Genomic DNA, 144,179 nt, shown 5'->3' with positions numbered 1-144,179 from the left:
GATGATGACTAGACGCTGCCAAAATGGTGTTTCTGTCAGTAGGTTTATAATAGATTTCTGTAGACAGAACACCGTCCTTAACTCGAACCATCACGTCTAGGAACTGGGCAAATTCCTTGCTGTATGTATATGTAAATTTGATGGAGTTGTTGAGTACATTGATAGAAGTCATCAAATCCTCAAATCGACATGCGCCTCCGGACCATAGTACAAACACATCATCTATGTATCGTGTATATAATAATATATGTTGCGAAATGTTCTCATCTGTAGAGAACATCTTCTCTTCCTGTGCAAACATATATATTCGCGTATGATGGAGCGACTGAAGACCCCATGGCGCAGCCCTGTTCTTGGCGATAGAATTTCCCGTCATAAAGAAAGAAGTTCCGATGTAGAGTCAGGGATAATAATTGAAGAAAGAGAGCTTGATCAAACACTGTAGAGGATAAATGTTCACTCAAAAATTGCTCATCGCAATGAGCCCTGCGTCGTGAGGTATGGACGTATAAAGACTGCATACATCCAAGCAGCATAGCAGTGTATTCGGCGGCAACTCCTTAAAGCTAGATAATAGATTCAGAAAACTAGTAGTGTCCTTTAAAAATTATTTTTTCCGTGGGAATATGATCCAGAAGACGTGCTACCGGCTGATACATTGAATCCCTCGCCGAGATGATGGGTCTACCCGGCGGCTGCACAGGATTCTTGTGGAGTTTTGGTAGTGTATAAAGGATGGGTACAACCGGGAATTGCTTGTACAGAATGGAGAATAATTTAGATGTTATCTTTCCTTCTTGTTTGGCCAAAAACAGAATATCATGCAATTCTTTTTGGTACTGGATGGTTGGGTCGCCGCAAAGTTTTACATACACACCGGGTTCTGACAATTGTCGTTCAATCTCAGTATGATAATCAGAGATATTCATCACGCAAATTGCCCCACCCTTATCTGCGGGCCGGATGATGATGTCTTGGTACGATTCCAGATCTTTAAGTGCTTTATATTCCACTTTAGATATATTGTGGCATATATTGGAACAGGATTGCTCGTGTATTTGATGACTGCCTCATCCATGAGCCTGACAAATGTCTTAATTGACGAATTTGTAGAGGGGGGATCGAAGGAGGAAGTAGAATTAGATTTTATAAATTTGTTAAGTGCTGGAGTGTTATCCGGTACTGGTTTGTTCTGAAAAAACTCTGAGACGCAGCTTCCTTGAGAAGCTATGGAGGCCCTTCCTCCATTGGAATTCATTATGTGAATTAGTAGGGACGTATGAAAGTCCTTTATTAAGCACTTGAATTTCTACATCCGTCAATATCCGATCTGACAAATTGAAGATTAAGCTACTTTGTAATTTTTCCTTGGGCAACCTCTTGTTTTGACCCCCTCGACAGGTGGCAGATTTTTTAAAGGGTGCCCTTGTCCTTCTGCTCCTAAAGGGGCTGCCGAACCACGAGCATTGTCGTCAGAATCGGTGAAGGCAAAATCACTGTCACTTTGGGCTGTAGTGGATAGTGGTGTCTCTGTGTTCCTCCTTCTTAGTTGCCACGGGCGGCGTTTTCTTGTTTGATCCGAGTATTGTTGTTGTTTCTGCTTGCCACCCCCCGTCTGCCACTGATAGACAGAATTTTCTTCATAATCCTGATCCACAGTTTGTTTTTTGTTGTTTTTAAATTTGATCAGGTCATTTTTATATTTATTGCACTGTTGTTCCAATTTTGCTAACCAATCGTATTTGGAATCTTCTTCCAGGACCTTTTTATGTGATTTTTCATATTCATCAATTCTCTTTCTTGTGGTCAACAACTCCTTCACTGATTCCTCTATCACAAGTATCATCAAGTCCAGAGCACACTTATTTAATATGGCTATCCATTTTCTTACAAATTCTGGATTTTGTCTGCCAATTGTCGGGACATTGAGGACCCGAAAGCCACGGGGGGGATCTTCCGATCTCTGTAATACTCTGATAATGATGAACCATGTAGCAAATAGTCTATTTCCCGACGTTTTAATTTGTATAGATGGTTATATACAAACTCAGCTCTCAGATCAGGGTCCGTGGTAGTAACATTTCCTTTAAACAGGATATTTTAAATTTCTACGTCAGTGAAACTGAACGTCTCCCCTCTAGGGGTAAACACTCCATGACAACCCTCCGGTTCCAGTGACCCAGATACTCCCGGGGGTACTTCCATGCTGCCTCAACAAAGCAGGAAGGCTGAATGCACAGTAATGCGTTGATGCTGGAAAAACTTAATTGGTGCCTTGCAACAGGTACTAGGTAACCGTGGTCACCTGTACAAATATACCATCCACAAACAGCCGGCACTCAGGTACTCAAAGGTAGCAGGCTCAGGTGCTCCATCCATAAACAGTAATACAGTGTCCCAAAAAGACAGATGGCACTCGGAGACTTAAAATTTTAAATGCAATAGGATGTATTGAGATCGACGTTTCGGGGTGCAACCCCCTTTCTCAGGATCACATCACAGCATAAGCATACATAACAAGAAGAACATGAAGAAAATTCTGTCTATCGGTGGCTGACGGGGGGTGGCAAGCAGAAACAACAACAATACTCGGGTCAAACAAGAAAACGCCGCCCGTGGCAACTAAGAAGGAGGAACACAGAGACACCACTATCCACTACAGCCCAAAGTGACAGTGATTTTGCCTTCACCGATTCTGACGACAATGCTCATGGTTCGGCAGCCCCTTTAGGAGCAGAAGGACAAGGGCACCCTTTAAAAAATCTGCCACCTGTCGAGGGGGCCAAAACAAGAGGTGGCCCAAGGAAAAATTACAAAGTAGCTTAATCTTCAATTTGTCAGATCGGATATTGACGGATGTAGAAATTCAAGTGCTTAATAAAGGACTTTCATACGTCCCTACTAATTCACATAATGAATTCCAATGGAGGAAGGGCCTAAATAGCTTCTCAAGGAAGCTGCGTCTCAGAGAGTTTTTTCAGAACAAACCAGTACCGGATAATACTCCAGCACTTAACAAATTTATAAAATCTAATTCTACTTCCTCCTTCGATCCCCCCTCTACAAATTCGTCAATTAAGACATTTGTCAGGCTCATGGATGAGGCAGTCATCAAATACACGAGCAATCCTGTTCCAATATACGCCACAATATATCTAAAGTGGAATATAAAGCACTTAAAGATCTGGAATCGTACCAAGACATCATCATCCGGCCCGCAGATAAGGGTGGGGCAATTTGCGTGATGAATATCTCTGATTATCGTACTGAGATTGAACGACAATTGTCGGAACCCGGTGTGTATGTAAAACTTTGCGGCGACCCAACCATCCAGTACCAAAAAGAATTGCATGATATTCTGTTTTTGGCCAAACAAGAAGGAAAGATAACATCTAAATTATTCTCCATTCTGTACAAGCAATTCTCGGTTGTACCCATCCTTTATACACTACCAAAACTCCACAAGAATCCTGTGCAGCCGCCGGGTAGACCCATCATCTCGGCGAGGGATTCAAAGTATCAGCCGGTAGCACGTCTTCTGGATCATATTCCCACGGAAAAAAATTTTTTTAAAGGACACTACTAGTTTTCTGAATCTATTATCTAGCTTTAAGGAGTTGCCGCCGAATACACTGCTATGCTGCTTGGATGTATGCAGTCTTTAATTAGAGATGAGCGGATTCGGTTTTACTCGGTTTTACTCGGTTCTCAAAACGGCATCTTATTGGCTATCCAAAACACGTGACATCCGTGAGCCAATAAGATGCCGTTTTGAGAACCGAGTAAAACCGAGTAAAACCGAATCCGCTCATCTCTAGTCTTTATACGTCCATACCTCACGACGCAGGGCTCATTGCGATGAGCAATTTTTGAGTGAACATTTATCCTCTACAGTGTTTGATCAAGACCTGTTTCTTCAATTATTATCCCTGACTCTACATCGGAACTTCTTTCTATATGACGGGAAATTCTATCGCCAAGAACAGGGCTGCGCCATGGGGTCTTCAGTCGCCCCGTCATACGCAAATATATATATGTTTGCACAGGAAGAGAAGATGTTCTTTGCAGATGAGAACATTTCGCAACATATATTATTATATACACGATACATAGATGACGTGTTTGTACTATGGTCTGGAGGCGCATGTCGATTTGAGGATTTGATGACTTCTATCAATGTACTCAACAACTCCATCAAATTTACATATACATACAGCAAGGAATTTGCCCAGTTCCTAGACGTGATGGTTCGAGTTAAGGACGGTGTTCTGTCTACAGAAATCTATTATAAACCTAATGACAGAAACACCATTTTGGCAGCGTCTAGTCATCATCCAGAAGCCCTGAAAAAGGGACTGCCATTCTCCCAGATGGTGAGGGTGGCAAGAATAACCAGCGAGACCACTACGCTACTTTGTCTCGGTTGTATGATAGACCAGTGTTCATGCTATGGATCTTATTAATTGTATACTTCAATATACTTTGATGTGAATCTTCGATATGCTTCAATTGAAATAAAAAAGAATTTGGAAAAAAAAAAGAATAACCAGCGACCCGAATATGGTGCCTCAGTGTCTGGATGCCCTGATTAATACATTTCAACAAACGGGTTATGATAGGAACGAGTTGCTTCGATCTAAACACAAAGTGCTACAATTACGATGTGAGCAATTACTGTGCCCTAAAGCCAAGGACATTAAAAAAATTCTACCATGGTCAAGTGACTTTACCACAGCTAGCCCTATCATTCGACGTGCTTCCCAGGCACTGTGGCCTATTGTCAAGTCGGATAAGGACTTGCCGTCCTTGACAGAAATTAGGCCGGTGGCGGCTTTCCGACGTGGACGTAATTTATGAGACTTTCTGTTCCACACTTATATCACAGGGATGAATACCCCTCAGACACCCAATGTGTATTCGAAGGCACCAGGTTGTTACAAATGCGCACAATGTGAAACTTGTAAATTTATGATCAGTACAAAGACTTTTAAACACCCCCACAATGAGCGATTATACAGTATCAGACATGTGTTGACCTGTACCACTACTCATGTCGTGTATATTATAGTGTGCCCATGTGGCTTATATTATGTGGGTCAAACTAGAGATGAGCGCCTGAAATTTTTCGGGTTTTGTGTTTTGGTTTTGGGTTCGGTTCCGCGGCCGTGTTTTGGGTTCGAACGCGTTTTGGCAAAACCTCACCGAATTTTTTTTGTCGGATTCGGGTGTGTTTTGGATTCGGGTGTTTTTTTCAAAAAACACTAAAAAACAGCTTAAATCATAGAATTTGGGGGTCATTTTGATCCCAAAGTATTATTAACCTCAAAAACCATAATTTACACTCATTTTCAGTCTATTCTGAATACCTCACACCTCACAATATTATTTTTAGTCCTAAAATTTGCACCGAGGTCGCTGTGTGAGTAAGATAAGCGACCCTAGTGGCCGACACAAACACCGGGCCCATCTAGGAGTGGCACTGCAGTGTCACGCAGGCTGTCCCTTCCAAAAAACCCTCCCCAAACAGCACATGACGCAAAGAAAAAAAGAGGCGCAATGAGGTAGCTGTGTGAGTAAGATTAGCGACCCTAGTGGCCGACACAAACACCGGGCCCATCTAGGAGTGGCACTGCAGTGTCACGCAGGATGGCCCTTCCAAAAAACCCTCCCCAAACAGCACAGGACGCAAAGAAAAAAAGAGGCGCAATGAGGTAGCTGTGTGAGTAAGATTAGCGACCCTAGTGGCCGACACAAACACCGGGCCCATCTAGGAGTGGCACTGCAGTGTCACGCAGGATGTCCCTTCCAAAAAACCCTCCCCAAACAGCACATGACGCAAAGAAAAAAAGAGGCGCAATGAGGTAGCTGTGTGAGTAAGATTAGCGACCCTAGTGGCCGACACAAACACCGGGCCCATCTAGGAGTGGCACTGCAGTGTCACGCAGGATGGCCCTTCCAAAAAACCCTCCCCAAACAGCACATGACGCAAAGAAAAAAAGAGGCGCAATGAGGTAGCTGTGTGAGTAAGATTAGCGACCCTAGTGGCCGACACAAACACCGGGCCCATCTAGGAGTGGCACTGCAGTGTCACGCAGGATGTCCCTTCCAAAAAACCCTCCCCAAACAGCACATGACGCAAAGAAAAAAAGAGGCTTTTTACTGATATTTGGTGTTTTGGATTTGACATGCTCTGTACTATGACATTGGGCATCGGCCTTGGCAGACGACGTTGCTGGCATTTCATCGTCTCGGCCATGACTAGTGGCAGCAGCTTCAGCACGAGGTGGAAGTGGATCTTGATCTTTCCCTAATTTTGGAACCTCAACATTTTTGTTCTCCATATTTTAATAGGCACAACTAAAAGGCACCTCAGGTAAACAATGGAGATGGATGGATTGGATACTAGTATACAATTATGGACGGGCTGCCGAGTGCCGACACAGAGGTAGCCACAGCCGTGAACTACCGCACTGTACTGTGTCTGCTGCTAATATATAGACTGGTTGATAAAGAGATAGTATACTCGTAACTAGTATGTATGTATAAAGAAAGAAAAAAAAACCACGGTTAGGTGGTATATACAATTATGGACGGGCTGCCGAGTGCCGACACAGAGGTAGCCACAGCCGTGAACTACCGCACTGTACTGTGTCTGCTGCTAATATATAGACTGGTTGATAAAGAGATAGTATACTCGTAATCGTAACTAGTATGTATGTATAAAGAAAGAAAAAAAAACCACGGTTAGGTGGTATATACAATTATGGACGGGCTGCCGAGTGCCGACACAGAGGTAGCCACAGCCGTGAACTACCGCACTGTACTGTGTCTGCTGCTAATATATAGACTGGTTGATAAAGAGATAGTATACTCGTAACTAGTATGTATGTATAAAGAAAGAAAAAAAAACCACGGTTAGGTGGTATATACAATTATGGACGGGCTGCCGAGTGCCGACACAGAGGTAGCCACAGCCGTGAACTACCGCACTGTACTGTGTCTGCTGCTAAAATAGACTGGTTGATAAAGAGATAGTATACTACTAATATTATATATACTGGTGGTCAGGTCACTGGTCACTAGTCACACTGGCAGTGGCACTCCTGCAGCAAAAGTGTGCACTGTTTAATTTTAATATAATATTATGTACTCCTGGCTCCTGCTATAACCTATAACTGGCACTGCAGTAGTGCTCCCCAGTCTCCCCCACAATTATAAGCTGTGTGAGCTGAGCAGTCAGACAGATATATAATATATATAGATGATGCAGCACACTGGCCTGAGCCTGAGCAGTGCACACAGATATGGTATGTGACTGACTGAGTCACTGTGTGTATCGCTTTTTTCAGGCAGAGAACGGATATATTAAATAAACTGCACTGTGTGTCTGGTGGTCACTCACTATATAATATATTATGTACTCCTGGCTCCTGCTATAACCTATAACTGGCACTGCAGTAGTGCTCCCCAGTCTCCCCCACAATTATAAGCTGTGTGAGCTGAGCAGTCAGACAGATATATATAATATTATATATAGATAATAGATGATGCAGCACACTGGCCTGAGCCTGAGCAGTGCACACAGATATGGTATGTGACTGAGTCACTGTGTGCTGTGTATCGCTTTTTTCAGGCAGAGAACGGATTATAAAGTAAACTGCACTGTCCTCACTAGTAAACTCTCTCCACTCAGTCTCTACACTTCTACAGTAACAGTACTCCTCCTAGTCAGCTCCAGTAAATCTCTCTCAGTCTCTTATAATCTAAATGGAGAGGACGCCAGCCACGTCCTCTCCCTATCAATCTCAATGCACGTGTGAAAATGGCGGCGACGCGCGGCTCCTTATATAGAATCCCAGTCTCGCGATAGAATCCGAGCCTCGCGAGAATCCGACAGCGTCATGATGACGTTCGGGCGCGCTCGGGTTAACCGAGCAAGGCGGGAAGATCCGAGTCGCTCGGACCCGTGAAAAAAAACATGAAGTTCTGGCGGGTTCGGATTCAGAGAAACCGAACCCGCTCATCTCTAGGTCAAACCATCAGGAAGTTTCGCAAGCGGATGGCGTTACATCGATCCGCCATTAAAGCGACCCTTTCGGGCAAGGAAATTGAACAACCGGTGGCGAGACATTTTAAACTACAAGGCCACAGCCTGTCATCCTTAAGATACTTTATCATCGATCATGTGAAAGAGTCGATCAGAGGTGGTGATAGATCCAGGAAATTGTTGAATTTGGAAACTAGCTGGATATTCAGGATGAACTCGGTGCAACCGTATGGTCTGAATGAAAAAATCAATTGGAACTCTCTAATCTAACTACTATTTTCCTATTACTAATTGTAGGCATTGTGTAGTATTATGCTATAAATATAGTAAGATCCTTTCATTGATAGAATAACTACAACATAGCCCTGGCATACTGTGGGCTATATATGCTCTCTGCTATCTAGAGGTCAGGTGGATGTGTATGCTGATAGATTAAGTATGCATCTAAACACTTCATTCTTTTTAAATCGTTTTTAATTTATCACGTAGATTTTGTTATGGAGCCTCCGCCGCCACAAACGCGATCCCTGAGCAGGCTGTCAGAAGCTTGGAACCACTCTGAGTCGCCACCATGTGGGCAATGGAAGCGCTGCGCTGCCCGGAGACAGTGGTGTTACCATGGAAACGGGTGAAACGCAGGGCTGACTTCCGCCATCGGGTGGAACGCACGGACCGGAGGTGTGTCTGAGAACTGCGGATGTGCCCGAGGACGCGGGTGCCGGCGGGAGCCCTTCAAGCGCACAGCGGTGGGGTATTTAGTGGGTAAGTTTTTTCACATTCTTGTTATGTATGCTTATGCTGTGATGTGATCCTGAGAAAGGGGGTTGCACCCCGAAACGTCGATCTCAATACATCCTATTGCATTTAAAATTTTAAGTCTCCGAGTGCCATCTGTCTTTTTGGGACACTGTATTACTGTTTACGGATGGAGCACCTGAGCCTGCTACCTTTGAGTACCTGAGTGCCGGCTGTTTGTGGATGGTATATATATATATATATATATATATATATATCCAGAACAATTCAATACTTGATTACACTCTATACCGTAAGCCCACAGACAGAAATACCCTATTATGGGCATCCAGTCACAACCCTGACAAGTTAAAATCTAACTTACCAGTTTCCCAATTTCTCCGGGTACTAAGAAATAATTCCAATGACATTAACGCTGAAACACAACTTCTTGAGTGCAGACAACGTTTTGTTGAGCGTGGATACGCAGTCTCCGTGGTGGAAAAGTGTTTGGTTAAAGCACGTAAATTACGCATGAAAAATACCAGCAGCAAAAATAAGAATCATGACCGTATAATATTTAAGACCAGCTGTAACACCAGTTTACATACTGTGGAAAGAACAATAAAGAAAAATTGGTCCATGATCAGCACCGACCCCAAATTCAAGAAAGTTGGCAGCAAACCACCTTTACTGAGTGTACAAAGAGGGTCTAATTTGAAGGACATACTGATGAGACCGACCATGCGACCAACGATGTCGACTGGAACTACTTGGTTGAATGTAAATCCAGGATGCTTCAAATGCTTGAGATGCATGACCTGTAGAGCTATGATTACTGGGCGATTCTTCAACCACCCATTATACGGGACAAAAGTTCAGTTACGACATCATCTGACATGCCTAATGGACCATGTGGTTTATTACCTCACCTGCCCATGTGGGAAAATGTACGTGGGAAAAACTGTGAGAACGTACCGTGAACGTATTAACCAGCATAGGTCCTCAATACAATTGGCACTCACCAGCGGCAAAACAGACAAACCAGTGGCTCTTCACTTTATGCAGATGAAACATCAAGTTGCCACACTACGTCATATGATTATTGACTGGATTCCACCACCCCTACGGGGGGGAGATAGGGGTTTATTACTCCTAAAAAAGGGAAGCCTATTGGATACACTATCTGGGAACAGTGTCACCAAGAGGGCTGAATGAACAGAATCATTTGAGTATTTTTCTCTAAATATACCGGACAGTGTGCTTAATAATTTTTGATTAGTCTAGAATTATGTCTATGATTTTGGGGGGTCCACCATGGTTATCCAGTGATTCAGTCCTAGCAATAGGGATTTTAACAATATGTTATTTGTATATGTATGTATATGTATTGGTTACCAAATTTCCATTATGCCGTCTTAAACCAGTGTGGAATTACTGATACCCGCTTGGGCGGCCTGACTTATTAAGATATAATCAAGTGATATATTAATTGTAAACACTGTTATAGCCACTTACATTTAGTTATATGTACACTATATTGATATTTGAACTCAATATAACGTAGCGTGTCACGCTGCGCTCCAGTGTTTGTTTATTTGCACATCCGGACGTGATTATACTTTGACGTGAGATGCGGAAGCGCTATGCGGGTCACCTGCGGCGTGCGTTCCACTGGTACTTAGTGTTAAACGAAGAAAACGGAAGTGGTAATACAGTGACTAGAGACGGCGGAAGTGCCATGCGGGTCACCTGCGGTGTGCGTTCCACCAGTCGGTCAATGCTGAACTGGAAATGAGGTGAGTGCAATTGCACTGGCTAAACAATCTAAATGTGATGCATATTAAAAGCTGAGTTGCTTTAATAGGAGGTGAAGTGTGCTCTATGTGTGTTTACTAATTACATAATCTTGCTGATATGAAATCTTGGATTGTAATTGGGTGATGAAATAACGGGCGGGCCCCGGGGGGGGTACTTGTAGTTCCACACTGAGGGTCATTTGGTTTGTGATTCTGACGATTGTACACTCTGGTCTGGAAAAAGGTCCGGTTTGGGACCGAAACGTCGACCAACTATGATTAAGCTGCTGATGTGAGGTTTGATAAACAAATTCTTTTGCAAATTCATTACAAGTCTGGTGAGTGCCTTCTTTATATCAAATTGAAAATATTATGGGACCTTGTTGATACAAGCTCTTTCCCTGGAATTTTGGCACCCCAGCAGATGATATTGGATATACAGTGAGTGCCACTTCAATTGTTCTGGAAAGATTTGATGGTATCAATATGATATATATCTAAGTGAGCACCCTTGATGGAATATCGGGACTGAGAAGTTCTTCTTCTTTTTGATGAATTTTTATGAGCTTTTTAAGAAAGAGATTCAGATGGTGAAAACAGTTTGTTTGATTCAATTGATCAGGAATCATAATCTTTTTTTACCTAATTTATGGTTATTTTAAATTGTCTATGTTTGTGTGCTGACTGAATCACTGGATAGAGTATTGTTCATATTCTCGCCTGGTTTAGAATGTCTCAGAATAGCGGCATTTTACATGAGAATTCATTAAGTGAGGCAGAAAATGCACTAGTTAGCTTTACTGATGATGACATTGAAAAGGTTCTGTTTAATCAAACAGACTTTGAACAACTGCCAGCTCGAACACCGTTAGATCTTTTCCACAAGCTTAACAAATTAAAAAAGAGGGAAATTGATTCGACCCTTCATGGGCAATTTCTCTCCGAATATTATCGGAAGAAAAGAATCCCTAGGGGATTTAGAATTGCCAATACTCCTACAATTGGCAGAAAAAATCCATCATTTTGTGTAAAGTGGTGTGGAATATTAAACAAATGTTCGTCTGATTTACTGGTGCTTGTGGTGGAGGAGGTAGGGTTAGAGCTTAAGAAGGTAAAAGGTGACATTGAGACATTTGAACGTGAATATACTTCAAATTTGAAGGCTGAAAAATCAGAAAACTGACTAGAGAAAATAAAATTGCAGATTGATAAATACAGAACTGATTTGTTAGCTTTCAAAAGGAAGAAATGGGAAACTGTTGAATCTGATTATCAACAACACTCAGTATATAAATGGCTATCTGGAGAGGATCAATCCACCAGATGGCGACGTAATCGACAGGGTAGATATAATCAAAGACAACAAAGGTTCAACTACCAGTACCCACAAGGTTATTCCTCGTCTGACTCTGAGTTCACTGATACTATACCCCCATCTGGGGCTGGGGCTTCTTCCTCTTTTTTAGGACCAGGCACCAGAGCTCGGAGGGGCAAAGCCATTACAGGCGACCCCACCCGCGGAGGGGGAGGTTCAAAAACACGGGGACGAGGAGGGAAAGGCTCCCAAGCTTAATATTTAATTTATCGAGTCACGTACTATCAGAGGCTGAAACATCGTTGTTGAATAAAGGCCTCTCATTCGTTCCAACCTGCCACTTTAAACCTTTCAAGTGGTCAATTGAGCGATATAAAATGGGACGTCAATTGCGTTTAAGGGAATTTTTTTATAACAAATTTGTTAACAATCAGCCACAGTTTGAAACACAAGTACGATCACTTGGGTCCTTTAAGAATTCAAGTAAATTTGATCCGGCATCCAATAATGCCAGTCTAAAAACCTTCTTGCAGGTAATTGACAATGAGATTCAGAAAAGTAATAAGGGTAATGAAGGTTACTCCAATTTATCTAACGCTGAATGGCAGGCACTTAGAGACTTAAAACAAAATGTTAACCTGGTTATTAGGAATGCTGATAAGGGAGGAGCTGTAGTCCTCCAGGACTTTGCTGACTATGATTTTGAAATTAAAACACAATTGTCTGATAATAACACCTATATCCAAGTTTCCTACAACCCCATTCCCAGATTTTAAAAGGAGGTTGATAGTTTACTGCTACAGGCACTACAATGTGCATGGATTAATGACGATGTTTTTGGCTACTTATCGGTGACTCACCCTATATGCCCAATTATCTACACCCTCCCTAAGGTGCACAAATCCTTGATAAAACCCCCAGGAAGACCGATAATATCTGCACAAGGATCACTGCTACAACCGCTGGCACGGTTTGTCGATCATTTTTTGCAACCACGTGTGAAGATGATGGATAGTTATATCCATGACACCGGTGAACTCCTTGGAGTCTTGACTCGGATCACTGAGGATGTATCCACCTGCTTTTTAGCAACCCTAGATGTAACATCACTATACACGGTCATCCCTCATGAAGGGATAACCGCTGTAAGAGAAGCACTGATCAAGGGACCATATGAGGGTCCCCCGATTGAGTTTATATTGAGTTTGATTAGATTGGTACTTACATGCAATCATTTTCAATACCAGGACGAGTACTATGTACAGTTGGCGGGCACCGCTATGGGTTCTAATTTGGCCCCGGTGTTCGCCAATCTGTACATGGCAAAATATGAACAAGAGAACATTTTGGTGAACTATGCTGAGCATATAGTATGCTATAAGAGATACATTGATGATCTCTTTATTATTTGGCGGGGATCCGCCGAATCATTTCATACCATGATGGACACCCTTAATGCTCTTAATAGTCCAATTAGATTGACTGCTACAATAAGCGAGTTGACTATTAACTTTTTGGACATTACTATATATAAAGTTCCGTCTTCACCATCAATACTTGATTACACTCTATACCGTAAGCCCACAGACAGAAATACCCTATTACGGGCATCCAGTCACCACCCTGACAAGCTAAAATCTAACTTACCAGTTTCCCAATTTCTCCGGGTACTAAGAAATAATTCCAATGACATTAACGCTGAAACACAACTTCTTGAGTGCAGACAACGTTTTGTTGAGCGTGGATACGCAGTCTCCGTGGTGGAAAAGTGTTTGGTTAAAGCACGTAAATTACACATAAAAAATACCAGCAGCAAAAATAAGAATCATGACCGTATAATATTTAAGACCAGCTGTAACACCAGTTTGCATACTGTGGAAAGAACAATAAAGAAAAATTGGTCCATGATCAGCATCGACCCCAAATTTAAGAAAGTTGGCAGCAAACCACCTTTACTGAGTGTACAAAGAGGGTCTAATTTGAAGGACATACTGATGAGACCAACGATGTCGACTGGAACTACTTGGTTGAATGTAAATCCAGGATGCTTCAAATGCTTGAGATGCATGACCTGTAGAGCTATGATTACTGGGCGATTCTTCAACCACCCGTTATACGGGACAAAAGTTCAGTTACGACATCATCTGACATGCCTAATGGACCATGTGGTTTATTACCTCACCTGCCCATGTGGGAAAATGTACGTGGGAAAAACTGTGAGAACGTACCGTGAACGTATTAACCAGCATAGGTCCTCAATACAATTGGCACTCACCAGCGGCAAAACAGACAAACCAGTGGCTCTTCACTTTATGCAGATGAAACATCAAGTTGCCACACTACGTCATATGATTATTGACTGGATTCCACCACCCCTACGGGGGGGAGATAGGGGTTTATTACTCCTAAAAAGGGAAGCCTATTGGATACACTATCTGGGAATAGTGTCACCAAGAGGGCTGAATGAACAGAATCATTTGAGTATTTTTCTCTAAATATACCGGACAGTGTGCTTAATAATTTTTGATTAGTCTAGAATTATGTCTATGATTTTGGGGGGTCCACCATGGTTATCCAGTGATTCAGTCCTAGCAATAGGGATTTTAAAAATATGTTATTTGTATATGTATGTATATGTATTGGTTACCAAATTTCCATTATGCCGTCTTAAACCAGTGTGGAATTACTGATACCCGCTTGGGCGGCCTGACTTATTAAGATATAATCAAGTGATATATTAATTGTAAACACTGTTATAGCCACTTACATATAGTTATATGTACACTATATTGATATTTGAACTCAATATAACGTAGCGTGTCACGCTGCGCTCCAGTGTTTGTTTATTTGCACATCCGGAAGTGATTATACTTTGACGTGAGATGCGGAAGCGCTATGCGGGTCACCTGCGGCGTGCGTTCCACTGGTACTTAGTGTTAAACAAAGAAAACGGAGGTGGTAATACAGTGACTAGAGACGGCGGAAGTGCCATGCGGGTCACCTGCGGCGTGCGTTCCACCAGTCGGTCAATGCTGAACTGGAAATGAGGTGAGTGCAATTGCACTGGCTAAACAATCTAAATGTGATGCATATTAAAAGCTGAGTTGCTTTAATAGGAGGTGAAGTGTGCTCTATGTGTGTTTACTAATTACATAATCTTGCTGATATGAAATCTTGGATTGTAATTGGGTGATGAAATAACGGGCGGGCCCCGGGGGGGTACTTGTAGTTCCACACTGAGGGTCATTTGGTTTGTGATTCTGACGATTGTACACTCTGGTCTGGAAAAAGGTCCGGTTTGGGACCGAAACGTCGACCAACTATGATTAAGCTGCTGATGTGAGGTTTGATAAACAAATTCTTTTGCAAATTCATTACAAGTCTGGTGAGTGCCTTCTTTATATCAAATTGAATATATATATATATATATATATATATATATAGAAAAATATAGCTGCGCATTAAAACAGTCCGTCTTGTAATCAATAGTAGTCCAATCAATGTAGTATGCAGCTATCCTCCTTTAAAGAGTCAACCCGTACTCCTCAAGTGAATGTGGAAAGAAAAAAATGGAGGGCGCATAGGTGAGTATCAAATATATCAGTATTTTACTAATGTGTAATAACTCACATACATTTAAATAAAAGGTAACCAGCTCGAGGTTGAAATCAGTGTGGCCTCCGGACAGCCAACCTCCGACAACCACCGTCGCTTTCTGGATACCAAACGCCGCCGGAATCTCTCAGTTGCACGGACTCAAAGCGGGATCACAGACGCCGGCCAAACTCCGGTCAATGTGTTACACGTCCTGTTTGGCCACGCCCAATGCATTTTGTTATGGGACTCACCTATGCGCCCTCCATTTTTTTCTTTCTATATATATATATATATATATATATATATATATATAAAAAAAACAACGTTTCAGGTGTCTTTAATCACACCTTTTCGTCAGGATACTCTACCAAAGGTGTGATTAAAGATACCTGAAACGTTGATCATCAAGCTTGTGTAGCTGTGTCTATTCTTACACAAGTCCGTGGAGTGCGTCTCTGTGTTTGGTCCGCTGCTGTTCCAGGGGAGGGCACCCAGACAATACATGTGAGTTAAGTGGAATGCCAGTCATACTGCATATATATATATATATATAAACACAACACACATGTGCGCACATTCTTGTGGCAACATATAAATAAAAGATAATAAGAAGTATGCAATATATAAACTCCCTAGATCCCATCGATATCACTCACTTTAGCCTTCAAAATATCTGCTACCATTGTATATACTGTAGGATACCAGAGAACCTGAGGTGCACCAAAAATGTGAATATTTGCATCTGGAAAATATACTCAGTGGAAAGTCTTATAAGTCTGTGAATATAAAAAAATAACACTGGTTACTCAAGATAATGTATTCTAGAATTTTACCACTAAAGGTAGGATGGAAAAGTATGCACTTATCTTTTGTAAGGGGGAGAAAAAACAAAAGTTAAGAAAAATAAATATATATAGGTAGATAATAGGATTTTAATACCTACCGGTAAATCCTTTTCTCCTAGTCCGTAGAGGATGCTGGGGACTCCAAAAGGACCATGGGGTTGTCAAAGTCAGAAAAATATCTCTATACACACTGCCATATTTGCACCTCATACACGTCCGCGCTGCGCATGCGTACGCTCTCCCGTGCGTGCGCATACTCACAGTCGCGGGCACCCGCAGGCGCACGGTATGCGTATTTACGGTAGAGTTTATGTGATCGTAGCGTGCGACTCAATCGTTACATATTTTAACTATATAAGGTATTTTGTAGATCATGGTCCCTTTGATAGATTCTGAAAGTTTAGTTAATATAGTATGTTCCTGGACGGAGGGATCCCTCTTTGTATTGTACGAAGGGTCTAACAGGAGTCATACAGTGGTGTTTAGTACCCATCGGAAGAGTATTTAATTAGCAATATTCAGGTGTTGGTCTGGAGCGGATTAATCGCTCATGCGAATAGTTATGGACATAAGAAGTTTATGTCCATTTACTATTATTTGCTCTTACTTAGCCATGTGGCGGGAAACCCAGTATCCCACCCACCTGAGCTGTTGGAAATCGTCACAGCCCACCTGTATGAATCAACCTATGACCTTTTGTTATAGTGCAGGGAGGAATTCCTGTGTCCAATGAACAATGAGATTGTAGGGACCATTGAATGGTATTGTGTGTGGGGCATAAATAGACAAGCCGATCACATCCAGCTCTCACTCTTCAACGGTTATCATTGCTGAAAATCGGGAGCTGGATGTCCAGAGGCGCATGCGATCGTTTCCTTTGTGCGTAAGTTTTCTCCGCAATCATATTGTCTTTCCTTGTTGTTATGGGCCATATCTCTCTCTCTCTCTCTCTCTCTCTTCTCCTTTTTCTCTCGTAATCCCTTGAACGTCATAGTATTGTATTGTATTTCATGTATAGTTATCTGGTTAGGTAGTCTATGTTATATTGTAGTGTATGACTTGTATTGTGTTAATTCTTTTGCAAGTATATCATTCATAATATATATATTAGGCGTTGGACCCTAAGCACGGTATCTGTGTATTTCTTATAGTGCTAAGTATTCTCAGAGCGTCGGTGACGCTCAAACAGCTTTTAAGTTAATAAGGTTACACTAGGTTGCATCTACACCCTATCTCTACACAAAGGTTTGACAGCATATTACATTGTTTATGGTTTAGATATAAAGGTTTAACATTGTGAGCGTCTGCGCCGCTCGTGATCTCCTCGTGGTCTCGAGCGTCCGCTACGCTGATAGCGTAGCATTACGGTAGTCGCTCACCTATAAGTGTGCCCGATACCAACAGCGTATTCTCGTGAGCGTCTGTATCGCTCGAGCAGCCCGCACCCGATACAGCGTCCGTTACGCTATAGTGAACCATTACGTTAGTCAGCAGCCAATAGCGTGCCTGCCTGTGATCTCTTGGCCGTGAGCGAACGTGACGCTTGAGCGTCTCGACCACGGCTAAGCGATTGTTACGCAACGAGCGTACCCTTACGGTACTTCATACGTAAATAGCGTACAGTGTTCTTAGACCTCATAAAGGGTTTTATATAAGATAAACATTTAGCTTTATCAATTGGCGGCTCGCCCGTCCTTCACATATCTGCACTAGGTAATTTCAGCAGACATTATCCAGCAGCAAAGGGCGGGAGGTCATATTCCTCGTAGTGCTGTTTGGATAAGCGTCTGCTTCGCTTAGTAAAGGGTGCTGAAGGAATCCGGGACCGGAGGTAAGAACAAAACGATAGTGTCTTTTTAAAACTGTTTATTTCTGTCTTGCGTACACACGCACGCATATCTGCATTTCTTTTCATTCGTGTATTTTCATATATCACTCTCCTGTTTGCCATTGTATAATTGATAAACGTACTAAGAGAGATTTGCCGCTATTTCATAGTTAAAAAGTAAAGGTAATACAGTTAAGGTATAGAAATACACACAGCTCTACCTAAAGGTAAAAGGAGAGATTGGTGTGGTGTGCGGTAGATGATCGAGGATCATCTACATTGATAAACGTGTTAGTTGTGTTACGGTGGACAAAGACTGGTGTACACGTGTCTCTAACAAAGGGAGAGACTCGCGTACGCAAAGGCCGACGCACGCAGCGTAAATTACGCAACGGAGCGTCTGGGTACGCCCACGTAACTCAAGTCACACGATAGTGTTGATTTTTAAATAGCGCAAATCTATTTTAAATTCGAAATTTAAATTAATAGATCCTTCTCCTAATTTGTAACACATCTGGTCTAAAGAGAAATTTCTGCGCAGAAATAGAAATAGAAACAAAAGTGTATATGTGGTGAGTGAGTGTGTTTTTACAATTTTGAGGATTGAACCAAAAGAAATCATCGAGTTCTCGTGAGGTACATACGTGTAAGTGACATGCACGGTGGCTAGGGAGGCATCCTTGGTTAAACAAAAAAAAATTTGAGCATTAGAGTATAGCAGACCAGGAGGTCATACTGTAGCAGACCAGGAGGTCATAACAGACCAGGAGGTCTAGGTACAGCAGACAAGGAAGTCCGCTATAGAGTCCACAGGCACAACACCAAAAATAAGGGTTGGTGCAACACCCATATAGGCCATACAAGCTCTTGCTGAAGGAATTCGCAGCCGCAATTTTCGATTCCGCTGGTCGCTCCGTACATAAGATTAGTTGCTTATGTGCTGAACGATTGTACCGCACGTAATTGTGTGCATTAGTAAACCTGACCGGTACTATTTGTGTACGAAGGTCATAAACGCTATTTGTACATTCTAACGTGATTTGTGTAATTTTTTATTTTTTCAAAAAGGGAAGTTCGCTGGTCACTCAGGAACTATCTGACAACCACACCTTTACTGGAAAGGGTTAATGCTCTGCGGATCACACTCACATGTTCCAGTAAACAAAGGTTAATAGGGGCCCTGGGTCGAGTACGCCAGCACTATATCAGTGTGATCAGGTCGTATTGGTCGGCGTGGGCGAGTGAGTGAGGTGCTCGGTAAACTTCACCGTCAACCTATCGTGAATATCTTGGTTTTTTGTAAGGTTCCGTAACACCTGCAAATTATGGGGGCCAGTTGTTCAGGAAGGGGGCGATCAACCTCGGTTCGGGTTGATTCTATAAACCGACCAGTCGGGTCGGCAAGGTACGTAATGTGTGAAAAGTACGGAAGTCACACAGAAGCTTTATGTGATGAATGGGAGAGAATGACAGTACATGACGGGGAGAAATTCCCAAGAGTAGGTAGCTTTAGCACAGAAGTGTTAACGAATTTAAGGAGAAGGATATGTCTCATTAAATCAGCAAAGAGACGAATCAAGCATTATGATTATTTGCAGTTGTGGCAACAGGAGGGTGACATACAGAGAGGATTGGCTCAGGCGGCGGGATCTGGCTCGATCAGGAAACTGATAGCCACGGCCCCACCGCCACCATACATATCGGGAGAGAAATTGGTTGCGGAGAATGACGCACTAAGGTGTAACAAACAAACACTTAGCAACTGTGTAAATGTTAAAGATAATGTTAACCAATTAACCAATGCAAGTATTAACCCGTGCAAGTTGTACCCTGTTTTGAACTTTCCCCAGGAGTGTGATCAAGAGGACGAATCGGCAACAATATCAGCGCTCTCTCTAACAGCCACCATATCAGAAACAACAGTAGGCACGGCCCAACCCATAAGATTAGTAACAAAGCCCCCTAGCGGAGGGACAGGTGAGGTCGTATCAACGGGTAAGTACGGCACCATACACTATGCTGAAACTATTTCACCACAAACTGCAGAATCTACACAGAATGATGTTGTTAGAATTAATCCTGTTAAGGTAATAGTAGTGCCAAATGGGAAAACGGACACTTCAGGAGTCACTCCTGTTAGGAATATCGCCATGTATAGCCCGTTTACCCGAATGGAATTAAGGACCATAGTGTCTGAATTCCCTGACCCTAGAAAAGATTTAGTTGCTAGCCAAAAATACATCAGAGACCTAGGAAACACTTTAGAGCCCAATAATAAAGATTGGCAAGTACTGCTAAGAGCTTGTTTACCCTCCAATGTCGACGCAACTCAATTTTTAGCTGACTGTGGATTAGATCAGGATGTACCTCTTACAGATGTGTACAACAAAGATAATGTAAAAAGAATAAGTTTACAGTTAAAGGAGTATTTCCCAGCGGTAGTTAAATGGAACAAGATATTCTCCATTAAACAAAAGGAGTCAGAAACAGCTGCAGAGTATTTTCACAGAGCATTATCAGAGATGGCAAAATACACAGGCATAGAGGACATTAAAACAAACATAAACCATCGAGAAGTAGCAGTATCGGTACTGATGGATGGTTTAAAAGAGTCATTAAAGACTAGGGTACAGACCACACAACCATGTTGGCGAGGTCTGTCTGTGGCTACTTTGAGAGAGGCTGCTATTGATCACGACCGGAATATCACCAGACACAGGGAGTCACAAGGTGATAAGTTAATGTCAGTAAGTATACAGGCCCTGACCACAAAACAGCCTGTGTTAATATCACCAAACCCTGTGGGTAAGTCAAACGTGGTAACATGTTATTTTTGTCACAAACAGGGACACTTTGCACGAGACTGTAGATCGAGAAATGTACAAAAATCTTATCAACCCCCTAGACAACGACACGACACACGACATTGGGATCAGGGTCCACAGAGACGGAGTTATGAGCCACATACAGGGGAAACAAAAAGATACCCCCCGAACAGAGACTGGCACGCCTCTGGTAGTTCCCAGCTAACTCCCTTACAAGTAGTTGCTGCCAGCGGGATTCAGGGAGGTCACCATACCCAATAGGGGTGTGGCCATACCTGTAATCTGCAGCCAGTAAAATTGATTGCAAGCCTTGGAAGTGAACCCGAAGTTGCAAATAATGTAGCTGGTAAATCATTAAACTTTCTTGTAGATACGGGGGCGGCCAAATCAGTGATAAATTCGACAGTGGGCATGAGAACCACTGGTAGGACAATTCCAGCCATGGGAGTAACAGGAGTAGTCCAGCATTACCCTGTTAGCAAACCAGCCGAGATTACAATAGGGCCTTTACATACCAAGCATTCCTTTTTGCTGGCTGCATCGGCACCGACTAATCTCCTGGGAAGAGATTTACTGTGTAAAATGGGGTGCGTCATTTATTGTACTCCTGAAGGTGTATTCTTGGACATACCTGAGAATCACGCTCAGGAAGTGCGAGACATGTTAGACTCCCCATCAAAATTAATGTCACATACCATTATGACAAATAGGACTCCCTCCCAAGTAGAAGAAATGACATCTCAGATACCAGAGTCACTTTGGACTAAAGATGGACAGGACACTGGATTAATGGCAAACGTAGCTCCGGTAGTTGTACAAGTAAAAGATGGTAGGATAGCTCCAAAAATCCCACAGTACCCTCTGAAGCCAGAGGTGGAGTTAGGAGTTTACCCAGTAATAGAGCGCTTGCTACAACAGGGCATTCTGGTAAGAACGTCCAGCACTGCCAATAATCCCATCTTCCCTGTGAAAAAGAGTGGGGGGAGGGGTTACCGGCTAGTGCAGGATCTAAGGGGGATTAACAAAATAGTTGAGAGTCAGTTCCCCGTAGTGCCAAATCCAGCTGTCATCCTAATGCAAATCCCTCCCACTGCGAAATTTTTCACTGTTATTGACCTCTGCTCCGCTTTCTTTTTGGTACCTCTGCACCCTGACAGCCAATATTTGTTCGCATTTACATACAGAGGAGTCCAATACACATGGACTCGATTACCACAAGGATTCATAGATAGTCCAAGTATATTTTCCCAGGCTTTGCATGATTGTTTACAGTCTTTCCAACCAGTGAGTGGATCAGTATTAATACAGTACGTGGATGATCTACTACTGTGTTCTGATTCATTGGAAGCATCCCTGAAGGATACGAAACAGCTCCTGTTTCATCTTTCAGACACAGGACACAAGGTTTCCAAAGACAAGTTGCAATTATGCCAAACTAAGGTAAAATATTTGGGACACTGTCTAACACAAGGACTGAGACACCTGACCGCTGATAGAATTCAAGCAATTAGAGACATGACTCTGCCACAAACTCAGCAACAGATCAGAACGTTTTTAGGAATGTGTGGGTATTGCCGTAATTGGATCCCAGGGTTTTCCATTCTAGCGTTACCCTTGCAGGAGATGGTCTCCTCAAACAAACCTGATCGGATTTCGCATACAGACGAGTCTGAGACGGCATTTGAGAGACTTAAACAGTGCCTAACGCAGGCACCAGCATTAGGTATGCCAGACTATGGGAAACCCTTTGAGCTATACGGAACAGAAAGTGCTGGTTGCGCGGCAGGCGTACTAACCCAAAAGCACGGTGATGCCAGCAGGCCAGTAGCATATTACAGCGCTCAGCTAGACACGGTAGCGCGATCCCTCCCCACATGCTTGCGAAGCGTTGCTGCGATAGCATTGCTAGTAACGAAAAGCGAAGATGTAGTGCTAGGTCACAACCTCACAATTCATACACCACATGCAGTGTCAGCCTTGCTGAATTCTGCCCAAACCAGGCACGTCTCATCAGCGCGGTTTACAAGATGGGAATTGGCACTAATGGCCCCCGTAAACATCACCATAAGGAGATGCAGTGCATTAAATCCTGCAACATATCTCCCAGGTGTGCCTGGACAGGCACAAAGGGTGGAGGATGAGAGTGGTGGGGAAGGAGGATTTAATACAAAGGAAGACACACATGATTGTATGGAATATTTGACCCAAAATTTTACCGCAAGACCTGACATCAGTGACAACCCACTGGAAGATGTAGAACTTACGTTCTACATGGACGGTAGTTGTCATAGACAGTCAGACTCGGGAGACTTGTGTACTGGATACGCAGTCGTAGATGACCAAGGCACCATAGAAGCGGAACCGCTAGGCCCACCTCACTCAGCCCAGGTTGCTGAACTGGTCGCCCTAACCAGAGCATGTGAATTGGCTAAGGGCAAATCAGCCAATATCTACACCGACTCTAGATACGCATTCGTGGTAGTCCATGATTTCGGAGCCCTATGGCGCCTCAGAAATTTCATGACGTCAGCTGGTACACCGATAGCGCATGCAGCTCACATAAAAAGGCTTCTAACAGCGATACAGGAACCCGACAGAGTGGCTGTTATCAAATGTAAAGCACACACATATAGCCAAGACCCAGTATCACTTGATAACAGCCGAGCAGACGAAGCTGCTAAGTTAGCAGCTGGTACCCCCAGACAGACAGACACCACACAACTGATGGTATTTAATACCATCAACACACAGAAGTTGTGTGAGATGCAAAATTTGTGTTCCACACAGGAAAAGGCAGTCTGGAAGGCAAAAGGATATGGCCAGGAGTCCTCAGGACTCTGGACGGATGGACACGGTAAACCAGTGGCCCCCAGAGCATACCTTCCATGTTTAGCTGAGGCAGCTCACGGGCTGACTCATCTGGGCAAGGAAGGGATGTGCAAGTTGGTAAGAGCATATTGGTGTGCCCCAGGATTTTCATCTCATGCGAGTAAAAGAGCAATGTCATGCCTTACCTGTTTGAGAAAGAACATCGGAAAGGAAATACCTACAGAACCATCTCATATCCCACCTGCCGGCGGCCCTTTCCAGGTAATACAGATTGACTTTATACAATTACCCCCTTGTCGAAATTTGAAATATGTACTTGTTTGTATAGATGTTTTCTCAAATTGGGTCGAAGCATTTCCGGCGGCCACAAATACCGCTATGTTTACTGCTAAGAAAATTGTGCAGGAATTTGTATGTAGATATGGTATCCCTAGAATTATCGAAAGTGATAGGGGTACCCATTTTACAGGTGATGTCTTTCAAGGAATGTGTAAATTGATGGGAATTGATAGCAAGCTGCACACTCCATACCGTCCACAGGCGAGTGCGAAAGTGGAAAGAGTGAACAGCACTATTAAAAATAAACTGAGTAAAGTGATGGCAGAGACAGGATTGACATGGCCAGAAGCTTTACCCATTGTACTGTACAGCATCAGAACCACTCCCAGGTCCCCTCTTAATCTGTCTCCCTTTGAAATCTTGTTTGGTCGACAACCGCATGTTATGATTAACCCTCAGGATGATTTGAAGTGTAACAATGAAGTGACTGTAAAATACTTGATTAACATGAGTAAACAGTTAAGGAATCAAAATGATAATCTGAAGTTGGTGATTCCTGATTTACCAGATAGTAATTGTCATGACATTGAACCTGGGGATTATGTAATGATACGGAATTTTCTACGCTCAGGTTGCCTTATTGACAGATGGGAAGGACCATACCAGGTCTTATTGACTAGCACTACAGCATTGAAGGTTGCTGAGAGAGAGACTTGGGTTCATTCGTCCCACTGTAAGAAGGTTGCTGAGCCAGAGAGGTCCCGTGATAAGGAACAGACGGTAGAGGTTGTATCACTGGAGTGTCTGTTCCAGGAGGATTGAGGCGGCACCTGAGCATTGAAAATCACAAGACCAAAAGCAGTTGTCGATCCCCTGTTCCCTTTTATTGTTTTTCTCCAACTTCCCATCCCCTCTCCCTCAAATTATTTTTTCCCCCTTCTCATTCTTCTCCGTTTCCTCCTACAAGATGGACTTGCCCCAAGAGACTGTGATCCGGATTTTCCTGTTGACCATGATGTTGACCAGAGCAGTCTGTTCCGGCGAGAGTACCATGGAGGTCGAGAGAGGTTCTGGAATGGGTTCTGATGATAAAGATGGAGGCGTAATTTTCCAAGAACAACTTAACCAACAAGTAAAGGCGAGTATCAGAAAACGATCCGATAGCATTGACAATAGAAGGAATTGTGAAGGATTGTTAGCTGAAGAAAACTGTATCTGTAGGCTCTGTGACAACGTAGTGGAGGATGGGTGCATTAAGAAATGCCAATCCAGTTTTAATATCCATATGGACCGGCATCCATTGAGTGACTATCACTCCTTAGTGGGTAGTGTGTTAAATAAAACAGATTGTTGGGTATGCTCTCAAGTACCTCAAGGTCATAGCAAATCAGGGCTAGTACCATTTCCTTTAACGTTAGGGGAGGTACTTGAGTTAAGTGGTGGGAGACCGGTGGACAGGAGGTTTAATATCTCCAGCCCTCCTAGTTTGAAGCTCCACCAATACCATGTGGATAGGTCCCTATTATGTTTTAACATCTCCAATCCCCGAAAGCCGGGAAATTGGGAAGTATCATGGAGTAACCAAACCATGACCTTTTCGCATAGAGCAGATAGAATGCCTACAGATACAGAGCTTATACGCCACATAGCCAGTAGAGGAAAATCTTTCCGATATAGGTATACCTTAGGAAATAGGATTACGAGAGTTGGAGAGGTATCACCAGGATACTGTGCACATATCGTACAACCTGATACGTGTACTAAGCAGATGGAAGAATTAGGGTTAGGAGATTTCACATGGAAGGTGTGTAATATGGTTATGTCCTACTCCGTCCCATATGTTCTCCCCGATGATGCATATTTCATATGCGGGAGAAAGGCGTATAAGTGGCTTGCCCCAAACTCTGAAGGATTGTGTTATATTGGAAAAGTACTGCCTGAAGTAATGACTGTATCACATGACAAAATGAAAGACATACACCGTGTTGCCCAAACTCCTTATACTCACACCCATTACGAGCACGTAGTTAAACGGCACCTGATAGAAAGAACAGAGCATCCGGCCTCTGACATGATCCATGAATCCACCGGGATTCAGTTTCTAATCGCGTTAGACATCACTCGCACCGCCAGAGGAGTGTTGAATTATAAATACATATCTGCGCTTGCAAATTTGTTAGATAATATCACTGAAATGTATGATGACACGTTTAGGTATATTGGAAGAGAACTTCAAGCTTATAAAACAGAACTGGTACAGCATAGAATGGTTCTTAATTACCTCACAGCAGTGACAGGCGGATATTGTGTCACACTGGCAACACAATACGGCGTGAAATGTTGCACATATATTACGAATAGCACCGAGGACCCGGTCGAGGTCATAGACCAAAAGATGGACGATATTCTCCAACTGAAGTGGGAATTTCGCAGGAGACACAATCTCACTCTTGCTGCTGTAGGTAATGAGCTGACTGGTTGGGTGTCATGGTTGAACCCGCGAAATTGGTTCTCTGGTTTAGGAGACTGGGCTCAAGGAGTCATAATGGATGTTGGGAAGTTTCTTCTATGTATCTTAGGTGTTGTCATATCAATTGGTTTGATATTTAGATGCGGTCAGGCTTTAATGAAGTGCAATCGTCGTACTAGGGTAATGAGTCTGAGGAGTGAGGAAACTGTAATTCCAATGGATTTGATTTATGACCCAAATGTAGAAACAATGATGTGATGAAAATGCGATTTCTACGGTCCGTTTCTTTCACCTGTTTTTCCGTTTCCTCCAAGGTAAAAAGACCCACTTGGACGAGGAATTTGATGAGCCGATATACAGACAACAGATGGATTAAAGAAGAAGTTTTGACAACCTGATACACAGATTTTTGATGAACTTTACCATAGATCCCCAGTTTCCCTAGAAATTTTAAAATTACGCTAGCCCAACACTTTTGTAAATCTATGGACATTGACAAAGCTTTTGCTCGCACCTTATGGGCAAAAGCACAAAGAAGACTGCATTCAACAGACACCGAACAAGACTTCAACCGACAAATGTTCATTTACCTGACATAGAATACCACTGCATTTACCGTAATTATGTATTTTCTTCATCTCTACAACCTTCAGGTAATTACACACATAGTATAGGGAATATAGGCACAGATATCAGCAATCACATATTCCCCCATTCATGTATCATCAACTAAAATGTGCTCCCCCATTTTGTTACAACCAAAAGCCGAAAAGAGCTCGGTAAAGTTTGACAGCCCATCCACAGACCCGTACCACGGGATAAGAAGGAATTCAAATGTATACTTCGCAATGCCTCGAAGCTTGATGTACAACACGTACGGCACGATGATACATGACCCCCCCAAACATGGATTCATACACACATGCTTCTACTATCTCACTAGGTCATACCCTCTTCACACCTTCTCCACTCTCCTCCCTTACCCAACCATGGAAATGTATTAACCCCTGACATATATTTTTCTCTTTTTGAAATGTTTTAGAAGGTGGCAGATATTGTTGACTGCCAAAGGGTGGACTGTCAAAGTCAGAAAAATATCTCTATACACACTGCCATATTTGCACCTCATACACGTCCGCGCTGCGCATGCGTACGCTCTCCCGTGCGTGCGCATACTCACAGTCGCGGGCACCCGCAGGCGCACGGTATGCGTATTTACGGTAGAGTTTATGTGATCGTAGCGTGCGACTCAATCGTTACATATTTTAACTATATAATGTATTTTGTAGATCATGGTCCCTTTGATAGATTCTGAAAGTTTAGTTAATATAGCATGTTCCTGGACGGAGGGATCCCTCTTTGTATTGTACGAAGGGTCTAACAGGAGTCATACAGTCGTGTTTAGTACCCATCGGAAGAGTATTTAATTAGCAATATTCCGGTGTTGGTCTGGAGCGGATTAATCGCTCGTGCGAATAGTTATGGACATAAGAAGTTTATGTCCATTTACTATTATTTGCTCTTACTTAGCCATGCGGCGGGAAACCCAGTATCCCACCCACCTGAGCTGTTGGAAATCGTCACAGCCCACCTATATGAATCAACCTATGACCTTTTGTTATAGTGCAGGGAGGAATTCCTGTGTCCAATGAACAATGAGATTGTAGGGACCATTGAATGGTATTGTGTGTGGGGCATAAATAGACAAGCCGATCACATCCAGCTCTCACTCTTCAACGGTTATCATTGCTGAAAATCGGGAGCTGGATGTCCAGAGGCGCATGCGATCGTTTCCTTTGTGCATAAGTTTTCTCCGCAATCATGTCTTTCCTTGTTGTTATGGGCCATATCTCTCTCTCTCTCTCTCTCTCTCTTCTCCTTTTTCTCTCGTAATCCCTTGAACGTCATAGTATTGTATTGTATTTCATGTATAGTTATCTGGTTAGGTAGTCTATGTTATATTGTAGTGTATGACTTGTATTGTGTTAATTCTTTTGCAAGTATATCATTCATAATATATATATTAGGCGTTGGACCCTAAGCACGGTATCTGTGTATTTCTTATAGTGCTAAGTATTCTCAGAGCGTCGGTGATGCTCAAACAGCTTTTAAGTTAATAAGGTTACACTAGGTTGCATCTACACCCTATCTCTACACAAAGGTTTTACAGCATATTACATTGTTTATGGTTTAGATATAAAGGTTTAACATTGTGAGCATCTGCGCCGCTCGTGATCTCCTCGTGGTCTCGAGCGTCCGCTACGCTGATAGCGTAGCATTACGGTAGTCGCTCACCTATAAGTGTGCCCGATACCAACAGCGTATTCTCGTGAGCGTCTGTATCGCTCGAGCAGCCCGCACCCGATACAGCGTCCGTTACGCTATAGTGAACCATTACGTTAGTCAGCAGCCAATAGCGTGCCTGCCTGTGATCTCTTGGCCGTGAGCGAACGTGACGCTTGAGCGTCTCGACCACGGCTAAGCGATTGTTACGCAACGAGCGTACCCTTACGGTACTTCATACGTAAATAGCGTACAGTGTTCTTAGACCTCATAAAGGGTTTTATATAAGATAAACATTTAGCTTTATCAGGGTATAGACGGGATCCGCAGAAGACATGGGCACACTATAAGACTTTGAATAGGTGTGAACTGGCTCCTCCCTCTATGCCCCTCCTCCAGACCTTAGTTATAGGAACTATGCCCAGGGAGACGGACATTTCGAGGAAAGGATTTTTGTTACACTACACTAAGTGTGAGATACATACCAGCTCACACCACAAACACACCGTACAACTGGATCAGCAGGAATACCAGATAACAGTATGAACGAAAACAGCAACAAGCTGAACATAAGCGATACACAACCTTCGTGTAACCGAAAACAACAACTACCAATACAACTGCAAGTAACAGTCCACACTGGGATGGGCGCCCAGCATACTCTACGGACTAGGAGAAAAGGATTTACCGGTAGGTATTAAAATCCTATTTTCTCTTACGTCCTAGAGGATGCTGGGGACTCCAAAAGGACCATGGGGTCTATACCAAAGCTCCAGACCAGGCGGGAGTGTGCGGACGACTCTGCAACACCGATTGAGCAAACACGAGGTCCTCATCAGCCAGGGTATCAAACTTGTAGAACTTAGCAAAAGTGTTTGAACCCGACCACGTAGCTGCTCGGCAAAGTTGAAGTGCCATGACCCCTCGGGCAGCCGCCCAAGATGAGCCCACCTTCCTGGTAGAATGGGCCTTCACTGACTTCGGCAACGGCAATCCAGCCATAGAATGAGCGTGCTGAATCGTATTACAAATCCAGCGTGCAATAGTCTGCTTGGAAGCAGGATTTCCAATCTTGTTAGAAGCGTACAGGACAAACAGGGCCTCCGTTTTCCTAACAAGAGCCGTTCTGGCGACATAAATTTTCAAAGCTCTTACGACATCGAGAGATTTTGGCACCGTCACGGCATCCGTAGCCACAAGCACCACAATAGGTTGAGTCCTCAATTCCGCTCTATCCTCATGGAACCTCAAATATGGGCTCTTGTGAGACAAAGCCACCAATTCCGACACCCGTCTGGCGGACGCCAAGGCCAAAAGCATGACCACCTTCCAAGTGAGAAATTTCAACTCAACCTTTCGCAAAGGTTCAAACCAGTGAGACATAAGAAATTGTAACACCACGTCCAGATCCCACGGTGCCACGGGTGGCACAAACGGAGGATGGATATGCAGCACTCCGTTCACGAAAGTCTGAACTTCAGGAAGGGCGGCCAATTCTTTTTGAAAGAAAATAGATAAAGCCGAAATCTGCACTTTGATGGAACCCAATTTTAGGCCTGCATCCACGCCTGCCTGCAAAAAATTGAGGAAACGACCCAGCTGAAACTCCTCCGTAGGAGCTTTCTTGGCTTCACACCACGACACATATTTTCTCCAAATACGGTGATAATGCTTCGCCTTGACCTCCTTTCTAGCCTTAAGGAGAGTGGGGATCACTTCCCCCGGGAATACCCTTTCGAGCTAGGATTTGGCGTTCAACCTCCACGCCGTCAAACGCAGCTGCGGTAAGTCTTGAAATATGCACGGCCCCTGCAGTAACAGGTCCTCTCTGAGAGGAAGTGGCCAAGGACCTTCTATGAGCAATTCCTGAAGATACGGATACCAGGCACTCCGTGGCCAAACTGGAATGACGAGTACTGCCGGAACTCTTGTTCGTCTTATGATCCTCAACACTTTTGGAATGAGAGGAAGTGGAGGGAACACATATACCGACTGAAACACTCACGGAGTTACCAGGGTGTCCACTGCACTGGTTTGGGGGTCCCTCGACCTGGAACAATACCTCGGAAGCTTCTTGTTGAGGCGAGACGCCATCATGTCTATTTGAGGAATTCCCCAACGCCTTGTCACTTCTGCAAACACCTCTTGATGAAGAGCCCACTCTCCTGGATGGAGATCGTGTCTGCTGAGGAAGTCTGCTTCCCAGTTGTCCACGCCCGGAAGGAAGACTGCTGACAGAGCGCTCACGTGTTTTTCCACCCAGCGGAGAACTCTTGTGGTCTCCGCCATCGCCGCTCTGCTCTTTGTTTCGCCTTGGCGGTTTACGTACGCCACTGCTGCTACGTTGTCCGACTGAATCAGGACAGGTAGACCTCAAAGAAGGTGTTCCGCTTGCAGAAGGCCATTGTAAATGGCTCTTAATTCCAGAACGTTTATGTGGGAGACAAGTTTCCTGGCTTGACCATTTTCCCTGGAAACTTCTTCCTTGTGTGACTGCTCCCCAGCTTTGGAGACTTGCATCCGTGGTAAGCAGAACCCAATCCTGGATCCCGAACCTGCGTCCCTCCAGAAGGTGAGAACTTTGCAGCCACCACAGGAGAGAAATTCTGGTCCTGGAAGATAGACTTATTTTCCGGTGCATGTGCAGGTGAGACCCGGAACATTCGTCCAGCAGGTCCCACTGAAACACCCGGGCATGAAACCTGCCAAACGGAATGGCTTCGTAAGCCGCAACCATCTTCCCTAGCACTCGAGTGCATTGATGAATCGACACTCTTGCCGGTTTCAGAATCTCCATGACCATGCATTGGATTTCCAGAGCTTTTTCCGCCAGAAGAAACACTCTCTGCAGTTCCGTGTCCAGGATCATGCCCAAGAAGGGCAGCCGAGTTGTCGGAATCAACTGAGACTTTTGCAAATTTAGAATCCAACCATGATGTTGCAGAACCGTCAGGGAAAGTTCCACATTTCTTAGCAACTGCTCCTTCGATCTCGCCTTTATCAGGATATCGTCCAAGTACAGGATAATTGTGACACCCTGCTTGCGTAGGAGTACCATAATTTCCGCCATCACTTTGGTGAAGATCCTCGGGGCCGTGGAAAGCCCAAACAGCAACGTCTGAAATTGGTAATGATAATCCTGCACCGCACATCTCAGGAAAGCCTGATGTGGAGGATATATCGGGACGTGTAAGTAGGCATCTTTTATGTCGACTGACGCCATAAAATCCCCCCCTTCTAGACTGGAGATCACTGCTCGAAGAGATTCCATCTTGAACTTGAAAGTTTTTAAATACAGATTGAGGGATTTTAAGTTCAGGATCAGTCTGACCGAGCCGTCCGGCTTTGGCATGACAAAGAGGCTCAAATAAAACCCTTCTCCCCGTTGGGACGGGGGTACCGGGACAATGACACTCTGGAGACACAGCTTTTGTATAGCAGCACTCACTACTTCCCTTTCTGGGATAGAATCTGGGATAGAAACTGGCAAGGCTGATTTGAAAAATCGTGGGGGGGGGCACCTCCTGAAACTCCAGTTTGTACCCTTGGGATACTATGTCTAACACCCAAGGATCTAGGCCCGAGTGAAACCAAACCTGACTGAAGAGTCGGAGACACGCCCCCACCGGCACGGACTCCCGTAGGGGAGCCCCAGCATCATGCGGTAGACTTGGCAGAGGCCAGGGAGGACTTTTGGTCCTGGGAGCCCGACACAGCAGACGACCTTTTTCCCCTTCCTCTGCCTTTTGAAGCAAGGAAGGACGAGCCTCTTCCTTTTTTGTATTTATTAGGCCGAAAGGACTACATCTGATAATGGGGTGCTTTTTTCTGTTGTGCTGGAACGGGTGGTAGTCATGTGACCGCCGGTCGGCTGACCGACAGTCACATGACCTCCTCCGTGAGCCCGACGGCTCACTATCCCGATGGTCGGCATGCCGACCAACAGGGACTATTTCCACTCGTGGGTGTCCACGACACCCATAGAGTGGGAATAGAACCCGTGGCGACCGCAGGTCGCCACCGAGCCCGCAGCGTGGCGAGCGCAGCGTGGCGAGCGCAGCGTGGCGAGCGCAGCGAGCCCGCAAGGGGCTTGCTGCACTCGCCCCTCCCCGCCGGGATCCCGGCGTCGGTATGCTGCCGGGATCCCGGCGTCGGTAAGGTGACCGGCGGTCAGGAGACCGCCGGTCACCCGTACTACACCCGCTGGAACATAAGGAAGAAAAGATGACTTACCCGCTGTGGCGGTAGACACCAGGTCAGCGAGGCCATCACCAAACAAGACACTACCTTTATAAGGGAGAGCTTCCATAGCTTTCTTGTAGTCGGCATCCGCATTCCATTGATGAATCCACAGCGCTCTCCTGGCCGAGACTGCCATGGCATTGGCCCTTGATCCCAAGAGGCCAATATCCCTTGCTGCATCCTTTAGGTAAGCTGCAGCATCCCTGATATAACCGAGAGTCAAAAGAATGTTATCCCTATCCAGGGTATCCATGTCAGATACCAAATTATCAGCCCACTACGCACTACTCACCCAAGCCGACGCCACAGCAGGTCTGAGAAGTGCACCCGTAGTGACATAAATGGCCTTTAATGTCGTTTCCTGCTTACGATCCGCAGGATCCTTGAGGGCAGCAGTGTCGGGAGACGGAAGCGCCACCTTCTTGGACAGCCGGGACAGAGCCTTGTCCACATTGGGAGATGACTCCCACTTTTCCCTGTTGTCAGAGGGGAAAGGATATGTCATAAAAATTCTCTTGGGAACCTGCCACCTTTTATCAGGCGATTCCCAAGCCTTTTCACAAAGAGCATTCAGTTCATGAGAGGGGGGAAACGTCACCTCAGGTTTCTTTCCCTTATACAAACAAACCCTTGTATCTGGAACAGCAGGTACTTCAGAAATATGTAAAATATCTTTAATAGCCACAATCATGTACTGAATACTCTTAACCAATTTTGGATGTAAACTGGCCTCACTATAGTCGACACTGGAGTCAAGAGTCGTGTCGGTATCCGTATCAGCTATTTGGGTAAATGAACACTTTTGTGACCCTGAGGGGGCCTGTACCTGGGTTAAGGCGTCCCTCCATGGATTTTCTCTACGTTTGTGTCTGAGAATCAGATTTATCCAGCCTCTTAGACAATAACGCCACATTTGCATTCAATGTACTCAACATATTCACCCAATCAGCAGTCGGCGGTGCCGACAGAGTCACTCCCAAATCCTTCTCTGCGCCCCCAGTCACTTCCTCCGGGGAGGAGCACTCCGCCTCAGACATGTCGACACACCGTACCGACACACACACTCTCCCACTGGCAATAGGGGATAGACCCACAGGGAAGCCTGTTAGAGAGAACACAGAGGGAGTAAACCAGTTCATACCCCAGCACCCATATACTACTGAAAAAATAATATATGATCACTGCACTGTTTTAATAGCACCAAATGACTGTGCCCCCCTTCCCGTTTTGCTCCCTGTACTTGATAAGGAGAGTGGAGGTCCGGGCCAGCGTCTCTGCAATGTCTGTGAAGAGAGAAAATGGCGCTGGTAAGCTGTGAGGGCTAAGCCACGCCCCCTCCCGGCGCGCTGTAGTCCCGCTCAATTTCAAACATTTATACTGGCGGGGGGCTTATATTTAGTGCCTAGGCACTTAAAATATGCTTTCTTGTCAGTTTTATAGCCTCAGTAACCTGCTGCCCAGGGCGCCCCCCTTGCACCCTGCACCCTGTGAGTGCCGTTGGTGTATGTGTGGGAGCATGGGGCGCAGCGCGACCGCTGCGCTGTACCTCCATTACTGAAGTCTTCTGCCGTCACTGAAGTCTTCTTTCTTCTGTATACTCACCCGGCTTCTTTCTTCTGGCTTCTGTGAGGGGGATGACGGCGCGGCTCCGGTAACAAGCAGCTAGGCGCACCAAGTGATCGAACCCTCTGGAGCTAATGGTGTCCAGTAGCCTAAGAAGCAGAGCCTTTAACTCAGAAGAAATAGGTCTGACTTCTCTCCCCTCACTCCCACGAAGCAGGGAGCCTGTAGCCAGCAGGTCTCCCTGAAAATAAAAAACCTAACAAAGTCTTTTCAGAGAACCTCAGGAGAGCTCCCCTAGTGTGTGTCCAGTCTCTCTGGACACAGAATCTAACTGAGGTCTGGAGGAGGGGCATAGAGGGAGGAGCCAGTTCACACCCATTCAAAGTCTTATAGTGTGACCATGTCTCCTGCGGATCCCGTCTATACCCCATGGTCCTTTTGGAGTCCCCAGCATCCTCTAGGACGTAAGAGAAATACAGTGTATATATATATATATATATATATATATATACACACACACACTACATACACACACAAACACAAACAGTATTGGACATACACTTTAATGTGTACATGATGCTCTCTCTGAAGTTTCAAGATCCTTTAACTACCTGAACTTTTATATCTGTCCACAAGATGTCAATGTGCATCCACATATAAGATTTTTTTTTTGCTCTCAATTCCAAGCAGTCATGTATCCAGTGTCCCGAAGCCAAAAGCACTTCACTTCCTATTGTAGCTGCAATTTGTAAACAGGGGTTTTCTAGTGTATTATTTTACTAGTCCAGTGGTTCCCAAACTTTTTTGGATCACGACGCACTAGACTAGAATTTATTTCACGGCACCCCTAGGCCAAATGTTTCTGTATTGAGAAATTCAGGGGGAAAAAATTAAATTAAGTAATTGTGTTTCTATGTCATCCTTAGGGTCAGTCATGTGGTGAGGGACAGGGTCACTTCTGTTTGTCCACATATTTTATGACTAAAAGCCACCAGCACTGGTTTTGTCTATTACATTGCCCGTAAATAATTTTAATTGGTCCTGGACCAACAACCCAGGGCACCCCTGCAAGTGCTCCGAGGCACCCCAGGGTGCCAAGACACACAGTTTGAAAACCAATAAGATATATACACATAATTGTACACAGATGTATGTCTCCCTTGTATGCATTTGTATGAGAGACAATCTTGAGTAGCATATGAATCATAGTATCCCCTTCTCTTAATTGTATAACTGAAGTCATTAAAATACTAAGTTTGGCAGTTGGTGGAAAAGCCCTCTGGGGTACCCACACATTTGATCGAGAAATCCACTCTACCCTCAATATAGTATGGTGGCACAATGTTTGTCAAAAATGCAGAGCCACTGGCTGGTCAGAAACAATTACTGAAGTTAAATGTGCAAGCTGAGTCTGTACACCCAAAATCAAGTTTTTCAGGGAACAGAAGAGAACAGTGTGATGTCCTGGAGCAATGTATCAATGGAATGACCCTGTACAGCAGATGACCAAGATCCTGGATTGGTTCATGGGACAGAAAATTCACCACTTTCCTGGATTTGTGGGCAGGTGCTTTACTGTGATGGAGAAGGGCACCATGAGCGCGAGTTCTAGGATGGTACATGGAAATGGCATCTAGCACTTGCATTGGTTGGCGTACCAGTCCCCAATGATGAGGCACTGCTGCATGAGTGGTACTGTAGCTACATGACCAGTCTTGGCCACAATAACAACCATCATCTGCTTGGCCATGCTATGCTCATGTCAATTTCCGTGGTGGCACACCTCCATCTAGCGTCCACTCAACCAACTGTAGTTTGGCCTCCTGGGGTGAACCTGTAAATCCAGCATTAATTGTCAATAATGACCTCTGAGGCAGAGTTTGAGTGACCACCATCAAACCTGTCCAGCATGTTGCAACCCCAGAACCACCTTTTGCTGACAAATCAGCTGACGAGGCACTCATTGTGCAGAAAGCATGCTAAGGCCAATTTGTTTGTGGAGTATTAAGCAGATGAATCCTGATGAGATACCTATCTCCTTCTGTAAAAGTACCACGGTCATCCTGGCGTCCACCTCAACTATGGCCCGCACTGCAGAAATGTTGTCCTCGGTAATGGCGGACACAGGTCGGCAACTGTGCTCCTCGTCCTCCAGGGACCATCTCCTGCTCCTAAATTCTGCAAATCTCTCAAACACAGTGGTTTGGGGCAGTGCTTCCTCCCCAAAAGCAGCTGCAGTCAGTTTAAACATTCCTGCTGTCACAGACCACTCTTGTAGTTGTAGAAGATCTCATTGCTCTCCAGTGACCTTTCAGCTCTATATCGAGTTTGTGAAGGAAGTGAATATGCTGACTTCTTCAGGGTGCAGTGCTGCTTAGATACAGTTCTGTGCCTTGACATTTAACAAGAAGTTTATCAAAACTTACAATTCACAACCAGTCACATTTGGGCGGTATTTAATTCTCTCTGCCCCCTTCCATACCCGTTCCGTTTCTGCTGACGGGTGTGGTATCATCATTTAAGCTCACAACCCACGAGTTAGCGAGGCGCCCAACCTTTTACGCAGCTAAGCCTGATTACTATGGGATACGATATGCGCGATAACGGGGATCACTTTAGAAAGGAGATTGCGTGATATATTATTTGATTACTGCCCATTGTGTCTACTCTACCTACAGTATGCACTGCACATCCGGAAACTTATTGCACACCCAACGTAATTTGCAAGTGAAGAGCATGTTCGATCGGGTTGAGATCAGGTGACTGACTTGGCCATTGCAGAACATTCCACTTCTGTGCCTTAAAAAATTACTGGGTTGTTTTTGAAGTATGTTTTGGGTCATTGTCCACCTGTACTGTGAAACACTGTCCAATCAACTTTGCAGAATTTGAATGAATATAAGCAGACAGTATATCTCTATACACTTCACCCAGCTGCTCCTGTCACATCAATAAACTCTAATGACCCAGTGCCATTGGAAGCCATGCAGGAACATGCTACCACACTGCCTCTACCGTGGTTTACAGATAATGTGGTATGCTTCAGGAGCCATTCCAAACCCACTGGGGATCTTTTACCACTAGGGGTGGGAAAAATGCAAATGGAGATTTATTGCTCCTGGGGGATCTACTAATACACATAGGTGGGAGATACAATTACAGTGGGGAGCTAGCAATAAAATCATTAAATAAATTTTAAGAATACATTATTTTAAAGTAAAAAACAGACAATATACAAGTGATATTGGAGTGGGGGATGTAGACGACAGTACATGTATAGTACAGTATACATATGAATAATAACAATCATAATACTAATAATGATAATAATAATAATACTAATAACATTTTATTGATAATGCTTTTGGATGACAGTAAAATGGATTCACTGCTTTTATTATTACATGAAATGTCCATACAGTACATAATGCTGTACATTTGGAAAGCAATAATTGTAATAAGATGATATACAGAAGTAATCAATGCAAATTGTTGCACAATATAACAAGTAAAATACCAGACTCCATTCTCTTCATGCAACGGAAAATAGATCCTAACCCTAATCAAAATTTTGTAGCAATTATGAAAAAAAGTTATAGGGAACAAAATGTAAAAAAAAATATACTTGTGAAATTACTTATTATGAAAATCCTATCATACCCTGTATTGTGATTTGTTTGATCCTACCAGCTAGGGCCTTATTCAGATTTGGACATACAGTAACAAGAGTTGCAGCTTTTTTCATTTGCAACTTTTGTTTTTGTGCGCTTTCGCATCATTTCACACTGCATGTCTTTTTCATCTGCAAACATGACTTACAACTACATACAAATAGGAGTCTGGAATGGGTGCAAAGAAACGGACAGGGGGTCCAACCAAGGTGTACAGTAAGGCGAGGTATTGGCAAGTAGTCACAAACTGCAAATAAAATAGCAGCTGAACAGATGCTTCTGGCTGGAGAGTCCTGACTTGCAAGTGCTAAAACATTTGAATAAGTTGCACACTAATGCAGATGATGGACAGAGTCTGAGCCTGATTGGACGTTGGAAACACACCCATCTATGCAGATTCATATAAAATGTTACAACAGTGTATTAAAAGTTGAATCACAATGCAATGCATACTGGTTTTAAACAAATACAGTAAACTACATACTCCATTGGGGAAGAGGAAGGATGGACATATATTTCTGGGATGCGTTTAGCATCCCAGCTGTCGCGATGCCGGTATTCATGTGACCGACGCCGGAATCCTGACACCACTCAAGAGACAAGCGCCGGAAGACCAACGGCCGCCATCCCAAAGACAAGTATCGGGGTCACTGTTAGGGTTAAGGCCGGGGGGGGGGGGTTAAGGTTAGGCACTAGGGGGGTGTAAGCCCTTGCCAACCACCCTCACCCCCGGGGGTTAGCCCTAGCCACCACCCCTAGTGGGTTAGAGTAGTGGGGTGAAAATACCACCTCTGACGGCAGGATATTCAGTTTTAGGATGCAAGTGTCAGTCATGTGAACGTCGACGTCCGACAACTGGAATATCATACTGAATCCACGTTTATGAGTGTTGTTTTAAAAAGAAAATGCTAATTATATATTTGTTTCTGGGTCACTTAGCAATTCAGAGGCACTTGGGTAATTATTATCTGCAGTATTTGGTTATTAAATAACATTTCTATGCATTGTGTACAGCTTTTTTAGTATTCGGTGAAGCTACACCTCTAATCGTACTCCAGCATCTGACCCAGGTACGGATCTGACCCAGGTACGTGAGGGGTGGGAGCTGCAGTTACAGACTTGTGTGCACAGCCAATGCTTAATAGGTTGCAATAATGCAAATTATCTTTAAAGACATTTTATGATTCTGTTTTGCGTCCAACTCTGAAAGGCCCCTAATCACCAGCTACGGCAGGAGTCTTCTGCTAGCCCTGCGCACATTTCTCCCAAACTGGTTTTACTTACAATATTCATTTTTCTATCAGGTTTTCAAAGCTTTAAATGGTCATAAATACAGACCAATTTTATGAACATACTAATTAATCTTAAATCGCCATGGCTTACGACTCCATCTAAGGCCCATGTCCATTATATAGCTATTATAGGACTTTGGGTTACATTTGTTATCTGACTTCTACCTCTCCTTGTTCTATTATACAATCACATTAGAGCAACAAGGGACTGATGTAGTTACATTCATGTTAGGTGTAATTGCTTCCACATTGTATGGAAATAAATGCATATATTTGTCCAAAAGCAGAGTCATACGCATCTCTGGTGTTCTCAAATAAGCACGCTTTGGTGATTGTCGTCGTCATCAAGGATTACTTTCACCAGCCAGCCTATACTTAGTGCAAATGACACACATGGAAACAGGTGTATTATACTTACAGATGTAGAAATGCTCATCTTATTCCTATGCGGCATGCTGAACACGGCTTGCTGCATAGCATGCCAGGCTGTGACTATTCACAACCGGCGATCACTCCATTAATCCCATTAGGAATTAATAGGGCGATTGCCGGCTGGAAATAGTCAGGGATGGGAGGAGGTGGGGATAGGAGGGGTGATGCCCACACACACACACTAGTAAAGAGACATGGTACCCTGGTATGCCTCCTGCTAAACTGTATACTAACCCTTGCCCGTTCCAGGCACAGAGAAGACCTCCATCCTCTCTGGCTTGTATATCCCATTTGTGCCATGTGAGCGCATACATTGCAGTTTCAGAGATATGATAGATAGATAGATAGATAGATAGATAGATAGATAGATAGATAGATGTTAAAAACAGTACTAGAATAAAATTACAACAAGTAATTACAAGTAACTTACCGTTTTGAAAAGTATATGGTAGCTCCCATCTATGCTGAGGCTGTGTATGGAGGAGGAGGAGGAGGAGGAGGAGGAGTGGGTTACACTTTTTTAACTGTCAGCCAGTGATGACATGAGATATGCCAGGAAAGTGCAGGCGAAATTAAAAAGTAGTTTTGAAGATGCTGATACAAGCAACCTGGTGCATCTTAAGCAAATGCTGACCATCTCTGCATTGCAAGCTACACAAGACAGCCTGCATTAGAGGGGTCATCAGCATTACCAATTTGCTGTGGAGTTAGGAAGTGCCATAAAGGCACAATTATTGTGTGTTTGGGGGGGAGGGGGGTGGGGCTTTTGTAGTGGGGAGAGAGAAGATGTATGAAGCGATGAGCAAGAGGAGAGGAGAGGGAGCTAATGGGACAGGGGAGGAACATAGTAAGCAACTGGCTGATGTAGGCTGACCATATTATCCCTTTAACCTGGGACACTCATGAATCACATAGGTTCTGTGGCTGCTTAAAACCAGGTGAAATACAGCCACAGAACCTGTGTAATTCATGAGTATCCCACATGGCCGGACTGGCCATTTGGCACTTCTGGCACATACCAGCAGGGCCGATGGTCTGGTGGGCCGATCCGGTCCACAGAGAGCCCGGAAGGCTGTGCTCAGCGCAGTTCCCGGCTCTCTGGTTTGTCCCCAGCTACCGCAGCCGCTGCAAGGTGTGCCCCGTTGCTAAGCAATATGGGGTAGTGCCACAAGTCCACGCCCCCTGACTCGCAACACGCCCCCATTTGCAGTGTCCGCGCGCCCTTTACACAAATGCCAGGGCCGGACGGAGTCCCCAGTCCGTCCCTGGTGTCCCAGGTTAAAGGGATAATATGGTCAGCCTAGCTGATGTAGGGAGACTGGTTAGAGGGTCTAGGCCTGCACACAGACAGAAACTACCTAGCCACTGATTGTGTTGGGGCGGGGCCAGAGCAGAGTGCAGGACACACAGGTGCCCTGTAGCAACCGCACAGGTCCAGTGTGGAGGCTGATGGCCAGTATGCTGCCAGGATGCTTTAATTGTGCTATAAACACAATCAGAGGGACTGGGAAGAGGACTCTCCTGCTTACAGGGATGGGCAAACTAATGTGGCTATCAGGGGCCAGTAAATTAAATCTAGGAACCAGTAGTATCTTTTTAAGGTGCTAAGGAATACATAAATCCACTGACACCCTTATAAAGGACTATTATACAGGCCCAGACATAGACAAAGCCCATACCAGGGCTTACAGCAGCATCAAAATCTGAAACACAGAACATACATAGTACAAACTATATTGTACAGCTACCCTCATACCCTGCAGTTATATTTTGATAAGCTGTTACTTAACCAATGCTGGCCGGCGATAAGAAGCCCATAGGCTTTTATAGGGTATCGCCATCCAGGGGCGAAAGCGCAGCAGACAGGGGTTAGTACATATGAAATTGCGATAAAACGGGTGTTTTATCGCATTTTCCCTTTAGTACATCCCGCCCTCTGTCTCTACCTTATCACGTTTTAAGGCTTAATATATTTGGGCCTTTGTGTTCTACATACTCTGGGGCAGATGTAGTCACCTGGAAAAGGCATAAGGAAGTGATAAACCAGTGATAAGTGCAAGGTGATAAATGCACCAGCCAATCAGCACCAATATGCAAATTGCAGTTAGGAGCTGACTGGCTGGTGCGTTATCACTTTGCACTTATCACTGATTTATCACTTCCTTATGCCTTCTCCAGGTTAATACATCTGCCCCTCTGGACGGGAAAATGTGGTAAAAACCGCTTTCAGCGTTTTACCACATTTCCCATATGTACAAAAGCTGGCGTTACCCTACAGGCTTCTTTCCGCATCAGTGCTGTCAGAGGGATCCAATCGGATACCTGCCAGCATCCCCTACGGCCGCCACATTACTCTGTGCATGTGCAGACTGACTCCTGAGTCATAAACTCAGATGTCCACGGACCGGTGGCCATCACAAATGGCAGCTGTTATCGGAAGAGAGAGAAATACTAATTGCATTTTAGCAGTACCAGTTATTTATATAGCGCACACATATTCCGCAGCACTTTACAGAGAATATTTGTCCATTCACATCAGTACCTGCCCCAGTGGTGCTTACAATCTATATTCCCTACCACATGTACACATACATTCACACTAGGGTTAATTTTGTTGGGAGCCAATTAACCTACCAGTATATTTTTGGATTGTGGGAGGAAACCGGAGTACCCGGAGGAAACCCACGCAAGTACGGGGAGAATATACAGACTCCACACAGTTAGGGCCTTGGTGGGAATCAAACCCATGACCTCAGTGCTGTGAGGCAGAAATGCTAACCATTACACCATCTGTACTGCCCAATGTGTTGGTACATATGTGATTAGTATTGGCGCAGTAAGTAGTGGGTAGTACCACGAGAGGTTGGTATATCCCGCCCCCTATGTGACATTGGGCCCAATTCAGAGTTGCATGCTGTGCCAATGTTTTCGCTATTGAGCAGTTATCGGCAGACTGCGTACACGTAAAGGTGCCTTTGTGATTCCGCTCCCAGTGAGGATTTATTTGCAGAGTGATTGACAGGAAGTGACCGTTAGGGGGTGTAAAGAGGAACTGCTGCAAAACCGTACGTGTGTCATGGGTGTTTTCGGGCATGTATCTGACATCAGTTTCGATCATATATGCAGAGAAACATGGTGCCTGATTTGCTACTGCTGCAGCCAGTCTATGGGGTGTATTCATTTGCGGTCGAATTGCCGCAATTGTTGAAAAACGGGTCATTTTCGACACAAAAAACCTGTCGAATTGGATTCGACAATTCAATACAGTACTTTTCGACAAAAAAAATGCCGTTTCATTTTCGACTTTTTGCAATTCTACATTTTTTTAATTCGACATGTCTGCAATGTTAAAAATGCGGCTTTTCAACAAAAGTATATTCAATTGAAGAATGTCGATTCGACAACAGTGCTTTTCGACAGTCATTTCGTCAATTTCATTCCGCCTCATTTTTCTGTCGTGATCTAATAAAAATTTTTAAAAACATGTTTTTTTTTGGTAACCACAGACCTACTCGAGCATTCGATGCTCCCAATTGTTGCGTGTAGGCTGCGAGTGTGTTTACGCAGTTGCAAATGGGTTTGTGATTGCTTCAGTGGGTGACTCTTTTTCTTTCAGCTTCAATTGCTAACATTAGCATTTCCGTAGCCTAGAAAATCGCAATTGCATTAGTGTACAACTCTGAATTATGCCCATAGACTATTAAGTAACAGAAGACAAACAGTAAAAACAACATTTAGCTCCAACAAAAGAAGTCATTGTAAAAGCAACAACTATGCCTGCCTAGTGCAATATCAGAGATGTAGTGCAATGTAAATACAGCTAACATTTCATTTACAAATGAATATATTATTAAATTACATTGAAAGAAGATCTGTGTGCTAATTTACAGTATATAATAAACTTGTTTGTTTTTTGTGCCAGCATTCCCTGAAATACCTGTTGGTGGTATGTGCATGTCTGTGCGGCTAGCACTCATTTCCATGGACTTTACAATCACTGACTGTGGATTCGTTAACAATCATCATCTGTGATCCGTAAACCCAATATAAACTCTGTAAAACACGTGAAAGACTGTAGCGTCAGCATACTTCACTCTGCTGCGGATCATATACTTTCTCCATTTGTCTTTTCCTCATCTTCTTTCCCCTCCTTCTCTTCTGTTTCTGTACTACTTGTCCTCCATCACTTCTCCTCTTCCTGCTGAGTGGCTGAGTGACGCTACTCACAGCAGAGACAGAGACTCCATCATCAGGATGATGCTTCATTTGTGCCTCTACCACGGAGATCTCAGTTTCTGTGCATTCTGGTGATTTCTCCACAGGACTCTCCTTAATATAAAATAAGTGGTAAGACTGTTATGAATCAGTAATGCACTGAGTAACGTACCTGCTGAAACTCACTCCCATCTGGGCCTAAAGATCAGCATTCCTCTGCACTCGCTAGTCGCCACAACTTTAATTGGTCTGATTATAGAGATCATTTATTTGTGTAGGAACAGAGCTATCTGCATCCGCTGACCTTTGTTACATGGATGGACCTAAAGTATATGCTGCTTGCTGTATTTCTGGTCCATCCAAGTAATGAAACATAGGTCTGTGGGTATAGACATACCAGTGCCCATAGGCCCAAATGTATTAAGACTTAAAAAATTATAACGTTGAGAGTGATAAAGTACCAGCCAATCAGCTTCCTAACTTCCATCTTATAGGATGCAGTTGAAAAATAACAATGAGGAGTTGATTTGTTGGTACTTGATTTCTTTTTATCACTCTCCACTTTATCACTTTTTAAGCTTAATACATTTGGGCCATAGTGAGGAATGAGACTCTATTGATAAGGTCCACCCATGAAGCAGTCACCAACTGTTAAGGCAGATAAACACTGATACAAAGGATCTGCATATACATTTCAAGTGGAAATGCACACTCATTTACAACCCAGAGCAGTTCAACTGAAGGCCTTTGGGGTAAGGCCTTCAACCAGATGTGGCCCCAACCTCTTAAAAACCTTCTAAGTCTGTAAATCAGTTGGGGAGTGTGAAAGTGATTATGTGTCTCCCAAATCTGTGTGTGGAACGCACTGTTAGCTGGGAATCCTGAAAGTATTCACAGTGCTTCACTTTTTCCACATTTTGTTATGTTACAGCCTTATTCCAAAATGGAATAAATTAATTTTTTTCCTCAAAATGCTACACACAATGCCCCATAATGACAACGTGAAAAAAGAGCTAAAACTAAGAAATCACATGTACATAAGTATTCATAGTCTTTGCTCAATATTTTGTTGATACACCTTTGGCAGCAATTACAGCCTTAAGTCTTTTTGAATATGATGCCACAAGCTTGGCACACCTATCTTTGGGCAGTTTCGCCCATTCCTCTTTGCAGCACCTCTCAAGCTTCAACAGGTTGGATGGGAAGCGTCGATGCACAGCAATTTTCAGATCTCTCAAGAGATGTTCAATCAAATTCAAGTCTGGGCTCTGGCTGAGCCACTCCAGGACATTCACAGAGTTGTCCTGAAGCCACTCCTTTGATATCTTGGCTGTGTGCTTAGGGTCGTTGTCCTTCTGAAAGATGAACCGTCGCCCAGTTCCTGCTGTTGAAAAACATACCCACAGCATGATGCTGCCACCACCATGCTTCACTGTAGAAATGGTATTGGCCTGGTGATGAGCGGTGCCTGGTTTCCTCCAAACATAACGCCTGGCATTCATGCCAAAAAGTTCAATCTTTGTTTCATCAGACCAGGGAATTTTGTCACTCATGGTCTGAGAGTCCTTCAGGTGCATTTTGGCAAACTCCAGGCGGGCTGCCACATGCTTTTTACTAAGGAGTGGCTTCCATCTGGCCACTCTACCATACAGGCCTGATTGGTGGATTGCTGCAGAGATGGTTGTCCTTCTGGAAGGTTCTCCTCTCTCCACAGAGGAATGCTGTAGCTCTGACAGTGACCATCGGGTTCTTTGTCACCTCGCTGACTAGGGCCCTTCTCCTCCGATCGCTCAGTTTAGACGGCCGGCAAGCTCTAGGAAGAGTCCTGGTGGTTCCAAACTTCTTCCATTTACGGATGATGGAGGCCATTGTGCTCATTGGGACCTTCAAAGCAGCAGATATTTTTCTGTACCCTTCCCCAGATTTGTGCCTCGAGACAATCCTGACTCGGAGGTTTACAGACAATTCCTTTGACTTCATGCTTGGTTTGTGCTCAGACATGCACTGTCAAGTGTGGGACCTTATATAGACAGGTGTGTGCCTTTCCAAATCATGTCCAATTAACTGAATTTCCCGTTGGTGGACTCTAATTAAGCTGTAGAAACATCTCAAGGATAATCAGCGGAAATGGGACGCACCTGAGCTTAATATTGAGCTTCAGGGCAAAGGCTGTGAATACTTCTGTACATGTGATTTACAGAAAGATGAGAGACATGAGACCGAACAATGCAGAAGAGCTGAAGGCCGCTATTGAAGCAACCTGGTCTTCCATAACACCTCAACAGTGCCGCAGGCTGATAGAATCCATGCCCCACCTCATTGAGGCAGTAATTCATGCAAAAGGGGCCCAAACCAAGTACTGAGTACATATGCATGATTATACTTTTCAGAGGGCCGAAATATCTGTATTTAAAATAATTTTTTTATTGATTTTATGTAATATTCAAATTTTCTGAGATTTTGGATCTGGGGTTAATTTAAGCTGTAAACCACAATCATCAAAATGATAACAAATAAAGGCTTGGAATATCTCACTTTGCATGTTATGAGTTTATATAATATATTAGTTTCACCTTTTAAGTTGAATTACTGAAATAAATGAACTTTTGCACGATATTCTAATTTTCTGAGTTTCACCTGTATTTTTAATAAATTAGCAAAAATCCCCCCCAAAATTTTTTTACGTTGTCATTATGGGGTATTGTGTGTCAAATTTTGAGAGGAAAAATGATTATATTCCATTTTGGAATAAGGCTGTAACATAACAAAATGTGGAAAAAGTGAAGCTGTGAATACTTTCCGGATGCACTGTACAGACAAGGCCACCGAGAGGAGGGAAGCAGGTACTAAAAAACCTTGGGCAGGGCTTGTTGAAGGGCCCAGCAGGGGCCCAGGTCCGTTCCCCCCCCCCCCTCTTGGCTCTTACCAGTTAGCAGCGGCAGCCAAGTACACATTTCTCTTTAAAAACAGTATCCAAAATCATATTTAACGCAGATTTTAGCTAATCCCTCCCAAAGTATATTCAAATTATATTTACAGTAAAGAACGTCATGAGAAGTGAGAGAGAACTCACCACTGGGGTCTCTCCAAGCTGAATCCGTAACCAAATATTAGTGCGTTGGTTCCAGTCACCCGGAGGGTCTACTTCCCACAGGCGATCCCGTTCTTTCGGATTATCTGCTAGAAATCTGCCACAGACTGAGAACAAAAATGTAATACAGTCACACCATGATGCAGACAGGATGGGGTGATGCACGGCTAAAAGAGATTTTAACTTTTTTATTTTATGCTTAGTATTTATTATGTAATCATAGACAGAAAAATATCTATGCTTGTCTGCATTTAAACAAAAATGCAAATGGCATTAACTTCTGTTTAGATTCATAGTGAAGGAAGTGAATTAAAATAGGAATATGAGGCCTAGTGAATTTGAAGTATCTACGCATAGCAGTGTTTCTTGCCCATTTTTGTTTTTGAGATTAAGGGCGGGATGTAATGGAGTCCTAGTTTGCCCGTCGTTCAGGATGCCGGCCGAACTTGCATGTTTTTTTAAAAGGGCAATCATTTACAAGGCCTTGTAAGCGATTGCCCCTTTAAAAAATGTCAGTATGGTCAAACATCAGGCAGACATAGGGCTGTAACACACACTCCGGTTTTTCCCGGATAACAAAAAGCCGGACAAAGTTTGTCCGGCTTTTTGCCATCCAGGAGAAACCGGCAGTGTCTGTCACACAGGACGGCTTTGAGCCGTGTGTGATGCTGTGCGCATGCGCAGCATCAGAAAAAACCATTGTGTGTGAAAGCTCCCCTTCACACACATGGTTTACTGGCTCCAAGGACGGCCCGGCGGCCGGGGCCGTGCAGTGTGAAGGGACCCTACCCCTCACACTGTTAACTACAATGCCGGCACGGGAAAAAGCCGTCCGGCTTTTTCCCGGCCGGCAACAACCGTGTAGTGTGTTTTAGCCCATACACTTCAGCCAAGCATCAGGGAGACACACTCTGCGGCCAATCATCAGGGAGAAACACGCTGCTGCCAAATCATTAGTGAGATATGCCCTGCAGTGGATATGCTCTGCGGCTAATCAACAGGCAGACACACATTACAGTCAATCAATCCCTCAAGGTCCCTGTGAAGAGTGTCTCCCTATCCAATCTCCCGAATTTTCAGAATAACAAACGCAAAATTATAGATGAATAGCCCTGGTTTTAAAATAAAGGTATAGCTCACCCACTCTTTTCACTGCTTGATACAGCAACCCCTAAGTTTTAAGTAAAGGTCAATTAGTGACAGCAAACATCTAAGAAAACCCTGTAATAGACTATTAAGGGGTCTATTTACTAAGCCTTGAATGGAGATAAAGTCGACAGAGATAAAACACCAGCCAATTAGCTCCTAACTGTCATTTTTCAAACCCAGCCTGTAACATGGCAGTTAGTAGTTGATTGGCTGGTACTTATCTCTGTTGAATTTATCTCCATCCAAGGCTTAGTAAATAGACCCATAAATCACCACTGTATTATGATACCAGCACAAGCAACAATTACAATAGACAATATTAGTCACCCCTATACGAGGGTCGTGCAGTCAATTTCTGGATGCACAAAACGTATTATATTTACAAATAAGGTGAACATTAAATTGTATGTTCTTTATGTTTGTGGTGGTTTCCTCCCATACCAGACCTTCTAAAGAGTACAAGTAGAGGTACTGCATGTATCAACCAGGCTAGCTATTGTATCATTTTTCTAAACACAGTGCTTAGAAAAAAGACCATAAAGTAAATGTATGTTGTAAAAATTATGTGTAATAATTAGTGATGAGCGGATTCGGTTTTACTCGGTTTTACTCGGTTCTCAAAACCGAATCTTATTGGCTCAAATAATGCATAAACACATATACCATAAGCAAAAAAGAATAATACATATATGCAAAAAAAAAAGTCATCATATAAAATACAGTAAGTATATGTAAAATAGACAAATATATTGTATAGGCAGTAGTGCCGGAAAAGTCACATAAATGTTTTACCATGAAACAGTATGTTGCTCTTTTTAATATGGATAATAAGGCAAAGGTATCCATAGATTTTCCAAAATGATAGTGAGATGTTCACAGTCGCATCAGCTTAAGTAGCAAGTACAGATGTAGCTTCCTGACACCTCAGCTGTAGTGTGTACTGAGAACTGTGGTGCTAATTGTTACCTGTGCTCACTTTTAGTTTTCTGTATACCCTGTATTGTTCTAATGTGTGTTGTATGTACGGCGCTGCAAAACACTTGTGGCGCCTTATAAATAAATTGTAATAATAATAATAATATCATTTTAATCTACAGAAGCTGCTTGTGCGTCCTATTCGCATAGCGATGTGCATAAGATGCATTTATGAACAAAAAAAAGGCGCCCAATGTTAGCAGATCTTCCCGGCAACTGTGGGCTCACTCACGCCAGGCATCTCTCGGTGCATGCACAATACTAATATGCCTTACAAATTAATGTCCAATCTGGTTTCCCTTCCCCTAACCAAAACCAGCATGAGCCATTCATTTACATACAGTAGTCTACCGACCGCGTTGTGTTTGTCATTTACTAAGCAGTACACCCAGTCCGTGAAATCAAAAGTCTCACAGTGGGTGGGAATAGTGCTGGGGGAGGATGCCTATTAAAAAAATGGGGAAGCCCGGGAAGAAGTACAGTAAACTCAGTCTCATGAAGATATGTCTTTCATAACTTGAAAAGCCATACTTGTAATGTATACTGTATCTGTGTAAAGAGTAGCATCTACAGTTTTTTTCTAATTTTGAATGTATATCTGTGTGCATGTCTGAGTCGGTATATGAAGCACAACACAGCTTGTTTTGGAAAATTCTAAAAAAAACTTGGATGCTACTTTTTACCCATATATACAATACAAGTGTGTCCTTTGCGGGAATTGAACCCTAGCTCATGGGCATGGTAACCATTGGTGATACCACTATGCAGAGAGAGCCATGGAGACAGGTGACTGACACCTGCAGTGACATAGTGATGTCGCGCATTGTTTTTTTTTTTATAGTGCTGTGTGTCCCAACTCTATCGCTGATTGTAATTATTTTTTTTTCTTTTAGAGAGCTGTGTAGAACTCTGAACTGTACTTTTCTATGTGTGCGTTGGAGACGCTGAGTCAATCATTTTCTGTGTTCACATTTCTAATTAATGTAGAGAACTTCTAAAAAAAAAGTAGTTCTTAAACTACTACAAGCATCGTTTGACTTAACAATGGAGACTTCACACATGCGCAATGGTGGTTTTCCAAAGCAACACCTGGTGGACGAACACCAGTATTGCACCCGATGGAGACTCAATTCATTACACTGTGACTGAAAAGACCATGCTGCAACAAGGTGCAGGCAAAAGTAATGCTACTAGTTTTTCGCACTACACACCACCCGGAGGATAGATGAGCATGGATACATTTCTAATGCTGATTTTTTTTTTCAAGTTATTTTTATTTGTATTGCGGCTGAAACGTATTTAAATGATGTATATGCCTGTGAAGTTACTTCTTTAGCCTTCGGTCTGCCAAAGAAAAGCGCCAGGCATAATCACTCTAGTTTTATATTTGGCGGAGGTGCTCTCCTGATACGCTATACCTGCCAAAGTAGAGCTGTGCTTGGTGGTACATCTGTATGCTGGAGCAGTGCTGGGCCTGCTTGTTCTGTTGTCTGCTATATGGACCCCCCACTCATTCATCAGCAGTGGTGAGCTGAATGAAAATAACACCTACACCCTGAAGCTGGATGTGCTGTTGACGATTTTGTCACTTTGTGCAGGAGATATCAGGGGAATTGTGATAAGCCTTGGAGAGAGATAAAGTACTAGCCAATCGGCGCCTAACTGCCATGTTACATGCTATGTTTAAAAACTGGCAGTTAGGAGCCGATTGGTTGGCAGTTTGTCTCTCTCCATGGCTTAGTACATATGTCCCATCTTCCCCAAAATCCTGCAGGTTCACAAGCATATACATCATGAGCCGTTTGCAGAGCACAGGTGCTCTGAAGCCCATGAGGAGGTTTAGAGCTGTACAGAAAGCATATTTGACGTACTGTATACAATTAAATGGATAATTCTTTAGTGGGGCCACATTTTACACCATAGTCAACAACACTGACTTTATTTGTATACGTTTCACTATTGTCTTTTTCTTAGTACTGTGTTTCTGTATGTTTGTTTTCCTTTTGGGTGTTGGTATCCTTACATTGCAGACCTTTTATAGATCTAATGCATTTCAGCGCCACAGGGATAGTCCATTTATTTATAATTGTTTTTACTACAGTCTATAAAATATCTTGCATCTACTGTAATTGGCATCACCTCTCCTTGTCTCCTTTAGAAGGTTTGATACAGTACATCTCCCCCTTGGGGCCGGACTGAATTAGTTGCAGAAGCTCCCAAATGATTTCCAGTGGCTTTGCGCATTACATCTAGGAAGGCTCATTCTGATGGCGGTCTATGGATGTGTGATCAGAACCAGGCCACCGTAACTGACCGGCCCTTATACTTTAGTAAGGTCTAATTGGACAGGGACTGATATTTAATGATTAAATGTTCTCTACAAAGTGCTGTATAATAGCGCTACATAAATAGACAATAATAAATATCACTATAACAAACAGGTAACACTAGCACAGTGCATCCAGAAAGTATTCACAGCCCTTCACTTTTTCCACATTTTGTTATGTTACAGTTACAGGCTTATTCCAAAATGGAATAAATTCATATTTTCCCTCAAAATTCGACACATTATACCGCATAATGACAACGTGAAAAAAAGTTTTTGGGTGATTTTTGCAAATGTATTAAAAATAAAAAACTAGGAAATCACATGTACATAAGTATTCACAGCCTTTGCCATGAAGCTCAAAATTGAGCTCAGGTGCAACCTGTTACCACTAATCATCCTTGAGATGTTACTACAGCGTAATCGGAGTCCACCTGTGGTAAATTCAGTTGATTGGACATGATTTGGAAAGGCTGTCAGCCTGTCTATATAAGGTCCCACACTTGACAGTGCATGTCTGAGCACAAACCAAGCATGAAGTCAAAGGAATTGTCTGTAGACATCCGAGACAGGATTGTTTCAAAGCACAAATTTGGGGAAGAGTACAGAAAAATGTCTGCTGCTTTGAAGATCCCAATGAGCACAGTGGCCTCCACCATCCATAAATGGAAGATCGGAACCACCAGGACTCTTCCTTCTAAGCTAAGCGATTGGGGGAGAAGGGCCCTAGTCAGCGCGGTGACCAAGAATCCGATGGTCATTCTGTCAGAGCTACAGCATTCCTCTGTGGAGAGAGGAGAACCTTCCAGAAAGACAACCATCTCTGCAGCAATCCACCAATCGGGCCTGTATGGTAGAGTGGTCAGACGGAAGCCACTCTATAGTAAAAGCACATGGCAACCCACCTGGAGTTTGCCAAAATGCACCTGACGGACTCTCAGACCACGAGAAACAAAATTCTCTGGTCTGATGAGACAAAGCTTGAACTCTTTGGCATGAATGCCAGGCGTCATATTTGGAGGAAACCAGGCACCGCTCATCACCAGGCCAATACCATCCCTACAGTGAAGCATGGTGGTGGCAGCAGCATGCTGTGGGAATATTTTTCAGCAGCAGGAACTGGGAGACTAGTCAGAATAGAGGGAAAGATGAATGCAGCAATGTACAGAGACATCCTGGAGGAAAACCTGCTCCAGAGCACTCTTGACCTCAGACTGGGGCGACGGTTCATCTTTTGGCAGGACAACGACCCTAAACACACAGCCAAGATCTCAAAGTGGCTTCAAGACAACTCTGTAAATGTCCTGGGGTGGCTCAGCCAGACCCCAGACTTGAATCCGATTGAACATCTCTGGAGAGATCTGAAAATGGCTGTGCACCGACACTTCCCATCCAACCTGATAGAGCTTGAGAGGTGCTGCAAAGAGGAATGGGCAAAACTTCCCAAAGATAGGTGTGCCAAGCTTGTGGCATCATATTCAAAAAGACTTGAGGCTGTAAATGCTGCTAAAGGTGTATCAACAAAATATTGAGCAAAGGCTGTGAATACTTATGTACATATCTTAGTTTTAATTTTTAATAAATATGCAAAAATCTTAAAAAACTTTTTTCACGTTGTCATTATGAGGTATTGTGTGCAGAATTTTGAGGGAAAAATGAATTTATTCCATTTTGGAATAAGTCTGTAACATAACAAAATGTGGAAAAAGTGAAGCGCTGTGAATACTTTCCAGATGCACTGCATATTACCCATGGCCTGATGGCACCAAACTTTGACGTTTCCTTGATATCATATCAAACAAGCAGATGGGAAAATAATAATGGCAATTCCATGGTGTCTCCATGGATAATTAAACCTAGGATCTTAGGTATATTAGGTTTTCCTACCCTGGTACATTTTAGGAGAAATAGGGGAGCTGATGCCCAAAGCAGCTTCCTGTGAAAAAGTCAGGCAGAAGTCTTGCAACATTGTGATTCCAAAACCTTGCCTCCGCCATTTCTGTCGCACATAGATGGTGTCCAGCACCGGTAGCATGTAACACTGACTCCGGTTGCACAGGCCGCCTATGAGAGGACAGGAAAACAAATAAAAATACATTCATCGAAAAGCAACAGAGGAATGAAAAAATGAAAAAATAAAAAGAGGTGGTACATTCCAATTTTGTCTCCTTATGTATATTGGGCCTGAATCAGATGTGGTTGGAGTTGCTGTCACTTCCTGGGAAGCAGCAGTGATAGCGCTGTTTGGTGATGCAACAAGAGGCGTCTATTATAGCAAGCACCTCCTGCTGCAGTAGTGATCCGACTAGAACGCAACATCGGATCACTCACACACCATCAGGCGGCTTGCAGCACACATGGTGCTGCGCAAGCCACCTGGCGCAGAGGCCATAAAATCTTTGTTTAATAACGGAGATCACTGGCCTCCTCCCTCCCCCTAAATGGCAGCAAAGCACCTCCGTTTTGGGAAAGGGAGGTCGTCGACACTCTTCCCCGCCCCACAAATGACAGAAGGTTTTCAATCACTGATAGCCTGCTGCAGTCCTGCATATATATATATATATATATATTGTGAAAAGTAAGTGGACTACCCAATTACATTAGTTAGGCATAAATTAATGAATCAAGCTATCTGCTGAATTGTGAATGTATAAATAAGCCCTTTACATTCGGGTATGGGTCATTAGGGCGACAAGACTTAGGTCGACAGTCATTAAGTCGACCACTATTGGTCTACATGCATTAGGTCAACATGGTCATTAGGTCGACATGAGTTTTTTTATTTTTTAGTGTCGTCTTCTTCGTAAAGTGACGGGGAACCCCAATTAGTAGTCCATGTGGATCGTAAAGTATGAAAAAGTTCAAAAAATGAAAAAAAATTGTGAAAAACTCATGTCAACATTTTTCCATGTCGACCTAATGACCATGTCGACCTAATGCATGTCGACCAATAGTGGTTGACCGACTTACTGTCTTCGTAAGCCTTGTCGACCTAATGACCGTATCCCTTGCATTCAATCAATTGCTAAACGCTCATGCAAGATTGGCTAACTAGAAATCTGTAAAAAATGTATGATTGTATATTTAAAACATCGCATATTTCAACCAGACTGATGTTTTGGTAAGATTACATTCTGACTTGCAGAAAGGAATGATGATAACATTTGTTGGAAATACTATTTGAAGTAGTAATACTGGTATTTTTGGCAACACTCACAGTCCTTTGAAAGAGTCTTGTGTGTAAGTATCAGATTACAAATGGGAGACCGGCACCTCTTTCATGTTAGCTCCAGACTATCGGTAAAGGTGTCTATTAATGTGTAGCTGTTTTGTTTGTCTCTAACTAGTAACTATAAGCGCTTAGGGCGGAATCCACACCCAAGTCAAAGAAAAAATAACTTTTTCTCTACGACAACTTCATACACTTACCGCCGTGTTATCTAATGTTGTTTCTTTAGTATTACATGCCATGCATGCACACAAGTGTACTACTACTAATGTTATGCCTGACATCCAGAGAGCACAGCTGCATAATTCAGAACTGAACACTATCCAGTGGATTGGAAACAGGGTGATGAGCATGAAACGATACAGAGAAGGATTACTAGATTTTCTTATAGTAACCATTCCTATTGTAATTGCACTGAACAGAAACGTATAAACAAAACCTGCATCCAGATTTACAATAAAATAAACTTGCAAAGTACCAGGTTATAACATCACCATTTTCTACGGCTTCCTATTAGTACAGAATATATTCTGTTTATACGCATAAAGAGCAATCTGGGACGCAACTGCACAAAGCCTAAGGTAATGTAGCGATAGGGCCTTCAACCAACCTCTCTTCCATTTGTGGTGGGAAAGTAGAGGGGAATATGTGTGGCATATGTTGGGAGGTGCTGGGAACATTTGAAAATAAAGGTTAAATGTGCTTGGCATGCCTTCTTCACCAGAAGTGTATACATTGCTATATATTGTCGTATGTTGGTAAATGTATTTTAACAATATTCTGCTTTAGCAATTCTTAATTTTCTCCAGGTGGTTCCTTTAGGCACTGATAGTTTCCCAAACAGCAGATCCACAAAAGGAACCACCACTGTTTTTGGTGGTGGGTGCATCCAGTCATCAACTGGTCAAAGACAATGCAGGGTTTGCTCTATTATCAATAGGCCAAATGGCAATGGAAGCATAAACTGGTGCCAAGTACATTATTTCCTGATAAAAACTACAGTGGATTTTACCTCCGCTAATACTTCCTGAGGGTGCTTGCTGCTACCCAAAGATTTGGGGAAGGCTAAGCGACCACCTCTTATATGTAGCTACCCAAACCAGCGGGAAAACCTTAGGTAAGACCTGCCCTGCCGAAGACACACTATCAGGGGAACTAGACCATGGATCAAAAGAAGATCTCAGCCGTCAGCTGAGGGTTCCTCTTATGGCCAGTACCGCCGATGGGTCATGGCTTCTGTTGGACTGGTCGGGGATTGTGCCTGTTGTCTTCAAGTCTAAGCTGACTTGGTATACTGTACATGGCAAAGAAGTAGAATATTGTACCAGCTCCCTTAAAGGCTGGTAGAGGAGTGAACAGTGTGACTCGGTGACAAGGGCCAAATAAAAGGTTCTGTTTGCAGTAAACCATCTGTATTTTGTTACTACTATTGTTTTCATATAATGTACAGTATATATTAAAGTACCACTGAACTTTTCCAGTCATTAGCCTAATGGTGTGTACACACGGTGAGATATTTTCTTACGATTTTGACTATATAGTCAAAATCGTAAGAAAAGTTAGCGCAGATCGCAAGGTGAAAGTCACTTTGCGATCCCGATTCAGTGCCGATGCGCGGTCCCGTGCGATCGTCATCTCAAGCCTAGATAGACTGTGCAGGCAAGTCAATTTTGACTATCTAGTAAATTTGACACTTAGCCAAAATCGCACATAGTCAGTATTGCAAGCACACTCATTATGTTGCGATGCCGACCTAGCCCCTGTCGCATAGTGAGAATCGGGGTTAGCCCGAATCTCACCGTGTGTATGCACCTTTAGTGATTCCGAACCCACTGAAGTAACAGGATCTGTCATCCTGCACATAAGGCTGCCTTTGGGTAACAGCTGGTGTCCAATGTGAAGAGAGCTCATTACTAATCCAATATACTCACAAAGACGCCAGTGCAGTGCACAAGATAGGGGGGAAGGGAGGATGTAATAGCTTCCGCTTTTAAAAACGCAATGTTGTTAAATGCTACACCCACCTGGGTTTTGCTTTTAATAACATTGCTGTTTTAAAAACATCTGACAAAAATGCTGAAAATCAGTGATCTTGCAAAACCAGAACCCAATAAACTTTCCCTGTGTTGTATTTCCCCCAATTGTACATTACATTGTGTAGTTATATATTACTGTATGAGATCCGATTCCCCTGTGCTGTTCCAGTGTTCTGAGCACTACAAGTTTCCCTCAGGAAGGGCCTACATGGTTTTAGAATTTCGAGCAGTGCATTATCTTTTTATTTTATTTGACTATTTATCTGTCTTTAGTAACAATAGAAGTAACTGATATGAAGCATGTGAAAGATGGGCAAGGAAGACCAGTCTGTGTAGGTTGTTTGTTTTGGGGTTTTTTTTTTTGGGGGGGGGAGCGCAATATGAAATATCTCCCCATTTGGACACTAATTCCATCTAAAGGGCAGAGAGCGTGTCTAGGTAAATTAGCTATTTAGCGCTTGGCTTAACGTGTACACAGTTAATCCATTTATTTTCCTACAACAACACCATAATTATGTATATTAAATTGACTTCGATAGTAGATTTCTCAACCCTTCACATATTTCATAGGAAGAAAACAAGTATGACCATGTGAGTAATGACTTAAGAAAAAATCATGTAGCAAAGGGTAGGGAGAGAGGGGTGACTATTAACTCCTTAATGTCATGTATCTGCAATGCTAGGGATAGCATTAGGTAGGATGGAACTTGCTACTGGGCCATGTACTCTACGGCTGAGCTAGTCAGTAGACTGTGTGTATTATCAAAACACACACTGGATATCGTCACCTCTGCCTGATGAGGCAGTCAACAGGAGGTGATTATTTCTGCTGCTTTAATGCTGGTCTTGGCACGGGGAAAGCCAGAGGAGACCTTACTGCCAAATAAAGACCCTGTTTGTTAAAAACACTGACACCACCAAGCAGGAATGCTGCACAGGCAGCTCACAAACAATGTTTTGCAAGCTGACATCTCATTTCGGACTGAGGGTAAACATGTCATTATTGGACAACAGGGGTCACTTAAATATCATTAAGTATTGGCACAGATCAACAGCAATAGGGTTTCATTGGCTAGAGAGAGAGGGAGGGCTTTTTTTATTTTATGTTACAGTATAAATTTAAGCATCTAATGTTTGGCAGGGGTCAATTTAGGACTTTAGAGACAGGCGTACAGTGCAACAGCAGCTCTGTTAGACCCAAGTGTGGGAACACCAAACATAGCAACAGAGGAACAGGAGTGGGAAGACGAAGAGTGGAAGCCAAGAAACTATATACAATATAAACAGTATTTATAGCTGCAGAGGGTACCAAAGTATGCGCTATCATGCAACACTTGTTCCTATTAGTAATCTATTCCATTATAGCAATGCTTACATACACGCACAGTGCAGGGAAAGGTTACACCTCCTCACATGTGACAGATTCCCAAATAGCTGGTGTTGGGGATTCTAGATACATAGGGGGAATTGTGAGTTTGCAGAGGTCCTGGATTTCAGCTGAGATTGCCTGTGTTTTTCAAGTGGCTATCATTTACTAGCAAAACCAGGCTGATTTAGTCTTGTAAATGATTGTTGTTTTAAAAAAACGGGCAATCTCGGCCAAAATCCTGGACCTCGGCAAACTTGGACCCTATTACATTTCCTCCATAGTGGCAGAAGAAAGACCAAATCTGCCTGGAACAAAACAAAAAATCAGCAATGAGATATAGGCCTCCCAGATAAAGATGAACCTCAAATGAGGACAGCTGGAGCACCAGGTAACTTTACTTCAGACAAGGATTGGCCCCCACTTTGAGTGAAACAACAATAAGCGACATGATCGCCAGCGACAAATAATGACCCCCACCCCCAGGAAGTACCAGAAGGCCCAAATATCCATTTCTGAGCAGAGCATTTCTTCTCCACTGCAGGTGTCCAGGAGGAACATGTATCAAACCTTCAAGAGAGATAAAGTGGAGAAGTTGGCAATAACGGCTGTAATTTTATAGACTGTGCTAGATAAATGATAGCTAAACGCTAATTTATTACTATGGGCAACTTCTTCACTTTATCTCTCTCAAAGGTTTGATAGATCTCCCCTCCAGTCTACTAAGGGTATAGCTTTCTGCTGGAATACAACTATGGATGCTAAGTACAGACACATACAGAATCTTTGTAGAATGAACAGATGGCTAAAATGTTAAGACAAACAGGGAAGAGGCCAATTATTTTTTAATTATATTTTTGTTACAAATCTGTTAGCAAATCTACAACATAGGAAAATGAGGTATAAAGCACAAGAATGAATGCAGCAACTATACTGTTTCGGGCACAAGGCAGAACCAAAGCCAGAACATTAGGACAATAGGAAAGGAATATAAAATAAATAAAGCAACTGCACCTGTGCTCTTCTACGCCTGGAAAACAGTGAACATTCACCACAACAACTACCCAATATCACTATTGCCTTGTTATTTAACACTCTTCCCCAGTAGAACCTCTTAAGAGACCCAAATACTAGAGATGAGCGGGTTCAGTTTCTCTGAATCCGAACCCGCCAGAACTTCATGTTTTTTTTCACGGGTCCGAGCGACTCGGATCTTCCCGCCTTGCTCGGTTAACCCGAGCGCGCCCGAACGTCATCATGACGCTGTCGGATTCTCGCGAGGCTCGGATTCTATCGCGAGACTCGGATTCTATATAAGGAGCCCGCGTCGCCGCCATTTTCACACGTGCATTGAGATTGATAGGGAGAGGACGTGGCTGGCGTCCTCTCCGTTTAGAATTAGAATAGATTAGAGAGACACTTGATTTACTAATTTTGGGGAGCATTAGGAGTACTCAGTAGTGTACAGTGCAGAGTTTTGCTGATAGTGACCAGTGACCACCACTTTTATTTATAATCCGTTCTCTGCCTGAAAAAAGCGATACACAGCACACAGTGACTCAGTCACATACCATATCTGTGTGCACTGCTCAGGCTCAGGCCAGTGTGCTGCATCATCTATTATCTATATATAATATTATATATATCTGTCTGACTGCTCAGCTCACACAGCTTATAATTGTGGGGGAGACTGGGGAGCACTACTGCAGTGCCAGTTATAGGTTATAGCAGGAGCCAGGAGTACATAATATATTATATAGTGAGTGACCACCAGACACACAGTGCAGTTTATTTAATATATCCGTTCTCTGCCTGAAAAAAGCGATACACACAGTGACTCAGTCAGTCACATACCATATCTGTGTGCACTGCTCAGGCTCAGGCCAGTGTGCTGCATCATCTATATATATATTATATATCTGTCTGACTGCTCAGCTCACACAGCTTATAATTGTGGGGGAGACTGGGGAGCACTACTGCAGTGCCAGTTATAGGTTATAGCAGGAGCCAGGAGTACATAATATTATATTAAAATTAAACAGTGCACACTTTTGCTGCAGGAGTGCCACTGCCAGTGTGACTAGTGACCAGTGACCTGACCACCAGTATATAATATTAGTAGTATACTATCTCTTTATCAACCAGTCTATATTAGCAGCAGACACAGTACAGTGCGGTAGTTCACGGCTGTGGCTACCTCTGTGTCGGCACTCGGCAGCCCGTCCATAATTGTATATACCACCTAACCGTGGTTTTTTTTTCTTTCTTTATACATACATACTAGTTACGAGTATACTATCTCTTTATCAACCAGTCTATATATTAGCAGCAGACACAGTACAGTGCGGTAGTTCACGGCTGTGGCTACCTCTGTGTCGGCACTCGGCAGCCCGTCCATAATTGTATATACCACCTAACCGTGGTTTTTTTTTCTTTCTTTATACATACATACTAGTTACGAGTATACTATCTCTTTATCAACCAGTCTATATATTAGCAGCAGACACAGTACAGTGCGGTAGTTCACGGCTGTGGCTACCTCTGTGTCGGCACTCGGCAGCCCGTCCATAATTGTATATACCACCTAACCGTGGTTTTTTTTTCTTTCTTTATACATACATACTAGTTACGAGTATACTATCTCTTTATCAACCAGTCTATATATTAGCAGCAGACACAGTACAGTGCGGTAGTTCACGGCTGTGGCTACCTCTGTGTCGGCACTCGGCAGCCCGTCCATAATTGTATATACCACCTAACCGTGGTTTTTTTTTCTTTCTTTATACATACATACTAGTTACGAGTATACTATCTCTTTATCAACCAGTCTATATATTAGCAGCAGACACAGTACAGTGCGGTAGTTCACGGCTGTGGCTACCTCTGTGTCGGCACTCGGCAGCCCGTCCATAATTGTATATACCACCTAACCGTGGTTTTTTTTTCTTTCTTTATACATACATACTAGTTACGAGTATACTATCTCTTTATCAACCAGTCTATATATTAGCAGCAGACACAGTACAGTGCGGTAGTTCACGGCTGTGGCTACCTCTGTGTCGGCACTCGGCAGCCCGTCCATAATTGTATATACCACCTAACCGTGGTTTTTTTTCTTTCTTTATACATACATACTAGTTACGAGTATACTATCTCTTTATCAACCAGTCTATATATTAGCAGCAGACACAGTACAGTGCGGTAGTTCACGGCTGTGGCTACCTCTGTGTCGGCACTCGGCAGCCCGTCCATAATTGTATATACCACCTAACCGTGGTTTTTTTTTCTTTCTTTATACATACATACTAGTTACGAGTATACTATCTCTTTATCAACCAGTCTATATATTAGCAGCAGACACAGTACAGTGCGGTAGTTCACGGCTGTGGCTACCTCTGTGTCGGCACTCGGCAGCCCGTCCATAATTGTATACTAGTATCCAATCCATCCATCTCCATTGTTTACCTGAGGTGCCTTTTAGTTGTGCCTATTAAAATATGGAGAACAAAAATGTTGAGGTTCCAAAATTAGGGAAAGATCAAGATCCACTTCCACCTCGTGCTGAAGCTGCTGCCACTAGTCATGGCCGAGACGATGAAATGCCAGCAACGTCGTCTGCCAAGGCCGATGCCCAATGGCATAGTACAGAGCATGTCAAAACCAAAACACCAAATATCAGTAAAAAAAGGACTCCAAAACCTAAAATAAAATTGTCGGAGGAGAAGCGTAAACTTGCCAATATGCCATTTACCACACGGAGTGGCAAGGAACGGCTGAGGCCCTGGCCTATGTTCATGGCTAGTGGTTCAGCTTCACATGAGGATGGAAGCACTCAGCCTCTCGCTAGAAAACTGAAAAGACTCAAGCTGGCAAAAGCACCGCAAAGAACTGTGCGTTCTTTGAAATCCCAAATCCACAAGGAGAGTCCAATTGTGTCGGTTGCGATGCCTGACCTTCCCAACACTGGACGTGAAGAGCATGCGCCTTCCACCATTTGCACGCCCCCTGCAAGTGCTGGAAGGAGCACCCGCAGTCCAGTTCCTGATAGTCAGATTGAAGATGTCAGTGTTGAAGTACACCAGGATGAGGAGGATATGGGTGTTGCTGGCGCTGGGGAGGAAATTGACCAGGAGGATTCTGATGGTGAGGTGGTTTGTTTAAGTCAGGCACCCGGGGAGACACCTGTTGTCCGTGGGAGGAATATGGCCGTTGACATGCCAGGTGAAAATACCAAAAAAATCAGCTCTTCGGTGTGGAGGTATTTCACCAGAAATGCGGACAACAGGTGTCAAGCCGTGTGTTCCCTTTGTCAAGCTGTAATAAGTAGGGGTAAGGACGTTAACCACCTCGGAACATCCTCCCTTATACGTCACCTGCAGCGCATTCATAATAAGTCAGTGACAAGTTCAAAAACTTTGGGTGACAGCGGAAGCAGTCCACTGACCAGTAAATCCCTTCCTCTTGTAACCAAGCTCACGCAAACCACCCCACCAACTCCCTCAGTGTCAATTTCCTCCTTCCCCAGGAATGCCAATAGTCCTGCAGGCCATGTCACTGGCAATTCTGACGAGTCCTCTCCTGCCTGGGATTCCTCCGATGCATCCTTGCGTGTAACGCCTACTGCTGCTGGCGCTGCTGTTGTTGCCGCTGGGAGTCGATGGTCATCCCAGAGGGGAAGTCGTAAGCCCACTTGTACTACTTCCAGTAAGCAATTGACTGTTCAACAGTCCTTTGCGAGGAAGATGAAATATCACAGCAGTCATCCTACTGCAAAGCGGATAACTGAGGCCTTGGCATCCTGGGTGGTGAGAAACGTGGTTCCGGTATCCATCATTACTGCAGAGCCAACTAGAGACTTGTTGGAGGTACTGTGTCCCCGGTACCAAATACCATCTAGGTTCCATTTCTCTAGACAGGCGATACCGAAAATGTACACAGACCTCAGAAAAAGAGTCACCAGTGTCCTAAAAAATGCAGCTGTACCCAATGTCCACTTAACCACGGACATGTGGACAAGTGGAGCAGGGCAGGGTCAGGACTATATGACTGTGACAGCCCACTGGGTAGATGTATGGACTCCCGCCGCAAGAACAGCAGCGGCGGCACCAGTAGCAGCATCTCGCAAACGCCAACTCTTTCCTAGGCAGGCTACGCTTTGTATCACCGCTTTCCAGAATACGCACACAGCTGAAAACCTCTTACGGCAACTGAGGAAGATCATCGCGGAATGGCTTACCCCAATTGGACTCTCCTGTGGATTTGTGGCATCGGACAACGCCAGCAATATTGTGTGTGCATTAAATCTGGGCCAATTCCAGCACGTCCCATGTTTTGCACATACCTTGAATTTGGTGGTGGAGAATTTTTTAAAAAACGACAGGGGCGTGCAAGAGATGCTGTCGGTGGCCAGAAGAATTGCGGGACACTTTCGGCGTACAGGCACCACGTACAGAAAACTGGAGCACCACCAAAAACTATTGAACCTGCCCTGCCATCATCTGAAGCAAGAAGTGGTAACGAGGTGGAATTCAACCCTCTATATGCTTCAGAGGTTGGAGGAGCAGCAAAAGGCCATTCAAGCCTATACAATTGAGCACGATATAGTAGGTGGAATGCACCTGTCTCAAGTGCAGTGGAGAATGATTTCAACGTTGTGCAAGGTTCTGATGCCCTTTGAACTTGCCACACGTGAAGTCAGTTCAGACACTGCCAGCCTGAGTCAGGTCATTCCCCTCATCAGGCTTTTGCAGAAGAAGCTGGAGGCATTGAAGAAGGAGCTAAAAGGGAGCGATTCCGCTAGGCATGTGGGACTTGTGGATGCAGCCCTTAATTCGCTTAACAAGGATTCACGGGTGGTCAATCTGTTGAAATCAGAGCACTACATTTTGGCCACCGTGCTCGATCCTAGATTTAAAGCCTACCTTGGATCTCTCTTTCCGGCAGACACAGGTCTGCTGGGGTTGAAAGACCTGCTGGTGACAAAATTGTCAAGTCAAGCGGAACGCGACCTGTCAACATCTCCTCCTTCACATTCTCCCGCAACTGGGGGTGCGAGGAAAAGGCTCAGAATTCCGAGCCCACCCGCTGGCGGTGATGCAGGGCAGTCTGGAGCGACTGCTGATGCTGACATCTGGTCCGGACTGAAGGACCTGACAACGATTACGGACATGTCGTCTACTGTCACTGCATATGATTCTCTCAACATTGATAGAATGGTGGAGGATTATATGAGTGACCGCATCCAAGTAGGCACGTCACACAGTCCGTACTTATACTGGCAGGAAAAAGAGGCAATTTGGAGGCCCTTGCACAAACTGGCTTTATTCTACCTAAGTTGCCCTCCCACAAGTGTGTACTCCGAAAGAGTGTTTAGTGCCGCCGCTCACCTTGTCAGCAATCGGCGTACGAGGTTACATCCAGAAAATGTGGAGAAGATGATGTTCATTAAAATGAATTATAATCAATTCCTCCGCGGAGACATTGACCAGCAGCAATTGCCTCCACAAAGTACACAGGGAGCTGAGATGGTGGATTCCAGTGGGGACGAATTGATAATCTGTGAGGAGGGGGATGTACACGGTGATATATCGGAGGGTGAAGATGAGGTGGACATCTTGCCTCTGTAGAGCCAGTTTGTGCAAGGAGAGATTAATTGCTTCTTTTTTGGGGGGGGTCCAAACCAACCCGTCATATCAGTCACAGTCGTGTGGCAGACCCTGTCACTGAAATGATGGGTTGGTTAAAGTGTGCATGTCCTGTTTTGTTTATACAACATAAGGGTGGGTGGGAGGGCCCAAGGACAATTCCATCTTGCACCTCTTTTTTATTTTCTTTTTCTTTGCATCATGTGCTGATTGGGGAGGGTTTTTTTGGAAGGGACATCCTGCGTGACACTGCAGTGCCACTCCTAGATGGGCCCGGTGTTTGTGTCGGCCACTAGGGTCGCTAATCTTACTCACACAGTCAGCTACCTCATTGCGCCTCTTTTTTTCTTTGCGTCATGTGCTGTTTGGGGAGGGTTTTTTGGAAGGGACATCCTGCGTGACACTGCAGTGCCACTCCTAGATGGGCCCGGTGTTTGTGTCGGCCACTAGGGTCGCTAATCTTACTCACACAGCTACCTCATTGCGCCTCTTTTTTTCTTTGCGTCATGTGCTGTTTGGGGAGGGTTTTTTGGAAGGGACATCCTGCGTGACACTGCAGTGCCACTCCTAGATGGGCCCGGTGTTTGTGTCGGCCACTAGGGTCGCTAATCTTACTCACACAGCTACCTCATTGCGCCTCTTTTTTTCTTTGCGTCATGTGCTGTTTGGGGAGGGTTTTTTGGAAGGGACATCCTGCGTGACACTGCAGTGCCACTCCTAGATGGGCCCGGTGTTTGTGTCGGCCACTAGGGTCGCTAATCTTACTCACACAGCTACCTCATTGCGCCTCTTTTTTTCTTTGCGTCATGTGCTGTTTGGGGAGGGTTTTTTGGAAGGGCCATCCTGCGTGACACTGCAGTGCCACTCCTAGATGGGCCCGGTGTTTGTGTCGGCCACTAGGGTCGCTAATCTTACTCACACAGCTACCTCATTGCGCCTCTTTTTTTCTTTGCGTCATGTGCTGTTTGGGGAGGGTTTTTTGGAAGGGCCATCCTGCGTGACACTGCAGTGCCACTCCTAGATGGGCCCGGTGTTTGTGTCGGCCACTAGGGTCGCTAATCTTACTCACACAGCTACCTCATTGCGCCTCTTTTTTTCTTTGCGTCATGTGCTGTTTGGGGAGGGTTTTTTGGAAGGGCCATCCTGCGTGACACTGCAGTGCCACTCCTAGATGGGCCCGGTGTTTGTGTCGGCCACTAGGGTCGCTTATCTTACTCACACAGCGACCTCGGTGCAAATTTTAGGACTAAAAATAATATTGTGAGGTGTGAGGTATTCAGAATAGACTGAAAATGAGTGTAAATTATGGTTTTTGAGGTTAATAATACTTTGGGATCAAAATGACCCCCAAATTCTATGATTTAAGCTGTTTTTTAGTGTTTTTTGAAAAAAACACCCGAATCCAAAACACACCCGAATCCGACAAAAAAAATTCGGTGAGGTTTTGCCAAAACGCGGTCGAACCCAAAACACGGCCGCGGAACCGAACCCAAAACCAAAACACAAAACCCGAAAAATTTCAGGCGCTCATCTCTACCAAATACATGGGATCTTTTCTCATCTCATTCTGGGAGTTTTCACCCAGGATAGGCAAAGGATGGAAGGAGAGAGAATTACATCTACTGTGGTTTTTGAGGTCAGGCAAAACATCCAGGACTTTCACAGGGGTAGTAGAGTCCTGCTAGCCTCAGTGTAGGAGAACTTTCACTTTGAGAGTAGTATTTTCATCTTCTTTGTATAGTAAAAGGAAAGGGGACAGTTAGTTGAGAAGGACCATACCTCCCAATCTGTACAACCAATACAGATGGGACATCTGATAAGACTGTAGTCTGTAAACTGTAGTGCAAAGAAATTGTGCTCCACCCAATCAGCTCCTATCATTTTTCAAACGTGACAATTAGGAGCTCATCGGCAGGAGCACTATTTATCATACGCAACAAGTTTTAAATAGCTAGAGCACCCTTTATCATACAATGCGCAACGGCTTTTAAATAGCTACAACTGGCTGATAAATAGTCCCGTCCATTTCTAATGTTTGATTTGGACCGCTAAGGTGGAGGAGCCAACATGGCTCTGAGTATTGGTAGATATGTCTGGGGTTGGAAAATAGAGGACTAACCTCTTTTCTCACATTTACAGTGTATGAAGTGAGACATTAAAACCTTCAGGTTTAATGACATGTTGTGATGTTGCGGTTCCTGCACAATAAACATGCCCTGAATTAGTACTTGAAACGGGATGCAGTTAATTCCCCGACAGTTGGGATACCGGCGGTCGAAATACCAACGCTGGAATCCCAACAACAGCCAAAATGCTGGCGTTCAAAATCCCAACCGCCGCCCGGTATTCTCACTAGGATGGTGGTCCACGCCACCACCCGAGGGGGAATATAATAGTGTGGCGAGCTAAACTCGCCACCGAGCCCGCAAGGGGGCATGCTGCGCTCAATGTCGTTATTTTGACTGTCGTGATTCTGACGTCGGTATTTCTTCCGCCAGGATCCTGACTGTCGGTAAATTCTACTAAATTCCTTGAAATTTCCATATTGTGCGATTTACCTTCATTTTCTTTGAAGCTGCACTTTTTGCCATTTCCAAATAATACATTATTTATTTATTAACAGTTTCTTATATAGCGCAGCATATTCCATTGCGCTTTACAATTAGAACAACAATAATAGAACAAATCTGGGGAACAACAGTAATAGAACAAAACTGGGTAAAAACAGACAGACATAGAGGTAGGAAGGCCCTGCTCGCAAGCTTACAATCTATAGGGAAATAGGCATTGATACACAAGGATAGATGATACCTATTGCATAATGGTCCACCAGATTGCTAGGTTCTTAATGAGTTGTATGATATGGTCACCCAGCAATGTTGGCCTAGTGTCAGGTGGGTGTGAGAGTAAAGAAAGACACGATATGTGAGGTTATGTGTACTGTACAGAGAGGATGTAATTAGATAGGGAAGCACTGAAGGTTATGTGGGTGGGTCTGGAATTTGATAGGCTTGTCTGAAGAGGTGAGTTTTCAGGTAACGTTTAAAAGTTTGGAGACTAGAGGTGAGTCTTATTGTGCGTGGGAGGGCATTCCACAGAGTGGGTGAAGCCCACACAAAGTCCTATAATTTTGAGTGTGAACAAGTAATGCGTGTGGATGAGAGACGCAGATCTCGTGCAGAGCGGAGAGGTCGGGTAGGGAGATATTTTGAGATGAGTGAAGAGATGTATGTTGGTGCAGTTTGGTTAATAGCCTTGTATGTAAGTAAAAGTACAGTATTTTATATTTAATATGGTAGAATACCAGTAACCAATGGAGGGACTGACAGAGCGTATCTGCAGACGATGAATGTCTAGCGAGGAAGATTAGTCTATCATATCTTTCTCATTTCAAATATTTGAAGTTAAATTAATATTTTAAAACTCATAATATAATTATGCAAATTTATAGACTTCTTTAAAAAAAAAAAAAAAGATATATTTTACAAATCAAGTGCTTTCTATCATTGTTTTTCCCACTGACAGATCCTGTTAAGCAGTCACACATGACACAACTGAAATGTTTGTGCCCACTAGAGGAGAAGGAAAATTAAATTTGGATAAAGTGACATTTTTTGGCATTCACCTTTCTTTTTGTATGTATAAAATGCCAAAGCCTCTCCGTGATGCCATAGGATCTTAGCCAGCTCCCCTGCAGTGTGTGGAAGGAAGCAGACCCCGTTCTCTGAGGCACCTCCCTGCACAAACCCACACACCAAGCAGTTCAGGATGAAGAGGACAATCCTTTCTCCAAATGTCTGCACCTGGGGAATGACAAACACGATTACTAAGAGGATGTATCAATTCCTAATGAATCACAAGCTGCTGACAAGAAAAGTTCTCACTTTAGTGTCACATCTAACGTACAGATTGATCTGTGAGTCAGGTTCTCCGGAAAATTGTGAAATTGAAGTGAAATAACATTAGGACAGCCTAATCAGTCATAGTGAGTCATGTAACTGCTAAATTAAGGATACATTACAGGACTTTGAGGTTCTCACTTCTGAAAAGCTATCACCTTTCTGAGCTGGCTGCTATTAATGTATATACTGTAAAGCATTATTGCAAAGTGTATTAAAAAGTACCTAATGCCTATATACAATGCAGACAGCCAATTTATGGCCTTGGCTCATTATCATAACAAAGCAAACAATTATTGAATTGAAACATCACTGGAGTGCTTCATGCCTAACTAGATTGCTTAGATTTTAAGCAGCGATCACTCCGTGTGTACCCCTCACAGCGATAGCGATGCGCAGCCCCGCGCATCGCTATCGCTGGTGCTAGATTGGCCTGCATGCAGGCCAATCTAGCAGGTCGTTGACTTCACCCACTGGGTGAAATGAGCGGCCCCCCGTCTCCCCCCGCACGCTCAGCACACATCGCGCTGTGCTAAGTGGGGGGAGAGATGTGTGCTGAGCGGTTCGCTCAGCACACATCTCTCCCCACATCTGCCGGTGAGTACTGGCCTTAAGTGTCATTATAGCCTAGTGACAGTACGATAGTGCACTGGTTAGCACTGAGGTCATGGGTTTAATTTCCACCATTGCCCTAACTGTGTGGAGTTTCTATATTCTCTACGTGCTTGCGTGTGTATCCTACAGGTACTGTGGTTTCCTCCCACAATCCAAAAATATACTGGTAGGTTAACTGGCTCCCCATAAAATTAACCATGGTGTGTAAGTGTGTGTCCATGGGCCATACTTACCTACTTTCAGAAGTCCCTCTCCGGAAGGAGGGAACAGCCAGATCAGCCAGCGTTGCAGGGCACAGGGGGTTGGTTCAGGGGCATGAGGCTGTAGACTAGGCTGTGCAGAGGACGTGGCAGCATGTTCCCGTCATTGTACAGCGGAGGCGCGGCTACAGTGGATGGTGTGGATCTGGGGCAGATAGAGTGGAGACCGGATAGGGGAAATTTGCCCACCTTCCCGGGGGCCAGGAGTACCACCTGATTTTCAGGAGCCTTCCGGCTGTTCCGGCAAAGTAGTCAATTACTACTGTATGTGATGGGCAGATTAGTTGGGCCAAGTGGTTCTTATCTACCATCAAATTCAATGTTTCTATGAGTTAATAGGTTGCATTCTCATGAATTTTGTTTAATCCTACAAAATGCCCACCTCACTCTATGTAGGTGTTAGATACATTAAGGGCCAGACTCACTTAGCTGCGCTCATTACCACAGGCTTGTAGCAGTGATGCAGATTTCTGTTTGAGCCTCAAGGAGTGAGAACAGAAATCTGTGGTACTTAGGGCTTTCTGCCCCACCTGCAGTGCACATGGTTTTGCCCAGTTGCTTGCTTTTTTTTGTTTGCTAACAAACCTGAATAAGACCCAAAGTGCCAAATGTGATAGGTCCTGATTTGGCAAAGAAGCAACCTGATTTTGCTTTTAAAAAAATGCCAATTTAAACCCTGAAGCAAAATCGGTAAATGAATAAATATCATCCCTTTTGCCAAACATGGATCTATTACATTAAGGGGTATATGCAATTGCGGTCGAATTGCCGAAAATGTCGAAAAACGGGTAATTTTTGACACAAAAAACCTGTTGAATTTGATTCGACAATGCAATACAGTACTTTTAGACAAAAAAACTGCCGTTTCATTTTCGACTTTTTGCAATTCGACATTTTTTCAATTCGACATCTCTGCAATGTTAAAATGCGGCTTTTCGACAAAAGTATATTCAATTGAAGAATGTCGATTCGACAACAGTGCTTTTCGACAGTCATTTCGTCAATTTCATTCCACCTCATTTTCCTGTCGTGATCTAATAAAAAATTTTAAAACATGATTTTTTTGGCTTTTTTTATTGCTAATAGCATATCTATTTATATTAGAAGGGATTATCTACTTGGTTTGTCCTTAGGAGCCACAAGTATTATTTAATCGATTTTTAAAAGAATATTATTTTTTTTTACTAACTTCAATAATATGGAGAGATCAGTGCATGTTTTTAGGTTGGAAGGGGTGTGAAAGTGTTAAAATTCCTGAAAAAAAATGCGTGGGGTCCCCCCTCCTAAGCATAACCAGCCTCGGGCTCTTTGAGCCGGTCCTGGTTGTAAAAATATGGGGGGGGGGAATGACAGGGGTTCCCCCGTATTGTAACAACCAGCACCGGGCTCTGTGCCTGGTCCTGGTGCCAAAAATACGGGGGACAAAATACGTAGGGGTCCCCCGTATTTTTCCCACCAGCACAGGGCTCCACTAGCCAGAGAGATAATGCCACAGCCGGGGGACACTTTTATATAGGTCCCTGCGGCTGTAGCATTAAATCCCCAACTAGTCACCCCTGGCCGGGGTACCCTGGAGGAGTGGGGACCCCTTAAATCAAGGGGTCCCCCCCTCCAGCCACCCAAGGGCCAGGGGTGAAGCCAGAGGCTGTCCCCCCCATCCAAGGGCGGCGGATGGGGGGCTGATAGCCATGTGTCAAAAAAAAGAATATTGTTTTTTGTAGCAGAACTACAAGTTCCAGTAAGCCTCCCCCGCAAGCTGGTACTTGGAGAACCACAAGTACCAGCATGCGGGGGGGAAACGGGCCCGCTGGTACCTGTAGTTCTACTACAAAAAAAATACCCAAATAAAAACAATACACACACCGTGACAGTACAACTTTATTACATACATGCACACCAACATACATACATACATACGTACCTATGTTGACACGAAGAGTCGGTCCCCTTCTCCACGTAGAATTCACGGGGTACCTGTAAATAAAATTATACTCACAACAATCCAGTGTAGATCGGTCCTGTTCTTGTTTGTAATCCACGTACTTGGCAAAAAAAAAAAAAACGAAGAACCCGGACCATGCACTGAAAGGGGTCCCATGTTTACACATGGGACCCCTTTCCACGACTGGCGGGACCCTCCATGACTGCTGTCAAAGAGGGTCCCTTCAGCCAATCAGGGAGCGCCACGTCATGGCACTCTCCTGATTGGCTGTGCGCGCCTGAGCTGTCAATCAGGCGGCGCACTCGAGATACAATGTAGCGCATAGGCGCTCCATTATATCCAATGGTGGGAACTTTGCGGTCAGCGGTAGACCACAAGAGTGACCTCACATAACCTCGCGGTCTACCGCTGACCGCAAAGTTCCCACCGTTGGATACAATGGAGCACCTATGCACTACATGTATCTCGAGTGCGCCGCCTGAGTGACAGCTCAGGCGTGCACAGCCAATCAGGAGAGTGCCATGACGTGGCCGCCAACTATTCGTCAATTGGTCCGTTTTCGACAGCGGGACTGTCGAATCTGTTATTTATTGAATATGTCGAATTCGGGTCCCGGCGGGAGGGTTTCGACTGTCGAATTGTGTCGAATCCAAAAACGCAATTGCATATACCCCTTTGTCTTAAGAGGATGAGGGGAATATAGATGGGGAGTGCATAAATTGGACATTTCTTGGAAGTTGGTAGGTTTCTATGAAGAAATTAATTTTACAACACGTTTGAAGGCAAGTCTGATTTTAGTGCCCCTGGAGAAGTCAGTGGTAATGGGACAAGATAATCAGGAGGAGAGGAGTCTTAAATTATACATGACAATGAGAGGATGTCAGGACTGTCCTTAACGTGCTATTTTTATAAGTTTAAAGATTTTTACTACATTGTTTGGTAGGTAGTGTTTAATTCTAACATGTGCTAATTTTATATGTTTCAAGTTTTTTACTACATTGTGTCGTACAGTAGGTAGTGTTATAGTCCAATCCTTTTGCTAGAAGAAAAAGACCTTGTGCCCTCTATAACCCAAGAGACATCTTACCCAAATTACCCTGTCTTGTTCAATGAAACCTTGTGTCTGTCCCTCTGTGCAAAACTCGGAAAAACCTGGAATTGCCTTACTCCTTCCATTGTCCAAACTCTCACACCGACATAGGGACCTCATTCAGCTTCAATTACAATTTTGCTATTTTAGCAAAACTGGGACGGGCGTAGGTTCAGGGGAAATTTGAGGAAAAATGACTTCACAGAAAGGGTAGTGGACAAGTGGATTAGTCTCCCGTCGGAAGTGGTAGAGGCTAAGACAATTGAGCAGTTTAAACGTGCATGGAATAGACATAAGGATATCCTTACACAGAAATAAGGATAAAATATGGTTTGAGGAAAATAGGATTTTAATTACCTACCGGTAAATCCTTTTCTCATAGTCCATAAGGGATATTGGGGAGACTTAGAACGATGGGTATAGATGGAGTCCAAAGGAGCCAGTGCACTTTAAATTTCTTCACTGGGTGTGCTGGCTCCTCCCCTATATGCCCCCTCCCACAGGTAGTTATAGGTAAAACAGTGCGCGATGGAGAAAGGACATATATAGTATGAGAGAAGGAACATGACAACATAGAGTGGTGAGATTTAATACCAGCACACCACGAACATATAACAACCAGCAACGGCTCGTAACAATGACAGCAACAGCTGAACAGGTAACCACATAACACAGAACCTGCAGAAAATTCAACGCACTGAGGATTTATTGGTAGGTAATTAATATCCTATTTTCTCTACCATCCATAAGGGATATTGGGGAGACTTAGTACGATTGGGATGTCCCAAAGCTTCCAGAACGGGCGGGAATGTGCAGAGACTGCTGCAGCACTGCCTGCCTGAACTGGGTATCCTCTTTGGCCAGGGTATCAAACTTGTAGAACTTCACAAAGGTGTTCTTTCCCGACCAGGTAGCAGCTCGGCATAGTTGCAAGGCCGAGACTCCTCGGGCAGCCGCTAAGGAAGAGCCTACAGATCTTGTAGAGTGGGCTTTCAGACACTTGGCAACAGGTAAATCTGCCAATACATAGGCCTGTTGAATAGTAAGCCTAAGCCAACGAGCAATGGACTGCTTCGAAGCAGGACAACCCTTCTTCTGTGCATCATAAAGTACGAACAAGGAATCCCTCTTTCTAATCCGAGCCGTCCGCCTGACATAGATCTGCAAGGCTCACACCCCATCCAATGCCTCAGGAGAAGCAGAAGTGTCAGAACTGGACAGAATCACAATAGTTTGATTCAGGTGAAACGCAGAGACAACCTTTGGCAGGAACTGCTGTCTAGTCTAGAGCTCCGCTCTGTCCTCATAAAAGAACAAGTATGGAATTTTACACGATAAGGCCCCCAATTCTGAAACACGTCTAGCAGAAGTCTTTCACGTGAGGTACTTGTCTTCTACAGTCATCAGAGGCTCAAACCAAGAGGACTGTAGAAATTCCAATACCACATTCAAATCCCAGGGAGCTGTATTCGGCACAAAAGGAGGTTGTATGTGGAGTACCCCTTGCAAGAAGGTCTGAACTTCTGGCAACAGTGCCAATTTCTTCTGGAAGAAAATGGAGAGAGCTGAAAACCGGACCTTAATGGAACCCAGACGCAAGCCCTTATCCACACCAGCCTGCAAAAAATGTAAGAAACGTCACAGGTGGAACTGCAGGTCAATAGGTGCATTCCTCGCACAAGACAATCTTCTTCAGATATGATGATAGTGTTTTGTCGTCACAGGTTTCCTGGCCTGAACCATGGTAGCAATAACCCTTTTTGGAAAGGCCCTTGTGAGCTAGGATGTTCTGCTCAACCTCCATGCCGTCAAACGAAGTCGCCGTAAGTCCAGGTAGATGAACGGTCCCTGTTTAAGAAGATCGCTTCTTAGTGGTAGAGGCCAAGGGTCTTCGACGGACATGTCCAGAAGATCTGCGTACCACGCCCTCCGTTGCCAAGACGGGGCAAACAGATAGATCAGCCGGTAAGGCCAAGGCGACGTCAGTGCATCCACTGCCCTCGTCTGAGGGTCCCTGGTTCAAGAACAATATCAGCGAAGCTTCTTGTTGAGATGAGAAGCCATCAAGTCTATCTGTGGGCAGCCCCACTGGTGGGTGATCTGCCTAAACACCTGAGGGTGGAGGTCGTGACGACTGAGGAAGTCCGCTTCCCAGTTGTCCACTCCTGGAATGAAGATTGCCGACATTGCTCTTGCATTTCTTTCCGCCCAGAGGAGTATCTCTGACACCTATCGCATGCAGGCTCTGCTTTTTGTCCCTCCTTGTCGATTGATGTACACCACTGCTGTGGCGTTGTCCAACTGAACTTAGATTGCATGAGGAGAGGAGAGGCCCGAAGCAGAGCACTGAAGTTCCAGAATGTTGATCGGAAGGAGGGCTTCATGGGCTGACCACCTGCCCTGGAACTGAGCCCCTTGGGTGACAACTCCCCATCCTCGCAGACTCACATCCGTCGTCAGGAGGGTCCAATCCTGAATCCCGAAACTCCGGCCTTCCAGGAGATTGGAGGACTGCAGCCATCACAAGAGGGAAATCCTGGCCTGAGGGGACAGCTGTATCATCCAGTGCATCTGTAGATGTGATCCGGACCACTTGCTCAGGAGATACAATTGAAATGTTCTGGCATGGCACCTCCCATATTGGATCGTCTCATAGGAGGTGACCATCTTTCCCAACAATCTGATGCAAAGATGGATGGATACCCGAGCAGTTCGGAGCACCATGCAGACCATCTCCTGAAGTGTTCTCACCTTATCCTCTGGGAGGAACACCTTCTGGGCTACCGTATCCAGTAACATCCCCAAGGACAGGAGCCGCTGAGTCTGTTCCAGGTGGGACTTCTGTAGATTGAGAATCCCCACATGGCGTGACAGAAGTTGGATAGTGTGGTCGATATGGAGCAATTAAAGCTCCTTGGATCTTGCTTTTATCAGAAGATCGTCCAGGTAAGGGACAACATTGACCCCCAGGACCCGGAGTTGGAACATCGTCTCCGCCATCAGTTTCGTGAATACCCTCGGAGCAGTGGACAGGCCAAAGGGTAGTGCTTGGAACTGGTAGTGATCGATCAGTACGGCAAACCTCAGAAAAGCCTGATGAGGTGGCCAAATCGGAATATGAAGGTAGGCATCCTTGATATCCATGGAAACCAGAAACTCCTGTTCTTCCAGACCCGCAATCACTGCCCTCAGGGATTCCATTTTGAACTTGAAATTCTTTAGGTAAGGATTCAAGGACTTTAGGTTCAAAATGGGCCGTACCGAGCCATCCGCTTTGGAACCACAAACAGGTTGGAGTAATAACCCCTGCCTCGTTGTGGTATCGGTACTGGGACAATGACATGGGACTGGACCAACTTTCGAATGGCCTGTTGCAACGTAGCCTGCATATCCTCCAAAGCTGGTAAGCTTGATTTGAAAAATCGTTGAGGAGGAGCACCATCGAACTCCAGCTTGTAGCCCTGAGAAATGAAGTCCCTTATCCAGGTATCCTGGCAGGAGCTTTCCCAGATGCGGCTGAAGTGACGCAGTCGGGCTCCCACCTCGAGATCTCCTCAGGGTGGGTGGGCACCGTCATGCTGAGGACTTAGTGGAAGCAGAACTGGTGCTCTGTTCCTGAGAACCGGCGGTTGCAGGTCTTTTTGACTTACCTCTGGTGCTTCTATTTGAATTAAAGGCACCTCTGGCCCTAAAACGAAATCTGTTAGACCGAAAGGACTGAACAGACGGCCCCGGGTAGGAATGCCTAGCCGGCAGGGCCCCAGAGGGGAGAAATGTGGATTTCCCAGCAGTGACCATGTATCCAACTCAACCCCAAAGAGCCATTCCCCTTAAAAAGGGAGGGATTCCACACTGCACTTTGATTCTGCGTCCGCTATCCACTGATGCAACCACAAAGCCCTGCACGCCGACACTGCCATGGCAGAAGTCCTAGCATTAATATTCCCCATCTCCTTCAGAGAATCACACAGGACGCGTGTAGTTTCCTGAATGTGCCTTAGGAGGGTCACCGTAGTGACCAGAGGCATAGCCCCGGAGAGGCCCTCCTGGATATGAGTGGCCCATGAATGAATAGCATGGGTCATCCAGCAACCCGCTATGACCGGCCTTTGCGATACACCTGCTGCTATGTAAATAGATTTGAGTGTAGCCTCTATTTTTCTGTCCTCAGGCTCTTTTATAGTAAAAGACCACCTTTCTGTACAGTCGAGAGACTGATACATCAACCCCTGGGGGTTCTTCCCAAAATTTCCTACCTTCAGGAGCAAATGGGAAAGGGCGCAAAAACTTTTTTGACACTTGGAATTTTTTGTCTGGATTTTTCCAGGCTAATTTGAATAAGTCATCTAACTGTGTAGAATCAGGGAAAGTGACATTAGGCTTGTTTTGTGTAAAGAAAAATGACTGCTGTGACGCAGCGTCCTGTAGAGGGAGCTTTAACAAATCTCGTATAGCCAGTATGAGGGGTTCAATACCCTGAGCAGAATCGGAATCCCCACTAACGGGATCCAAGTCCTCCCCATCCTCCTGTATTTCCTCATCTGAATCAAAGCAAACCATGCTTCAGCGGTGCTGCATGAGAGGGGGAGCTGTGTAACATCTGCCCTAGCAGCTAAATCTGCAACAGCCTGCTGTAGTAGCTGAGTTTTCTGTACATTTGCAGTGAGCTGTGATGACATATCAGACATCTTAGTTTTAAGAGACCCTTTGCCAGGAGGGCTCTGGACCCTCTCCCCCAGCCCTTTCACTGATTTGTGAAGATTGGCTGAATTGTGAACAAGAAACAGAATCAGATGATAGTGGAGAAAATCTAGTGTGACAACATACACTGCACAGCTTGTGTTTACCCATGTTTCACACTAAGCACAAGAACATAAACATACACACAGACAGCTATACTTTCAAGCCTGCCCTTAATTTCTGTCCTGTGGAGGACCCAGATAGTGTACAATAGCGGTTCTCCCCCTTTGCTACAACCTGTACCAGTTTTCCAGTGTGTCTTGTGAGGCAGGAAGCGCTGAGTGTGCTGTCTGTGGCTGCATTAAGTAGAGGAAGGCGCCAAAATGCCTCTAGTCACGCTCTGCTTTAACTCCGACCCCTTCAATGGCGCAGAGCTACAGTGATTTTTTATACCTGCAATGTCTCCTGTTTGCTTAAAAACATCACACAAGTTCTAGCTCAAGCTGTTTGAAGCCAGTCTACACGTAGGGCTCTAGCGGGTCCCTCCCAGGAGGGTCCCGCATGTCGTGCCCGCTTCTAGCCGCAACTTGAACCGGGGGACTCTCCTAGCGGGGCTCTCAGTTTGTACTCACCACAGTCGTCACCTTAAGGCATATGTTTGGGGTGTGCGGCGTGCTGCCGTTGTGACAGCCAAGGCGCAGTGCCCCGCTGAACAACCCCCCCTCAGGACGATGGTCCTGCAGCGGGGAAGCGGCTCTGCACCTCGCAAGGCCGGTGACCGCCCCCCAGGTATGCTGTTGCCCAAACAACAAACGTTTAAAAGAAATTGAAGAAAACTCTCTGGAGCTGCAGAGATGTGCATCCTCTCCTGAGGGCACTGTTTACTAAACTGCCTATGGGAGGGGGCATAGAGGGGAGGAGCCAGCACACCCAGTGAAGAAATTTAAAGTGCACCGGCTCCATTGGACCCCGTCTATACCCTTCGTACTAAGTCTCCCCAATATCCCTTAAGGATACTATCCTTATGGATGCTAGAGAAAAATATGGTAAAAAAGGGGCAGACTAGATAGGCCAAATGGTTCTTATCTGCTGTAAAATTTTATATTTCTATGTTTTTAAGTCCCTAAATCCGCAGCCTGTCTGTGAGGCTGCGTTCATTTGGGAATGGGACAGGGGCAGTGTTGGCCAGCGCTCCTGAAATAATGCTGCCCCTGGTTTCTGGAGCGCTGAGGCCAGGGTCTGCATCTTCTGACATAGATTTCCTGACCGTGGCTATGTAGCTGTTATAGCCAGTCTGAGTTGCCTCAGGCTCACTCAAATGGCCAATGGTTTTGCAGAGTGATCTGATGCTGTGCCTTAGGACACAGCAGCGAACCCAGAAGCAGACCGGAGGCATCTACTTAAACAAGACACCTACTGCTGCATGAACATATTCTTATTTTTTATATTTGGGTCCAAATATGAAGCAGCCATGTGACAGGGTCCATCTCTGAATCAAGCCCCAAATGCATGTGATGGGTATAGTTTAATACAATTCAAGTTTCATTTTTGTAAGAAGCTACTGACATAACACTTACCTGCTTCAGACCTTCTTGAACTGGAACGCATGTCTGCAAGATGTCATCTACTCCCCACCACTTGCCATCCAAATACACTGCGAGAACTGGGAAGACAAACATAAAGGTCTTACAGAATAATTGTACAGGTTACAGGGAAATTTCAAAGGGATTGACATGGCTGAGGCATTTGAGCACAAGTTTAATGACTTACAATCTTGTTTGAAACTTGCACACTCTGGGCCTGATCCAGAAAGCATGTGCTAGGCACAGTGCAAATCCATATCTGGTGACATTGGCCTTCATTCCGAGTTGATCGCTCGCTAGCTGCTTTTAGAAGCAGTGCACACGCTAAGCCGTCCGCCCTCTGGGAGTGTATCTTAGCTTAGCAGAAGTGCGAACGAAAGAGTAGCAGAATTGCTACTAAAAAATGTCATGCCATTTCTGAGTAGCTCCAGACCTACTCCTATCTTGCGATCACTGCAGTTAGTTTAGTTCCTGGTTTGACGTCACAAACACGCCCTGCATTCGGCCAGCCACTCCCCCGTTTCTCCAGCCTCTCCTGCGTTTTTGGCTGGCACGCCTGCGTTTTTTAGCACACTCCCTGAAAACGCCGAGTTGCCACCCAGAAACACCCACTTCCTGTCAATCATACTACGAACACTCGAGCGACTGAAAAGCGTTCCTCGAGCTTGGGTAAAAGTACAAACTTTTGTGTGAAAGTACTTAGTGCATGCGTGCTGCGTACCATGCGCATGCGCATAAATGCAGATTTTTCACCTGATCGCTGCGCTGCGAAAAACGTCAGCGAGCGATCAACTCAGAATGAAGGCCATTATACACTGGTGCGCCTAGATTTCTGGCATAGCTCATTGGTTTTCTGATCAAGATGGCAGCGTTTTCAGGAAGAAGACACCTACACTGGCCAATAGGATATATCAAGTGGAATGCGGGCATTTCTTGCAAAGTACAAAGTTGTTTTACAGAAAAGAGGGAAAAAATAGGATTTTAATTACCTACCTCTTAATCCTTTTCTCGTAGTCCGTAGAGGATACTGGGGTTCCATTTAGTTCCATGGGGTATAGCCGGGTCCACTAGGAGCCACTTTAAGAATTTGATAGTGTGGGCTGGCTCCTCCCTCTATGCCCCTCCTACCAGACTCAGTCTAGGAAACTGTGTCCGAGGAGACGGACATACTTTAAGAGAAGGATAGATAAAGATAGTGGTGAGATTCCGAACCAGAACACACAAACAGAGGAAAGCTATGCTAACCCAACTTTAAACAGGAACAGCAACATCTGAGCCAACAATACTTAACCAACTAACAGTGCAGGAAGAACGAAGCACCGGGCAGGCGCCCAGTATCCTCTACGGACTACGAGAAAAGGATTTACCGGTAGGTAATTAAAATCCTATTTTCTCTTACGTTCTAGAGGATACTGGGGTTCCATTTAGTACCATGGGGATGTACCAAAGCTCCCAAACCGAGTGGGAGAGTGCTGAGGTTCCTGCAGAACTGATTGACCAAACTGAAGGTCCTCAGAGGCCAAAGTATCGAACTTGTAGAACTTAGTAAAAGTGTTCAAACCAGACCAAGTAGCCGCTTGGCAGAGCTGTAAAGCCGAGACACCGAGGGCAGCCGCCCAGCAACAACCCACCGACCTAGTAGAGTGGGCCTGTTCAGATTTAGGAACCGGCAAACCTGCCATGGAATAAACATGCTGGATAGTGAGCCTGATCCAGCGTGCAATTGTCTGCTTTGAAGCAGGACACCCAATTTTATTGGGATCATATATAACGAACAGCGAGTAGGATTTCCCGTGATGAGCTGTCCTCTTTACGTATACCTTCAAAGCCCTGAAAACAGCCAAAGACTTTGAAGCAGCGGAAGTGTCGGTGATAACCGGAACCACAATAGGTTGGTTGATGTGAAGTGCTGACACCACTTTTGGAAGAAATTGCTGACGAGTTCTGAGTTCAGCTCTGTCCTCATGGAAAATTAAATAGGGGCTCTTGTGAGACAAAGCCCCCAGCTCCGACACACGTCTTGCTGAAGCCAAGGCCAACAGTGTGACAGTCTTCCACGTAAGATATTTTACGTCCACCTCCTGTAATGGTTCAAACCAGTCCGATTGGAGGAACTGCAGTACCAAACTGAGATCCCAAGGTGCCGTGGGAGACACAAAGGGAGGTTGGATGCGCAGAATACCTTTCAAAAATGTCTGGACCTCAGGGAGAGAAGCTAATTGTTTCTGAAAGAAAATGGACAATGCCGAAATCTGGACTTTTATGGAGCCCAGACGTAGGCCCACATCCACACCTGCCTACAGAAAAAGCAGGAAACGTCCCAGGTGAAATTCAACTGCAGAATAAGTTCTTCTCTCACACCAAGAGACATATTTCTTCCAAATACGGTGGTAATGTTTAGACGTTACCCCCTTCCTGGCTTGGATCATAGTCGGGATAACTTTGTTATCTTCTGGCTAGAATCAGCCATTCAACTTCCATGCTGTCAAACGTAGCAGCAGTAAATCCTGACAGATGAACAAGCCCTGTTGCAGAAGATCCTCGCGAAGAGGTAGAGGCCACGGATCTTCGAGGAGCGTCTCCAGAAGGTCCGCGTACCAGGCCCTTTTTGGCCAGTCCGGAGCAATGAGTATTGCTTGAACCTTTTCCATTTTTATTCTTTTGAGAATTCTTGGGATCAGAGGAAGTGGAGAAAAAACATACGCCATCTGATAGACCCATGGAGTCGTCAGAGCGTCTACCGCCACTGCCTGTGGGTCTCTCAACCTGGAACAATACCGCTTGAGCTTCCTGTTGAGACAAGAGGCCATCACGTTGGTTTGTGGATATCCCCACCGACGTGTCAAGCACCTGAACACTTCCGTTTGAAGGCCCCACTCCCCCTGGTGCAGGTCGTGTCTGCTGAGGAAGTCTGCTTCCCAGTTGTCTACTTCCGGAATGAAGACCGCTGACAATGCCACAGCGTTTTTTTCTGCCCAGAGGAGAATTCTTGACACCTCTGACATTGCTGCTCTGCTTTTCGTTCTGCCCTGTCGGTTTATGTACGTCACTGCCGTTACACTGTCCGACTGGACTTGAATGGCCCGATCCTGAAGAAGATAAGAGGCCTGCAGTAGGGCGTTGTATATGACCCTGAGTTCCAGAATGTTGATTGGAAGGACAACTTCCTGACTTGACCATCTTCCTTGAAACTGCACTCCCTGGATGACTGCTCCCTAACCTTGGAGGCTTGCATCCGTGGTTAACAGGATCCAGTCCTGAATTCCAAACCTCCGACCCTCGACGAGGTGTGAGGTCTGTAGCCACAAGAGAATGGAGATATTGGCTTTTTGTGACAGACGAATCCTCTGGTGCGTGTGAAGATGCGATCCGGACCATTTGTCCAACAGATCGAGTTGGAAGAGTCTTGCGTGCAACCTTCCGTATTGAAATGCCTCGTAAGAGGCCACCATTTTCCCCAGAAGGCGAATGCATAGAAGCACCGATATCCGGGTTGGCTTCAGGACATCCCGAACCATCGACTGGATTACCAATGCCTTTTCCAATGGAAGGAACACTTTCTGCGACTCCATGTCCAGTATCATTCCCAGGAATGGTAGCCTACGTGTTGGCTCTAGGTGAGATTTCAGAAGGTTCAGAATCCACCCGTGATCCTGGAGAAGTTTGGTTGAGAGGCCAATGCTGTCCAGCAACCTGGATGGCGCATTTATCAGAAGATCGTCCAGGTACGGAATTATGTTCACTCCCTGTTTGCAGAGTATAAACATCATCTCTGCCATCACTTTGGTGAACCCCCTCGGTGCCGTGGAGAGACCAAATAGCAGAGCCTGGAACTGGTAGTGACAGTCCTGTAGTGCAAACCGTAGATGAGCCTGGTGAGGCGGCCAGATCGGAATGTGAAGTTACGCTTCCTTGATATCCAGAGACACAAGGAATTCCCCTTCCTCCAGACCTGACATCACCGCTCTCAGAGACCATCTTGAACTTGAACACTCTTAGGAACAGGTTCAAGGACTTGAGGTTCAGAATTGGACATGCCGAACAGTTTCGGTACTACGAACAAATTGGGATGGTACACCTTGTTGTGTAGATGAGGTGGAACTGGAACAATGACTTGAGTCTGTACCAGTTTTTGGATGGCCTGCTGTAAAGTTATACTTGCCTCTTGTGAAGCTGGTAAGCCTGATTTGAAGAATCTGTGAGGTGGGAGCTCTTGGAACTCCAGTCTGTAGCCCTGGGACATAAGATCTATTACCCAGGGATCCCAGCACGAACTTGACCAGATGTGACTGAAGAATTATAGTCGGGCTCCCACCTGACAGACCTCCAGGCCTCGCGGTCCACTGTCATGCTGAAGGCTTTGAGGAAGCAGAGTCTGAGCTCTGTTCCTGAACACCTGCAGTTGCTGGTTTGCGTGGTTTACCTCTTGCCTCTCTGGAGACTGTAGAAGCACCTCTGGATTTTCCCTTAAACTTGGCTGTCCGAAAGGACTGTAAATTTGAAGCTGAATAAGCTTTCCTGGCTGGGGGAGCTGCGGAAGGAAGATACATAGACTTACACGCATTAGCTTTGGAGATCTATTTGTCTAGTTCGTCTTCAAATAAGGCCTCTCCTATGAATGGTAGGCCTGCCACGCCTTTCCTGGAGTCCGCATCAGCAGTCCACTGGCGTAGCCACAAGCTCCTGCGTGCTGACACTGCCATAGCGGTGGTGCATGCATTAAGAAAACCAATCTCTTTTATGGCTTCCACTTTAAAGTTCGCAGAGTCCTGTATATGCTGTAGGAGTAAAACAACATCCCCCCTAGACACGAAGTCTAACCCCTCAATTAGGTTACCTGACCATTTAGCAATGGCTTTTGTGATCCACGCACATGCAATACTGGGTCTCTGGGCCACCCCAGCAGCTGTGTACAATGATTTGAGTGTAGTCTCAATTTTACGATAAGCCGTATCTTTTAGGAAGGCTACACCAGGGACAAGCAATACAATTTTACGTGACAGCCTAGAGACTGATGCGTCCACTATCGGTGGATTTCCCCATTTTTTCCTATCCTCCAGAGGAAAAGGAAAAGATTAGAGCAACCTTTTATGGATTTGAAATTTCTTATCAGAATAACCCACAGTTCTTCAAACAGGGTATTGCGTCTCTTTCTCATTGCAAGATAGCTTTGTAGAAATATTTGAGATCATTCCTTTAATGGAATTAACCCATTCTGGTTCAGCCCCGCTATTCTGGGAAGGTGCACTGCCATTAGTACCCAATCCGCTGTACAAGAAACACACTCTTTGCCTGACATAATGTAAATGTGACAGCAGACACACACACAGGAAAAGGTTAAGCACAATTAACCCACAAAGAGCCCTTCAAGGAGACACAGAGTAATTTGGAGTCAGCCCCCCCCCGCTCCCTTATCGTTAATGCCAAGCTTAGCCAGGTTGCAGACTAAGTACCCTGATAGGGGACTTAGTACACTAATAGTCGCTCCCCCCCTGCTATGACCCCCTGGTACCGCTGAGGTAATCTGGAGTAACGCTGGAGGAGCTGCGCGTCCCTGTCAGTCAGCGTCTGTGTCCACTGCAGAGGGAAAATGGCGCTTGTGAGCTGCTGGATCCTCTCATAGTGAAGCCCCGCCCTTTCAATGGCGCGCGGTCTTCCCGCTTTTTTTTTTTTTATATACTGGCTGAGGTAATCTGGTGCTTAAAATGGAGATAAAACCGTATTGAGTCTGTTTTTGCCAGTGTGGGTACTGTATACAGTGTACTGAGACGCAGCTGTGTACTGTGTCTGGAGATGCAATCCGCCCCAGTTAGAAGCCATGCATCTCCGTACCCTCATGCCGCCATAATGGCCGGTGACCCGCTAGTTGGGACACCGGCTTAGTACTCACCACTCTTCTTTCTCCTGGCTCTGTTAGGGGTGGCAGCGTGCTGCGGGAATGTACACTCGCCGTGGTGGGGCTTGCGAATAGTTCCCTCAGGAGCTCAGTGTCCTGTCAGCGGGGAATGGGACCATTAACCCTTTAAGAGGTTGGGCCATCTCTCCTCCCCACCCCCACCCCCCTCCTACCCCCAAAATCCCACGGAGCAGGCCGGCTGAAAATAACATACATATAAAATAAATGCATAAAACTCTTCAGGAGCTTCCATAAGCGTGACCGGCTCCTCCGGGCACATTTACTAAATTGAGTCTGGTAGGGGGCATAGAGGGAGGATCCAGCCCACACTGTCAAATTCTTAAAATGCCCATGGCTCCTAGTGGACCTATCTATACCCTATGGTACTAAGTGGGACCACAGTATCCTCTAGGACGTAAGAGAAAAATGAAATATATAAGGATATAAAGCGATGGAGAGGATGACATTTTAGGGATGTTCTTAACTGTGTGGTAGAGCGAAGCCAATTTCCCTCTGCAAAATGTGTTGAATTTTGACCTAGCTCTGAGCTGTCGGAAAACGGGTCTCATACTGGTTCAGATGTACTAAGTGGAGAGAGATAAAGTACCAGTCAATCAGCTCCTAACTGCCATGTTACAGGCTGTATTTGAAAAATGACAGTTATAAGCTGATTGGTTGATAGTTTCTCTCCACTTCATCACTCTCCAAGGCTTAGTACATCTCCCACTTTTTTTATATTAAGACTTCATATTCAGTACTTTGACACAGAAGCAAATGTATATATATATATATATATATATATACATATACTGCAATGAATGTCCAGCACTCCGCTGTAAGTGAATGATGCCACGGTGCCACGGTTTTCAAATAGCATAGAATTCCAAATAGCTGGCACTCGTGGACCAAGAAATAGACAATACACAGGTACGTGCGTTCCTGTGTGTTGTCTATTTCTTGGTCCACGAGTGCCAGCTATTTGGAAATATATATATATATATATATATACACATACACACACACACACACACACACACACACACACACACACATAAAAATGCCACAAGGAAAAAAGAGAGGTGGTTGCAGTTTGCAGAGCCCAATATAGGTGTGTCCCTTCCAGTGTGCTTGGCAGATCATCTAGGGGGTGTAGTATGGTATGTCGGCGGCCAGCATACCAGCGCAGGAATCCCGAGCACCGGCATACCGACAGCTGGGCGAGCGCAAATGAGACCCTTGCGGGCACGGTGGCACAAGTACACTATTTATTCTCCTTCCAGGGGGGTCGTGGACCCCCAAGAGGGAGAATAGGTGTCGGTATACCGGGTGTCGGGATGCCAACAGCCGGCATACTGAATACCACCCCATCTAGGATATCCAAGGCAAAACCAGGGATTTGTGCTCTGCATCCAACGAGCTTTGTAAATGGGGTTCACTGACCTGAGCCTCAGGCATACACACTAAGCCAGCAGATAGCAAAACTAAGTCCGCACCCATGTCTTTCTTCTTCGGATTTACTAAAAGCAGCATTTTCTGAGAGTCTTCATCACAGAACAGTGGCACACAAAGAACACAGGTTGCATCTACCTTGATCTGCAAGAGGAGAAAATGATTTTGTCAGTCTATTGACCTGATAAATTGTAAATGAGACTGATGTATTCCACGGACAGTCAATAGGTTGACACCAGATGGTGAGCAGTGAATAGGTTATCAGGGTCAAAAAGTTGAAAATTGAATGGTCGACATGGACTTATGTCAACAAGTTCAAAAGGTCAGCCTTTACAAAAGGTAAACTTACAAATTGTCAATACATAAAAGGTCATGATTTTTAGTGTTAGGGGTTAGGGTTGGGCATGTGGGGGAGTGTTAGGTTTGGGCTGCCGGAGGGGACGGTTAGGGTAAGACACTTGGCAGAGAGTTATGGTTATTCTATGGAAGGGGAAGAGTACAGTTAGGCACCACAGGGACGTTTAGGCAACAGGGGAAGTGTTAGGGTTAGCCACTAGGGGGAAGGTTAGATTAAGGGTTAAAATAATGTGGGGGGGGGGAGGGAAATAATTCAATCTCTTCTGTGTAGATCATTTGCATGTCAGCTTTTTGACCCTGTCGACCTACGTCCATATTGATCATTTAACTGTTGACATTTTGACCCTGTCGACCAGCTTGTGTCGACACATTGACTATCTAAATACTGTAGATCTTTTAATTGACACCGTATTCCGTACATTCATCTAACTGACTCACTCCATGGATCCAAATAAAGTTTGACCTTTTTTTGTATTAACATTTTCAGTCTATAGCAAGTCTTTAGGATTGTCTGCCTTTATATTCTTTATCCTGCCTTGATATATTACCTTATTCCTTCTTATGCTTAAGAAAATGCCACAATAATAGAAAGAAAACGGTGGTCATTTAATATAACGCAAAGAAATAGACCTGCTTGTTAGTAGGCACAAATGAGGGTGGAGTTTGCAATTGTCTGGTTACAGGTAGTGACCTATAGGATTAGATTAATAGATATGAAGATAGGTGGTCCTTTGTTTCTTAAGCTAATACCAGGGTTTGGGTGGGTTCTTTTACTGTGAGACATTAAATCGCCCTCCCATCCCAATTGGCTGGTGTTGTCTTTGCAGGTGGGATGGTCTAACTGGCAAGTTTTAGGGTGCCCTGAGATGTCCGGGGGACTGTTGATGGGGGTGTAGACGATTCCCCTATGGGGCATTGGGGCACCACCCATCCAGATGGGCTCCTTTCTCCCACAGGGTGAGTCATTGGCAGGTACCTCAAGTTGGGGGAGGGTGGGCAGGGCAGTAACTACCCTTTCTGTCTGTGGCTCCCCCTTCGAGTTGGAGTGGAGGTTGGTGTTGGAGCTTGGGCCCATCCTCTTATGTATATTGTAGATTTTATTTTTGGTCAAGTTTTGGGTTTTATTTATGATTTGTTCATTATCTTACACACAGTCACCATTTAAATACAGTAGGCTGTCCTCCCTTGGCCACCCTATACGCCCTAATTTTTTATAAATAAAACTGAGCTATTTGTTAACTGCCAATTTGGTTGTCCGTGTCCTTTATCTTCGCCGAGCATGTGCATTGTATAGATGGATGAAAGCAGACCCTAGGACGATAGAGGTTTTATAGAAATGAACAGGAACTTGCCGGTTTGTTTTTTTAAAGCGGCAATGTATTAAAAGGTGAAACCAGGTTAGTTTTGCCTTGTCACTTATTGCTGCTTTAAAACTCGCAGGGATCTCACCAATGCCGGTATCCTATAGACTATTACATTTCTCCTTCTATTCTTACCATCAAAACATTTAGAGAACATTTTCAGATTTCTCCACATTTAGAAAATATTTCCTTTTTAAAACATTTACACCTGTTAATAGGGACTGATACGGTGTTGCACACAAGTGTGCTTGGACTATAAATGTGGATCTCCGCCTGTATTCACAGTTGGCTGCTTGCGGATATGCTACTAATCCGCTTGTAAAAGCAGCCTTCATCACTATTAGCACGCATTTGCACTAGCACTTTCCTTAGTGCAAGAGATCCAACTGAAATCAGATAGATATCAGTGTATACTCGCCTCCGAATAATCAGCAATTCCGTCTACATGTTCACGATGGAACACTTAGCCAGGTGCAAATGCCCAGTTGTACCCACTCAATGTAGTGTCTGCGATGTGTACAACTAAAGGCCCGTACACACTGGTGGATATATCGGCCGTTCTCTTGAACGGCCGATATATCGCGGGACCATCGGCCAGTGTGTACGGCCGATACGTCTGTGAACTCCGTCGTTCACAGACGTATCGCGTCGGCCCCGCTGCACAGCCGACGGCCAATATATCTACCAATAAATTGGCGCGTCGCTGTGTGTGTACGGGCCCGTACACATGCTGCAGTGGCCGGCGGTGATTGACAGCTGAACTGGGCGGGCGTGTGTACACGCCCGCCCAGTTCATGACGTCAGTCCCCGACGGATCGGGCAGTGTGTATGCACAGCACACTGCCCGATCCGTCCATAGATATATCTGCAGATCAACTGATCTGCAGATATATCTTTCTAGTGTGTACCCACCTTAAGGGGAGATGAACCAAATGTGCTTCAAAGATAAAGTGGAAAGTTGACCATTCCAACCAATCAGCTTATAGCACACACTATAAAATGAAGACAGCTGATAAGTTGCTAAAGGCACTTCTCCACTTTATCTCTCTTGAAGGTTTGATAAGTTTCCATTTATCATCTGTACTCCTTGTTGTATATTCTCAGCTACAGATATGCACAGTGTGCAAAATCACGCAATCCTACAAAACAGATTGTGAGCAACTAAAATCCACTCCTATGTATTTACCTCTTTTGTCCATTTACTTCTATTGTGTGGGATAAACTGTATTGTTCTCACATATCTATGACCTCAAACAGAGTAATCTAAACGTCAACTTTCTTCCACGCAGGTTTCTTCTGCATTCATACTGTACTTTGTGTTATGTACTGAGCTGCTACAAGTATTCTACAATTCACAGATGCAGCGAGCTTCTGATGTAACAATCAGTAAATGTCGCACTGACATGTGATATGCGACATGTACTTTTATCATACAGAACTGGCGTTGAAACAGTTGGGTAATATCATCTGCAGATGCAACAGGCATCAGGGTATTTTATTAATCTTCTATACCCTGTTGCTTTAAAGAAGCGTGTTATGTCAATGGTTTCCCAAAGTGACACACTAGGCAATGAATTTGACAGAATGATAATACACCTGTGAAATAAATAAAAAGTATGCAGTACATACATAATATGTGTTTGTGAATCAATTACCTGATCGGAGTGAGTGAGGTAACGATCAGTCACTTGCAGGGGAAAAAACAAAACAGATGAACTGCAACTGTGATTTTCCTCAGCTCAGACCACAGATGTCACATTGTGGGGCATATGCATCAACGCTTGGAGAGACATAAAGTGGGAGAGATAAAGTACCAACCAATCAGCTCCCGTCATTTTTCCGACACAGCCTGTAACATGGCAGGTAGGAGCTGATTGGCTGGTACTTTATTGCTCTCCAAGAGTTGATGCATATGCCCCTGTTTGCGTAATGAATAAATGCATTACAGCTTGGCTGGTGTTAACTTGTGGGGGGTATGGCAGGTTGGTCAGGACAGACCTAGAATCACTACGGGATGCATGATAAACAGTGTCCCAACACTTTACAGAAGTGACCACACAAATTCACAAGGGCTCTCCTAACCTCACCAGGCCTTTGAGAGATAAGTAATTAAAAATGTGACCCCCTGTTCAAATGAAAATGCTCCTTTAGAAAAAACAACCTACCTATTTGCTATAAAATTATCAAAAGCCATGACAACAAGGTCTCCCTTTCTTCTCCAGCCAACGACAACTATGCCAACTTTAACAAATGATGGGGATGATCTCGTTATCCCCTTCCCCCCTCCAGTGACTGCATGGATAGTCACATGGTTGATGGTAGAATAACTATTGGGTGTGTTCCATCACTCCTATGGTGCTTGTAATGGGACAGTAGTCCCAGGATATCATGGCTTTCGATGATCTCATGGTGGTCATTCACAGTGGCAAGCTGGCTATTTTTTAAGGAATTTTTCCCTTACCCGATTTGGACTATCTAGCAAGAAAGTTGTCAGCAATTAAAAGTTAATTTCCATTAGGGATACAAGAGGTTAATTAATTTTAAATAACATTTTCTTTTTTACTTATTGATTATTGGTATTAACTGTTTCTTTTGACGGGATCACACATATTAACAAGGATGTAACGGCAAGTTTTGTGATTATTATCTTATAATTTATTAGTTGTACTCAGATTAGTCATGCTATTTAAACTATAACTATTCAATGGTTAATGTTACTGTTTATGCATTCATACCGTAGGGCAGCATTAAAAACGCATGCAAAATCTGTATTAAGGCTTGCCTGGAATGAAAACCCTGAATCTGTAGTATCAGTTACAGCCAGCAGAGGGCACCCAAATTAAATATTGATTTTGAAACCTTCGCTGCTAGAAGAATGCATAACATCTACAGCGTCATAAGAATTCTTGCTCAGTTTAGGAAGGGTCTCTCAGCAGAATATAGTTAAAGCATCGAAAATATGCAAGAGACGTGGGGAGAGTCTAAAACAGGGGTTGAAAAAAAAAAAAAAGCTGTCATGGTTCAAATTGGGTCTCTCCACTAATAGAGGAGTGAGAGCTGAAGACTTTGGGTGGGCCTTTATACACATTCACTTATAAGTTGTTGCACAACTGGAAATTAAATATAGAGATCAGTAAGAGAAGCAACATAAAATACAGCCATGAAAATTCTGTCTGAAAGCCAGTAGTTACCCTGCTCAAATCATTAAAGCAATTTGCAGGTACTACCTGTACCACCACACCAGCTCAGTACAAGTTGCAAATCAAATTACAAAGCTCTATTAATTATTATTATTATTATTATTATTATTATTATTATCATCATCATCAGATACAAAGGGAGTGTTTATCAAAGCTCCATAAGTGATATATCTGTGAGAGGTAAAGCATACCTCCCAACTTTTCTCAGCAAGATTTGGGGGCGTGACCTAGTGTGAGAGGGTGTAAATTCAGCTCAGTGGGCGTGGCCTTTTTGGCAGTTGGGAGGTATGGATAAAGTACAAGCCAATGAGCTTCTACCGTACATTTTACAGATTGTAGTTTAATAATAACAGGAGCTGACTGGTTGGTACTTTATCTCTCACAATTTTATCTCTCTTCGAGTTTTGATAAATACCCCCCATAATGACAAACATTTCTTATACTGAAACCCACATTCCATAAACTTGCCTTCTCTCCATCTGGACAGGAAAAGAATTCATTGGAGGGCCCACTCTGCTGGGTAATGTGTAAGTAGTGCTGGGCCGATAGCGCCATCCAACCTTGGAAATCAGAGGACTTAAAACTGGCAACTGGGCAGCAGAGACCTAAAAAATTACATTCAGTGTTAACTACAGTACATTGTTCAATATGATTAACTCCTGAGGAATCCCCAGTGTAATCATTGATTTGTTTAGATGAAAAACAAAAAAACAGACTGAAAACGGCTGAAATATTTTCACAGCAAATTATATAATTTATACATAATTTATAATATATAATATATAATTTATACATGTATTATGTATATATATAAAAACTGGGTGTGGTTCATAGGGTCGACCACACTTAGGTCAACAGTATCTAGGTCGACAGTTACTAATTCGATGCCTAAAATAGGTCGACACAAGCACTAGGTCGCCATGACAAAAGGTCGACATGAGGTTTTAAAAAAAAAGGGTCTCGTTTTCTTCGTAGAGTGACCGGGAATCCCAATTAGTGCACCGTCTCCTGTTTCGGGCAAGGTGCCTCGCTCTGCTACCGCTGTGCTTGGCACAGGTTACCGTTCCCAACTGTAGTGCGCGTGGATTGTACAGTATTAAAAAGTTCAAAAAAATGAAACAAATTGTGAAAAACCTCATGTCGACCTAGAGACCACGTCGACCTAATGCATGTCGACCAATAGTGGTCGACCTAATGACTGTTGACCTAAGTGTGGTCGACCTAGAGACCGGATACCATAAAAACGGATGTACGGTGGTATTATACCCCAGACAAACTATCTCGGAGGTTCCCCTCTGCCACCCCGGTCTGCTGGCGGGGATGCGGTCAACGTGGTACTCTCCTCCATATTTGGTGGACCTGTCCACGTATTGTGGACTACTGGAATAAGGTACTTGATATACTGAACTCCTTATCTGGACTTACGCTCAAATTGGACCCATGGATGTTTCTGTTGGCCCGTCCACACCCAGACCTTGACCCTCTATTGAATAAATTGTTTTCCCATATCTTAGTAGCGGCTAAATCTTTAATAGCTAAAAATTGGAAAACCCCCACCCCTCCCACTATACCAGCATTGAATAATTATATCTGGTTCGTAGCTAATATGGAAAAAATCACTTATTACCTGCATGACTGTCCTCACAAATTTGAGCTCGTTTGGGGGCCCTGGTTGATTGCGATGTCCCCCCCATTATGAGGTTCAAACCATTCTCTTGACCCCGTTTTCCAAGTCTCTGGCCATGATGCGCCTGGGCCCTCCCTCCGGCACCGTCTTGCCCTCCCAGGTCTCTATTGGATATGTGATGGTACGTAACCCAAATGTCTACTTATACATTGTTTAACGTATACACTCTCCATGGATATATTGGATGTTTATCTTCTCTCATGGCATAGAACAGCTCTGTTGTTCCTTTTTTTTCCTCTCTCTCTCTCTCTCTTTGTCTCCCCCCCCCCCCCCCCCCCTCTCATTATTCCCCGTTGTTCCTGTTTTCTCCATGTATATGCTCCCCGCTTGGGGAGAAATTTTTGTATATCTGTTTAAATATGCACAAAATTATTTGAAAAATTACCACCATGGTGACTGATTTTCACATTTTATTATGCAATTTAATCTGTATTGTATATTTATCAGTCTCTCCTGGTGTAAATAAAATGTTTAAAAAAACAAAAAAAAAACGGATGTACGTACGTACGTTCCAGCATAACTCTGGAATGGCTGGAGCAATTTACACCATACTTGGTACACATATCACTTACAATCTGGAAAAAAATACTTTGGGGGTAAGACACCACTAGCACCCCTAGGGGTGGGGGTGGGAAGGGGGGGTGACATGTAAAAATCCATAGTTTTCGGGGTGGCTGAGATGAATAGTGACACTCCTGATGCCGTTTCAGTCCAAGTTCAGCCCCCCATCAGCATGGGGGGTGAGAAGGGGTGAAAAATAAAATGTCCAGTATGACCAACATTAGGGTCAAATCCATAGTTTTCGGGGTCGCTAACCTCATTTTGAAAATTGATATGTTCCCTAGACTGTCCGCTAACATATAGGCTATGTATCTTTACGCTCATTCTTTTAGGGGTTGGGTAGTGAACTTAAACTTGAAGATGGGCGCAATTAAAATATTCTTATTGCGTTAATTAATAGTTTATATATATATAAATAGTAAGGAGAGCTTGTGTATTTATAATGTATCATATGGTATAACTGTAAACATGTAATGTGTGCCTGCACTTATTTGATGTTCTTACTGCGGGTGTAGTACGGTATGCCGGCGGCCAGGCTCCCGGCGCGACCAGCATACCGGCGCTGGGAGCCTGACCGCTGGCATACCGACAGTGTGGCGATCGCAAAGGAGCCCCTTGCGGGCACGGTGAATAGCTGTCAGTATGCCGGGTGTCGGGATCCCGGCACCGGTATACTGTGCGCCGGGATCCCGACATTCGGCATACTGAAGACCACCCCTTAACTGAAATTACTGTCATTTTCATATTATGTCACATTACACAATATACCAGTGGTTCCAAAACTGTGTGCTAGGCACCGTGGGCTGCCGTGTAGCTCTTTCAGGGGACCCTCGGGTTGGTGGTTCAGGACCACATCAAATTATTTATGGTCAAAGTGACAGGCAGAACCAGCGCTAGCGGCTGCCAATAATAAAACATGTGAGCATCAGAAGCACAATTGTACACCCCACATAGCTGACCCTGAGGGTGGCAGGTAGACTCAATTTACTTCATTTCATTTTTTTTGTTCAAAATGTATCAATAAAAAGAAGCTTTTATTCCTTATTGCCGTGAACAAAAATGCCGATACTACAGAGCGCCGAGAATCAAGATAGTCTGAGAACCAATGCCATACACTACACCAGTGGTTCCCAAACATTTTTGAATCATGGCGCCCTAGAGTATCAGAATTTTTTCACGGCACCCCTAGTCCAAAAGTTTCTTATTGAGAATTTTAGAAAACAATAAGTAATTTATGTTTATGTGTCATCTTTAGTTTCTTTAGTGTGGTGCAGGACAATATTTGGCTGTTTTTCCTCATATTTTATAAGTGGCAGCCACAAGCTCTGGTTTTGTCTATTACTTTGACCAAAAATAGTTTGAATTGGTCCTGGATCACTAATTCAAGACACCGCTGCTAGTGTCCTGAGGCACCCCAGGGGTCTATTTACTAAGCCTTGGATGGAGATAAAGTGGACGGAGATAAAGTACCAGCCAATCAGCTACTACCTGCCATGTCACAGGCTGGGTTTGAAAAATGACAGTTATGAGCTCCATCCAAGGCTTAGTAAATAGACCCCACAGTTTGAGAACCATTGCACTACACCTATATAATATAAGCGAGAAAGTCTGGCTTGCTGTTTGCCCTTTATGCACGGCCAGAGTTTTGTGCCTAGCTCCATCATATTTGGCATAGTGGTGTATTTTGACCAGGATAAGGTTTCTGCCTAGGTTTGAGCTTATACCCCTTGCAGACTTACAGAGCCCGGTCACACCCGGAAATTTGTACACTGGTGCTTTCCGAGTGCGATCCGGCTTCAGACCCCATTCAGACTTGCAGGCCGACACGGCATATTGCCTGGGTTAAAGCAATCAAGGCAGCAGGTGTACTACAGGGCCCAGTCTTCAACCCGGGCAACGCCGAGTATCCAAGCTAGTTAAGTCTAAAAATGATTCCACATGTTGAGAATGTATTCATACCATACTTGTCACTCAGTAGTCAAATAATGGAAATTAGTCACATATTTTAGTCAATAAAAAAACTTTGGGGGAGATGTACTAAGCAGAGAACAGAATTAAGTGAGCAAGTGGAGAAGTTTCCCATGGCAACCAATCAGCTGCTACTGTACCTATAATTTTATAAAATGCACTTGATAAATGTTACTTCAAAACTGATTGGTTGCCATGGGCAACTTCACACTTCTCCACTCTTTTCACTGCTTCATAAATTTACATTTCCTCTGTTCACTGCTTACATTTCCAGATTATGTTGAATTGTGACTATGAGCTGTACAAAGCAATACTGCAGATAATGCAGCCTGTAGATTGGGTTGGGTATGAAATTCTGGCTGTCAGGGTGCCGACGGTCAGGAGACAGACAGCAGCATCTCGACAGTCAGAATCCCGATAGGGGTTGGTAAGTTGTGTAACCCTCCCCGTACCCTGCCCTAACCCTCCCTAAATAACCCTCCACGCACACTAAACCTAACCCTCTCTCCCGCATCCCTAACCCTAAATCCCCTGGGAGTGGCCTAAACCTAACACCCCCCACCCCCACCCCTGGCTTAGTACTAACCCTGTCCGCTCTGTGTACGATCCGAATCCCGTCGGTCTGGATTCTTGACTTCCGTTGTGTGTCGGAATTCCGGCGCCGGTATCTTGTGTGCCGGGATCCCGAACATCGGGATATTAACCGTTCCACTGTATATCCACTCCAGTAACAACTGGTGACATCACTGACTGTTCCTCTTACTTCTTACTTCTGTCCAGTCAATGCTGTTTCAACACACAAAATGACAGAGTCTGCACATCAGTCACAGTAAATTAAAAGCCTCAAACAGCAGTGTTTGTGTGTATGTTCCTTGCCGTGTGATGCTGGGCTGAATTTTTCTGTTTGCCATGTAACTCGTGGAGACGGAGAGCGAAATGACTGTATAGGAATGGAGAGAGTTAAAAATCCTGTGAGGGGTGGACCTAACTGTTAGGAAAGTACAGCCCATGGTAGAGAGGGGAGGGTTCAGTATATATAGGGACTTCTAGGCCAGCTTGGTCTCTCTTGCTGCTGAATTGCCTTCTGGTGAGTGCTGCATTGCAGATTCACTAGACCGTTAGCTAGTTAACAATTGTAGTCATTTGCAGTGCACTGTGTAATTTTTGTGCCACCCTCCTTTCATTCCCACACTCTGTTTGAATGATGGCCGCCTCTCGCCCCCCGCCGTGCCGCCGGGACCCCAGCTCGCTACCGCTCATCAGGCGGGGAGGCTGGGCCCGAGGATGGGCCGGCTGGCCCAGCTGACGGCTACCCGTCTTCCGGGGCCGACGCGGGCGCCGGTGGCTCGGCGGACTCGGTCTTCCTTGCCGCTGGTTTCCGGTCCGGTGTTACCGGCCGGCCGCGGGCGGCGGGGATGGCTGGGAGCACGGGGGAGATGCCTTAGAGGTGGCCGGGCATCGGCCTGCACCTCCGGCTGAAGAGTATGAGGCACCGTTGCCGGGTACGGGCGCCCGCGGGCGCGCCAGGTCGGGCGGCCAATGGAGGCTCCCAGTCAGTCTCCCCTCTCATCCCCCTTGTCACGGCCGCGAGGTGGTGCCGGGCGAGGGGAGCGGATGGCGGCGGCGAAACGGACGAGGCCCGTCGCGGAGTCTCGTCCGACGGTCATTTCAGGTGGGCCCAGCGGTGGAGGGAGTGTGGCGGGAAGCGGCGGGCCGCGCGCACAAGGTGCGCGCGCGCCCGCGCTCTCAGACAGTGGCGCCATTTGCGCACATGTGCGCGCAGCGGCGCCGACAGTGTCCTCATCTCCCCTGCTGCCTCCCTTGCAGCCGGAGTCCGGCGGGGAGTGGTGGCAGGGGGGACGTACCAGGGGCGATCACGGCAGCATTGAGCCCCACCGAGGCGCCTTCCCTGCAGACGGAGAGAGCTCCGGCCTGCGGGAGGAGGGCGCGCGCGGGGGGGCCAGTAGTAGTCGGAACAGCGCTGGTGAGGGCCTGCAGGCTCAGTTTAGGGTAGGGGACTGGTGGGGGACCACGCCACTTGTGGTCAGGGGGGCCAGCAGTTCCCCAGTGGGCCAGGCGGAGCATTGGGCGTCAGGTCCCCTGTTGGCGCCTACCGGGCGCTGGGCAGGGAGGCGTGTGCCGGCATCTGCGGGGGCTCCCGCGGGTGCCGGCGGTGACTTTTGGGGAGGTCAGGACCCCTCCGGTGAGTTGGCGTCGGCTCTGTCGACGGTGGTGGCGGCATTGGGCCTGTTGGCCGCTGCAGCATCCCCGTGAACAGCAAGGCGTTCCGGCGCGCGCGCGGAAGCAAGGGCGTCCGGTGCGCGGCCCGGGTCGGCGGCTCAGCGAATTGCTCGCGCTTGCCGTGATCTGGGGGCGGCCGCGGCGCAGCTGGGACACCGTCAAGTGCGGGCCGAGCATGCGCCGGGGGTGGTTTCCGGGTCCTTTGCTCTGTCTTCTTCTTCAGGTGATCGCGGAGAAGTTGAAGTGGTTGGGAGCGACGAGGAGGATGTCGAAGTTTCCACACCGGAGGATTCCAGTCCGAGCAGTCGACAGCGTCAGGTGAGGTTGAGCAATCGGCGTCTGGCTCCAGCAAGCGCTCCAGTTCTCTCAGTTCCTCCTCTTCTTCATCCCTGTCGTCGCCGGCGTCCGACGTCAGTAGCACGACTAGGGCAAAAAAGCGCGCGACGAAGTACGCCAAGAGGGCGGCAGGAAGCAGGAGAGGCGGAAGAGACGTAAGTGGCTTAGCGAGGACGCTCGCAGGGCCAAGAAGCGCCGCGATTTACCGGGAGTAGTACAGTGCGATTACACGGCCGTGTTGAGGGGGTTGCGGGATAGCTGCCATAGAAAGATCTGCAGGGGTGACTACGTTGATATGTTCGTCCTGACTAAGGACGCTAAGAAGGGCATCGGAGCTGAAGCTTTCCGTACTTTCGACAACTGGCTGGCCGGTTTTTGCGTCTTTGCGGCGTGTTACCTGGAAGATAGGCCTGACGAACATATGAACGTCATACGATACCTGCACTTGATACACGATATGCAGCGCACATCGTCAGGCATCGAATGGCGGATGTATGACGAGAAATTCCGGGAGAAACAGGACTGCTTGCAGGTTATTGACTTTGGATGCAAAGACGTGGAAGTCTGGCTCCAGGTCACCCGGACTTCTCAACCCGCAAGGGAGCCCCGGAATCCGGGGGCGGACGGGCAACGCGCAGGGTCGTCCGCCCAAAGGAGCGGCGCGGACGGCGGAGTGGGCAAGACAGGTAGATTGGGCGGCCGCGGGGGAGGGCAGGCCGCCACGAAAGGGAAGTGCTTCGCATTTAACAATGCGTCCTGTTCCTTCGGCAAGCAGTGTCGGTTTCGACATTTGTGCTTGCAATGTGGCGGCTCCCACCCGGCCTCGACCTGTTTTAAAGGCAATCGCCAAGGTGCGCGGGGTAAGCAAAGCTACGCAAGACCCGGCGCGAGCGGGATCGCTCCACAGGGCACCAACGCCAATTAATTTGGACGCCATGGCCAAATGGTTGGATTGGTATCCAAATAGTACGGACGCTCAGTTTTTGTTTCAGGGTTTTAAGTTTGGTTTTCGCTTGCCTGTTGCGAGCGATGTATCGGTTCGGGCTCTCCGGAATCTTCAGTCCGCTCGCGCCTTGCCGTCGGTTCTGCGCGAGAAAGTGGATAAGGAGGTACGGCTGGGTAGGATGGAGGGCCCGTTTAGCTCACCCCCGGTGGATGACTTAGTCATCTCCCCAGTGGGGGTTGTCCCCAAGAAGACTCCAGGTGCCTTTCGGCTCATTCAGCATCTTTCTTACCCGTCGGGGTCGTCGGTCAACGACGCGATACCACCGGCTCATTGGGGGTCATTCCGAGTTGTTCGCTCGCAAGCTGCTTTTAGCAGCTTTGCACACGCTAAGCCGCCGCCTACTGGGAGTGAATCTTAGCTTCTTAAAATTGCGAACGAAAGATTCGCAATATTGCGATAAGACATCTCTGTGCAGTTTCTGAGTAACTCGAGACTTACTCTGCCAGTGCGATCAGTTCAGTGCTTGTCGTTCCTGGTTTGACGTCACAAACACACCCAGCGTTCGCCCAGACACTCCTCCGTTTCTCCAGCCACTCCCGCGTTTTTCCCAGAAACGGTAGCGTTTTTTCACACACTCCCATAAAACGGCCAGTTTCCGCCCAGAAACACCCACTTCCTGTCAATCACATTACGATCACCAGAACGAAGAAAAAACCGTGAGTAAAATTCCTAACTGCATAGCAAATTTACTTGGCGCAGTCGCAGTGCGGACATTGCGCATGCGCACTAAGCGGAAAATCGCTGCGATGCGAAGAAATTTACCGAGCGAACAACTCGGAATGACCCCCATTGCTCAGTGGTGTACCAGTCGTTTGATGAGGCGCTAGAGTTGGTCCGTAGTTACGGCCCTGGGGCCCTGATGGCTAAGATGGATGTGGAATCCGCGTTTCGGTTGCTCCCGTTGCATCCAGACTCATTCCGTTTTATGGGTTTTCGGATCGGAGCGGAGTATATCATCGACAAATGTTTGCCGATGGGATGTTCCGTTTCCTGCTCGTTTTTTGAACGGTTTAGCACATTTTTACATTGGTGCGTGGAGTCTTCGTCAGGGGGTCATGGAGTTGCGCATTACCTCGATGATTTCCTGTGTGTGGGACCGGCGAATTCGCCGCGCTGCAGCGACTTGCTGTTCAGCATCCGAGCGCTGTTTTTTCACTTTGGCGTTCCTGTGGCCGAGGATAAAACGGAGGGGCCGGTTTCCTGTTTAGCGTTCTTGGGGATCGAAATTGACATGGTAGCGGGATCGTGTCGCCTTCCTCAGGCCAAGGTTGCGAAGCTACGCGAAGTTATTTGCCAGTTCGTAAGGTCGCGCAAAGTCACGCTGCGGCAGGCGCAGTCCTTGCTGGGCCTTTTGAACTTTGCTTGTCGCGTAATCCCGATGGGCAGGGTTTTCTGCCGGAAGCTGGAGAGGGCGACGGCGGGGTGTGCCAGGCCGCATCATTTCATCCGATTGTCCTCCGAGATTAAGAGGTATTTGGCCGTATGGGCCTCGTTCCTGGAGGATTTCAACGGGGTGCGTATCTGGCAGGCCCCAACGGTCGACAGCGCTAGGTTACAGCTGTTTACTGACGCGGTGGGTTCCTCTGGGTTCGGTTGCTACCTAGAGGGATCTTGGGGCGTGGCCTCGTGGCTTGAGGAATGGCATCGTGAAGGATTTTACTAAGGACCTGTTGCTGCTGGAGCTTTTCCCCATTATGGTGGCGCTGGAAGTTTGGGGCGATCGTCTGGCTCATCGCAGCATTTTGATTAGATGTGACAATCTGGGTGTGGTGCATGCGATCAATAACCAGAGGGCGAAGTCGCTAGTGGTTCTGAGGGTGCTTGGGCGATTGCTGCTGACATACTTGCATAGGAATGTATGGTTCCGCACGCAACATGTACCAGGTCTTGAGAACGGAATTGCCGACGCATTGTCCCGCGGTCAGTGGGAGAGATTTCGTTTGTTGGCACCCGAGGCCGATGAGTGGGGGTTTCAATGTCCCAGTTATGTCTGGCAGGTGATCGGACCGGACTGGAGGGGCTAGCGATGAGATCAGTGGCTCCGAACACGCTCAAGGCTTACGGTCAAGCTTGGAGCGAGTGGGAAGAGTTTGTCCGAGGACGCAGTCAAGAAGGTAAGAGCGGGCATCGGATGATGCTTTCTTTTATTTGGCAGCTGTTTGTCACGGGTAGGTCCAGAGCGGTGGTGTCCCGGTACTTAGCAGGGATTTCGTTCTTTAATAAAATCAAGGGGGTCCCTGACGTGACAAAGAGCGGGCTTCTGGTTAAGGCGATGAAGGGGTGGGCACGCGTGGCGCCAGCGCCGCCTGATAGGCGGCGGCCCATCGATGCGGCCTTGCTACCGGCTGTCATCAAGGCGGTGGGCGGTATCGCGTCGTCTATTTTTGAATCGCTTTTGTTCCGGTTGGCGTTCTCAATGGCTTACCACGGATCCTTTCGGGTTTCGGAGCTGGTTGCACCATCTAAGCGGGCGGACTCGCGCATGCTGCTGGTGGTGGATGAGAGGTCCTTGCTGTGCAGATTGCGTCGCTCTAAGACGGACCAAGTAGGTAGAGGTCGATGGGTCACCTTGGTTTCGTCGCTGGAGGAGAGCATTTGCCCGGTGAGGTTGGCATAGAAATATGCAGCAGTTCGGCCCGGTGTGCAGGGGTCGTGGCTGCTGCATTATGACAGTTTCGTTGGATGCTGAGTCGCTGTCTGGCGAGCTTGGGCCTTTCACCCGCTACTTTCGGTACGCATTCCTTCCGAATCGGGGCAGCGACGGCGGCTGCGTCGGCAGGGCTTTCCGTGGCGGAAATCCAGGCAGTGGGACGATGGAAGTCATCGAGTTACAGACGATATATTCGCCCAGTGCCATAAGTGTTTGGTTGATTAACGGTTCTGTTTATTAGTAGTTGTATAAGTTCATGTTGTAAAGTTCAGTACGTCCTTGTGTAGTGTGTCTGTTTGTCTCCCCTGTTTATCCTACTCAGGGATTAGCTACTCGCCACTGCTGGCAGCTGGGGTCTGGAGTTCTTTTGCAATTTTTTGCCTGACTTGACGGACTGAATTCTAATCCACAATTCGGCTGATCAGTTCAAATCAAAGTCCCTCAGCAGGTCTTTACACTTTCACCTCCAGTTCTTACATGTTTTTCCCATATTATACCCCCTTCCCCCCCCCCCCCCCCGTTTTATTTTCCTTATATTATTTTGATTTTTCCCATTGTGTGTTTATGTTCTGCTTCGATTGGCTGGAAGCTTGTGCAGATCGGCTAGGCCGTGACTTCTGCAAGACACGAAAAAAAAACTTTTTTCTTTTGGCAGATCCTTCAGGTTAATGTGTTTAAACTCCTTTTCAGATACTTATTAACCGATTTTTACTCCTTTCCTTCTCTTCAGGTTGGGTAGAAGATGACTTGGCAATCTGGGTGGTTGGCCACTCTTATGTGTACTGGGCAGCCAGGTTTTTGGCCTCGGAGGGGGCACAGATGTCTCCTAGGGCTCATGGCGTTCGTTGGCTTGGTTGGCGGGGGATGATGTGGAAAGATCTGAAGAGTAGACTGGTCAGTCAGGTCCGCGAGCATGGGGTCCCTAGGGTACTGGTTGTCCATTTAGGTGGCAACGATCTGGGGAAGAAGACATCTTTGGAGCTGCGGTGGGCCATAATGAAGGATCTGGCCAGTGTGGCCGAGGCGTGGCCCAAGTGTGTCTTGGTGTTTTCTATGATGGTGCCAAGATTGAGTTGGCGAGGAGTGGCGGACGGTCGCCCGATTGATGAGGCCAGGCAAAAGGTGAATGGGGCGGTGGCGAAGTGGGTGTTGGCCCACGGAGGCAAAGTGGTTCGCCACCCTAGGATTCGGTTTCATGACAGTCACCTTTTTCGGCCTGATGGTGTGCATCTGTCCAAGGAGGGGATGATGCTTTTCCTGGAGGATCTTTTTCTGGTGTTGCAGGAGTTAGGTTGAGGGTATGGTGGCGGTGCGAAGACTCTGGGGAGGAGTCTTTCGCTGTTGGCGGAAAAGAACGGCAGGTTGTAGTTTGTCTAGTTAGTTGCAGTGATTTACAGTTTGGTGTGGTTTAGGTGCACTCACCTCCATTGACTTTTAAGGCCGCTAGACCACCCGTCAGGGGGCAGCGTCAGCACCCATCAGGGTGGGTAGTCAGCGTGGAGGTCTGAGTCGGGCACCTATTACCTATTTTATGGTTTGTGTTAAATTAGGATAGTTTGGAATTTTAATGTTTGAGGTTATCGTCAGTTGAATATAGCCGTTCTTTTTTCTGCCACCATATGCCGCTGAATCGGCATGTTAACTAAAATTTTCACTTTACAGGTTTTTCTAATGGTTAGGGTACAATAAATAGCTAACAATTTTCTGCCAATTTCAAGTCTCCGTGTCATTATTTCTTGGTATTAAAGGTACTGAATGCTTTACTTTTGAATAAGGGGTCCACACATTATCATTAGGAGGTTTAGGAGAGCGAAATGACTGCATAGGAATGGAGAGAGTTAAACCTCCTGTGAGGGGTGGACCTAACTGTTAGGAAAGTACAGCCCATGGTAGAGAGGGGAGGGTTCAGTATATATAGGGACTTCTAGGCCAGCTTGGTCTCTCTTGCTGCTGAATTGCCTTCCCGCCCTCCCTCCCTGTTTGGTAGAGGTTCTGGCACGGAGTGCCTTGGCTTTGAACTGTTAGTATGGTTTATCGTTGGCTATTTGTTGGCGGAAAAGAACGGAAGGTTGTAGTTTGTCTTGTTAGTTGCAGTGATTTACAGTTTGGTTTGGTTTAGGTGCACTCACCTCCATTGACTTTTAAGGCCGCTAGACCACCCGTCAGGGGGCAGCGTCAGCACCCATCAGGGTGTGTAGTCAGCGTGGAGGTCTGAGTCGGGCACCTATTACCTATTTTATGGTTTGTGTTAAATTAGGATCGTTTGGAATTTTAATGTTTGAGGTTATCGTCAGTTGAATATAGCCGTTCTTTTTTCTGCCACCATATGCCGGCTGAATCGGCATGTTAACTAAAATTTTCACTTTACAGGTTTTTCTAATGGTTAGGGTACAATAAATAGCTAACAATTTTCTGCCAATTTCAAGTCTCCGTGTCATTATTTCTTGGTATTAAAGGTACTGAATGCTTTACTTTTGAATAAGGGGTCCACACATTATCATTAGGAGGTTTAATAGACAAAGTACCAGCCAATCAGCTCCTAACTGCCATGTTACAGCCATTGGTGTTTCTGTAATGGTGCAACGTGTGTGATGCACACATGCCCCTGGGTCCAGGGGGGCCCACAGCACCCGCATGTTTTATTACTTACCTTTCCACAGTCCCGCACTGGCAAAATGGCCACCATGCATGCGAAGTAGTGATTAGTCTTCAGAATATGGCAGGTGCCATGTTTTCAGAGACCTATGCATGCACAGTAGACTCTGTCACAATGACAGAGTCTACTACACCATGGAGAGGAGGGGGACCATCTAGTGGAAGCCAGCACGCAAAACACTTGAATTCCCCCCACAGAGGTGAGGAGCAGCATTAGCCTTTTAATACATAGGATAGCAGTTGCCATGTTTATAATTCTAGAGCAGGAATCTAGAATCTAGAGCAGGAACTTACAGAAAAACGGAATCCCTTGACGGGAGCTGCAAGCTTAAATGTGTTGATTAATATATGGACCAAACCCCAGTTTATTATGCTGAGTGCAGAGCCTCTATGATTATTATTTAAACAATGTGGCCACATACAATTTTGCACCCCAGATCTAGGAATGGTGAGTGCAGTGAATAGATAGATAGATAGATAGATAGATAGATAGATAGATAGATAGATAGATAGATAGATAGATAGATAGATAGAGATAGAGACAGATATAGATACCGATATTATATCATATTATACTATACTATGTTGTTTGAATGACTGAATACAGCTCTCTATGGTATGGAATTCTTAACCTTGCTATACAGTATGTATTATATAGCATGTGCACACAGGTGGTTGTACCTTACGCCGCAGAGTGACAGAATTATTGTGTACATATATATATACATATATATAATTTCTTCTTATTTCAAATCAGAGTAAATATATCTCAGAAATATAGCCAATGGAGCAGGAAGAGCTGGAGGAGTTAAAAGTAAGATAATGACTGAGTGTATGGAGCCTAACAGTAACAGTACATGAGGTACCATACGATCACAAGGAGGGTAAATTTAGAAGCGCTGCCTGGTGTGTGAGGGGGGATTCCAGACATTTCTCAGTCCATCTTAAACAGACGAGAACTGGTAAACAACCTCCTCCTCCTCCTTCTGACAGAGCGTTCCCTTGGAAATTGGAGTGTCCCATTTGGATATCAGCTTCCTTCCATTTGTTTCAGCGGAATTCAGCTCCGCCGTAAGGAATGTATTCACATTGAGAAATGGGGGGAAAAGCAGTAAACCTGGTGTTAGATTAAAGCACCGACATATCCTAAAACACATGGGAAGCAGAGACCATTTCCTATTGCAGTAAGTTATTTTATCCACAATGTCACAAATGAAAGAAAGTTGTACAATGCATTGTGATGGTGTGACAGAGGTTAACACACACCAAATATAACTGCTCACACTCTGCAATCCACAGAAAAAAACTGAACAGCAAGAAAAGCAGCTTGTGGATGGATCTTAAAGGAAAAGTCCCCTATTTGTGGGCCTCATATATTTTACATCAATAGGTTAGAAATGTAATATTTCATAAATAAATCCTGTACATTTATGCATTACACATAAATGTATTCTGCTGTGTATTATAAAATCTTGTATGCTCGCTTTATGACACATACTGCATTATTACTCAAAGTTATGGACTGCTGGTATACAGTATATATGTATATATATATATATATATATATATAAACTTTGTAGTCAAAGGGCACTCAAACTTCTTAATTAATATATGAAAGTTTATTACAGGTTGAGTATCCCATATCCAAATATCCGAAATACAGAATATTCCGAAATACGGACTTTTTGAGTGAGAGTGAAATAATGAAACTTTTGTTTTTTGATGGCTCAATGTACACAAACTTTGTTTAATACACACAGTTATTAAAAATATTGTATTAAATGACCTTCAGGCTGTGTGTATAAGGTGTATATGAAACATAAATGAATTGTGTGAATGTAGATACACTTTGTTTAATGCACAAAGTTATAAAAAATATTGGCTAAAATTACCTTCAGGCTGTGTGTGTATAAGGTGTATATAAAACATAAATGCATTCTGTGCTTAGATTTAGGTCCCATCGCCATGATATCTCCTTATGGTATGCAATTATTCCAAAATACGGAAAAATCTGATATCCAAAATACCTCTGGTCCCAAGCATTTTGGATAAGGGATACTCAACCTGTATTTCCAAAAAAGACACTTTTTAAAAAAAAAACATATCAAATGGCAATGGTGAAGGAAAAAAGCTTATACAGTATATCCATAAATTTTTAAGCCTAAAAAGCAAATGCTTCTCTCCAATGCAAGAGATTTTCAACATCAATGCAGCACTTTAGAAATATTTCTAAAGTGCTGCATTGATGTTGAAAATCTCTTGGATTGGAGAGAAGCATTTGCTTTTTTGGCTTAAAAATTTATGGATATATAAGCATTTTTCCTTCATAATTGCCATTTGATACGTTTTTTTTTTTTAAAGTGTCTTTTTTGGAAATAATAAACTTTCATATATTAATTAAGAAGTTTGAGTGCCCTTTGACTACAAAGTTTAAATATCCTTGGCCTGTGAAGGAACGGACTTAAGGGAGCACCACCTGAGAATTGCTGGGGAGTGTGCATTTGTTTGAAGCCTCTCTCTCTCTCTCTCTCTCTCTCTCTCTCTCTCTCTATATATATATATATATATATATATATATAATATAATATATTTTACAATATTATATAATATACAAACACATAATCATTGTTCTTTTTATTAAGAGCATCTGCAAAATTTAGTGAATATCTAATCATCCATCATGTGACAGCGGGTTACGGACGTTAGGTCGACACAACTTAGGTCAACACATTAGGTTGACCACTGAAGGTCGGCAATGCCATTAGGTCGACATGCTCGTTAGGCCGATATGTACTAGTTCGACAGATCAAAGGGTTAACATGAGTTTTTCAAATTTTTTAAAAAAAATGAGTTTTATGGTAAGAACTTACCGTTGTTAAATCTCTTTCTGCGAGGTACACTGGGCTCCACAAGGATTAACATCGGGGTGTAGAGTAGGATCTTGAGGCGAGGCACCAACAGGCTCAAAGCTTTGACCTTCTTCCCAAGATGCATAGCGCCGCCTCCTCAATAACCCCGCCTCCGTGCACAGGAGCTCAGTCTCGTTAACCAGCCCAATGCAGTAGCAGGTACCAGAGACGACAATCGCTCGTAGCCAATTACACCACACACTCGCCACAGGAGAGGGTGTCAGCAGCTATGCCACACCAACCCAAAGTAGCTAAGTGCGTCAGGGTGGGCGCCTTGTGGAGCCCAGTGTACCTCGCAGAAAAAGATTTAACAACGGTAAGTACTTACCATAAATCTCATTTTCTGCTGCGGGGTACACTGGGCTCCACAAGGATTAACATCGGGGATGTCCTAAAGCAGTTCCTTATGGGAGGGGACGCTCTGAAGCAGGCACAAGAACCCGGCGTCCAAAGGAAGCATCCTGGCTTGCGGAAGTATTGAAGGCATAGAACCTTATAAACGTGTTCCCTGAGGACCACGTAGCCGCCTTGCACAATTGTTCAAGGGTTGCACCACGGTGGGCCGCCCAAGAAGGTCCAACCGACCGAGTAGAATGGGCTTTGATGGTAGCAGGAGCTGGACGACCAGCCTGTACATAAGCATGTGCAATCACCATTCTAATCCATCTGGCCAGGGTCTGCTTGGAAGCAGGCCAGCCACGTTTGTGAAAACCAAACGGTACATACAGAGAATCAGATTTCCTAATGGAGGATGTTCTTTTTACATAGATACGTAGAGCCCTTACCACATCCAAAGACCGCTCTTTGGAGGACAACTCAGGAGAATTAAAGGCCGGAACCACAATCTCCTGGTTAAGATGGAAGGAAGACACCACCTTGGGTAAATAACCCGGTCATGTTCTAAGAACCGCCCGATCACGGTGAAAAATCAAATGGGGAGACTTACAGGATAAGGCACCCAAGTCCGAGACCCATCTAGCTGAAGCAATAGCCAGCAAAAATAGCACCTTAAGGGAAAGCCACTTAAGGTCAGCAGAGGCAAGAGGTTCAAATGGAGACTCTTGCAAGGCCTCCAGCACCACCGACAGATCCCAAGGGGCCACAGGAGGAACATAAGGAGGCTGAATCCGCAACACACCCTGAGTGAATGTATGAACATCAGGAAGGGCAGCAATCTTTCTCTGAAACTAAACCGACAAGGCAGAAATGTGAACTTTGAGGGAGGCCAGACGCAGGCCTAGATCCAGGTCCTGTTGTAGGAAGGCCAACAGTTTGGCCATGCTAAACTTGAAAACGTCATATAAATCCGAGCAGAAGCCGTCTTACGGGCCTTCAACATAGTTTGAACACCACCTCAGAACAACCCTTGGCCCTCAGGACGGAAGCTTCAAGAGCCATGCCGTCAAAGCCAGACGGGCCAAGTCCTGGTAAACACAAGGGCCCTGAATGAGGTTGTCTGGTCGTTGTGGAAGTAGAAGGGGATGATCTAGCGAGAGGCCCTGTAGATCGGAGAACCAGTGCCGCCTGGGCCACACTGGAGCAATCAGAAGTAGGTTTCCTCCTTCTTGCTTTAACTTACGTAGGAGTGACACCAGAGGGAATACATACGGCAGCCGAAAGTTCCATGGAATTGACAGAGCATCCACGAACGCTGCATGAGGATCCCTTGTCCTTGCTCCGAAGACCGGAACCTTCTGATTGTGTCGAGACTCCATCAAGTCCACATCTGGAAGAACCCACTTGTCCACGAGAAGTTGAAACACCTCTGGATGGAGGCTCCATTCTCCGGCGTGTACATCCTGACGACTGAGATAGGCCGCTTCCCAGTTCAGAACGCCCAGAATGAACACTGCTGATATAACCGACAGATGGCGTTCTGCCCACTGAAGAATCTGTGATACTTCCCTCATAGCCATGTGGCTTTGAGTGCCGCCCTGATGATTGATGTACGCCACCGTGGTGGCATTGTCCGATTGTACTTGAACACGTCTGTTCTGTATCAGATGCTGGGCCATTGTCAACGCATTGAACACTGCCAGCAATTCCAGAATGTTTATCGGGAGTAGAGACTCCTCCTTGGTCCACCGACCCTGGAGAGAGTGTTGTTCCAACACCGCGCCCCAACCTCTCAGACTGGCATCCGTCGTCAGCAGGACCTAGTTGGATATCCAGAAGGGACGGCCCCTGCTCAATCGACGGTCCTGTAGCCACCAGCTCAGTGATAGGTGCACCTCCGGAGACCAGGAGATCATGTGAGATCTGATCCGGTGAGGCAGGCCGTCCCACTTGGACAGAATCAACTTCTGCAGAGGGCGAGAATGGAATTGAGCATACTTCACCATGTCGAAAGCCGATACCATGAGACCTAGCACTTGCATTGCCGAATGAATCGACACTTGCGGACGAGATAGGAAGCATCGAATCCTGTCCTGAAGTTTCAAAACTTTCTCCTGAGACAAGAACAACCGCTGGTTGTGAGTGTCCAATAACGCTCCCAGGTGTACCATGCTCCGAGCAGGAACCAGGGAGGATTTCTTCCAGTTGACAAGTCACCCGTGGGCTGTCTGACCTGGACAGTTAGATCTAGATTGCACAGGAAAATTTCTGGGGAATTTGCCAGGATCAACAAATCGTCTAGGTATGGTAGGATCCTGACCCCTTGACGGCGAAGTGAAGCCGTCATGACCGCCTTTACTTTGGTGAAAACTTGGGGAGCTGTTGTCAAACCAAGGGGGAACGCCTGAAATTGGTAATGAAGGTTGCCCACCGCGAACCTCAGGTACTGCTGATGAGACACAGCAATGGGAATATGCAGGTAGGCATCCTGTATGTCCAGGGATACCATATAGTCCCCAGGCTCCAAGTCCAGAACAATAGAGCGCAGAGTTTCCATACGAAGCTTGGAGATCCGCACATACTTGTTCAAGGACTTCAGATTGAGAATGGTCCGCAAGGACCCGTTCGGTTTCGGGACTAGAAACAGTGGTGAATAGTACCCCTTGCCCCTCTGAGCCAGAGGCACCTGTACTACCACTCCTGTGGTAAGGAGGGAATGTACCACCGAATGCAGAGTGTTTGCTTTTGCCGGGTCTAGAGGAACATCTTTCAGGCAAAATCGATGAGGGGGACGATTCTTGAAGGGTACGGCGTAACCTCGAGTGACGACTTCCCTTACCCAGGTATCTGAAGTGGTCTTCAACCATTCCTGGGCAAAACCTAGAAGTCGGACCCCCATCCTGGGATCCCCCAGAGGGAGGCCCACCCTCGACATGCGGCAGGCTTGTCAGTTTTAGAAGCAGGCTGACGTGCAGCCCAGGCTCGCTTCGGTCTGAGCTTGGCAGATCTGGAAGCACGAGCTTGCTTTGGGTAGGCCTGACCTTTCGCTGTACCTGGAGTACGAAAGGGCCGAGGGAAAGTACTTTTAGCCTTCTGTGCGGAAGGAGCCGTACTAGGTAGGCATGCTGTTTTAGCAGTAGCAAGATCAGCCACAATCTTATTGAGGTCTTCTCCAAAGAGAATGTCTCCCTTGAAAGGAAGCACCTCCAGGCTTTTATTGGAATCCATATCCACCGACCACAATCTCAACCAAAGGATACATATGGCCAAGATGGACGTAGTAGCAGCCTTGGCCGCCAGCACCCCGGCATCGGAGGCAGCCTCCTTAAGGTATAGAGAAGCCGTGGTAATATATGAGAGACATTGTCGAGCATGCTCAGAAGCATTAGAAGGCAGAGCAGAGGAAACTACCATATGTGCCACATGAGAATCTACGGGCGGAGGAGTTTTCCAATTTTTACACAGCTCCACAGAGAGAGGATAGCGAGCCAACAGTCTCTTATTCGGTGTGAATTTCGTCCCGAGATTTTCCCAGGACTCCTGACGTATGTCAGCCAGGTGTTGCGAATGAGGTAATACTAGTTTAACCACCTTCTTACGTTTAAATCTGTCCGGCTTTTTAGAGACAACCTCAGGCTCAGGTTCATCAGAGACCTGAAGAATGAGCCTGATAGCCTCAATCAAATCAGGGACATCCACCATTGACTTTCCTTCCCCATCAGAAGCATCTGAGTCAGTGTCTGTGGGATCAGTATAAGCACCATCCTCCTCAAAGGACGTGTCTGGGATAGCAGTGGATTGTGAGGAGGTAATGGCCCATTTAGAAGACGTCTTAGTCTTAGGCGGGCGAGAGTGACACTTAGATTTAGTCAGTGACCGGTTCAATTGCTGTAACTGAGTGGAGATTTGATCTGCCCATGGCGGATTAATAGCAGGGACCATAAACTGCTGCATTGGCACAGGTGGTCCTACAGGGGGCGCCAATTTAGTTACAAGCATGTTTAACAGTGTGGAAAAGATAGCCCAAGGTGGGTCATTTGTTGCCCCCAGTGCTACAGACCCACTGGGGGGTAAAGAACCCCCTGAACCTGAACTCTCTGCTGCCAAATTTTCCTCCAAAATGTCTGTGGCATCACCACCTTTAATGTGGGAGAAGCCCCAGCTCTGTTGCCTCGTGAAGCTGACATAACAGTAAGCACAATATCGGGCAACCTGGTACAATTCTTAGCAGCGATATACCTAGCAAGAACTCCCAGTGAAGTGTGACTGTGTCAGAACCAACCGGAAATCCAAGAGTTATATGGTGACTATAAATCACAAGGAAAAATACACAGCAAGTATAACTTGTGAAAAACCTATATTATACAGAAAACCTGACACACTTAGCCCCTCAGGTTATGGAATATAGGAGTAGCACGCTGAGTGAAATACCTGATATGGCAGCCACGCAGCAGCTACATGCACACACACATATATAGTCACAAGCGTACCATGCAGAAATTATGCACCATAAAACTGCACTGGACTAGCAATCCAAAGTAATACTCAGTATAGCTATATATGTTAACAATAGATATAACACAGCACAGTAGATACTGGATGTATATCACAGGGTGTTTGCACCACACAGCCCGGAATGTATGCACTCTTTAACTAACACTGTCCCAGTGACAGGTAGAAAACTTAAGTGTCCTGTAAAATGCACAACGCTGGCGATCAGGCGGCTTATAGAGGAGGATTTGCCCCAACAGTCCCAGGAACAGCTCAGCTCCGTTGTGATGGCTGCTGACAGAGAGTGAGGGTGAGATATGCAGCTCCAGGGCGGGAACATTCACAGAAATGGTGCCCTGTGGCTGAGAAAGGGGCTACAGGTTAGGCCTTCTCCCCATGCTGGCTTCCCCACCGGGTGCTGCGGGCTATTAAAAACGGGGTTTTATGAGAGGAAAAACCCCTACCTGTGCCCAGTGTCCCGGGGGCTAGTGGAGCGGCTGCCCAGTAACAGTGTCCACGCCAGCGCGCGCAGCCCGCCTCCCACGGCCGTGCCGGATCGCGGTTAACAGCGGCCAAAGAGACCCCTTACCTCCCCTTGTACCTGCGGCCACGCGATCCTGGAGGGCAGTGGCGAGTGTGTGTGACTGACCAGAAGAACACCGGAGCCTCTGCTGTAGTTACCCGGCAACCAGGGCACAGGGGAGTGTACAGCGCCGCTGGGGGAGTGATGGAGCTGCAGCTGAGGATGTCTAACTGACATTCAGTAAAGCTGCAGCCCTTCTTTTTTCTGAAATTAAGCTTAAACTATGGGCTGCTGGAGCAGCCCTGCCTGTTAGCTGCCTGCATTGCAGGCACCAACTTACAAACTGAGCTCCTGTGCATGGAGGCGGGGTTATAGAGGAGGCGGTGCTATGTATATTGGGAAGAAGGTCAAAGCTTTGAGCCTGTTGGTGCCTCGGATCAAGATCCTACTCTACACCCCGATGTTAATCCTTATGGAGCCCAGTGTACCCTGCAGCAGAACATTTTTTAGATTTTTTCATACTTAACGATCCACATGGACTACGATTGGAACGGTAATCTGTGCCGAGCGAACCGGTAGCGGAGCGAGGCACCTTGCCCGAAGCTCGCTCGCCATGCAAGGGAACATAGTGCACTAATTTGGGTTCCCCGTCACTTTACGGAGAAAACTACACCAAAAACAGTCAAAAACCTCATGTCGACCTTTTGACCTGTCGACCTACTATATGTCGACCCTTAGTGGTCGACCTGAGTGTCGACCTAAGTTGAGTCGACCCAACGACCCATACCCGTGACAGCAATTCAGTACATAAAAGCAGACAGACATGGTCAAGTGGGTCAGTTGTTGTTCAGACCAAACACCAGAATAGGGAATAAAGGTGATTTAGGTGACTATGGTATCATTGCTGGTGCCAGACAGGAAAGTTTATGTATACAGAAACTGCTGATCTCCGGGGATTTTCAAGCACAGAGGTCACTGGAGTTAAGGGTTTGGAAATGAAAACAAAAAACAGTAGTTCTGTGGGTAAAAAACCCTTATTGAGAGAGGTCACAAAAGAATGGGCACAGTGGTTTCAAGCTGAAAGGAAGATGACAGTAACACAAATAACCATGCCTTCCAACAGTGGTATGGAAGAGCATCTCTGGACGTACACAATTCGAACCTTGAAGTGAATCAGATGAAGCGGCAGAAGACCACACCGGTGCCGGTAAGCTAGGGGACAGTAACCTGGGGCTAGAGTGGGCACAGGCTCACCAAATTTGGAAAGTTCTGACAAACCTTGATTTATGCTGCGACACATAGAGATGGTAGGCAGTTACCAAAGTGGTGGAAATCTAGCGGTGGTATTCTGGAGATTGAAACCATTCAAGTACAATTACAACAAAGTACAAAAATGATAGTGATAGACAATGATACAAGTGAACAGTTGGTTACAACCTCAGGAGTTATAATAAATAAGAGAACAGCAGTATTAGCAGGTAAAATAGTAACCACTTCTTTTTTTCCCCAAAATATTTTATTGGACAACTGCACAACAATAAAATATACTTAAGAAACATACATCAGAAGGATCAAAGTGTACATTCAACAATGTCACCGTAAGCACAAAGGACAAAAGAAGGCATATTATTGTTATTATAAGATACAGGTAGTGGAAAAAAGCCACACACCGTATGCCAACACAAAACAACAAGAATCATACAAGTAGGACGTGCTCACATCCCTAAAAAGGAGGATGTCCCAAAGAGAGTGTTCCAAGATTGTACCAGGTGGCGAGTGCCACCACTTTTCTGAGAGGCTCTTTTACAGGGGCAGGAAGTGTATGCACATATGGCAGCCAAGTCTAAAAAAAAAAAAAAAAAAAAATCTGCTCTCTTCTCCTTATCTCTTACCATTCCATGTGGAATAGGTAAGATAGTCGAGGCATTAGTAGAACCAGGGAGAGAGTATCTATAGAAATCCATTAGGATAAAGGCCCTCATTCCGAGTTGATCGCTCGCTAGCAGTTTGTAGCAGCCGTGCAAACGCTATGCCGCCGCCCACTGGGAGTGTATTTTAGCTTAGCAGAAGTGCGAACGAATGTATCGCAGAGCGGCTTCAAAGTTTTTTTGTGCAGTTTCAGAGTAGCTCAAAACCTACTCAGCGCTTGCGATCACTTCAGACTGTTCAGTTCCTGTTTTGACGTCACAAACCCACCCAGCGATCGCCCAGCTACGCCTACGTTTTGCCTGGCACGCCTGCGTTTTTCCGAACACTCCCTGAAAACGGTCAGTTGACACCCAGAAACGCCCCCTTCATGTCAATCACTCTGCGGGCACCAGTGCGACTGAAATGCTTCGCTAGACCCTGTGCAAAACTACATCATTCGTTGTGCCCATACGACGAGCGCGTGCATTGCGCCGCATATGCATGTGCAGAACTGCCGTTTTTTAGCCTGATCGCTGCGTTGCGAACAAATGCAGCTAGCGATCAACTCGGAATGACCACCAAAATTGGCCAAGAGAGGGTTTCGATTGTCGTGATGATGCAATCAGGAGATATATCAAAAGGTATTCCTAACTAAACCGTGATAAAAGATTGGAGTAGAGCCCAAAATGTATAAACCTCCAGGCAACTCCACATACAGTGATATATGCCTGCTTCCGGCGTATGACATTTAAAACATTCTGTATTTGATGATATTCCCATATGAAATCTCTTTGGAGTAATGTAAGTGCAATGTAATACAGTAGTTAATTCATTTCGGATTATGAAGCCGAGATTAGACATTTATTAAGACGAGAAACAGCAGCGAGTATAGACTTAACCGTGAGAGTAGGAAGGTCTAAAGCATCGGTCTTCCACCTGCGGCCCTCCAGCTGCTGTGGAACTGCACATCCCAGCATGCCCTGCCACAGTTTTTCTATTAAAGCATGCTAAAACTGAGCAGGGCATGCTGAGGTTTGTAGTTCCACCACAGCTGGAGGGCCACAGGTTGAAGACACATGGTCTAAAGCCCACTTGGACAACCCAGTTTGACTTTTTTCCCAGTTAATAGATCTCCTGATATGGGTGTATAAAAGGGACGTTGAGACTCTCCAACTGGGACAACGGCGTAACACACCATCAAGCTCATGAGTTTTATCTGTGTCTGTCAATTGAGCTAATAAGGTAGTAATGTACTGTAGCTGCGAAGTTGGAAATATAGAAACAATGCAATGTGAAGTTGCGGAAATAGTTCTCTAAAACGTGAGTAAGGGAGTATGTGAAGTGTCTGTTGGTCCAATAACTGATAGACTGAGTGTATACTCTGATGTCTCCAAGAAGTCAGTCGTATGGACCGTGGTACCTCGAAACCCTGCATTATCAGTTAACAGGATAAAGATGGTGTTATGAGCGGATACGCCCATTCTAGAGCGTGCCAATCTCCACGCATAGTAACCATTTCTTAAAAGGGAGCTCCACCATCTAATGTAGCTAGGTTCCATGTAGATAAATGAAAGCTTTTGTCTAAGCGAACATTTCAGGTCTGGAGAAAGGGTGTGCACATATGGCAGCCAAGTATCAAAGTGATCAGTAGCGCACCGTCCAGTCTACACTGTCATTCTCCGCCAGCAGTTGGAGTGTTTTATAGATATAGCTCTGAACTTGAAAAAGTGGAAAGAGCGGCATGCATATGCTTGGGAAGTTAGTTTTTAACTGATTCTGAGAAGTTGTAAAGAACTGACATTCAAAAATTGATACAAAACCACCAATTGATACAAAAAAATTGATACAATACGCACTGGTGTATTTATAATGGGTGCAGTGTGTGCGGTGCACACAGGACCCTTGGATTCAGAAGGGCCCATACCGCTGGTAACTTTGTCCAGGAAGGGATGGAGGGGAGAAGCTGGTAACTTTACCCAGGATAGAATGGAGGGGAGAAGCTGGTGACTTTGCCCAGGAAGGGATGGAGGGGGGAAGCAGGCAACTTTGTCCAGGAAGGGATGGAGGGGGGGAGAAGCTGGTAACTTTGTCCAGGAAGGGATGGCGGGGAGAAGCAGGCAACTTTGTCCAGGAAGGGATGGAGGGGGGGAGAAGCTGGTAACTTTGTCCAGGAAGGGCTGGAGGGGAGAAGCTGGTAACTTTGTCCAGGAAGGGATGAAGGGGAGAATCTGATAACTTTGCCCAGGAAGGGATGGAGGAGAGAAGCTGGTAACTTTGTCCAGGGAGGGATGGATGGGAGAAGCTGGTAACTTTGCCCAGGAAGGGATGGATGGGAGAAGCTGGTAACTCTGCCCAGGAAGGTATGGAGAGGAGAAGCTGGTAATTTTGCCCAGGAAGGGAAGCAGGGGAGAAGCTGGTAGCTTTGTCCAGGAATGGTTGGAGGGGAGAAGCTGGTAACTTTGTCCAGGAAGGGATGGAGGGGAGAAGTTAGTTACTGTGTCCAGGGAGAGAGAAAAGTTGCTAATATTACAGATAAAAGCATAATACTGGAGGCTGTTTCTTTGTTTTCAGCACTGTTTATTTATATATTTTAATTTCTGCCTTATAGTAGTTTTTATACATTTATATTTATTTTTAGTCCTACCCCATTATTAATATGATCGGGTCTGAACAGTGCATGCCTGTGGGCCGCAATGCACAGGCGCGTTGGCCGCCGGCGATGGGCAGCGACGGACTGTACAAAGAAAGCATTCGCACGCATTCAGTGAAACCTGTTTGTTTTTGGTAGAAACAGCCCCGTTTTCGCATGAAAACAGGGCTATTTCTGGGGATTTGGTACAAAATCCCTGATGACCGGTAAAACCTGCGGCGTCCCTGTCCTCCTGCTCATGACGTGGATGCTGTGTGGCCGCTGACTGGGGGAAGCCACCGGGTGACTGCTGCTGCTGGGGATCTGTGTGCGGCTGCGGTGTCCCTGTCCTCCTGCTGATGCCGCGGGTGCTGTGTGGCCGCTGGCTGGGGAAAGCCGCTGCGTGACTGCTGCTGGGGGTCTGCGTGCAGCGCCGTGCCTGTGTATCTCACGGGCAGGCGGCGGCGGCACGCTGCACCGGAAGCTGTCAGGAGCTGGCACCCGGTGCAGCGTCAGGTCACCCCGATAAGCCACCGCTCGTGCTGGCTTATCGGGGGTAATAGGATTGCCCCCAGCGGGACAATTACCCCAAGTAAATTACCGGGGCTAATTGGATAGCCCCCAAAGTGGTATAAGATGGTGACACTAAAACTATTGGATGATCGTTTTGTATATCTGGGGTACTGATACAATGCTAATTTGTTGAGATATTGTTTTTTTTTCAGGTGGGGCCATGGGTCGTACAAGTGACGTGATTGAGTGGCAAAAGGGAACCATTGTTTTTGGCCGAGAGCATGGCGATAGCCTGGAGGAGGTGGCGGTGTTTGTTGGTATGCCCTCGAAGACAGTGAACAGTATCCACCTACAGTGGAAGAAGCATGGACACCAAGGATCTCAGTGGCGGAACAGTGGCCAAAAGTCGTCAAATGGTCTGATGGATACAGATTTTGCTTATATTCCAATGACGGCCGCTCCAGAGTTATGAGGAGGGCTGGGGAAGCGTTTCAACCAGACTGTGTCCAACGAGCTGTACACCAAGGAGTGGAAGTGTCATGTTTTGGGGGTGTTTTTCGAATGCTGGAGCTGGCCTCTTGGTCAAGGTGTCCAATTGCATGAAAGCGGTGGACTATGTGACATTGTTGGATCATGCGGTTTTGCTACTTGTCCAGTTTCTGAAAGACAAAGACCATCTCGTGGATCCACTGTTTCAGGATCATAATTGTACTGTCCATCTGACTAGGATTGTGCAGGATTGGTTTGCAAGGCACCAGACTGACGTGCAACATCTCACGTGGCCCTCCTATTTGCCAGATCTCACAGTTATTGAGAACATTTCAGAGATGTTAGAGCGGGCTGTGAAGAAAAAACACAAACACCCTCCAAATTTGGCTGCATTGAACAACCACTTGGTGATGGAATGGGAGCAATGCGATATGAATGTAATCTAGAGTCATATTGAAAATCTGAGCTGACATTAAAGCATGTGGTGATGTAACGTCACATGAATGTCTAATATGAGCAGTCCATCTTATTTTATATATCACGGAAACTCGTAAACAATGTTTCCGGGGCCCTCAGCAGGTTCTCCCCGGCCAGGAGTACAAATATACAGTAGGTACATAGGATGCGGCACTCAGTATAATTCAGGCATGTAAAGGCTGATGGTAGCAACTTTTCAATGTTTATTCAAATCATTATCAGGCACATAAATGACAATGTGAATAAACATTGAAATGTTACAACATACCTATATATATATTTGTGTTTGCGGATTTTTCAAAATCTATTTGGTTAAATGTTCTTGTTAATCCACCTATATTATTTTTATTTATTATGCAGCCTCGCTGAGATGGTTGTCTGTTATTGCTCATGTATAGTTTATATTGTAGACAATGATCAAAAAATTTATTTTAAATAATATTTGCAGTTCGTGGACAAGCCACATAAAGCTGCCTATGGGAGAAGCAGCTAGTCCTGAGATGTATGACTGCAGCCCTGAGGGTTTGCCCCTGCGTCAGTACACCGATAAGCAATACTCCACAGTTTTAAATTTTTTATGTAAATTACAAAATCCAATTCAAGGGGCAAAACATCTCACAGTCCAGTTCACTTTAGTCAAACAAATATTATCTTGCTGATCCCAAATTATGGATATACTTCTAAATCCTTGTGATTCCACTACAGCACACAGAGTATCTACTTTTATCTTTAGTCTGTCAAAAACCTAAAGCAAATATAGAGGGGATTTAACACAAAAAAGATACTTCTGGTTTAGCAATATTATCATAAATCTAAAAATTGTAATAGTTGGAAACACTTTAAGGGGGAGATGCATCAAACATTGTAAACGGCTAAAATGAAGGTGTTACCCAGCAACAAATCAGAATATCTAGCTATCATTTACCTAGTACAGTCTAAAAACATACAGCATATTGTTTGCTATGGGCAAAAACTCCACTTACCTTATATAGGTTTGATAAATGTATTCATCCTTAAATAGAGTTATCTCTGATACAGGGCTGGATTAAGGCTTGTGGGGGCCCAGGGGCAATGAAGTTGTGGTGGGAGCCCCCACTAATAACATTGCTGTCATACACACCTGATCATCCCTGTCCTCTATGCGCACAACCGCGCGCACGTGTGTGTGTGTGTGTGTGTGTGTGTATATATGTGGACTAGGAGCAGAATACAGCATCTGACCCCCCCCCCCCCCCCCCAACATACAGAATGTTACTGCATAGCACACCTATACCCCCAACCAGTACACTGCAGCAGCGTGCAACACCCCTCCTCCCCGCCGCCCCCCTCCCCTGCACACTCACCAGAAAGCCGGCATACTGTAAACCCCAATACACAGAGCAACAACAGCTGGCAACCCATCACCAGCAAGCCAGAACTTTCTCCCCACCTCCACAGAAGAATCTGCGGCGCACACACACACACACACACACACACACACACACACACACACACACACACACACACACACACACACACACACACCCACCCCACTGGAACAGTATTCTGCAGCAGCATGACTTGGTACAGGGGAGTGGCAGGTCCTACAGGATTCACGGACCACATAGCATCCGCATCTCCTGCACTGTGTGGGGTCCCTAATGTGTTGGGGTCCAGGGACGACCGCCCCTGTTGTCCCTCCTATAATCCGGCCCTGCACAGATACATAAAACATGAAGTATGTAGCCTCATGCATTTATATGGACCCCGATATAATTATGCATGACAGAGAGGTTCTTTATACTTGTTATGTTGACAATCTATTTCTCAGGTATACCTAATCTATACAGAATGTCAACATTCTGGTATGAACATAATGACCGTTGATATACCAACTGCATAACTGACAGAGAAATCTGTACGTGATATTTATCTCATATTATTATTATTATAATTATTATTATTATAACTAAGTCTTTCACTGGAAATACATTTTTCTATTTTTTTTTTTTTTAGTCCTGCTAGACACATTTTATACTTTACTTTTTCTGAACAAATATGGCTTTTGGCAGCACTTTGGATTAAGTGTCTATTTTTTATTATGGGATTTTCATGATCACAGCTACTTTTAGATAATAACATAAATATATATTACAAACTACGTCTCATGAGGATGCTGAATATAAGGTCTGCCAGAACTACAGGATACAGAGGTACTCAGGTTACCAGTAGTTGTTGTGTACAGTCTTCTTTGTTTCCTTCTTTCTTTTGCTGTTAAATTGCAACAACATACACATGCCTTTAAATATCCTAATGCTAGGAGATGGCAGGAAGTAGGCGTGAAGAAACTGAGGTGATGGCAAATTTATTGCAGGTCTGGGATCACATGGAGGCCTAGCCGAATGCATGCGCCAGGCTGAGAGAATTTATCACATCACTATGGCAAATCCTGTTTCTGATTGGGGTCCACATTATGCAGACTGGCAAAGTAAGATAAGGACTCGATGATAGTACAGTATCACTAAAACTTCCCATCTCAGCGAAACACCATGCTCTGCGATTAAATATTATTCATATGAATTTCAAAGGTGACTTTGCGAGTCTTCAGTTCTAACTCATGAAAAAACAGCACTAAGGAGCCTATTTATCAGCGAGTGATAAAACTCATTATGAATTATAAAATTTGTTGTTTTGAATAAAAGCTGTTCCAGCTAATCAGTTCCCAACTGTCATTTTTCAAACACATGATAGTTAGGAGCTGAACACATGACAGTTGGGAGCTAAATGGCTGGAGTGCCATTTATCATACGCAAAAAGTTTTATCACTCATTGTTAAATGAGCCCCTAACTGCAGCGTTTGTGATGATACATTTTTGGGGCACAAGGGTTTTTTTTTTTTATCAGTTATATTTTATTTTTAGCCCCCCTTCCTATCTCTGTTACCAGTGTCGATTAGAGTTGGCCATTGATGGGTTAACACCAATATTAGGGGGCAGATGTACTAAACCTTGGAGAGTGATAAAGTGGAGAGTTAAACTACCAACCAATTAGCTACTGTCACTTCTCAAACACAGTCTGCAACGTGACAGGAGCGGATTGGTTGGTACTTTATCTCTCTCCACTTTATCACTCTCCAAGGCTTAGTGCATCTCCTGCTAGATAGTCTTGCCATTGATGGCTGAGAACCAATGGTTCCATGCCATTAATGGTACAGAGCTCCAAGCATCCCCCATGGTTCCCTACCCTCCTAGTTGGTATCGGGACACAAACCTAGCTCCGCCCCTGATGCACTGTGAAACCCAGCCCCAGGTTCTAATTGGCCCAGAGGCCAGTGGGTAAAAGAGCAGTGAAACCACCGATAGTCCTCCGTCACATAGTTTGCTACCATAGATGGCTACTTTCATTTTCACTATCAATGTTGAGTGCACCAACGGCCATCCCCGTGGGTATATTTACTAAAAGTTGATTTTGGTCGATGTTTGATCAATGTTTGGACAATTTTTTGGTTGATTTTTGATTGAATTTGTGTTTAAGATTCTAAATGACACATTTACCAACAGGTGATTTGTGACATCGTTTAAAAAAATGTCAAAAATCATCTGTTAGTAAATGTGGAATTTAGACCCTGAAATACAAAATCATCCAGACATCGATCAAACATCGACCCAGATCAATTTTTTGTAAACGTACCCCTAAATCCCACATTTACTAACAGATGACTTTTGACATATATTTTTATTTTTTTTAAAGGATGTCAAAAATGATCTGTTAGTAAATGTGTGATTTAGACCCTGAAACACAAAATCGATTTAAAAAAAAAAATCGACCCAACATCAACAGAAAATCAATCAACATCGACCAAAATCGACTTTTAAAGGGAAATGTATATGGGTCGGTGTAAATGTGTTTGGTGTACAGTACGTCCATGATACATATGCTATATATTCACAATACTGTCTGTCGAGGTCTCTAGTAATCTACTTTGGTAGCATGATAATATGGTCATGCATGTGAATGAAACTTTTTTTTTAAATATATCCGGTGTCAGCAACATTCACTGCATTTACCAATGCCAATAACCGTTTTCATGGTCACTATGGGCCTAATTCAGATCTGATCGCAGCACCAAATGTGTTAGCTAATGGGCTACATGTTATATTTGCCCCCTCCCTGCAGTGCACATGGTTTTGCACATGAGCTAACAAATTTGCTGCTGCAATCAGATCTGAATTAGGCCCCATGTAAGGGAGGAAAGAGAGGAGAGAGAGCCATGAGAGGCACAAAGTGTGTTTATAGGGGTCATCTGAGAATATAGTTTATGTGAGTACTTGTAGGAACAAGTCTTCAATTTGCAGATTTGTACATTTGCCATGAAATAATCTTAGACCTTTACACACCTGTTAGCTTCTCTGTCATTTGTATGATGATTTTTGATGCTCGCCCGTTGCTGGTAATATCTCTGTCTGAGGCCTGCAGTTATTAAAAACACAGAAAACAGTTTGAGAATCACAGATTATATTGCAGGTCACAAGAAAACTTGGGTACTGAACGGTAACACTGAGATATCATGCAGCCTACTGAGGGAAAAGCATAACCTTTCCATACGCAATTAAATTATTTCCTTTTAATATATAAAAATTTTTAGAAAACAGAGATCTGTAATTAGATATAGAGAACACTACTTCCCTGGAGATTAATAATATGAGTGTCAGCTGCTAGAAATGTTTATTTTATGAAAGTAAACATTAATGATCGGAATATCTTTATTATTTATATATTGAAACCAGTGTCTGTAGTGCCATGCAGGGGAAACAAATTACATTGAAACACACCCAATTAAATAAAAAAAAGAAAAGAAAAAAAAATGCAAACCAACCATACAAAGGAATAAATGAAACAATGAAATAAGATGACAAAGTGACTGACATTAAAAACTATATCACTCAATGGCCTGATTCAGAGGAGCAGGCAGTTGCATACGCAATTGTGATTTAAATTGCAGTGGAATTGCGAAACTATGATCAGCAGCCATCTTGTTCACAGTGACACCCACTGCCGGCATCTCACATCCGCCGTTCACGCATATAAGCGGGAACATCGGGCACATATAGCAAGCACCATTAGACCTCGGAGCAACCCTATGCTGTCTTGGTATGCTGTCAACATACCGCTGCATGGGATCCCGGCGATCACAGTACCAACGTCGGGATCCCGCACAGCGGTTCAATGCTGGTGCCACAGTCCACGACACCCATAGAGGGAGAATATAACCTGAGGCGAGTGCAGCAAGCCACCATGCCCACTCAGCCGGCATCCTGGTGGCGGTATGACGACGTCCGACACCCTAGCCATCGGTAACGCATACCGATCCCGCTCTCTCAGACTGAGCCGCCCTCCTAAGATGCCAGTGCTACCCGTCACTTGCTTTGCGAATAAAGCTCCTGTGTGAATCTCTAAGAATTGCAAAGCATACGCAGTGCAGCTTTGGCGTTTGGGCAGTGGCAAAAAATTACTCCAGTGCATTCAACATCAAGACTGCAAAGCTGACCCAATGACCCAATACCCTGTGGTGAACAAACAGAAAGGATCACTGACCGTGTAGAAACGCGTACTTTTTATCATTATGGGACATGATCACAGTCAACCAGAACCGAAGGTCAGCAAGTGTATCAGACAACTGGTAAAGTGATATGGGAACTGTGCCACAAAATATGAAGCTGTTGCCCACAGCAACAAGAAGTTGCCAGTGCTACCCGTCACTTGCTTTGCGAATAAAGCTCCTGTGTGAATCTCTAAGAATTGCAAAGCATACGCAGTGCAGCTTTGGCGTTTGGGCAGTGGCAAAAAATTACTCCAGTGCATTCAACATCAAGACTGCAAAGCTGACCCAATGACCCAATACCCTGTGGTGAACAAACAGAAAGGATCACTGACCGTGTAGAAACGCGTACTTTTTATCATTATGGGACATGATCACAGTCAACCAGAACCGAAGGTCAGCAAGTGTATCAGACAACTGGTAAAGTGATATGGGAACTGTGCCACAAAATATGAAGCTGTTGCCCACAGCAACAAGAAGTTTGCTGTTTTAGTAAACCAGCAATCGTCAACAAGCGGCCCTTCGTGCTTTCCTGCATTGTTTGTCATAGCTTGCAAAGCCTATGTAATATGCCTGCTTATACGTTATTACAGATACATACCTCCCAACTGTCCCGATTTTGATGGGACAGTCCCATTTTTCACAGTCTGTCACGCTGTCCCACCCACGGGTCGCAGTGTCCCATGGGTGGGGGGGAAGTTGGGAGATCCCTCCCCGTCACTCGCTGCTCTGATCAGAGCAGCGGCGAATAGACGCTGTGCACATGGGATTGCCGCGAGGCCACGCCCTTTCCACTAGGCCACGCCCCCTTGCCGCTGGGTCACGCCTCCGGCGCGCGATGCTGTCCCTCTTCCAGGAGACCAAAAGTTGAGAGGTATGTAGATAGGTGTCTGCTACTAAACACAAGAAATTTGAAATACTGTCGTACACCACAAGCGCTAAGGTAAGTAGAATATCACCATAACATCCCTTTTGAGTTGCATGGAAGGTTCTTAGGTCGAAATTGTGTCTACAGTTCTAATCAATTGTATGCAAGGTCTCCAAACATAGTTGACATGAAAGACAGGATAACAAAAAACAACCAATGTGTGGTAAATGTTATCAACACTTAAGCAATAGAAAAAGAAATCAGACTCCTCTATAAAACTAAGGTGGATCCAAAGCGTACCCCACTCACACTCTAAAGAGGAGGCATTAATCGCACCACGGTTTCTTTATGTGGTTAACCTTTCAATTTCTTATAACACCCAGTGTGATGAATAGGGAATTCAGCCCAACACCTCAATCGTTTGTTGTGGATTCCCAATGGAGGCAGATGATGCGTACCCCAACACTCACACTCAAACGGTTGATGTAAAACACATAAAGGTATCTTTCTCTCCTAGGGGATAATAGTAGTCTGTAATGGCGTACCACAACTCACAGTTTGGACTGCTGTACACCTCCTATCAAGGTATCTTTAGGTCCTGGACAGGGATTTCAGTTTGTGGTTTTAGCTTTGTTCATGGAAACTCCCAATGTGCATCATATGAAAAAAGAAAACAAGCAAACCAATGTGTAGTAGGTTTTGCTAATCTTAAATGCAATGTGTAAATAAATCTCTGAGGCAGATAGGTTCAATGCGTACCCCACTCACATATAAAATGGGGGTTCTAAATATATAGCGGTATCTTTGGGGAGGTTCTATTTGATGGTGCAGTATATACTGGACTCAATAAACCACAGATGTATTTCCACTAGAAGGTAATTGTGTGCGTACCCCAACACTCACACTCGGGGAGCAGATAAAAAGCCCATAAAGATATCTTTAACTTCTCAAAGTGGGGGTGATCAATCAATATGGCGTACCCCAACTCACAATTCGATGTGCTGTGTATCTCCCATCAAGGTATCTTTAGGTTCCAGGTGGGAAATATGGCTTGTAGTTCGGACCATGTAGTTATCCGCAAACCCCAAAATTGAAAAAAATATTGGCACTCACAATGGAGTAAGAAGGAAGGTTTACAAATATTTATTTAACAATACACGGGGGGGGGGGGAAATTTTGAGGAAAGTGTATGAAAAAGATCATACAGCATTACATGGACCAAACCATAAAAGTGGCAAAGAGAAATAAAATCCTCCTATTTAAATAAAACCAAAATTAAAAAAAATAGATAAAATCCAGATGGTATGCTACTCACACTGACAAAAAGGAGTGTGAGTAGCATACCATCTGGATTTTATCTATTTTTTTTAATTTTGGTTTTATTTAAATAGGAGGATTTTATTTCTCTTTGCCACTTTTATGGTTTGGTCCATGTAATGCTGTATGATCTTTTTCATACACTTTCCTCAAAAAAAAAAAAATTCCCCCGTGTATTGTTAAATAAATATTTGTAAACCTTCCTTCTTACTCCATTGTGAGTGCCAATATTTTTTTCAATTTTGGGGTTTGCGGATAACTACATGGTCCGAACTACAAGCCATATTTCCCACCTGGAACCTAAAGATACCTTGATGGGAGATACACAGCACATCGAATTGTGAGTTGGGGTACGCCATATTGATTGATCACCCCCACTTTGAGAAGTTAAAGATACCTTTATGGGCTTTTTATCTGCTCCCCGAGTGTGAGTGTTGGGGTACGCACACAATTACCTTCTAGTGGAAATACATCTGTGGTTTATTGAGTCCAGTATATACTGCACCATCAAATAGAACCTCCCCAAAGATACCGCTATATATTTAGAACCCCCATTTTATATGTGAGTGGGGTACGCATTGAACCTATCTGCCTCAGAGATTTATTTACACATTGCATTTAAGATTAGCAAAACCTACTACACATTGGTTTGCTTGTTTTCTTTTTTCATATGATGCACATTGGGAGTTTCCATGAACAAAGCTAAAACCACAAACTGAAATCCCTGTCCAGGACCTAAAGATACCTTGATAGGAGGTGTACAGCAGTCCAAACTGTGAGTTGTGGTACGCCATTACAGACTACTATTATCCCCTAGGAGAGAAAGATACCTTTATGTGTTTTACATCAACCGTTTGAGTGTGAGTGTTGGGGTACGCATCATCTGCCTCCATTGGGAATCCACAACAAACGATTGAGGTGTTGGGCTGAATTCCCTATTCATCACACTGGGTGTTATAAGAAATTGAAAGGTTAACCACATAAAGAAACCGTGATGCGATTAATGCCTCCTCTTTAGTGTGTGAGTGGGGTACGCTTTGGATCCACCTTAGTTTTATAGAGGAGTCTGATTTCTTTTTCTATTGCTTAAGTGTTGATAACATTTACCACACATTGGTTGTTTTTTGTTATCCTGTCTTTCATGTCAACTATGTTTGGAGACCTTACATACAATTGATTAGAACTGGAGACACAATTTCGACCTAAGAACCTTCCATGCAACTCAAAAGGGATGTTATGGTGATATTCTACTTACCTTAGCGCTTTTGGTGTACGACAGTATTTCAAATTTCTTGTGTTTTGTCTGTTTATTTAAATGTGGTGACATTTAATTCGAAATCTGTTACATCTGAGCTGCACAGCGCCAGTTTGAACCACCCCCTACATCTTTGTTTCTATAGGTGTCTGCTACTGAATACATTTAGCAATTTCATTTATTACGGAGATAGGTCCAGATTCAACTGCATGAGGTAATTTACCGTGCCAGGAAAAGGGTGATAGCCTAGGGCTTCTCTTTCATAAAGATTATTATATATAGATTACATTCATTTTGACATTGAGCATTGATCCATGACTGCTGCTTTCTGTAGTATTGTATTATCACTGGTGATTGCTATACAGTAAGCAATGTAAAATAGCAAATGAAAATGATAAATTAACCATTTTATCTTATGTTCTTTTTTTTTATAAATGTTCAAATTGGGACAGGATATCTGGCTGTGCTGCATTGAGGCATGGGAGGAAGTGCAGCTGCCTGTATCACTATGGGGGCATGGACGGCGCTCAGTGAACTGCTGGCCACGCCCCCTGTCCTTCTCTGTCAGGGAATAGATGCTGTGTACATGCACACAGTATCTATTCACTGCTGCTCTGCTCTAGAGCAGAGAGTAACAGGTAGGATTCCCAACTGCCCCCCCCTTCCCTCGCAGGATACTGCGACCTGCGGGTGAGACAGTGGGACAGAGCGTGAAAAACTGGACTGTCCCGCCAAAATCGGGACAGTTGGGAGGTACGCAGCAGTAACAGGGGTGTAAGTTCATACTAGGAGCACCCAGATACATACTCTCTCCAGGGCCACTGAGATTGGGTGGGGTGGGGGGTGTACTAATTAACTGGGCCCGGGCTTGTTAGAGGTCATCTGCTAAGGGTGACTTATACAGCTGAGAGGACAAAAGGGTGGGGCATACTTGCATACTTTTGAAAAAGCATTTCAGGGAGCTGTGAAAGTAACACCTATCAGTGCGGACGTGTACTGCTACATCTTAGAGGCGTGTCATAAAAATGACTTACATCCAAATGTAAATGAGCGCCAAAGTTAGTGATCTACTTGTTGAAGAAAATACTCTTATATTTTGCAGGATTTGTTCATGTATTGTGCTTTACAAGAGGATCCATATACTGTAAGTGGCCACAAGAAACTTTATTTAAAATGCATGTAGCCATAGGGATCATTGTGTCTTATAACCAATTCAGGGAAATGGCACTGATGTTCTCATTTGAATGTATATATCTGTGATTTGTTCCCCCCAAAGCCAATCCCCCACCCCAAACATTTAACAGCTGCACAATGGGGTTAAGGAGCAATCTGTGAGATTGCTGGACTATTCAGGGAGTCAGGGAGATTGCTTCTATTTCAGGGAGTCTCCTGCAGAATGAGGGAGCGTAGGCAAGTAATGGGGGAGGGGCGGGGGGGGGGGGAGTGTGATCTCATGAGGAAGTCTCTCCACAAAGGTGGCGGCTGCTGTGGGAGGGGTCCTGCCTATTGCAGATTACATTCATCCTACCCCCCCCCCCCTATATTCACTTCCACCACCCTATCAGCACCCAGAAAGGGAGAGGGAGGACTGCGGCACATGCCCCTGGGCTCCCTGCTTGTTCCTGCTCTGGGGGTTCACAAAGCAAACCCTGAAACCATGGGGGAGATCAGTGTGCCCTCTTCAGGTCTGGTAGCTGGAGGCGGCTGCCTTCCTTTGTCTCCTGTATTTACGCTCCTGAGCAGTTAGTATCCGTATCAAGAAGAAGGGCCAATAAGACACAATTGGCTTCATCTTAGCCCCTCCCCGTGGACCCATGAGTTGCTGAAGTTTGCAGTCACAGGGCTGGAACTAGTGGCGTGAAGAGCCTGGCCCCGCCCCGAAGTAGTCATCTGCATCTCTTATCTGGGTTCCTCATAGAGAGAAGAAATTTAAAGTCGGCAAGTATTCCTGTATACACTACCCCAATACAAAATTTCTAATTGTCACAATGGGCAGGATATACTAAGCAATGTGGTAAATCCCACCTCTTATCAGATACATACCGGCATTAATAACACTGGTATGTACCTAGAAATGAGCAAAGGACAGCTCTCCCAATAAGAGCTGTCCTTTGCGATAGAAGGACTTCCGGAAGGTCCGAGATAAGGACCCAGGAGTCCTTCTGCACAAGCGCAGAGTGAAGCGGCGGCCACCGGGTGTGCTGGAAGGGATCTGATAGGGTTCTTTTCAGCGGGAAAGTGAAGAGAAGCCCACAGGCCTCTACTGGGTAATGCTACATAAAGATGACGTATCACATTCCGGAGCTTGGTACACATGTAAATGCGACCGTTTGTGTATTTTTGCCCCATTTTCCTTTTAGTACATCCCATCCAATATGAGGTGATAATGTGACCAGTGATTAATCAGCCCCTCTGAGATGACAGATGATGAACTTTTAGAATAACTCTGTTATGCATACTTGCCTACTCTCTCGGAATGGCTCGCAAAAATCGGGTGCTAATCCCGGTCACCCGGAAAGGTAGGTAAGTCTCCCGCAGAGCCGCAGCCTCCCCACCACCCTCCTCAGCCGCCCACTTACAGAGCACAAGTGAGCGGTCTGAGGGGACTGAGGGGACTTGATGACGCATTTCGCATTGAATCACGATACCGTAGCCCTGCCCCCTGCTGTATCATGCCTGTAATATCGGCATTGTATCGATATTACAGGCATACTGCCCCCATTACGCCTCTATGCTGTGTCACCCTACCATCCCTGTCCCCTGTTGCGCCAAGCTAGCTGCTCTCTCCCAGAGGGGTCAGCCAGAAAGTCGGCAACCATGCTATTATGCAACAAAAAAACTCTCAAAGATCCAGAAAATTATTTCATATAATCTATGTTCACCTGTCGCCACTCAAGGCCCAAGGTTGTTAAATAAATTAAAATAAACATGATGCCAGGAATTTGTTTCCCCTCTGTTCCCCCGTACCTTCTTAGCACCGCAGGTCTGCACACGTCCCTGATTGGTAAGTGTTATTTTACAACTAGCAATAGCAGGTGCTCACTTATAATATTTAATTCTCCTTAAAACAAAAATGTTATAGAGGTCTTCTTAATCTGATGTTAGGGTCATTATCTGGAATATAGGAAAGCATTTCCTTGTTACTGTATGTCACTAATGAATAGCAGTCACTACTTACGATATAATAGGCATGATAGAACAAGCATTTTCAGCATTAATTTACTAAGCAGCAGTGTATGTACGCTAGTGTTTTGCCCTTTTAAATTTCGGACTTCCTGTACACACAAAGCAGGAAAAGCTTAATAATCAAACCCCTTCACGTTAGAGGACTGCTCTGTTACCGCCAGCACTGGAATGTACAGCTACGTTAGGGCTCCTAGAGAATGTATAGCACTGTATATCCTGTAATCCACTGTCCCACCTGTGCTGACATACTTAGGCAACCTGCTGCAGCTCTCCAGCTGTTGTGGAACTACAAGTCTCAGCTGAAGGGCCATAAGCACAACCTGTGTAACATGAATACAAAGTATTTACTTGCAAGGACTCATGCTGCAGATTAGTTCCATGGATACAAATGTTTTTAATCTTCCCCAGTCTGCACTTTACCTCCTGCTCGAGAAGCTGTGTGACTTGCTAGGCATGCCAGCTCCATGATCATTTCCTGTAGCAAGCCTCTCCTACCTCCTCTGACCTGACCTGCCTCCCAGCCCTTCCCACCCAGCTCCATCCTGCCATAGGCTCCTGCTAATCCTCAATAAAATGTGGAGAATGTTCCTGTACAGGCCAACACCACGATGCTGCTTGCAGTTCTCAGCCTCATGTTATGCCACTTAACTCTGACTTTTCTCAGCGTGCCCCGCAGAATGATCTGCACAGAATTAACTTCTGGAGCATGTTCGGGTGTTATAGTGCATGTACAATGAGCATTTCTACATGGTTATTTAAGTATATATATATATATATATATATATATATATATATATATATATATATATACACACACACTGCAAAAGAGAGAAAGAAAAAAAAAAAAAAAAAAAATATATATATATATATATATATATATATATATATATACATACTGTATATATAATTAATTATTTTCTTTCAGAACAGACCTCACTTATCCTATTTATATCACTTCTGTTTGGCCTGTGGTTAAAAAAGATAAGATTCTATATAGATCCAGTCTATGCTGTAGCATTGTAGAAATTGGATACAGAGTACCAGTAATAAGAATTTTCTGTACTAATTACCAGCCCTTCAACGTGACGGAACAATATAACAGTAATGTCAGCGTTAGCAGCTGTGTGCACCCGAGTGGAGCAACACTTGATATGCTCTGTCGGACGCCATCTAGTGACCACTAGCGTGCAAAACACAAATTCCCACCCTTAGAGGTGAGGAGCAGTGTTAGCTTTTTATGATAGATAGATAGATAGATAGATAGATAGATAGATAGATAGATAGATAGATAGATAGATAGATAGATAGATAGATAGATAGATAGATAGATAGATGGATGGATGGATGGATGGATAGATGGATAGATAGATAGATAGATAGATAGATAGATAGATAGATAGATAGATAGATAGATAGATAGATAGATAGATAGATAGATATTGCAGCTACTTCTAAAGGTAAATGTTTTTTTTAATCTGCTGGGGTCAGCCTATGCCATAGCACTTTACAAATTAGGAACAAACACATTATCAATAATAATATTAACATATAGATATATCTTTATTGTTGGTATTATATAAAAAGTTAATGTTTTGTTTTTGTTTTGTTTTTTAAATCTGCTGATAAAATGCCAAATATGTTCTATCAGCAGCTTCAGATCTGAATCAGCCCCTGTGGGCCAGATTCAGATTGCGTTGTTGCTTCCCATGTCGCAAAGTAAATAAAGTGCTTATATTCATTTTTAAATTATACTCTCTTAGATGGAGCTTCAGAGAAAAAGCAGCCACAACATGTACTAAGAAATGGGTGGGGCAGCAGATTGTGGAGGAGCCCCATAGTATTCTCAGAAGGGAGGGAACTGTCTCTGCAACAGATATCTTTCAGATATCTTTAAAACCAGTTTGCACAGAAGATATACAAAAATATATTATATTTATGTAAGAAAGAAAAAAAACAACGCAAGGGCTCTCCTGATGTATGCAATAAATACATTTAGTTTATTCTACACATCTCCAACATTCCATGTTACATACTGTAGGACCATTCATATAGCAGAGCTCCTGCCAGAGGTTGTTCCCAGCTTAGAGCTAGGGATGGCTGATTAGGCAAAGTACGCATTTGCTTACGGTGCCAATCCTGGGAGGGCGGTATTATCTCCGTCTCCCGCTGCTGGCTGGATCACACACAGTGCTCCTGCCTCCTGGCTTCCGGGTCCCCACTGACCCGCATGAATGTGCAGCTCCAAGGACACCCACACGCAGAGCAGCCAGATTAAGTGGGGAGCACAGAGGGTGTTTACTACCTCCGGGCCCCCCTCTCTTGGGGGCACCCCCGGCTGGAGTTCCTCCAGCCTCCAACCCAACTATGGCTGGCTGCTGCTCTCCCCACTCCCGTGACCTCACTGTGATTGCCCTGCGCTGCTGGGGTAAACAGCAGGACATGCAGAGGCCGGTACCACTCAACACAATAAAGTTTTTTTTTTTTTTTTTGCTGCACTGAAGAACGAGTGTAGTGCAGACTGAGGAGGTACAAGGTATGGGGTGGGGATGGCGGTGGGTGGATGGCTGCTGCAGAGGTACAGGGAATGGGGAGAGGATGACGGTGGGTGGGTGGCTGCTGCAGAGGTACAGGGGAGGGGATAGAGATGAGGCTGCTGCAGAGTCACAGGGGGAATGGAGGGCTGAGGCTGCTGCAGAGGCACAGAGGGAAAGGAGGGCTGAGACTGGTGCAGGGGCACACGGGGAAGGGAGGGCTGAGGCTGCTGCAGGGGCACAGGGGGTGAGCATACCTCCCAACTGTCCCGATTTTTGCGGGACAGTCACGTTTTTTCTGGGACTGTCCCGCCGTCCCACCCGCGGGCTGCAGTGTCCCATGGGGGGGGGGCCTAGGGGATGCTCCTGTAGTCACTGCTCTGCTTATCAGAGCAGCGCTGAATAGATGCTGTGCGCATGCGCACAGCGTCTATTCACAAGCCACAGAGGGAGAGGTGGCATGCCAGCAGCTCACAGAGTGCTGGCTATGCCCCCACAGTGACAGAAAACAGGGCCGTGGCAGGTGGTCGCGGCATTCCCACAAAGCCATGCCCCCTTTTCGGGTGGGTGCGGCTTCGCCACGCAAAGGAGTCCCTCTTCAGCTTCATCCAAAGTTGGGAGGTATGGGTGAGGGCTGAGGCTGCTGCAGAGGAACACGGGTTAAAGGAGGGCTGAGGCTGCTGCACAGAGGGTGAGGGCTGAGGCGGTTGTAAAGGTACAGGGAGGAGGGGGTCTGCCCCCCGTAGCAGGTTTGCAGGTAGGACCCATGTTGCTGCTGCTGCCTCATGTAGAAGCGGGGTGAAGAGGCACACACACACAGCGGGTACAGCCAAGGGGACAAGCCGAGTAGAGTACCCCAAAGACTTAATCACTGTTCGTCTGGGGTGGTGGTGTGTGGGTGTGTATGTACCCCTGTACAATGTGTGTATGTGTGTGTGTGTGTCATTATGCCCCTGGTCCCTGTACAATATGTATTTCTTTATGTGTGTGTGTGTGTGTGTGTGTGTGTGTGTGTGTGTGTGTGTGTGTGTGTGTGTGTGTGTGTGTGTGTGTGTGTGTGCCCCTGGTCCCTGTACAATATGTATTTATTTATTTATGTATGTGTGTCTGTGTCCCCTGGTTCCTGTAGTGTGTGTGTGTGTGTGTGTGTGTGTGTGTGTGTGTGTGTGTGTGTGTGTGTGTGTGTGTGTGTGTTTGCGTCTGTGTCCCACGGTCCCTGTACTGTGTGTGTGTGTGTGTGTGTGTGTGTGTGTGTGTGTGTGTGTGTGTGTGTCAGTGTGACCCCAGTCCCTGTGCAATGTGTTTGTGTGTCAGTGTACACTTGTACAATGTGGGTGCATCAGTGTGCCACTGGTCCCTGTACAATGTGTGTGTGTGTGTGTGTGTGTGTGTGTGTGTGTGTGTGTGTGTGTGTGTCAGTGTGCTCCTGGTCCCTGTACAGTGTGTGTGTTATTATGCACCTAGACCCTTTACAATATGTGTGTGTGTGTGTGTGTGTGTGTGTGTGTGTTAGTGTGCCCCTGGTCCCTGTACAATATGTGTGTGTGTGTGTGTGTGTGTGTGTGTGTGTGTGTGTGTGTGTGTGTGTGTGTGTCCCTGTACAATATGTGTGTGTTAGTGTGCCCAAATACAGTCTGTTTGTGTGTCAGTGTGTGCTCCTGGTTCCTGTGTATGGGTTCATTGTGCCCCTATACAATCCAGAGTCCCTGTCAATAGTTATGCCATTTATTAATCTCTTTATCTAGAGCCTTGTCTGAATAATATGTATAACCCAGCTGTTAAGCATTCTTACTACATTCCAGTCAGTTGTGGTTCTGGGAGCGGGCAATATGTAATTTGTATAAGGGGCTCTACTATGGTGTAACAGATGTAAGCAGCTCTACTATGTGATGTAACGTGTATAAGAGGCTCTACTGTGGTGTGTATTGTGAATGACAGATACTACTCTGTGGTGTAATGTGAATTGGTACTAGTCTGTGGCTATGCCCCTTCCTCATGAAGCCACGCCCCTATATATTCCACTATGGGGTGCCAAAATATATATTCGCTTAACAGAAAATTTGTCTCGGGCCGGCTGACACAATTCCAGGCGTGGCGATTCTCCAAATATGCCAATCTGAGAATGCTGCCTGTGACACCTTACTGATTACCTCAGCATGTGTGGTAAATCAATGCGGTAACTGCCACCAGCAGAATTACCTTTTGTGTCAAGCCCAGTGTGAGCTCCTGCTCTCACTCCCAAACACACTTATGAATACGTAAAAAATAGGTAAATGAGCCTCTTGGGTTTGGGTGTGAAAACACAGAATCTAGAACTAAGATTAACATTTTTAATCCAAGTCAATACTTCCGAAATAGTTACCGAAAAAGAAAGGTTACAAGAGTATAATAGTTTAAATAGTGAAGCAAGTAATTACAAATCAAAAACTGAAATAGGGAGAAAACAACGTTATAGTCACCTGCAGTGCAGAATGTTGTAGAGTGAGCTCTCTGTTTCTATCCTGGATGCTATAGACTCCAGTCTCTCCCTGGATGCCACCTCAAAGATAATGACACATTTTCAGAGTCAGTTTCCCATATTTAAAGCTACATGTTGCAGCTTCCCCCCACCTATTTGGGATTCATTTAACCCTCCCAAAATCAGAGTGGAGTGAGTCTCAGGTTATACTGTGGGGTTGCTCAGCAATTCTAGCAGGGCTGATACTTTCATCTTTTATGGCTTGTTTTAAAGCTCTGGGCATGATTTTATAATCAGCCTTGGCTAGATTTTACAACCTGCTGCAGGAAGGCCAGATCTCACCTTTCTGGCCTTAGGGGGTCATTCTGAGTTGATCACTAGCTGAATTTGTTCACAGCAATCAGGCTAAAAAATGTCAGTTCTGCGCATGCGTACGCTGAGTAGGTTTTGAGCTACTCTGAAACTATACAAAAAATTTTTTGCAGGCGCTCTGCAATACAACCGTTCGCACTTCTGCTGAGCTAAAATACACTCCCAGTCGGCGGCGGCATAGCGTTTGCACAACTGCTAAAACTAGCTAGCGAGCGATCAACTCGGAATGACCCCCTTAGTGTCTCTGAGAGGTTCTCCCAGGGGCACTTAAAGCATTCTCCAAACAAACTCTTGTCCCTTACATCAAAAGGAGACCTGACACCTCTTGGCTGTACTGTAAACAAGCTGTGCCCCAGCAAAGTAATTAAGTCTCATCCAGTTGTCAGCCTAATACATTTTCCACAATACAATATACATTGTACATTGATACATCAATACATCAGGTTATGTAAATAATACAATTTTTTTAAATCATGCCCAATCCGACATAAAAAATTTAGCGGTCATTACTCCGGTGCTTCTTGGAGGGCAGCAATGTCACAGCCTGGAGGTTATTAAATTCCTGATCAATGCAATGCCCGTGTGGAGTTTGTATGTCCCCTTTGTGTCTCCATGAAGTTCAGGTTATTCTGCATATAAAATATATTTGTAACAGGAAAGTGTACCTAATTAAGAGCTATATCTATCTATCTATATATATATATATACATATATATACACACACACACATATATATATATATATATATATATGTGTATATGGGGTGAACTAACAGTGCCAAAAATACAGTAGAGTAATTTTTCACAGTATGTCAGTAAAAGGTTACAGTCACTGTGTGCCACTCCCTTATATGTAAAAGGGCATCCGCTGTATCTTAAATACAGCCTACACTAGTACGTGTGCAAAGCAGGAGGTAAAATTGATAAAAAAAGAATAAGATCTAAGCGACCACTGATGGCATCAAATGTTAGGGACTGCGTGTTTTCATTAAAAAAAATGGGATTTATTACAGAACAGATTTTTAATTGTACACAAGGATACAAGATAAAAAACAGCAGCAAGATGAACCACTACTCATTCATAAAGCAATGTGTTCTAGCGGGAATGCTGTTTAAGAAATATGTGAAAAAACATATAAAAACATAGGAGGATATAGCACAAAAATATGGGGGAAGGGGGGACTGTAAAACTCATATGCTAAAAGTTGTTAAAACATATGAAATGCATAAAAAAATACTAAATATCACGGTACGCTATTGGTCAAGGATAAATAGATAAAGCAGCTTAACTGAGGATTCAATAGTGATATCAGGATTCACCCAACGCGTTTCGTCTGGTCTGACTTCATCATGAAGTCACCTGCAGATATACGCAACTAAGATCTCCGTATTATCTGACTATTATGTAGTAATATTTTTCACTCGGTGTGCATTAGGGAACACAGTTTTTTCCTACACAGAAGTACCCCTCCCTTTTAGCACCTGAGTGACATTACAATCTGATTGAGCAGCTTTCCATTTTGTGCATTATATATATATATATATATATATATATATATATAAAATGTATCGCAGATGGCGTCTGTTGATACTATTTTATTTCAAATAGACTTATTTTGTGGGTAGATGAGGTGAGGATACCTTATATCATTGAGTACAACCAAGTAAAAACTATATAGCAATTTATTAAGACATATGGGGGTAATTCCAAGTTCATCGCAGCAGGATATTTTTTAGCAGTTGGGCAAAACCATGGCCCTCATTCCGAGTTGTTCGCTCGTTGCCGATTTTCTCTATATTGCGATTAGTCGCTTACTGCGCATGCGCATGGTTCGCAGAGCGCATGTGCTTAGTTATTTTACTCATGGCATTACGAGGATTTTTCTTCGTTCTGGTGATCGGAGTGTGATTGACAGGAAGTGGGTGTTTCTGGGCGGAAACTGGCCGTTTAATGGGTGTGTGTGAAAAAACTCTGCCGTTTCTGGGAAAAACGCGGGAGTGGCTGGAGAAACGGGGGAGTGCCTGGGCGAACGCTGGGTGTGTTTGTGACGTCAAACCAGGAACGAAACTGACTGAACTGATCGCAGTGGCAGAGTAAGTGTCGAGCTACTCAGGAACTGCTAAGAAATTTCTATTCGCAATTTTGCGAATCTTTCGTTCGCAATTCTGCTAAGCTTAGATACACTCCCAGAGGGCGGCGGCTTAGCGTGTGCAATGCTGCTAAAAGCATCTAGCCAGCGAACAACTCGGAATGAGGGCCCATGTGCACTGCAGGGGAGGCAGATTTAACATGTGCAGAGAGAGTTAGATTTGGGTGTGGTGTGTTCAATCTGCAATCTAATTTGCATTGTAAAAATAAAGCAGCCAGTATTTACCCTGCACAGAAATAAAATAACCCACCCAAATCTAACTCTTTCTGCACATGGTAAATCTGCCTCCCCTGCAGTGCACATGGTTTTGCCCAACTGCTAAAAAATTTCCTGCTGCGATCAACTTGGAATTACCCCCTTAGAACAGTAAAAATTACAGCCTATTGAGGTATATATAAAAGTTGCTGTACACAAATAAGCTTTAAATTTTCACTCGTAAGCTTTAGATTTTCTTTGATTCAGTACATTCTCAAGCAATATGTCACCCAACACGTTTCGTCAACAAATACTTCATCAGGTGTTCTAGATAGTGTGAGAAACTTTAAAAAAAAATTGTGTATCTTCTAGATCAGGGGTTCTCAAACTCGGTCCTCAGGACCCCACACAGTGCATGTTTTGCAGGTAACCCAGCAGGTGCACAGGTGTATTAATTACTAACTGACACATTTTAAAAGGTCCGCAGGTGGAGCTAATTATTTCACTTGTGATTCTGTGAGGAGACCTGCAAAACATGCACCGTGTGGGGTCCTGAGGACCGAGTTTGAGAACCTGTGTTCTAGATGTTTAAAGTCGTCTGATTTGAGGAACTAAAAGAGACTAGGAGAGCTCTCTATAATAGGTAGTTTTACCATCTGAACAATTACCACACTAAGGAGGTTATTCAGAGTCCTTGACAGTTTTTGCTAAATTAGAAAAGCCTGCTAAGGATCAAAGCACATGCTGGGGGACAACTAACACAGGACAAGGCCACCCAGCATGTATGGCGCCTCCCTGCATTACAGTCGACATTACATTGCGATCGCAGCTCAGATTTGGGAAATAGAGTTTGACACATCTGCGTTTTCTGCTCCACTCCCTCCCAGTGCTGCGTTGCCACCTCCAAACACCCGCCACCTGTCAATGGAACTAGGAGCAAACTAGAAATATTAGAAACAAGGTTCAAAATCATGGGGGAATATTTACTATAGTGCAGATTATTAGAAGTGGAGATGTTGCCCATAGCAACCAATCAGATTCTACTTATCATTTGTCTAGCGCCGTCTGCAAGATAATAGCTAGACTCTGATTGGTTGTTATGGGCAACATCTCCACTTCTGAAAACACGCACTTTAGACCAAAGGGTGTAGCGATGGCTGAATGGAACAGAATCATCTTTCTGTTCTAGATCCCGCATAACCTGGAAAGATAGGAATCCACCATATAGAAGGAATCGCTCACAGTCCAACAGTGATAGCGACTTTTTGGTCACTGACTCCGAAGACCCCCAGTCATCATGTACTGTCCCTTTAGCCAGGGCCACACGTTCAAAAGCCGACATTCACAACCGGGAAGAACGCGAAGTGGGGGCCAAAACCAAAGGATCTTCCAAGCCTCCCATCAACAAAGGGAGGAAATAACTTTTAATTTATCATCCCGTAACTTTTTACCACAGAACTAAATGTTTTAAACAAAGAATTATCCTTTGTACCCACCCATGCCCATCGGGAGCTAGATTGGAAGGTTGACCTGTATGTGTTATATAGAATAGAAGATTGAAAACCAAAGAATTTTTCCAACACAAACAAGATAACATTTAAGACCCCTATAAAGGCAAAACTACACATAAAAGAACGACCTTTGACCCCATTTCATCGAATGCCTCGTTAAAATCATTCAACTGCCTGCTAGACACAGCAGTGACGAAATACCATGCAGCTCAACCTACAGTGCATACTAATCTTACTCGAGCCGAACAAAAGGCCCTACGGGACTTGTCGCAGTACCAGGATGTCACCTTCTGTCCAGCGGACAAGGGAGGTGGCATCGTCATTCAGGATACCACAAAATATATTGCTAATATAGATCTGCTCCTTCAAGACCACACCACCTATCAGCATTTGCCAAGTAACCCCACGGATATTTTCAAACGTGATCTGGATAAGGCCCTACTAGAAGCCTACACTTTAGGAAATTTTTATAAAAAAAAACTACAATTCTTTGATCACTGAATATCCCATCACCCCAGTGTTATATACAATCCCTAAACTTCATAAAAATCTGGTAGATCCACCACCCCGACCTATTATTTCAGCTAGAGGGTCGCTTTTAAAACCCATTTCACAGCTGCTAGACCAGTTGATCCAGCCCCATATTATGGAACAGCCAACGTTCCTTAAGGACACTACTCAACTACTTAATAAGCTCAATTACATTAAAACAGTACCGACCAATACCTTGCTATGTACCCTAGATGTCAAAAATTTATACACGGTCATCCCTTATAATAGTGGTTTAGCAGCCATGGAATTGTTCTTGTTTAAAGTAAACATAATTTTGACGCCATTCCAATTCCATTATTCTTACTCCTTTTGTCAAAGACCCTAATGCAAAATTACTTTATCCATAATGGCCAGTATTTCATCCAGACAACTGGGTGTGCGATGGGGTCCTCAGTGGCCCCGTCGTTCGCCTACGTTTTTATGTTTCAGCAGGAAGATTTGTTCTTCTTTTCATCTCCTGATACAGCGGGTAAGATGCTGCTATATACACGGTATATAGACGACCTGCTGATCATTTGGTCTGGGACAGAGGAGGAATTAACTACATTAATTAACTACATCAATAGAGAGGATTCCCCCATTAAGTTCACGTACCAGACAAGCACAACGAGCATCAACTACTTGGATGTCACCATTGAGATCATACAGAATCAATTACACACCAAGCTTTTTTCAAAGCCCACAGACCGCAATACGCTACTCCATCATAGCAGCTGTCACCCTCCTGCACTAATACGTGGGCTACCAAGATCCCAAATGTTAAGGGCAGCCCGCATTTCGAGCGATAAAACCACTTTGGCAACAACGCTGGAGCAGATGATCCAAAAATGTGCACATAGAGGTTATAAACGACGCAATTTAACTAACATCAAGCATGAAGTACTAAAGATTCCTAGAGAACAGCTGTTATACAACATGCCTAGAAAATAACTAAAATCGCGGATCCCTTTCGTGACTCAGTACACTACCACCAGCAAAGTTATTCCACGTGCAACAAAAGGTCTGTGGCCCATCGTCTCTGGTGACAACGATCTGCCCTGCTGTAAAAACCACTTTGATGCCTAGTTACAATTGGGGACCCAATATCAGGGCCATCTTAGTAAAAACAAATATTGTTCCCATTTCACATTCTTCTTCCACACAAGTGAAGAAACCAGGGTGCTACAAGTGTGCATCCTGCACGACATGTAAATATTTGGAAACTGGCCCAAATTTCCATAATCCACACACAGGCCAGCAATATAAAATCCGACTTGTGCTGACATGCACTACATCATTTATAGTTTACATTATTATTTGCCCATGTGGCCTACTTTATGTGGGACAGACCATCAGAAATTTAAGGGACCGGATGGCGCTACATCGATCGGCCATCAAAGCATCACTTGACGGCAAGCCGGTAGACCAACCAGTGGCACGCCACTTTAAACAGTGTGGCCACCCGTTACCCAGCCTTCGATATAAAATCATCAATCACATCCCGATTCCTGTGAGAGGCGGCGATAGACAACGAGCTCTATCCAAATGTGAATCCAAATGGATTTTCTTATTGGACGCATTGTCACCCAAAGGACTAAATGAAAAGTTCACTTGGAATGTTTTCCTTTAATAAAGTCAGTATACTAGTCCCATTTGTCCGATCATGCTCCCTTTCCCTCTTTCCTTCTCCCCCTCCTTCCCCCTGATTTTTTCTTTCCCCTTTCTCTCTCCACTGACAGGTCTCCCCGGCGCCTGCTACCTAGCGCATTCGTTGCTTAGCAACGAACACGTCACCCATGAGCCACTCACGTGACCCACCCGGAAGTCCCGGTCACAGACACCGGGAACACCTTTTCCTGCATGCTATTTAACAGGTGAGTGTTTCTCGTTTTTCCACTGCACAGGGTTATCCTTACCTGATGAAAAGGCTGTTATGCCTTGAAACGTCATAAGAAACCTGCAACCTTTGTTTTGAGCACGTTTGTTCATTATGCCACTATGATTTGAATACAAGCTTTTCCATAAGCCCTTGGAGTGCCGCCTCTATTCCTTTGCTGCTAACACCTGAGCCACAGGTGGGGAAGGATTTACTACGACAAGTGTATATATGCCTTTAAATGGTTTAGGTCCGCTGTGCTTTGTGTACATATGAAGTTGTTCAGCTGTGTTATATGAGGATCTGTAGTCAGTATGTAACGTATGTTTAGATCAAGCAAGGCTTAATATGATTGCACTGCCTGCACGCTTGTAGCATTACGCTATGTACATTACTCTGTTTATATTGTCACCATAGTTACCAGCCATGGGTGATGACGTCATGTGGGAGCGCCGACGGACCTGGCGGGTGCCTGTGTTTCGGAAGCGCGGTGATGGCGTCTGCATGCACTATATAGGTAAGCACATTTGTTTGTATTCTTTTGACCTGATGAAAATGCACAAATAAACAGCATTTAAACGTTGTCTACTAATAGGACGTAAGAGTAACTTTATCCTCGTCGTTTGGAGTGCCGCACCTGCCGCTGTTTGTATACTATCATTGTGGAGGCACCCAGCGCTATTGCATGGAGTAATGGGAGAGCCGGACCTGCTTGTCGTTTATATATAATATATATATATATATATATATATATACATACATATATATAATATATCCCCATAGTGTCCCTTGTCACTTCCTGGAATGTCAGGCTGTTGCATTAATGTTTTTTTTTTTTTTCAAAGCGACAGAGCATGTAGAGCTAGATGAGAAGGATGAGGATATTAATGTCAAATTAACTCAGTGGGAAACATGCTGAGTTTTCACTTTAAATACTTTTAGCCTGTATGGGCTGTGATATCGTGGACAAGACACTGAAATAAGCATCAGGGAGACAGAAACAGAGGGTTAGGTGTAGTCACAGGGAGTATAGAATGGAAGATAGATTAAGTAAGAGAAGGAAAAGCACGTGAGGGGAAAGGAACCTGCTTGTGAGAGCTTACATTCTAAAGGTAGGGGCAGATTGACAGGGGTGACACAGATGGGGTAGACCACAGGTTCTCAAACTCGGTCCTCAGGACCCCACACGGTGCATGTTTTGCAGATCTCCTCACAGAATCACAAGTGAAATAATTAGCTCCACCCATAGGTGTGCGCAGCACATTTTATTAGGGGGTGCACCATCGGAGGGATGTGTCTAGCACCGCCTTTTGGGCGTGTCTAGCACCATCTATTGATGGTCAACGCAATATAAAATATCCACCCTTGTACCAATCCTAATAAAGCATATACGTTGTCAGATGTTGTGGTGTGCACCAAACAAACATCCCAGATGGCACTCACTGCAATTACACTGCTCCTCCTCAGCCTGGTCTGGCTCCCCCTCTCTTTCCCCTGAAAGCTGCAGCAGCTTACTTACAAGTCAGTCACTCACTGACACTGACAGTCGCAGACTAGT

The 144,179-nt window shown here is 44.9% G+C and overlaps 1 protein-coding gene and 1 long non-coding RNA gene across 2 annotated transcripts; one reads left to right on the top strand and one right to left on the bottom strand.

The window, feature by feature from the left end:
• Positions 1-42,202: 42,202 nt before the first annotated feature.
• LOC134931882 (protein FAM169B-like) lies at positions 42,203-131,427 on the bottom strand. The gene is made up of 10 exons (XM_063925714.1): positions 131,347-131,427; positions 123,171-123,243; positions 91,869-92,020; positions 86,542-86,641; positions 79,147-79,232; positions 68,709-68,886; positions 53,696-53,872; positions 47,341-47,465; positions 44,142-44,381; positions 42,203-43,699 (listed from the first exon to the last, which is right to left on the bottom strand). The coding sequence occupies exons 2-10, from the start codon at positions 123,187-123,189 to the stop codon at positions 43,643-43,645; spliced, it is 1,134 nt and encodes a 377-aa protein (XP_063781784.1). The 5' UTR covers positions 123,190-123,243; positions 131,347-131,427; the 3' UTR covers positions 42,203-43,642.
• On the top strand, positions 105,446-118,828 carry LOC134935133 (uncharacterized). The gene is made up of 2 exons (XR_010179922.1): positions 105,446-105,703; positions 118,041-118,828. It is a non-coding gene; the product is annotated as an uncharacterized LOC134935133 (long non-coding RNA).
• Positions 131,428-144,179: the final 12,752 nt, after the last annotated feature.

The sequence above is a fragment of the Pseudophryne corroboree genome, chromosome 6, assembly GCF_028390025.1.
Source record: "Pseudophryne corroboree isolate aPseCor3 chromosome 6, aPseCor3.hap2, whole genome shotgun sequence".
Taxonomy (NCBI): Eukaryota; Metazoa; Chordata; class Amphibia; order Anura; family Myobatrachidae; genus Pseudophryne; species Pseudophryne corroboree.
Note: the sequence above shows the minus strand (reverse complement) of the source record. Positions and strands in the feature narration are given on the sequence as shown.

Coding starts and splice junctions, on each gene's coding strand:
- LOC134931882 (XM_063925714.1), bottom strand. Junction 79,233..86,541: donor TCCGAAGAAGAAAGACATGG/GTGCGGACTTAG, acceptor TTGTCTTCCCAG/TTCTCGCAGTGTATTTGGAT. Junction 53,873..68,708: donor TTATACATACAAAAAGAAAG/GTGAATGCCAAA, acceptor GTCCTCTCATAG/GCGGCCTGTGCAACCGGAGT.